Source organism: Schistocerca piceifrons, chromosome 4 (assembly GCF_021461385.2).
Source record: "Schistocerca piceifrons isolate TAMUIC-IGC-003096 chromosome 4, iqSchPice1.1, whole genome shotgun sequence".
Lineage (NCBI taxonomy): Eukaryota > Metazoa > Arthropoda > Insecta > Orthoptera > Acrididae > Schistocerca > Schistocerca piceifrons.
In genome coordinates this window covers 307,170,049-307,314,227 of record NC_060141.1, presented here as the reverse complement: position 1 = coordinate 307,314,227, position 144,179 = coordinate 307,170,049, and the positions used below count along the sequence as shown (strand labels likewise).

The following is a 144,179-nucleotide window of genomic DNA, read 5'->3' as shown; positions in this document are numbered from 1 at the left end:
CTGTCGTTATAGGTCTCTCAGCGATGGGGTCACTGACTGGCGGTGCTGCGACTGTTGCCAGAATGGTCAAGACGCACAGAATCCTGGGAGCAGCCGAAGGAAGCAAGAAAACATAACCGCATGGTGGAAACAGCAGTCACAGGGAAAGGTCTATATCTGAAAGCATACAGGAAAGGACTATGTCTCATAAATAATAATAATAATAAAAATAAATCCTGTTAGGTATCCTGCTTACAAATACAGATTTGTTCAAGTTTGTTAGGAAAAAGTTCATCAATCCAAGAGTCTGTGGCGTGTTTATGCGGCTTAAATTACTGAAGACTGTAGGGAAATCCGGAGAATGTGGAATTACTCGTATGAATTTAGAAGTTGTTGTTGGCACGCAAAGTGCACGTAGCCCTGGTGAGGCTAACTTAGGAGCTACTTGATCGAAAAATAGCAGCACCGATCACGAAAACTGGCAACGGTCGGGAGGGCGGTGTGCTGATCACGTGCCCCTCAGTATCCGCATCCAGCGATGCCTAGGGACTGAATGAGGATGACGCGGTGGCGGTCGGTACCGTTGGACCTTCAAGGCGTGCTCGGACGGTGTTTGGTTGTTCGTTTATTTCGACTCGTTCGGAGACCTCTAGTGAGACCTGTAGCCACCAGAAGAGTTACAACGATACTTTACCATCAGCGTGTTCCACAATTTTTATCGCTAGCAGGCCTTTAATACCTAATTGTGTGAGATACGAGCATCATGTTCTTCCTAACGTGCATTAGACATCCACTCATCAGTTAAGATACAAATGCAATATCGCATAGTCTGACTTTAAAGGAATGATCGTCAGTATTATGAGGGACTTACTCCCCCCCCCCCCCCCCCCCCCCCCGATTGATTCAAGCAACGGGGAGTGGAGTATTGTGCTGACAACACTGGCGATATATAACAACATTCGGAATATCACAGAGGCTAACAATGAAGTTCATCTGGAAATTAAAAGTGGAAGAGAAATTGTGGAAAGAGAACCATGTGCATATGATACAGCTATTGGAACACCGTTTTAAAATGGACTGGAAAAGGGATTGTGCTACATGAAAATATCAATACACTTAAATATGAAATAAAGATACCTAAAGCAACGATTGGCTTTAACCAGAAAGGTTCTATTGGACGGCTACTGGGTTTCACAAAAGGACAGGTTTTTCAAGAAAGATCCTAGTAAAGTTTACAGATATCATCAGTCTGTGGATATACATCCCATCAGTACTATCCGTGTTGAGTGTAACATTGCAACAAATTCTTATCTCTACAATAGATTGATTCGTACAATTTACAGACTCTTCCCACCAGTTGGAAGAGGACGTAAGATCGTTGAGATCCCTACCAACGATATTTACCTCCCAGTAACGGTTTGAACAGTGGGGCTCCGTATTGTGGACCAGGATAATCAACTTTTCAACTTCTGCGGCGAGGAAATCATTGTAGGGCTACATCTAAAGTGGAATTAGCAGTGATGTCAAACACACAGAGATGCAGAAGTGGTCAACCATCTGGGACCTGTTGAAGGCAGTTGCAACGACATTTAACTTGCTAGACAGAAAGCACTGGTGCAACCTTTATCCAGTCAGGCATCGCAGCAACCCACAGCGTCCTCATACTGTCAATGAAGACAGGATGAACCTAAGGTATAAAACCAATGTGCACAATGCACAGCGCGGCGCTTCACAGCAGGCAGCAAGGTGATAACATACGCAAACTACAAGTTTCTTAAATTAGCAGGTCTGAAACATTGCAACGACGTTCGATATAACTACCCTAGTGGAAGTTAATGAGCGTATTATACACCGGGAATACTTCTAGCATAAGCTTTAAGCATCAACCACATTTAACAAGAATGATGACATTAGGTTTGTCATTCAGCACCAAGATGCTTTAACACTCGCATGCAGGAGTTTCATATATCTTGATGGATCATTTACGCAAAAGGGATGGTACTGCTACAATGGCATCGAACCTCACATGTAATGCTTTAGGTATCCTGTATTATGAGATGCAATATGAAACTAATGGGGTCGAGGTAGACCGTCATGGACTGTACACATAACATCAACCCTTAAAATGGTTTGAACAATTTAGAAAATGCTGGATGGTTCATTCGCGAGCCAGTGGATAGAACAGTGGAAGAGTACAATAAATTTACTGCATGTGTACCTCTAAAACTTCTTATTGGATACTCTGAAGACATGGGGCGAGCTATATTGAATATTAAACAGGAACTTATTCTGGTAGAGAGTGCAACGGAGAACAACTGATATGTTCAAGGAGCTCAACAGAAGAACGAGATCACCATCAATAAAATGATGTGGAAAATGCCACGCGTCAAATGAGCAGTGTTTGAAGCTTACAAAAGTTATGAATGCCGGTGTATTTCCACCATTATCTTATCATTCATGGGAGGTTTCGCGTACCCAGTGCTACTGATTGCACGCAGACAAACAGACGTGTGAACATCATTGTAGATGATCAAAGTTTCTACGATGATGAGCATACATACTTCACATTTAAATGTGTTGCATTCATAAAATACGCAAAAGATGCCAGAACAATAGAGAGATTCTCAGTAAAAATTACATCGCTGAGGGGTTTCAAGGATATGACGTATGTTAAAACATTTTCATACCACGGAATTCACTAGATGGTTCTGGTATACCACATAAAGATATGGTGACATCGCTTTGATTATTCAACCTCATGAATACAATTATCTACGTCAAAGGCGAAGAGAAGATCACTTAGATGCGTCGAATCTCCAAGTTTGCTGCTATTAAAGACCTGGAATTTTATGGGTGTCCTGCTCTCCATCGACTCAAAAAGAAGAAGATGTGTGAAAATAGGATTGTGTCACCTTATGAAAATGTAAAGTTTCTTTTAAGTGGGATGAAAAACAATTTTTTTATATTTTTTTATTTTACTTTTTTACCTCACAATCCATCTATGATTTCTCTTCAGCCTGTTCCTACTTCGACAGTATACCCTTTTTTTCATAGGTCTGTTATTTTTTTCAAGTACTGGTGATATAAATTTCGACATGTTTGCCGTATGTCATTAGAAGATGTTAGCCATATGCCATTGGAAGTGGATGTTTTCATGTGCCTCCTGCCTCTATAAGACAATTCGTGCTGCCCAGTATGAGTAATTCCATGTGACAATTTTATTATCTTCCATGTTAAACTTCACCTACATGTTCAAAGCCAATGTCATTTGTGTCTTGCTCATCCTATATACAATCATCATATATACAATTGGGATAGGCGTTCTGTAAATAACGAGAACAAAGATGTATAGTAACAATGTTTTTTTCATTTATTCAATTCTCACAGATACAATTTGATTATTGAGATATAATTTGTTCTTGAGGTACGATTTCGATTTGGTAATATTCAAGAAAGAGATTTTTTTTTTTTGCGTAATAACAAAAAAATTTCTCTGGTTGAAATATTTACAATTGTCAGGTATATAAATCTATGCTAAAAGTAACAGTGATGTGGTTGCTATACAACAATTATGAAGGATGGTTAACTATATATATACATATATATATATATATATATCCTGCATGGCTAGCGGCAAGTGAAACTTAAAAAATCTGTTTTATTTACATAATGTGCAAGGTAACTACATATATTTCCGACATACAGCTTTTCTTGTCGACACACATGCTGTGCAAATATTTTACAAGTACAATTTTTTACCCTCGGGAGAGCCTGTAACTCCTAGAGGGCGCGTCCCCAGGTGGCGGATCGGGGAACGCCTCCCAGATATGGGTGGTAGGAGGGAAATCAAATACCTCCCGCGGACCAACAGGCCGGGCAGAGCAAGTTCGTTAGCTGAAGTGAAAGCAACTGCTCTAGGGGTAGGCATCCCCGAAATCAAGACCCTGGTCCTCCAGGTTGGGGGTTGTGCTTAGGGCCAGCGACCCTATCACAGGATCCTGTAGGAGAAAATGGATTGCTACGAATCAGAATGACAAGAATGCTGGGCCACCAAACTTGATGACGAACTTGCAAAATTTAAAGGTTATGAATATGGGAACATGGAATGTATTAAGTCTCTATAGATCAGGATCACTGATAAATGTCATACAGGAACTTGAAAGGTATAAAATGGATTTAGTTGCAGTACAAGAAACCAGATGGACGGGTAATGGAAGTATAAACAAAAATAAGTATACAATAATGTATGGGGGAAATGATACACAAATACATGCACTAGGGACAGGATTTATAATAAACAACAAATTGTTACCTTTTATTAGGAAATTTGAGGCAGTGAATGAAAGGATATCTCACATTACGATTCAATGCAAATATAAGACTTTAAATGTTATAAATTGCCATGCTCCAACAGAGGATAAAGAGGACAATATTAAAGAAGAATTTTACAACAAATTGGAACAGGTATATGATACATTCTCGAAAAATTCAATTAAAATAATTCTAGGAGATTTCAATGCCAAGTTAGGACATGAAAATCATTATAAACCTACAATTGGACCTCATAGTCTACATCAGCAGAGTAATGAAAACAGAACAAAACTTATTAGCTTTGCCACTTCCAAAAACATGTTGATCAAAAGTACATATTTTGCACATAAAGATATACATAAACAAACATGGGCTTCAAGAGATGGCATCACAAAAAATCAAATTGATCATGTATTAATCGAAAAACAACATCATAAATGCATACATGATATCAGAAGTCAAAGGGGAGCAGACTGTGATTCGGATCACTTTCTTGTAAAAGCCAAGTTCAAGATCTCACTCTCAAGACATAAATGGTCTAAATTAAATGGTGTTCCTAGGTTTAATACAATGAAACTGAAAAACCCAAACATTCTCAACCAGTACATTAGAGAATTAGAAACACACAAACCTGAAGTGGAAAGTAAAATTAACAATGATGATACTAATCAAGCCTGGAACGCTCTGAAAGAAAATATCACACGAGCAACTACCTCAGTTTTGGGACATTTTACTACAACTAAGAACCCCTGGTTTGATGCCGAGTGCTCGAACGCTATCGAAGATAGAAAATTAGCAAGGGAAAAATTCCTACAAAAACCAATAACACAAAACAAACTTATTTTTGAAGAGAAACAGAAACTTGCCAGGAAACTCATTAGGAAAAAGAAAAGGGATTTTATGAATTACAAATTAAAAAGAGCTGAGAATGACCGTACCACAGACTCCAGAGGATTTTTCAAGAGCATAAATATGTTTAAAAGTGGGAATATAAAAAATTATGGACAGTTCATAACAGACCCAGATGGCTCCTTGCTAACAGAAAGAAGTGACATTGCTAACAGATGGAAGGAATATTTTAATGAGTTACTAAATGCTCCAACTATAAGCGTCTCTCAGGAAGATGACAATGAATATCTTACTGCTGATCCATCGGACGAAGAGCCCAGCTTAGCAGAAATTAAAGAAAGCATCAAGAAGCTGAAGAGACATAAAGCTCCTGGAAGTGATGGTATAGACACAGATATATGGAAGCTCAGTAAATTTCCTTTTGTAAACTGCTTACACAAAATCATCACCAACATCTGGAAGCAGGAACAGGTCCCACATGATTGGAAAGAAGTAGTTGTGTGCCCTATATACAAGAAGGGGGACCCAACAAATTGTTCAAACTACAGAGGAATTGCGTTACTAAACACAACATATAAAATTCTGACAAATATACTGTTAGCAAGGATAAGCCCTTACGTTGAAGACTCCCTAGATGATGCCCAATGTGGATTTAGACCTAACAGATCGACTATTGACAATATGTATGTCCTAAGGATGTTGGGTGAAAAGAAATATGAATTCAATCAAAATGTACATATGCTTTTCATTGATTTTAAAAAAGCTTTTGACAGTATCAACAGGGAATATTTATGGAAGTGCATGAGGCAGATTGGCATCCCTAACAAATTGATAAATTTAATAAAATCTTGCACTTTAAACTCAAAATACAAAATAAAAGTAGCTAGCAAACTTTCTGAAGACTTTGAGGTTAAAACTGGAGTCAAACAAGGGGATTCACTCTCACCAGTTCTTTTTAACATAGTAATCAATAGAATAATCCAAAAAGTAAAGCTACTACAAATTGGAGCACAACTGGAAAGCAAAATTAACATTGTAGCATACGCTGATGACATTGCATTATTATCTGACAGTGAGAATGATTTGAAGCTTCTTACAGCACAATTAATTAAAGCCACAAATGGCACAGGCCTCCAGCTGAATACAGACAAAACAATGTACTTTATCTTATCCCGCTATCCATCAAATAATAATGTACTGCAAATTAATAACACAGCTTTCACAAAGACAAATGAATTTAATTACCTTGGTACAATAGTAACCTCTGACAACTCCATAAAAATTGAAATAGAATCACGAATTCAGAAGGCTAACAAATGCTACTATAGTCTCTTGACAGTTTTCAAAAGCAAGTTAATTTCTAGGAACACCAAACTACAAGTATACAAATCATTGATTATACCAGTACTCACCTATGGATCTGAAACCTGGACTCTCACAAAAAAAGAGGAAAACAGATTAAGAGTATTTGAACGAAAAATTTTGAGAAAAATATTTGGACCCATAAGAGATAGGATCAGTGATGAATGGAGATTGCTAAATAACAATGAAATTTACAAATTATATAAAGACTCCGATATAGTGGCCAAAATTAAAGCCAAAAGACTGAAATGGATAGGGCATGTCATCAGAGCACCACCAAACAGGACCATCAAGAAAGTGACTGAAGAGATTCCCACCGGAAGACGACCTCTTGGACGCCCACGCATGAGATACTTGGACAATATTCAAGACGATCTCAGAAAACTAGGACATGACAGACAGTGGCAAATTACTTGTAAAGACAGAGCAAAGTGGTTCAACATTGTCCATTCTGCAGCAAAAAGCCTTCATGGATTGTAATGCTTAATAATAATAATAATAATAATTTTTTACCGATCAGCATGATGTGTAGATTTCCCTTGCAAGATATATGTTTTTACAAGTGCACACAGCACACATTCCTCACACACATGCTTTCCATGAATAAATAAATATTTACATCACACATATACACACAAAATTACTTACACTATGATAAAAGGATCATATTATTCTGCAGTATCACCCAATCTCATTCTCGTCCTCTCATTCCGTCAGAGTCTTTTCACCTACGCTCTCTCAAAATGCGAATAGTTTGAGTATGGGAGAATTTCATTCCTGTAATCACAAATGACCCTTTTATCGTCATGAGGCGACTATCGTCATGAGGCGACAGGTCGACTTTAGATTGCAGCACAGTGTACGTGTTTTCCCGTAAAGATAATATGTAGGGTCACCTTTATAGTGGGTCACAAGAACGAGGAGGCATTCCAAGTTGGCATACACCACAAATGGGTAACGCTCCTGATGGTGAATATTCTTAAGCTTTACGAATATGTTTTCTTCAATAGGCATAACACGTACTGAATTGTTTGAAGTGCAGTCTACTAGATAGTTTCCTAATAACTTTTCTGGCGAAAAGACATTGGGACACCTTAATCCAATATGCTGTATATCCTTACATTTACTTAGTTGGGAGGTAAGGAGTCAGGTCCTAGATACAAACAAAATGATAATTGCCTTTCTCCTTAATTTCCTCAGCTAAGAATAACAAAGCGTTCACATGCACTTACACTTACTGAAAAATTTTGAGAAATGGAGGGTCTGACGACAGTATGTTTATCCTGCTTGTTCTGCTGTTCTGAATTTGAGGCACGGAGTACCAGAACATTGCTTCATGTTTATGGCCTGGAGAAATGCAAGTCAAATGAGCCAGATGCTGGAAGGAGGATGGCTCATGGACTCCAGAAAAAGGTTGGTGTGACGGTGGTGGAGACAGGGGCGGAGGCAGTGGCGACTTTGGCTGTGACTGCTGGGGCAGCAGCAGCTTCCTGTGCACTGATGAGGCTCATTGTACATGGTGCAGCATGCCACTCAGAACCTCTTCTACAGTTCTACCTTCACCGCCCTCGGTACTTGCGCCATTGTATACTACATGAACAATGGTTCTGAGAGAGAATAACGAGAAATAAATACTCCATTCCAGACATCACCTGTTGCTGCAATTATGAAGGATGGTTAACTATATATATATATGGATTTTATTTTCAGCAGAGTGAGTATATATATAAATTACCTATCTCTGTCAGGCTCTGTGCGGTATCCTTCAGGTCTTCTGGCATCTCCCCATTTCGACGTAGCTCCTTCTGCATCTCCTCCACCAACTCAAGCATCTCCTTGCCCAAACCACTGTGGATCCATCGCTCGAGGTCTGCGAAATCACATGAAATATACAATGTAGATTTTCACGGCCGATATTGTCAGGGTTGAGATTTGTACATCGATCACGGCCTATCAGCCCGGAAGTCTTAAGTGAAGTCACGTGAAACAGCAAGATACTGATTTAATAAAAAAGTATACGCTCGAAAATCGAAGAAAAAATTTAATTAACAAATATGTACTTACTTGATAGCAGTGACTCATATGGCGCCACAACCTCTGCCCATTCCTGCTCCTACTCCTTGAAATCATCTACAACAATAACGAAGAATATGCTTCAGACATCATATTATGTATGTGATGAATTTTTTTAAGCAGACACGATAATATGTCTAACAGCTACACAGTACTATGATAAAGAAAATGTATCTGAAGCTGCTGCTGCTGTTCCTTCTCAGCTGCCATCTGATCCACGATTTGGTGGATGTATGCTGAAACAAGTAGGAAAAAAAATTAACACCGAGATCTGAACAAATGCTATGAAACCTGAACAAATACTACGAAACCTATGAAATCCGAACACACAATGATTTGATACTACTAAACCTTTCTACTAAAATATACTGCGAAACCTGAGCACGCAGTACTTTGATACTGTGACACCTTTTTACGAATGTATACTTCTAAATCTGAACACACAGTGACTTGATACTACAAAATATTTTTGCAAAAACATATGCTACAAAATCCGAGCTCACGCTATGAAACCTGAAGGGGACTGATCCATGAATAAAAGGGGAAACCTTGAAAAAATTGACAGTTTTCTAAACAGTATAACTCAAAGAATAATATTTACAAGGCTATACAATGCTTGCCATCTTTTAAAACATCTTTTGAGAACATTTTTATGGATGAACCACAGCTTTAGCTCTCACACGATTTTTTACTGTATTTTTATTGCATGTGAAATAAACCATGCTAATTATTTATGTACATCATAGGCACACATTATTCAAAATACAAACTAAGTAGAAGGTTTATTTTTTTCTGTAAGTTCTTTACACTATTATCTTTAAAGCAGACTTTTGAAAAGATGGTGCTGACATAAACTGTGGTACTAAAAATATTTTAAATATGATTATCAAAAATTTTGGAAATGAATTCAGTTTTTTTTCAAAAAAGCATTTTATTTTCAAAGCTAAGTCACAAGAGTAGTCTACTTTTTAGTGAAACATGTTTTAAGACATTATACAAAATTTCAGCAAACTATCTTTGATAGTTTTTAGGCGAAATGTACCAGAACATGAAATAATTTAACTTTCGCAAAATGCAAATTAAAGTTAAAACTTGCTTTTTCTATTAAACTTGCATGGCACTAATGTATCCCAGGTCCGCATTCATCTTGATTCATGTGCTGTTCTTCCACCCTTCTCTTTTTCACACTTCTTCTTATTCTTGCTTCTTTGGTGGCTTCCAACACTGATTTTTCTGCTTCGACTGTCTCCTTCAGTCAATGGGTATTAGAGCTCTGTTCATATTTAGTCCACCAGGCACTCCCATCAGTTCCATAACGTTAAACCTTGACACTGAACCGTTATTGAAACATAGAACAGAGTGTAGCACATCTATTTTCAAAATATTTAGTCATAGTTGAACAGTTTTTCGTATCTATTCCCATATACAATTGTTGAAACTTTGATTTGGATTTTGAGTCCTACCAAGTAAACATTTTGTTTTCAGGATGCTGCCACTACAACTGCCTGATGTAATTTGTCAGATAGCCTGATCCACTGAGATAGGCTGCTTGAAGTTGGAACACGTTCTGATTTTGTCAGTCAGCATCCAGATAACGCTAGAGCGAGGTTGTGTTTACCGTGTATGTCACGCACAAAGCGTGAACATTAACTTCTGTTTCAAATTTCAAAAAATTGCTAATGAAACTAACGAAATGTTGAATTCTGCAACTCTAAAGATTTTTTACAAGTTTATGAGCCGTTTAATAGCGGAAATCAGTCGTAGAAGACAAAAGATGTTCGAGACCTCCATTAACCTCAAAAACAGAAGAAACCGTCCAAACAATGGTAAAAATTGTTCGTTCAAACATGCGAATAACTATTCGAGAGCGTACCGAAGAACGTAGCATCTCATACGGGTCCGTACAAAGCATTTTAACTGATAATTTATAAATGGGACGAGTGAGTGCCAAATTTGTTCCTAGACTTTTGAATGATGACCAGAAGAAAAACTGTGTGTCAATTTGCACCGACTTCGAGGATCGTCTTCGTTCGGATACAAACCGTGTCCAAAATCGTAAGTGGAGATGAAACTGGGATGAAAATCCAGAGTTCCCATTGGAAAACCAGCGAATCTCCTCGTCCTAAAAAGGCACGTCAGTCAGAATCGAATACATAAGTCATGTTCAGCGACTTTTTCAATGTTAAAGGCGTAATGAGATTAGAATTCGGTCCAAGGGGAAAAACTGTAGACACCGAATTTTATAAGTGCGTGCTACAACGTCTGAGAAATGGTGTGCTTAGAAAGAGACGAGAAAAACGGGCTATTGGTTTCCTTCTTCATCACGAAAACGCACCGTGCCACACCTCGCTTTTGATTTGCGAATGTTAGGCCGAAAAAGTGTTCCTGTCTGTCCACAACCGCTTTATTCAGCAGATGTGGAACCATGCGACTTCTGGATCTTTCCAAAAATTAAAACAGTACTGAGCTGAACGCCTTTTCAAAAGAAACAGCTTTCAAAACATATCTCAGACATGGATTCAACGATGGTATAAGCGCATTTCGAGTCAAGGACAGCAATTTGAAGGAGAGTAAGTCAAATTTCATCAAGTTTATTACTGTTTCTGACAAAATTATTCACCGTATTTTTTTGGTCACTCCTCGTATGTTACCTGTAGATGCGGCAGGGTCGTATTACATAAAGCCAGGGACACTAGTGGGGTACCTGAGGAGAACAACACTGATCAACGAGGCACAGTGGCTGACTGAGCGCTCATTCGAAGAGCATGCACTCTGGCTCGAATCACCTGTGCCATAACTCGTCGTAACGTGAGGCTATATGACCAATAGCTCAGGCACACAAGCACGTCGCAAACTGTTGGTGCTACATGTGTGCTTACGAGAGGATTGTTTATAACACCTGATGTTTCAGTGACAAGTCCTTGAGGCGCGCAGCTATTCATCAGCGCACTTCCGTTCTTCAGTTCGTGACAGGTTTCAGCAGCTTCTGAACTCATAAATAGCGTGCTTCATTGGCAGCGGCAAAAGCGACGATGAGAGAATCTCCATGTGGCGCACGCAAGCCCTTGGGTTGGGTTGGTTTCTGTCTTTCCCGTCTCGTTGCTTCCACCTTTAACTTACAAACCGTTGTTAGACACATTTCCCCTCAAGGTTTTGGGACAGATATTGCGAACGCGCCGTTTATTAGTGTAAGCATCTAGACACCAATTCAATCGACTTGACTTCCCGTGACGTGCAAGTGACGGCGCATTAGCTAATTTCACATCAATGCTAGTATGTTGTGACAAGACCCGATCCTTACACCTATAAAATAACATTTTTTTCGCCCCAGTTTGCGAAAACGTTTGAAAAACTTCCAGAAACATTTTGATACACTACTGGCCATTAAAATTGCTACACCACGAAGACGACGTGCTACAGACAGGAAGAAGATACTGTGTATTGCAAATGATTAGCTTTTCAGAGCATTCACACAAGTTTGGCGCCGGTGCTGGCACCTACAACGTGCTCACATGGGGAAAGTTTCCAAACGATTTCTCATACACAAACAGCAGTAGATCGGCGTTGCCTGGTGAAACGTTGTTGTGATGCCTCGTGTAAGGAGGAGAAATGCGTACCATCACGTTTCCGACTTCGATAAAGGTCGGATTGTAGCCTATCGCGACTGCGGTTTATCGTATCGCGACATCGCTGATCGCGTTGGTCGAGATCCAATGACTGTTAGCAGAATATGGAATCGGTGGGTTCAGGAGGCTAATACGGAACGCCGTGCTGGAGCCCAACGGCCTCGTATCACTAGTAGTGGAGATGACAGGCATCTTATCCGCATGGCTGTAATGGATCGTGCAGCCACGTCTCGATCCCTGAGTCAACAGATGGCGACGTTTGCAAGACAACAACCATCAGCACGAACAGTTCGACGACGTTTTCAGCAGCATGGACTATCAGATCAGAGATCATGGTTGCGGTTACCCTCAACGCTGAATCACAGACAGGAGCACCTGCGACTCAACGACGAACCTGGGTGCACGAATGGCAAAACGTCATTTTTTCGAAAGAATCCAGGTTCTGTTTACAGCATCATGATGGTCGCATCCGTGTTTGGCGACATCGCGGTGAACGCACATTGCAAGCGTGTATTCGTTATCGCCATACTGGCGTATCATCCGGAGTGATGGTATGGGGTGCCATTGGTTACACATCTCGGTCACCTCTTGTTCGCGTTGATGGCACTTTGAACAGTAGATGTTACTTTTCAGATGTGTTACGACCCATGTCTCTCCCCTTCATTCGATCCTTGCGAAACCCTACATTTCAGCAGGATAATGCACGACCCCAGGTTGCAGGTTCTGTACGGGCGTTTCTGCATACAGAAAACGTTCGACTGCTGCCCTGGCCAGCACATTCACCAGATCTCTCACCAATTGAAAACGTCTGGTCTATGGTGGACGAGCTACTGGCTCGTCACAATACGCCAGTCACATACTCTTGATGAACTATGGTATCGTGTTGAAGCTGCATGGGCAGCTGTACCTGTAGACGCCATCCAAGCTCTGTTTGACTCAGTGCCTAGGCGTATCAAGGCCGTTATTACCGGCAGAGGTGGTTATTCTGGGTGCTGACTTCTCAGGATCTATGCACCCAAACTGCGTGAAAATGTAATCATATGTCAGTTCTGGTATAATATATTTGTCGAATGAATACCCGTTTATCATCTGTATTTCTTCTTGGTGTAGCAATTTTAATGGCCAGTAGTGTATGTTTAATAAAGGAGTAACGTGTTTTGTTCTCGCTTTTGCAGCTGTCCCTCCAAAAGTCGCTTGAGGATTCGTGTAGTGCCTGAATGGATACATAGTAGTAGTAGTAGTAATAAGATCATGCTTGAAAAGAGAACATATGTATGTTTAATTTTTCACACTGAATAGCTTACAGAAAAAAAACTTATTTCTTTACAAAGTACATAATTCTAAAAGTTTCCTTTGATAGTATTGTAAATGTTCTTCGTACTGTGTGTAGCTTGTAAGAATAAGAGGTGACTTTTCTGTTGAACATCATTAGTAGCAGCTGTTGATGCATCGAAATGTTAGAAATTATGTAAAATTATCATAAGCCTGGGCAAAATAGAAATACATCGTTTAGGGGCTAATGAAATAATTTGGTACAAAATACAATCTAAATTCATTGCTGTAAGTTTTGTAAAGTACACTACGGCCTTCTGTATCGATGTGACGTAACAGCTGCTGTACAGCGGCGCCATAATGTTCAAGAGTACAAGATAAACTTCATTAAAGAATATTAAATGAGTATATTTATGGAGCCTTTGGCTAACGGTTTATAAGTATAGAGCCATACCGTCTTGGTACCGTTTGTAGTGACGTTAGACGCCTGGGTTCTTATATATTAAAAATGAAACAGCCCATCAGTATTTACCCCGAACCTAGACATATTGTTCTCTGTACCCCACTTTGTGCCAAAACAAGACGACTGTGGTCACCTTAGTGCCAAAGCCATATAGCGCGTTAAAGAAACCAAAAAATGTCTGTATTATTAATAAAAATACGTAAAGATTTGTTGTACAATAATACATCATGCACACAGCTCATTTACTGGCACTACTGATCTAACTTACAGGTTAATGTACACTTGGCGACTACTGTAATCTGATGTTTGTACCTGGGTCGGCCGGGGTGGCCGAGCGGTTCTAGGCGCTACAGTCTGGAACCGCGCGACCGCTACGATTGCAGTTTCGAATCCTGCCTCGGGCATGGATGTATCTGATGTCCTTAAGTTAGGTTTAAGTAGTTCTAAGTTCTAGGGGACTGATGACCTCAGAAGTTAAGTCCCATAGTGCTCAGAGCCATTTGAACCATTTTTTGAACCTAAGTAAAATAGGGCTTTAAATAAGCCAAAACAAGTATTAATTTCTATTACACTCCTGGCCTATTTAGTTGACTGTTTTGTTTACATCAAGACCGTGGATCTACTGTAACTTCAAAAGGCAGGACCTCCTTATCAGTGATATCAAAGCCATGCATCCCTCCTCCCCCCTCCCTTCTTTCCACACTCCCAATCCTATCCTACTCCCGTCACCCTTGCCTTCCAGCCAATCTCAGCGCAGTATTAACATGCAGCTACCAATCAGAATGTAGTTTCACTAATAATTAAGTAAGTAAAACGAATTTAAAATATCGAAGATGGTGGAATTAACCCAGTTGTACTTTGTACCAGCTCCCCCTCCCCAAGCTACCGAATCAATCAGAACAATGCGCAAAAATGGCGTCGAGTTGCATTCTTTCCATGAAAGTCAATGATATTTACGTACGATATTAACCTTTTACCTCTTGGGATGGGTAGGCACTAAAAAAAATATAATAATAATTATAAAATAAAAGAAGAGAGAGAACAGAATGAGTCACTGTTTACAGAAATGAAATTTCAGATATCGGGTTAGGACACCACATAAGATAACAGAATGGCTCTCAAAATGGCTCTGAGTACTATGCGACTTAACTTCTGAGGTCATCAGTCGCCTAGAACTTAAAACTAATTAAACCTAACTAACCTAAGGACATCACACACATCATTGCCCGAGGCAGGATTCGAACCTGCGACCGGAGCGGTCGCCCGGTTCCAGACTGTAGCGCCTAGAACCGCACGGCCACTCCGGCCGGCAAAACAGAATGTGTCAACTTTTAAATAAAGAGAAAAATGTACCTTTCAAAATAATTGGAGCAGGTCGCTATTCAAAACATGAAACCGGTAATCCTTTAACGAAACAGAACAAGTCGCCATTTAAAGAAATGGAATGCGTTAAACGAATACTTCAACATGAGCTACAAACATCAAATGGAGAAACATCAAAATAAATTGACAAAATAAATGATGACATGCAAAAAGAGGCACGAAGAAATACATTGGTAACTAAAGCAAACTGTTATGGTATCACAGATGATTAATGGAAACCATGTGACACTATATTGTCTCTAAAATCCGCAACAAATAGACCAAAATTGTAACAGTTGCCCCCTATTTTTTATTTGGATACAGATCAGCACGTAATAAAATTGTTACAGATTGCTTCGTACATCATTATCTTGCATGAAATCATAACAAACCGAACGAGAGTGATCAGTTAATAATGATGAACAGTGGACAATTACGGTCAGTTTACATAATGAGTGCCATTAACCCAAATGCACATACACATATCAAAGAAAGTTTTGCATCACCTCGGTTCCGAGAGTTCCGGAACCTGTACAGAAAATTGGAATAAAGATCGACATAAACGTCATTTCCGCCCTTTTTAGTGCTCATGGAAACCAAACATTACATGTTGTACCACCATACAGCGAGACCTTCAGAGATGGCGGTCCAGATTGCTGTACACACCGATACCTCTATTACCCAGTAGCACGTCCCCTTGCATTGATGCATGCCTGTATGCATGCAGCCTACTGCGCACATCTTGTGACTGCACGAAAAGCATTATTCAACATGGTGGCGTTGCTGTCAGGGTTCCTCAGAGCCATAATCCGTATGTAGCTTGCGGCGTACTATCCACAAGTTAATCAAGGCACTGTTGGTCCAGATTGTCCCATTACCAACGGCGATCCGGCGTAGATACCTCAGAGTGTTTGGTGGATCACTTTGTTCAGAAACAGCCCTTTTCAGTCCATCCCCGACATGTTCGATACGGTTCATGTCTGGAGAACATGCTGGCCACTCTAGTCGAGCGATGTTATGGTGAAGGAAGTCATTCACAAGATGTGCATGATGGGGGCGCGAATTGTCGTCCATGAAGACGAATGCCTTGCCAGTATGCTGCCGATACGGTTGCACTATTGATCGGAGGATAGCATTCACGTATCGTACAGCCGTTACAGCGCCTTCCATGATCACGATCGGCGTACGTCTGCCCCCATAATGCCACCCCAAAACAGCAGGGAACCTCACCTTGCTGCACTCGCTCGACAGTGTGTCTAAAGCGTTCAGCCTGCCGGGTTGCCTCCAGACGATTGTCTGGTTGAAGGCATATGCGACACTAATCGGTGAAGAGAGAGTTATGCCAATCCTGTGCGGTCCATCGGCATGTTGTTGGGCCCATCTGTACCGCACTGCAGGGTGTCGTGGTTGCAAAGATGGACCTCGTCATGGGTGTTGGGAGTGAAGGTGCGCATCATGCAGCCTACTGCGCACATCTTGTGGCTGCACGAAAAGCATTATTCAACGTGGTGGCGTTGCTGTCAGGGTTCCTCCGAGCCATAATCCGTATGTAGCTGTCATCCACTGCAATAGTAGCTCTTGGGCAGCCTGAGCGGGGCATGTCATCGACAGTTCCTGTCTCTCTGTATCTCCTCCAAGTCCGAACAACATCGCTTTGATTCACTCCGGGACGCCTGGACACTTCCGTCGTCGTGAGCTCTTCCTGGCACAAAGTAACAAAGCGGACGTGATCGAACCGCGGTATTGACCATCTAGGCATGGTTGAACTACAGACAACACGAGTCGTGTACCTCCTTCCTGGTAGAATGACTGGAAGTGATCGATTGTCGGACCCTCTCCGTCTAGTAGTAGCTGCTCATGCATAGTTGTTTATATCTTTATGCGGGTTTAGTAACATCTCTGAAGCCTGAAAGGGACTGTGTCTGTGATACAATGTCCACAGTCGACGTCTATCTTCAGGAGCTCTGGGAACCGGGGTGATGAAAAACTTTTTTTGACTTGTTAATATTTATGCATTTATGTGATTTATAGACTACAGTAATTTTCAGATTACTATCTCCGACTCGTCTTAAACGTCATCTCACATATGTGTGATACCACAACATTAATAAAAAAAAATATCCAGTAGCTGTCACTGACAGCACTGTGGACTCAACTTTTTGTTCCATGCGAGGTCGGCAGGAAGGAAAGAGAGGAGGGTCGAGGCTGACGGTTCTTGCCATTGGTGTCCGCGGAGCGTACATGGTTATTGGGGAGCAATTGGCCAGTATTTACTGACCCACGGATTTCCTGGTGCGAGCATTGTGAGCCGGTGTTTACGGTGCAGGAGGGTGCAGCCGGCCGTAGACGCCAAGTACTGGCGAGGCTACACCTGTCCTACCTGGGCTAGTTCGCGTGGTCTCGAGATTCCTCGTGCAGAAGTCCGCGCGATTCGACGAAGCCTACGAATCATAACCCGGGGTGCCCTAGTCGATTGGAACGCACTCATCGCCGGCCGCGGTGGCCGAGCGGTTGTAGGTGCTTCATTCCGGAACCACGTGACTGCTATGGTCGCAGGTTCGAATCCTGCCCCGGGCATGGATGTGTGATGTCCTTAGGTTAGTTAGGTTTTAGTAGTTCTAAGTTCTCGGCGACTGATGACCTCAGATGTTAAGTCCCATAGTGCTCAGAGCCATTTGAACCATTTTTGAACCAACGTTCTCATCCTATTTTGCCGGACTCAGGGTCAATGCCTCCTTGGATTTTTCAGTCGAGGACAGATCCACGTCCTGCCTCCTTCAGTTTATGGGTGAGTGTAATTTGTAATGTGCACCAGAAACTCATCGAGGTTGCCTGAAATTTGTTTGAAGCAGCTTGACGCTTGCCTTCCGGTTGGTTTTCAACTCCAATTGCACTGCGTTCCCGCATTTTGCATTAAGGTAATTATTTGAAGGGGCCACTGGCATCTGCTCAACTTGCTTATGTGTCGAAATTGGCTTATCTGTTTAGTGCACGTTTTTGAAAAATTTCGGGTGCTCCAACAACATGCCGATTGTAAGTAAAGGTTCAAACTGTTGTTTTCCTGTAATTTTGATTATAATGGCTTGCGGCCTGTGCTCAATTTTAAGTTTAGATTTCATCATGACACTGTGTTTAATTTAAAGCGGTGGCTGTGACTTGGTTACTGGAGGCTGTAGTGTATGGGCGTTCTTATTCTATAGTGGAATAACGAGAATATTTTATTTGATACCCAACCACTTGTTTTACAAGCTAAATAACATTTCATTCTTGGTTACTTCTCTCTCTATACCCGCTTTAAGTCTGATTTCTTAAAGATCTGGGCCAAGAGCTGTAGTTTGTTTCACCGTTTCACTGTTTAAGACAGTTACACTAAATGTAATCACAACTGCGAGTATGGACAACTATCAACTGTAGAATCGAATGACGACAATGAAAATTTTTACCGGACTGGGACTCGAACCCGGATTTCCCGCTTATCGCTAGCGGTCACCGTGCCGTTTGGCTATCCGTGGACGACTCAAGGCTAGACCCAAATTTCCATTCGTCGTCAGCTATGCATCTACAAGCTGTACACGTACATCCAGTTTTTGTATTCCAGGTGAGACATTTTACTTGAAAGTCGCTTTCCCGGTGTGGCGGATAAAAGTGATTTTCAGTGCCCGTGTTAGTCTGAATTACGATGCAAAGTTCATTTGGACATGCACGCAATCTTAATGTTATTGCCCTTGCTTTTAATTTCATCAAAAGTTGTTTCGACTTTTGTATATGCTGAGTCCTTCCCTCAGTCATTTCTTTTTCGACTTCTTCACATTTTTCATGTAACCATTTCGTCTTAGCTTCCCTTCAGTTACTGCCCGTACTTCTGTATATCCGAATTTCCTTTCACATTTTTGTACTTCCTCTATCAACGATCAACTCCAGTATTTCTTCTGTTACCCACGGTGTTTCCGCAGTTACCTTCCTTGTATCTATGTTTTCTTTCCAACTTCTGTGAGTTCCCTGTTTAGGGAAGTCCACTTCTCTTCAGCTCAAATTCCTACTGAGCTATTCATTATCGCAGTGTCTATAGCCATAGAGAACTTTAAACATATCTCTTCATTTCTTAGTACTTCCGTATTCCACTTCTTTGCGCATTGATTCTTCCAGACCAGTCTCATGAAATTCAGCCTACTCTTCATCATTACTAAACTGCAATCTGAGTATATCTGCCCTGAGTACGGCTTACAATTCCCCCAACTACTTTGGGAATCTATGCCTGCCCATGATGTAATCTGACTCGAATCCTCCTGGATTTCCCGGCCTCCTCTTCGGATTATTGAGCAGAGTATTCGTAATCACCAGCTTAAATTTGTTGCGGAACTCAGTTAGTCTTCCCCCTCTAGCAATCCTACTACCACTCTCATATTTTCCCGTGATCATTTTTTTTACTCGTTCTCCTACAATTTTAGATTTTCATCTCTCTTTACATACTGAATTACCCGCCCTTATATACTTTCTCTAGATCTTCCTCTCCTGCTTGGGATGTCGTCGGGTTGTCAGATTTGGTTTGCTGTTGATTCTGATGAGAACCACCCTATCACTGAACTGTTGACAGTAGCTCACTTTTTGCCCTGCCTTCCTATTCATAAAGAATCATTTTCCCATTGTACCATTTTCTGCTGCTGTTGATACTATTCGTCTGACCAAAAACAGTTGGTTTCTTTCCATTTCACTTCACCGACGGTCATCTTAACTAGATTGAGCCTTAGCACTTCCATTTTCAGATTTTCTAGCTTCTCTACCACGATCAAACTTCTGACATTCTACGCCCCAATTCTTGGAAGTTACCCCTTCGTTTATAATTCAGTATTTTTCTCGTGGTCAGCAACACTTTGGCAGTGCCCTCAAGGAGATCCGAAAGGGGGACTAGTCTGAATCTTTTATCAACTATTTTTCCGTTACAGGCCACATGTCCTGTGGATAACAGTCTGTGTCTTTAAGGCAGTAAGGTTGGCGTCTGCGTACTTTTAGGAGCAGTTTCCCACCCCAAGGGCATGAGAGTTCCCTAAACCTCTGTTCGTTCCTCCGCTCTCGAATCTTGAACCCAGCACTTTTTTTGATTATTAGTGAAAAATTCTACCCCTAGATCGCGGGTCTTAGCCGTCACACATATCACAGACTTCAGTGCCGCCGCTTGCTAGGAGATAGGGGAGAGAGAGAGAGAGAGAGAGAGAGAGAGAGAGAGAGAGAGAGAGAGAGAGAAGGGGTAGGGGGGGAGGAGAGAGGGGGGAGGGGTGGAGGAGAGGGAGAGAGAGAGAGAGAGAGAGAGAGAGAGAGAGTGAGAGAAAGCCACGGGCGGCAGTTACGTCCTCACGTCGCAAAAAAACGGTTCAAATGGCTCTGAGCACTATGGGACTTAACATCTGTGGTCATCGGTCCCTAGAACTTAGAACTACTTAAACCTAACTAACCTAAGGACATCACACACACCCATGCCCGAGGCAGGATTCGAACCTGCGACCGCAGCGGTCGCGCGGTTCCGGACTAAAGCGCCTAGAACCGCATGGCCACACAGGCCGGCCTCACGTCGCAGGCGTCCTGATAACACAGAGCCCAGGTGGCTCTGCTAAGAGAGTGAGATGACGCAAGTCAAATTGCTAATATTATGTTGCATGAAGCACAAGCAGAGGCAATGGGAAGGAGAAAAAACAAAAAGCACACTGAAGATAAAATTTATTATAATTTTTTTCCATACAGTATTTTTACAGAAGATGTTTTTCATATAGGTGCGAAATGTGGGTGCTGCAATTTTGGCTGTGTGGTTTTGGCTACTTCTGAAGGTACTGAAGTACCCACATATGGCTACTTTGCAGATCACCATCCGAAAGACAGACATAGTTCATCGCAGATAGGAGACTATTTTAGTATTTTTGGCAGGGTAACGAATAAAGAAAATTATACTACTGTACAACATATTTATTAATTTTTAAATGTGTATTTACAGACGGAAAACAACTCTTCCTTTATGTTTGTTTGTCGTGGGTTTGTTATCATCCACTTTAATTTTTAACTTGCAATCTAGTTCTACAGAAGAATCATATAATTCGTTTTACAACTAGTAATTGGAGAAGAGCAAAGGAGTCATATTCTTGAATTCTATATCTATCTAATTTTTTCTTTGCAGACTAACTCTTTTATGGATTTAATGACTAGAACCATTCCAGTAACCTGAATAGTTCTGAATACTTCTGAGACTTCCAACTGATTCAGTAACTGTTGGGGAGAGAATTATTCTCAGTTTCTTATCTTGTGTGAAACTTGTAACCTGATACACAGTTCAGTCAACAAAAATCTGCCCAATGAAAAAAAAATCTGCTTGATCTGCAGGAATGCTGCTTCATCAGCAAAAATTCCGGCTGTGTAACGATCCTTGATAACTGCAACTGACCAGTGATCCGTGTTAGTGAAAAGTAAAAATACGAGTATATCTGCCTCCAAAATGCTAAAATGTCTTAGTTTGTGGTTATTGTTGGAGAGGGTGGACAATATTGTTATTGGTACTGCTAACGTAAATTACACCGAAAGTCGTATGCTCCTTAGCAGTAAGAGTTTCAATGCACGTGTGCCCATTACGGGACATTTTTTGTGACAACATTATGGTGGTCAAATTTTGTGATATGATCGACTGCCAGGAACGGTTAGAGAAGTGACAGTCTGTAATGTTAAAGAAGAAAATGTGTGATTTATTTAACAGTTACCTGCTTGAGAAATTCACCAAGTTCATCTCTGCGAAATGTGCCGTCACGCCAGACTTACCATTTCTCCTACATGAGAGCAGCAATGTGACATCAGGAGGAATATTGGAAAACATAGGCAAGAAAGCACTTGAAACCGTTTGGAGGAAATATAAAAATTCTGTAGATATACCATATGAAGTAGAATAATGATATGGCGTCAAGGCAAAGTTACCAGTTCTCCTTCTTGGGAACAATACTGTGACAACAAGACGTATACTGGAAAGAATTGGAAACTATTACAAGGAAATATAAAAATCTTGTGGGTGTACCATATAAAATAGAACTGACTGGCGCTAAAATGGTTGTAATAATGGGTTTGGTGCCCGGGATATTGCAGCACCGTTATGTAAAGGACTGTTACCTTATGTTCCTGGATATAACACTAGATTTTGCAGGGCAAAATGAAGATGTGCAACAGCGAGCCTTCAGACCATGGTTTCTGTGTGCGAGGAGACTACCAAGGAAACAGCAATGTGATTTTGAACAACGATAAAATAGTTGGAAAGGGCTATTTAGCGTGGATGAACTCCAATTGTAAAGACATATGGTACATTTAGTGTACAAAATGTTTATTAATTTTTGTATTTTCTGCTATTATGATGACTTACGTGTGTCTTTTGGATGGTGATCTTGCAAAGTAGCCACAAGTGGATAGTTTGGCGACCACATGAAGTAGCCAAAATTAGATCGCAGAAAGCACAGCAACCCACACTTCGTGCCTATATGAATGTATGAATGTGTGAGTAACGAATCGATTTCATTGGAAGATGGCGTGCCGCCAGTCGAAGGGTTTAAATGTTTATTAACAGGTTAAACAGTCACAGAGGAAAATTACCAAAGAGCTTGCAGTCCATGGAGTGGTTTCAGGTGTGAAACACTTGAAGAATATTCCGATTCATTTTCGAAAACTGACGTGCTACTCGTTGCTGATGCGTCCGAAAGTGGCGAAATCCTAAGATTTGTGAACAGGATCCTGCACATTACATTATTCCATATGGCTTGGTGTGAGATACTCCAATGAAAAGTAATAAAGATTATAACCAACATCAAACAGCTCCAGTTTGTTGAAAGAGGCATTAGAGGTGGAATTGGTCATTGTTCTTACACACATATAGTTGCTACAACAGATTCATGACCGATTGTGATGAAAAACGTGACCTACACTGCAGCATATATCTTCATGCGGATAGCCTATAGAGCTGTATGATGGTGCAAATTTTCCTCCAGAGAGTATTTTCCCCCCAGAGAGTATGTGATTGAAAATGTACCAGACAGTTACAACATAAGTGTGTTTTAGAAATAGATCTTTAATACTACAGGAGTACCCACAATTAACTATCATGTTTGCCTTACATTCAGGAAAAATGTCAGCTTCATCCAATAGTAAGAAACCAAAAAAATTACCTCCGATTTTATACGACAAGAAAAAGTATGTTATTTACTACCAGCAAACTGAAACTATGTTTGCAACATGAACTGGATGAAAAAATCATCGCATTTCATCATTTATGGAAGGTCCCTGCATGAAGTGATGTATTCCTCCAAAATTCCTGAGTGGAAGCAATAATTTAGGGAATAACCTTTTCATAGTGATGAAAAATTGTATTTTGGAAAAACCACGCAAAATTTGTGAAAGATTAGCGATATCCATTACCAAATGCAAAATTATGATTGATTTGATTTTAAATAATATAAACATGTGGGGCAGCTGCATTAATGGTTGCACCATATTTTTAAACCTTAGTACTTTGTAACTTTGCTATTGAACATCAGCTCTCTTGTAGCTTTTGATAAAAGGAATGGCTGTTTCGAATGTTTCGAAAACCGTACTAATCGAGTTACACTATTGATCCAAATTAATTATCTGCCAAATCATGTGAAACCATGCTACACCTACACTGACAGCTTAAGGTACCACATTAAAACTCCGAATATCTATGAGCATAGCAGTGATGGGCATCCAAACTCCGATACCTCAGAATTCCCTGCAAAAAACACATGCAGCATTCCACTGGTTTAATGGAAGACGAACTTAATGGTGAACATATTACAAAATTTGTTCAGCTATGACAAAACAGTGTGCTCTCGAGGTTGATTCAGGGCGCATACAGCGCAAGATGCGTAAAACAGTCTTCTGTAAACAGGGTTAACCTTAAGCGGTAATGTGTATTGGATTTGGATGTAAAACCTACAGTGAAATTTGTAACTAAGTCAAAGAAACATGTTGCTTCTACAATTAAACAACACAAACTGGGGTTATCTGAACAGGACGGTAAACTTCCTGGCAGATTAAAACTGTGTACCGGACCGAGACTCGAACTCGGGACCTTTGCCTTTCGCGGACAAGTATTCTACCAACTTTTTTTTTTTTTAAATTGATCGGCTCTCTCTCTCTCTCTCTTTTTTTTTTAAATCTCATTTTGTTCGTTTTCGTTCGTTGTATCTGCTCTCGGCGGACGTCGAAAGACACCCGTTTCTGTTCGTTGTTGATCCATTAACTCAGTTTTTTTTATTACAGAGGGCAGCTAACCCTGTGACCGAACACGCTGAGCTACGTGCCGGCAATTCAACTGAGCTACCCAAGCACGGCTCACGCCCGTCCTCACAGCTTTAATTCCGCCAGTACCTCGACTCCTACCATTCATTCTAGGACGATAAACTTTTAGTAAGTCTTGGTAAGATAGATACAGTGACTTGTGGCCATTACCACACGAAAAGTGATTATCAATTTCATTGTAAATAAAGTAAATGCCTGAAAATAATGTAATTACCTGAAGAACGAGACGTGTAAGTGACGTAAATCTACATACTTATGTCCTCATTACCTTGTTGGAAATTTTGTGGTCCATCGTAATTGCTCAGACGGTAAAAACACTGCATGAAATCTTTTACAATAAATTTTATGATTTTGTTCATATCTGTAATTCAACCGCTTCAGACCATTTCAAAAGATATCAAGAGGCAGTCGTCAGCTGCACAAGCAAACTTTGTATAGCTTAAATGTACAGCATTTGATTCTATAGCTTCTCTGTAAAATCATTTACGGTGACCTACTTCACGTCCAACTCTCTTTGTATCTGATTACACATTCGGAGCTGGTTTGCTCACAGCTTTTAAAGCTATTTTATTTTATTGTTTCTATCCAGCGTGTGCTAACGGGTTTTGGGTAACATAGATTTTTTACTTTCTGACAATGTCCTCTTGTTATAGCCACGCCCTGCTACTTAATGTTAATGTGTAATCCCACGTTGACTTGTTAAAACGCCTACAGGGTTTATTAGCTCCCACACACTAGGTTTTAGTTAGCACCTAGGTAAGCTATAGGCACAGTTGCACAAATAAAGTCAACATGGAAACACGCGCTGGGGCCCCTCACACGCCTTCCGGTGAGCGGCGTCCACTCGCTGCTACCGAAGCCCGGTTGCAGCGCACAAACTCGTGTTCCCCGCTGACGCGCGTCCAGCGGCCGGCCTCGTCTCCAGGATACTGAACAGTTCCAAAGGTTGCCACTGTTCCAGTGGCCTAAGGCGCCATCATAAACTAATAACAAATTCTGAACAGTTTACCTTCCTTCGTTCATCTTCCTGTACGTAGTAATGATGTTATTTTTGTATGTCTGTTTGCTTAACACTTGGTCTTTTGTTAATCATTTTATATGATTTTATAAGGTTCATTGCATAATTGCACTTCAACTGTTGCAGAATGTATTACAGCGTATATGTACACTAGCGCTGCCACATTGTATATAGGTGTGGTCAATGCCATTCTTGTCTTCAGTATGTTGCTTGATTTTCGTCTCACTGTAGTGGAATACCACCGCAAGGACGGAGGTGTGCTAGTGTAGTCCGTGCGGTTGTGCAGAGCCTCTGTGCCGGGCTGTCGTAGTGGTTAGTGCATCTGCCTGGTGAGCAGAGGACCCAGGTTTGAATCCTGGCCTCGATTCAAATTTTCATTCTTCGCTCCAGTCTGCATATAAACATCATAGGTGCTTGAGGCTCCAGAAAATCCATTTTAGTAATCATACCTTAATTATTCAGTATGGGCCCCTGACTGCAGCTGCATGTGGCAATACACAGGGTGGTCCATTGATCGTGACCGGGCCTAATATCTCACGAAATAAGCATCAAACGAAAAAACTACAAAGAACGACACTCATCTAGCTTGAAGGGGGAAACCAGACGGCGCTATGGTCAGCCCGCTAGATGGCGCTGCCATAGGTCAAACGGATATCAACTGCGTTTTTTTAAAATAGGAACCCCCATTTTTTATTACATATTCGTGTAGTACGTAAATAAATATGAATGTTTTAGTTGGACCACTTTTTTCGCTTTGTGATAGATGGCGCTGTAATAGTCACAAACATATGGCTCACAATTTTAGACGAACAGTTGGTAACAGGTAGGTTTTTTAATCTAAAATACAGAACGTAGGTACGTTTGAACATTTTATTTCGGTTGTTCTAATGTGATGCACGTACATTTGCGAATTTATCATTTCTGAGAACGCACGCTGTTACAGCGTGGTTACCTGTAAATACCACATTAATGCAATAAATGCTCAAAATGATGTCCGTCAACCTCAATGCATTTGGCAATAGGTGTAACGACATTCCTCTCAACAGCGAGTAGTTCGCCTTCCGTAATGTTCGCACATTCATTGACAATGCGCTGACATATGTTGTCAGACGTTGTCGGTGGATCACGACAGCAAATATCCATCTTTCCCCACAGAAAGAAATCCGGGGCGTCAGATCCGGTGAACGTGCGGACCATGGTATGGTGCTTCGACGACCAATCTACCTGTCATGAAATATGCTATTCAATACCGCTTCAACCGCACGCGAGCTATGTGCCGGACATCCATTATGTTGGAAGTACATCGCCATTCTGTCATGCAGTGAAACATTTTGTAGTGACATCGGTAGAACAATACGTAGGAAATCAGCATACATTGCACCATTTAGACTGACATCGATAAAATGGGGGCCAGTTATTCTTCCTCCCATAATGATGTTCCACTTGTCTCAGCCATCGTGGATTTTCCGCTGCCCAATAGTGCATATTATGCCGGTTTACGTTACCGCTGTTGATGAATGACACTTCGTCGCTAAACAGAACGAGTGCAAAAAATCGATGTTGATGTAGCATTCTCAACATCGACGTTTTCGAGATTCCCGATTCTCGCGCAATTTGTCTGCTACTGATGTGAGGATTAGCCGCGACAGCAGCTACAGCATCTACTTTGGCATCATCTTTTGTTGCAGGTCGTGGTTGACGTTTCACATGTGGCTGAACACTTCCTGTTTCCTTAAATATCGTAACTATCCCGCGAACGGTAAGGACACTTGGATGATATCGTACAGCAGCATACATAGCACACGCCCGTTGGCCATTTTGATCACAATAGCCATACGTCAACACGATATCGACCTTTTCCGCAATTGGTAAACGGTCCATTTTAACACGGGTAATGTATCACGAAGCAGATACCGTCCGTAGTGGCGGAATGTTACTTGATGCCACGTATTTATAAGTTTGTGACTATTACAGCGCCATCTGTCACAAATCGAAAAAAGTAGTCCAACTAAAACATTCATATTTACTTACGGACTGCACAAATATGTAATACAAATAGAGGGTTCCCATTAAAAAAACGCAGTTGATAGCCATTTGACCTATGGTAAACCATCTAACGGGCCAACCATAGCGTCATCTGGTTTCCCCCTTCAAACTAGACGAGTTTCGTTCTTTGTAGTTATTTCGTTTGATGCTTATTTCGTGAGATATTGGGCCTGGTCACTATCAATGGATCACGCTGAATACATTATATTAAAAATGTTGATCGATATTTGGACGTGAGTGAAGTCATTGGCTGCCGTTTTAAGCGAGTGTGTCCCCTTGTATGGGAGCTACAGCGTTGGATGCGAAGGCGTACTGAGTAGCAAACATGCCAGTGGGCGCCCCCCCAACAAGCTTCTCGCCCCCGTGGATGCCCACAGCAGATGCCAGCATATCTGCTGCTGTATAGCTGCAGTGATACCTGGAAGATCATTAATGCGTTGAAGAGGCTTACAGCCATCTCAGGTGACTGTGTGACGGAAGAATAAGCAGATCAGTGACGAGTAGAATTTTGAGCCCTCTTCACGTACGTGCACTTCTTTGTAACTGTTCGGTATCCCTTTTTCTGTGCACCTTTTCTGTGTATCCGAAACGCCATTATTAATATATTCTGTCCCACTGTTCGGGGGGTGGTCCATTGGCTGATGAAGTTACTTCCTTCCAATTAGTCGGTGACTCTCATCAATCTGCGAAGTGCGTTCGATTTCGCCTGTAAGTCTAAGGAATAGCCAGTATTGTTTCCCTTGGTTCCCAGGTGTACATATTCTTGTAAAAACTTTGTGCTAGTCCAGCATTGCCGTAGGCAACGAAACACTGCTCAGAACCTATAGCAGACTAAGCAGCGGGCTGGGGCGTTAATTTTTCATCATGCGTTTCGCAGTACCGCACAGTAACCAGTGTCACAACTATAATGAGAATGGAAAGACGTCGATGCCCTTGTGGAAGTCTATTTTATTGCCACCTGGTGGAAATATTTACAGCTATTTTGCTGAAGGTATTACAGAATTAAAAGATTTATTAGCTTGCGATAATCTAACATGCTCGAGACAAATAGATAAGTAGTAGACTTTCGGTTATAATGTAAGAACCTAAGTGCGAGTGACAAGTTTTCCAATATTTTCTACTTCAACTAAAAAATTATTGAAATATGAGAAAGCTCTTATGACTCATCAAAAATCGTTCTTATGAAAATATTTTGAAACGTCAACTGTCAATATACACTATTTATGTATGAAAGTGTCATTTGAACCAAATGGAACACCGTTTGACAAATTAAATACATTTACTCACTATATCAGAAAACTAAGGTGGGACATTTAAGAAAAAAATATTATATACTTACTGTCAAGAAAATTATGCTGCTCTCAAATAACAGGCCATTTTTAACAATTTTCTGAATGGCCAACAACAGCGAGGGTGAAATTAAAAAAAAAAGAAAAGTTGTCAATATGTGAACAGGACTCTTGCGCTGAAGGTTGCGCACAAATTTAAGTATGTATACAGACAGTTCATCTATTCTGGAAATCGAGGCTCTCCACAATTTTTGCCGGTCATCGACGTTAATAGTGTCAAGTCGTCGCTCCCAGGGATTCAAAGTCTTTCGTGAATGTTTCCATTTTAAGCTTAAAGTCGGATAACAAACGACAATTTTTCTTTCGTGTAATATAATCACAGATTAGCAATTTCGGATTTTTTCTCTTTACTTGTACTGCCAAATTTCGTGATTCTAGTCCAACGGGAAGTACCCTACAGATTTTGATGAGTGGGGTTTGCGAGTATCGACATATGTGACATAAATGGCCATATCTTTTGATTACATTGCCTTAGAAGCTAACATTTATTATACCGCCATGGAGCCATAGACGATGTTACATTTTATTTCAACATCGTACGTCTACCCATTCCTGAGAAAAATGGTTTTTAACAGTGGGACAGACAGACAAACGAACAAAAAAGTGATCATATCAGGGTTCGCTTTTTACAGAGTGGGATACGGGACAGTAAAAAAGTGAGAATTCTTTCCAAACGCTAATTAAATAAGTCAGAATTTGATGTTCGGAGTGTAATGATCATGCTCATACGTTTTGAAGTAAATATTTGCAATAATTTGATAACACACACAGGTTAAGTCGTTAGAAAGGGCAGCATTTTGCTTTATTAAGCAGGAGACACGTAAGTTCGGTTCTAACGACATAGGGCAAAACAGTGTTATTGCGAAGTGTATCGTGCGTCTTTGTTTTGAGTTACTCATATGCTTCATTGTTTAAATATTTACTCCATGACTCTTAGCGTGCTCATTATTATTCAAAGATACTCGTTTATAATTGGTAAGTGTTGGTTGCCCGTAATTAATTTTAGTACCCTTTTGTGTTTGATCAACCTGGATACCGCTAAAGTTATATATGTTTTTCCGAGGTATTATTTGGACCGTTGATTGTTCGCACTTGAAGTGGTGATTGCTCAGGTGAAGTTAGCAGCTAACTTATTAATAGTACGTAATTTCTTCCCTCGCCCGAACACACACACACATACAAAAGTAATATATATATATATATATATATATATATATATATATATATATACCTCGGCTATAAACAGTGATAAGAGACAGTCGATGAGAAACAGAGGAATTGCTTTTATTTATTCGTATTAGTCAGTGGTTACACAATGAACCGAGAAATACCAGCCATATCTGTAATTTCAGATTCTCACTAACGGAAACTGCGTACATGTAAACAGTGATGAGTGCCGAAAACATGGTTGCCAGTATTAGTTACGCATGCGGTGTTCATGCCAAGAACATACTTTTCAGTGGTGATGTATAGGAATTCGTGGATTACTCTGAATATGGCCCTGACGCAAATGCGCTACAGAAGTTGGTGCTAATCAGGTAAACTGCAAATAATTATTCAAGTAAATAACAATGCTGTGTTTCTTATTATAGTTTAAGTGAATTTAGGTGGCAGTGTGATGGCAAAAATGTTAAGGACCACCCTTTAAACTGGCGGCAGTAAAATTAGTTTTATATTGTGCTGAATCATATATTTTTTGAGGTTTGTACCCGCAATTACTGAAAAAACTGGTAATACAGATCTTAGTATCATAAACTGAAACAATATGCACATTTTAAATTTGTATTTTTGCGAAGTTTCAGATTAATATTTTGTAAACGCGCCCACCGAGTAAACAGTGGTAAGTTAGTGCTAACCCAGGCACTCAGTGCGCAGGTAAACAGTATAAAGTACCCACTGATGTATTTTTAAGAAGAAATTTTGGACAGAATTTATGATTTTAAAAATTTCGTTACTCTATAAAAACTTGAAAATAGTGACTTACCTGAATAAAAAAATTACAATGAATGTACTTGAAATATCTTATTGACGAGATTTTATTGTAACTTCTCTGCGCAGTTTCTCAAAACAACCGACTTGTTCCACTGTATGCAGCCAAGGTCTTTGTAAAGGATGGGAATCAATGGGTTTAAGAGACCATAGCGACCAAGACAAGGAGGCATTGTTGTTCAAACAACTCGAAGCCACGACAATGTGCGCATGGAAGCTCGAGTTAGAAAAAAAATGTTGCTATAGTTAGTACTTATTTAATGTTAGAAAACAATGAATAACTGTACGGTCGAACGTTTTGAAACAAAATTCGGATTAAAGGAGGAGAAAATGTTGGTTGAAATCTTTGGGTTAATTTGAGTAGTAGTTGCATTCTTGAGATATGGAATACATGTTTAACAACTGGTTTGAATGATTTGTAGAAGGGATGGTAAACACTTACCGGTGAAGCTTCGGAATTAGTTATGCTTTTGTAATCTGTGTGGTAAAAAATATTACTATTATGGTAAAATACAACTTGGAAAGTAGAAAAATTTTGTTAGTATTTTGAAACCACATTATTTACATACTATGTACAAATGCTGATAGCGTATTAGTTTCGTCTCTGTCTTAAGACTACGAGTTATAGGTGCATTACATTGCACGATGTATTTATTTAAGAACTATTCGAGAGTAAAACATTGAACTTTGGCAGGTGAAATTGATCTGTGAAATTCTTCCGTCAGCCTATCACGTGCCCGAAGAATGTTGGCCAAGCGCTGAATACCCTAAGGCCATTGGACAAGACCCTGCCACCAGTCGTCGCGGCACTCTCTATTGAATCGGCGATGGGGTCAACATTACCCTTGACGAGATTTTCGACGGCCGACGAAAAGCGATCCCTCTCAGCGTTGATGGTGTTCGGGATGACGGAGATCAGGGCAGCGAGTGGGTTGTTGGCAAGTTGGTTGTTTGCAAGTGGGTTGTTGGCACTGTTACTACTGCCGGTGAGTCCGCTGATGATGGCGGAAGCTAACAAGTTGTTGGCGTATTCACGAGGAATTATTATAGCTATAGGGTCTGTCGCTCCCGAGGAGTCGGTGTTTGATGCTGAGTTGGGCACGTTTCCAGGGGACGAAGAGGCAGAGCCGCTATTCGCCTTCTGGTTCTCAGTGGTTCCGCTCTGCGGCCGAGGAGCAGCCTGAGGAAGCAAAGAAAATTTCTCAGCACTATATTATATTGGCCACATTTCAATTGTTAGCATTTTAATTTCTTAATTTTTTATTTTATAAAACTGTATTTTCGTTTACTCGAGTAACCGTCTTTGTAGTAGAGGTCGTTCATATTTGATAGTGCAACACACTCTACCGGAAGATAGCCAATTCGAATTCCTGGTAGACTGTCGGAACGACAGAGTCAGCAACAAAAAAGTCAAAACAACCTTCAGTGAAATTAAAAGCAAGGGTGGTAACATTATGAGTGCAATGCAGAGGACAGAGCTAGGTAGAAAGGCTACATTAAGGAATTCCACGAGGGAGAAAATTTGCCCGATGTGACTGAAGAAGAGGCAGATGTCGATAGGGAAGAGATAGGGGAACCAGTATTAGAACAGAATTTATAAGATCTCTGCAAGACCTAACGTCAAATATGGCAGAAGGGATAGATAACATTCCATCAAAATTTCTAAAATCATTTGGGGAAGTGTCAACAAAACGACTGCTCATGTTGCTGTGTAAAATTATATGAGTCTGTCGATATACGATCCTACTTTCGCAAAAGTATCATCCACACAATTCCGAAGACTGCAAAGCCCTGACAAGTGCAAGAATTACCGCACAATCAGCTCAACAACTCATGCATCGAAGTTTCTGACGAAGATAATATACAAGAGAATGGAAAAGAAAATTGAGGATCTATTAGATGACGATCACTTTGACTTTATGAAATGTAAAGGCACCAGAGAGGCAGTTCTGACGGTGCAGTTGATAACAGAAGCAAGACTGAAGAAAAATAAAGACACGCTCATGAGAGCTGTCGAACTGGAAAAAGCGTTCGACAATGTAACATCGTGCAAGATGTTCGTAATTCTTAGGAGACTAGGGAGTAAGCTGTAGGGTGAGACGAGTAATGTACGACATATACAAGAGCCAAAAAGGAAGACCAGAATCGAGGTGTTCGGATTAAAAAGGTTGTAATTGACAGGGATAGTCTTTCGCCCCTACTGTTAGATCTAGTGATCGGAGAAGCAATGATGGAAATAAAAGAAAGGTCCAAGAGTGGAAATAAAACTGTAGGTGAAAGGGTTTCAATGATACGATTCGCTAATGACATTGCCATCCTCGGTGAAAGGGAAGAAGCATTACAGGATCTTCTGAATGGAATGAACACTCTAGTGGGTACAGAATATGGATTGGGAGTAAATCGAAGAAAGACGAAAGTAATGAGAAGTGGCGTATATGAGAACAGCGAGAAACTCAACATCAGCATTGATGGTCACGAAGCAGGTGAAGTCAAGGAATTCTGTCACCTAGGCAGCAAAATAACCAATGACAGACGGAGCAAGGAGGACATCAGAAGCAGACTAGCACTGCCAAAAAGGGCATTCCTGGCCGTTCTGAGAATGTACGTTTGGAGCACAGCAGGTTGAATGGTACAGAAATGTGGACTGTTACAAAACTGGAACAGAAGGGAATCGAAGAATTTCAGATGTGGTGCTACAGAAGAATGTTAAAAATTTGTTGGACTGGTAAGGTAAGGAGTGAGGAGGGGAAGGTCTGCGCAGAATCATGGAGGAAAGCAATATATGGCGAACACTGAGAAGAAGAAGGGAGAAGATGATAGGATATCTGTTAGGACATTAGGGATAATTTCAGTGATAACAGAGGATTGCAGACGGCAAAAATTGTAGAGAAAACCAGAGGTTGGAAAACATCCAGCCAATAATTGAGGACGTTGGTGGCAAGTGCTACTCTGAGAAGACGAGGTTGGTACAGGAAAGGAATTCCTGGGGGGGGGGGGGGGGGGGGGGGCATCAAACCAGAAAAAAGTACTATCCATGCACTGCATAATCCTAATTTAAAAGCTTCTTTCTCCATTTATTAGTTACGTTGCATCACTTTTCACTATTTTCACGATTTTCACAGGAGAGATGTCACATGTGTGTCTCAACATGTTCACGCACACACATAAAATTGGCTAGGTGCGAGTAGGACTGCACACTGAAGCTCAATTATGTATGCAGACATTTCATCCACTCCAGAAATAGAGGCTCTGAACGATTTTTGCGTGCTATCGACATCAATACTACACTACTGGCCATGAAAATTGCTACACCAAGAAGAAATGCAGATGATCAACAGGTATTCATTAGACAAATATATTATACTAGAACTGACATGTGATTACATTTTCACACAATTTGGATGCATAGATCCTGAGATATCAGTACCCAGAACAACCACCTCTGGCCGTAATGACGGCCTTGATACACCTGGGCATTTAGTCAAACAGAGCTTGGATGGCGTGAACAGGTAAAGCTGCCCATGCAGCTTCAAAGCGATACCACAGTTCACCAAGAGTAGCGACCGGCGTTTTGTGACGAGTCAGTTGCTCGGCCACCATTGACCAGACGTTATCAATTGGTGAGACATCTGGAGAATGTGCTGGCCAGGGCAGCAGTCGAACATTTTCTGTATCCAGAAAGGCCTGTACAGGACCTGCAACATGCGGGCGTGTATTATGCTGCTGAAATGTAGGGTTTTGCAGGGATCGAATGAAGGGTAGAGCCACGGGTCGTAACACATCTGAAATGTAACGTCCACTGTTCAAAGTGCCGTCAATGCGAACAAGAGGTGACAGAGAGAGGTAACCAACGGCACCCCATACCATCACGCCAGTTGATACGGCTGTATGGCGATGACGAATACACGCTTCCAATGTGCGTTCACCGCGATGTCGCCAAATTCGGATGTGACCATTATGATGCTGTAAACAGAACCTGGATTCATCCGAAAAAATGACGTTTTGCCATTCGCGCACCCAGGTTCGTCGTGGAGTACACCATCGCAGGCTCCTGTCTGTGATGCAGCGTCAAGGGTAACTGCAGCCATGGTCTCCGAGCTGATAGGGCCTACTGCTGCAAACGTCATCGAACTGTTCGTACAGATGGTTGTTGTCTTGCAAACGTCCCTATCTGTTGACTCAGGGATCGAGACGTGGTTGCACTATCCTTTACAGCCATGCGGATAAGATGCCTGTCATCTCGACTGCTAGTGATACGAGGCCGTTGGGATCCAGCACGGCGTTCCGTATTACCCCCCTGAACCCACCTATTCCATATTCTGCTAACAGTCATTGGATCTCGACCAACGTGAGCAGAAATGTCGCGATACGATAAACCGCAATCGCAATAGGCCACAATCCGACCTTTATCAAAGTCGGAAACGTGATGGTACACATTTCTCCTCCTGTCACGAGGCATAACAACAAAGTTTCACCAGGCAACGCCGATAAACTGCTGTTTGTGTTTGAGAAATCGGTTGGAAACTTTCCTCATGTCAGCACGTTGTAGGTGTCGCCACCGGCGCCAACCTTGTGTGAATGGTCTGAAAAGCTAATCATTTGCATATCACAGCATCTTCTTCCTGTCGGTTAAGTTTCGCGTTTTTATCAAGTCATCTTCGTGGTGTAGCAGTTTTAATGACCAGTAGTGTAAAAAGTTATCGGTCCCAGGGATTCCAAGACTTCCGGGAATGTTTTAATTTCAAGTCTGAAGTCGAATAACAAATGTCAAAGGACATATTTTCTCGTGTGACATAATTACGGATTAAAAACTTCCTTTTCTTCTTTTTCTTTAATAGCTACATATTTTAATGGGTGAGTTTTCGAGTGTAGAAATTTGACATAAATTGCCACAACTTTTGGCTGCATTGTTTATTGTACCGAAAAGAAAGCATAGACCTAAGATAGTGTCATAACTTTCAACTTTATACGTCTACCCGTTGCCGGTAAAAAGAGGTCTTAACAGCCGGATGGGCAGACGGACGGACGGCGTGATATGAAAAACATATTTAGTGAGATATAATTACAAATTCAGAACTTTCGGATTTTTTCCTCTGGGTGTAGTAGGAAATACTGCTTCTTGGTAAATTTCATGACTGTCAACCCTTTAGGTTCTGATGACTGAGTTTGGGAATACAAAATGTGACGTAAACTGCCGTATCTTTTGATTGCATTGACTTAAAAAATGAGAACGATCTTTTCTAAAGAAACGATCAGAAACATATTATCATAGAGCACTAAAACGCTGAGTCGATGACATCAGCGTTTTATTTACTGAGTAATTTGTGTACTGTTACGAGCTTCATACTGTGTTAGTGGACATCGTGAACATGCGAGGGCGGTGACAATTAGCACAATTTGTGTAATTAACTTGTAACTGATTGAATTTCAGCAACGTCATACCATTTATTCAGGCTGTGGGAGGTAGGATAGATCCTCCGAAAAAAATATAGAAGCTCAGGTTCCTCGCCTCACAAACCAAATTATTTGTTAGCTACATTTGTTGATGTGATACAATGCCCTATGTTTCCACACTGAAAAAAAACACACACTTGCCATGAATGCTGCTTTATAAAACCATTCAATTTTCGAGCAATGGTTAAGTTAGCAAAATCTATCAGCTCTGTTGAATGATAAACCTTGTCATGTCCCTTCGACTGGCTCGTTCATCGTACTTTTATCATCAAGATTTATTTACAAACGTGAACTGTCCTGACGGTGTTAGACGGCTCTCCAGGAATGTCATAGTCTGACGCAAAGATTTGTTTCCCTGTCCTAAGGTCCGCCACATAGACTCTCTACATCGCCTAGACAACCGCTTCAGAAGAGCATCCACTGCACGGCGACCAGCGACAAATTGGGACTAATGCTGTATGTAGAACGTCAGCGAGAACCACCAAGGTTTGCTGGAAGCTGGGAAACAAGTAAGTGCGCCATTCACTAGACTTCCTCATACACCTTGTCACTTACCCCTCGATGGTGCAGCGAAAAATGGAACGGGAGAATAAATGGGATTAGTTAACCATGGCGGAAGTTTTTACCTTGGAGTCTGTAACAGTCGTTTGTGAATTTAGCAGTAACTACTGGAATGTGTGAATCAGTGACACACAGCACTGACTTCATGCATCATGAGGAACAATAGCTTGCAGTTCCCGTGTACATCTAGAATACTAGCCACTGCAGAATAATTTCAGAAGGATATCCGGACTGTTCTGTTACCTTTTTTACAACGCCATAGGTATACGTTTTTCCAGAAACATTTTCCATGAACATACTCCTTGCAGTGCCCAAAGTCATTTTCAAGAAATCTGACCAGTACTATCACCAGGTATGTCCACCACCATGTCTGCGATAATAGAGTCCTCGTCTGGTTTGGTCTATGGAACACTATTTTTGAAACATTCTCTCTCAAGATTACATTCGTCATGAAACACGACTGAAAGTCTGCACTCCAGCTACAGTGTGCTGTACTATCTAATGGAGTTGTTGTCCAAAATAACTTATACGTATGTTTTTTATCTGATTACTATCATATGCTGTATACAAGCCGTATGAATTTAAAAGTAAAATTCGTTCCTTTCCCACTATACTGTCTCACAACTACTGAAATAAGTCTAGCTCAAATATAATCAATTTTGCTACTGTTCATCATCTTCTTCAATGTCGACTGTGTTCAGCTTCCTGCACTGAAGATGGAATTCAGCAAGGAGAAGAAAATGATTTGGAAGTGGCTAAGTTTTGGGCAAAAGTAATATAGTCGCAACTGTGTGCAATATGTTCACATATCAGCCAAAACATTACGACCACTGCCCACCGCGACTTTAAATGATGCCTGGTGACGTTTTGGGTACGTGACGCGGTAACAGATGTATGCAAGCGGAGCAAACACGGTTGGGGGGTCTCCCTAGTGAAGCTATAATAATAATAATAATAATAATAATAATAATTATTATTATTATTATGAAGAGCCTGTGAACGAGTATCTCGAAAACAGCGAAGCCAGTCGAATGTCCACGTGCTACTATCGTGAAAATCTACGGAAAGAGGTAGAAGCATAGTGAAACTACCACTAGACGCTAAATTGTTGGACGTCCACGGCTATTAACAGAATGTGGGGTTCAGAGACTTGTCTGCTCTGTAAAGTGGGATAGATGGTGATCTGTCATGTATGCCAAAAAGAGTACAATGCTGGTGCACGCACAAGTATTGCCGAGCACGTCGTTCGTCGTGCATTGTTGAACGTGGAACTCTGCAGCCAACCAGATCTGCGTGCTCACGTGTTGACCCAACGACATCTTCAATTACGATTTCAGTTGGCACGAGACCATCAGGTTCCCAACGTTGATCAGTGGAAAAGTCCAGCTCTTAGGTTGAATCACATTTTTGCTACACTACTTTGATGGTCGTCTCCGCAAATGCCATCATCGAGGTGAACGGCGCCTCGAAACGTTCAGCGCGTCACACACACAAGCTAGTGGGAGCAAAATTATACTGTGGGGGACATTCTCTTGTGCGCTTGTATGTGATCTGTGGTAACAATCGAAGACACCCTGACAGCTGTGAACTACTTGCATCCGTTCATACTTGATACTTTGCCGATGGCGATGTTCAAATGGCTCTGAGCACTATGGGTATTAACTTCTGATGTCATTAGTCCCCTAGAACTTAGAACCACTTGAACCTAACTAACCTAAGGACATCACACACATACATGCCCGAGGCAGGATTCGAACCTGCGACCGTAACGGTCGCACGGTTCCAGACTGTAGCGCCTAGAACCGGATGGCGATGTCATCTTTCAGCAGTAGACCTATAACTGTCCATGTCTCGGAGCCAGAACCGTGCTACAACGGTTTGAGAAGTGTTATAGTGAACTCATGTTGATGTCTCGACGACCAAATTCGCCTGATGTAAGTCCTACGAAACCGATTTGTGTCGCTATCTGGCGATATCAGCACGTACGCAAATCAGCGGTTCGTTATTTACGCAAATTTGGCTGGATTGAAGAGTTTTTAGCAAACGGAACGCAGCATGTTATTCTCAATGGAGAGACCTCTACAGACGTTAAAGTAACCTCTGGCATGCCACAGGGTAGTGTTATAGGTCCATTGCTTTCCACAATATATATAAATGACCTAGCATATAGTGTCGGAAGTTCCATGCGGCTTTTCGCGGATGATGCTGTAGGATACAGAGAAGTTGCAGCATTAGAAAATAGCAGCAAAATGCAGGAAGATGTGCAGCGTATAGACACTTGGTTCAGGGAGTGGCAACTGACCCTTAACATAGACAAATGTGATGTATTGCGAATACATTGAAAGAAGGATCCTTTATTGTATGATTATATGATAGCGGAACAAACATTGGTAGCAGTTACTTCTGTAAAATATCTGGGAGTATGCGTACGGAACGATTTGAAGTGGAATGATCAAATAAAAGTTGTTGGTAAGGCGGGTGCCTGGTTGAGATTCATTGGGAGAGTCCCTAGAAAATGAAGTCCGTAAACAAAGGAGGTGGCTTACAAAACACTCGTTCGACCTATACGTGAGTACTGCTCATCACTGTGGGATCTGTACCAGGTCGGGTTGACAGAGGAGATAGAGAAGATCCAAAGAAGAGCGGCGCGTTTCGTCACAGGGTTATTTGATAAGCGTGATAGCGTTACGGAGATGTTTAGCAAACTCAAGTGGCAGACTCTGCGAGAGAGGCGCTCTGTATCGCGGTGTAGTTTGCTGTCCAGGTTTCGAGAGGGTGCGTCTGTGGATGAGGTATCGAATATATTGCTTACCCCTACTTATAACTCCCGAGCAGATCACGAATGTAAAATAAGAGAGATTCGAGTGCGCACGGAGGCTTTCCGGCAGTCGTTCTTCCCGCGAACCATACGCGACTGGAACAGGAAAGGGATCTGGCACGTGAAGTGCCCTCCGCCACACACCGTTGGGTGGCTTGCGGAGTATAAATGTAGATGTAGATGAAATTTCATGACCTATGTGTAGGCATCTAATGCCACACACCACCACAAATCTACCAACAATAGTCGGATACCTGATAAGCAGAATCAGTGACGTATTTCGTTCCAAAGTCGAACAAACAAGCTATTAAGCCGGTAGTCAAAATGTTTTCGTTCATCAGTGTACGTTTCTGATAGAATTACAAATCAATGTTAGTTAACACAACTACTGTCATGTGTTTGTCCTGCGATATTTATTGATCTGCATCTTTTACTTTCTATTTTTTTTTGCTTTTTTTTTAGATTCACCTGAACGGTATGTTGTTATTCAACTTGGCCAAGTCTCGATGTCATCCTAAGATACCATGAAGCTCCGTGCACTGCTACAGTTCTAGTAGGGGTTATATTTCAAGGCTGTGTACAAAAGGAATCATAAAAAGATTAAGACGCGGAAAAGCTATCCCAGCCTGAAGATTTTAACACCAGTGTGCTGCACCAGGCATGGACGTATTTGGTACAGTGGGCCAGTGCCTTCCTACGATCTTCAATTTGACAGTTTAAGATGGACTCTAAACCGCGGAGGAAACGGGCGTTTTTGACACAGGCGAAATCGGAACAAGAAGTTGTGACAGAAAAATCCTAACAAGCGTTACAAACTCTTCTTCGAAGATTATATCTTTGCTACCAGAAGCCTGATGGGATAAGAATTGAAAGCAACCTCACACATATCCCGTAAAACATAGGAACACAGTTATTTGGTCTACATCAGATCGTCCAGCGTCCTTACCTGTGAAATAGCAATGAGAGTGGCGATGAACAACGTTACAAAGCGTGCCATGGTTTTCATATGGCTCGCACTTGTCTACAGAGGGACTGTGTCTTCCTTAGCTGCTGGCTGTCTTCTTTATATCCAGTTCACGGACACGATCGTGTGGCTCCAGGTGCATGTTTTGTTACCGTGATAAAGGGAACAGACGCGCAATGTTGACGTACTTGGCGCTCTGTTGTTTGATCAGCAGCCTGCAGCGTCCTTTTCGCTTGATTGCACAGTGCGTGGGGCGCTGTTTTAGGAGCAGTAACTCTCCATTATCCAAGTCGGTTGAAAGCAACGCTTCGGCTCAATGCACACAACAAAATATCGAGTACAGGAGGGTGTACTCGAGTGTGGGCGTGTAGTGCAACCAACAGCAAGACAGTTACACTTTCTCTCCTGCCGCTCAGTTTACAGGTAATCATGTGTTATATGTATTCTATGAACATTAAATTCGATATTTAGGAACATTATTGTCAATGTCATTTGTGTGTTTCTCAAACTGAAACTGTGTGTTTGAATGGATTGTTTTGTATCTGTTTCATGTCGTGGGAGAATGCAGTAACACGACGACGGCAACATTTTTGGCGCTAAGCAGAGGACTGTCTGCTATTGTTCATCTGGCTAAAGCCATCGTGCGGTGGAAGATCTTGTCGGCTTGTGTTACCGGCCTTTCATTTACATAAAATAAATTATTTCAGGATACGTAGCAAAACTTTGACTATCAGTGTTGTTCAAATAGAGCGCATCGATGGAAGTGAAAAATTGTTTAATTATCCACAAAGATTTCTTAACTGAATTTTAAGTGCATCTGATCTCCTCAGGAGAAGACTGCTCTTTTTCATGATTGAGTTTTGTTGAGAATGCTAGAATTACTGAAGTTTGAAGTGCATCATACATCGATTTTAATGGACAATAGCAGAGATAATCGGGATCATAGTCTAATATTTTTATTACCCAAACAGATAGCAGCGCTCTAAGCGGCCGACAGGCAACACTTCTGAATACGATATCGGATGAGTGTGAATACTAACGTTGATATTGATTTGTAACGTAGATTATACAATGGGGAGTGTATGTAGTGCCATAAAATCGACAATAACTAAAAAGGACACCATATTTGTCATGCTTTAATTTCCGAAGGAGGTACGAAACGGTGTGTTATAGGTCATTTTATTTACGAGTCTGCCGTAACGTACAGATATTTCTGAACAATATTGTTTCCTTTAATAACAAGAAAATGCTAGTAAACACCAGAAGACCTGAATTTTTACAGAAAGACGTCGTATAACTACCCAATACAGCAGAATTTTGCTCGCTGCGCTTTCATTCAAAATGGTTCAAATGGCTCTGAGCACTATGGGACTTAACATCTGAGGTCATCAGTCCCCTGGACTTAGAACTACTTAAACCTAGCCGGCTGATGTGGCCGTGCGGTTCTAGGCGCTGTGGTCCGGAACCACGAGCCCGCTACGGTCGCAGGTTCGAATCCTGCCTCGGGCATGGATGTGTGTGATGTGCTTAGGTTAGTTAGGTTTAACTAGTTCTAAGTTCTAGGGGACTAATGACCTCAGAAGTTGAGTCCCATAGTGCTCAGAGTTATTTTTTTGAACTTAAACCTAACTAACCTGAGGACAACACACACATCCATGCCCGAGGCAGGATGCGAACCTGCGACCGTAGTAACAGCGCGGCTCCGGACTGAAGCGCCTAGAACCGCTCGGCCAGAACGGCCGGCGCACTTTCATTCAAATCAGTTGTTGTGGGACGTACGAAACCTATATGGAATCTAATACCTACATTATTTTACCAAGTAAGGCTCCACACCTGTAACTTGAGGGAAAACCACTCAGACATAATGATATAAATCGTCAAAAGCAATAAAACTGTCTCCCAACGCAGAAGAAACCAATTCCACAATTGTTCTTACACCTGAGCTACAAACGGAAAGAATCTTCAAGCAAAAATGTGTAATTTGTAGCTTGTAATTACATTCACAAATATATTCGTGTATTAGGAAGTCGAGTGAAGCATACTAACGGGCGAATCCTTAGACCCCATAAAACATTAAGTGTGAAGGAAAGTGCCTACGATAATGACAACAGATAATAAAATATATGCTTCTGATGCAGGAAATACATGTTTATATACTCTTCCTTTCAGCGGAGTAACCTGTAAATACCCAAATATTCGGAAGTATTTCCTTATTAATAAAACTAGTTTATGTCGCTGAATCAGTTTGATTTGGCTGTTTTTATGTGTATTTCACAATAATTCATGTTTCTTGGTATTTTACTATCGCTCGGAACGCAAAAATATATCAACTATTTCGTTAAGTGAGTATAAAATAATTATAAACAAAAATTTCCCTTGCGAAGCATGTGGCCGTCTGCTTTTTTCATCGCTTGAAGCGCTAGTGTCGCTGCAGCTGTCGACCGGCAACAATTTTCGTGACTGTATGTATTAGACTGTGCCCCAGATGTCACTTTATGAAAAGCCACGGAACTGATATTATGCGAATGACAGTATTTTTGTCTCTCTCTCTCTCTCTCTCTCTCTCTCTCTCTCTGCTTCCGAGCTTGCACAAAGTTAATTTAACCAATTCATAGAAGTGATTCAAATTAGTTGTGGTGTCCACTCAGTAAAAGATGTCTGAAACGGTCAAGCTGAATTATTATACGTAACTGAGTGAAAGTTTTCGTCACCTCGGTGTTAGGTACGACGTCTGTTAATGTCTAAAGAGGGGTACAGCGCCACAAGGGTTAAGGAGCTATTAAACAGCGGAACCGTATTCAAATGAACATGATTTTCCCATCTTATTTTCAAAATGTGGTTTGTATGTTAAAAAGTGACCTTAGCAGAAATAAAGTACTTGAGAACAGCAGACTTTAAAAGAATTCCGAGGCTAGGTGAGTATTACGAGGGCGCCTGTGAAAATGACCGTCTGTAGTGAACTCGTGGTCTTTCCTTCCGTCCTTTTTTTGCCTGTGAATATTGTTGGAACACATATCTGTGGCTGATATTTCGCGATTTCAGTTGAAAGTTCTTTTTATCTATAAAAGTCGGTAAATAAGAGGAGCTAAGATTCTAAAAGACTGTGAGAAGATCTCGACATCCTCTAGCGGTTTGCAGTACAGTGTCAAAATTATTAGGCTGAATATATAGTCATACTTCTGTCGGCGAAGTCTCCTTAGACATTACACTTCAAGTACACCTTATACACATATCAAAAAAAGTTTTGCACCACATCGGTTCCGAGAGTTCCTGAACCTGTACAGAAAATGTGAATAGAGACCAACATTAACATCATTTCTGCCCTTTTTATTGCTCATGAAAACCACACATTGCATGTTGTACCGCCATACAGCAAGACCACCGGTACCTCTAATACCCAGTACCACGTCTTCTTGCATTGATGCATACCTGTATTCATCGTGGCATACTATCCAAAAGTTCATCAAGGCACTGTTGGTCCAGATTGTCCCACTCCTCAAGGGCCATTCAGCGTAGATCCCTCAGAGTGGTTGGAGGGTCACGTCGCCCATAAAAAGCCCTTTTCAATCTATCCCAGGCATGTTCAATAGGGTTAATGTCTGGAGAACATGCTGGCCATTCAAATCGAGCGATGTCGTTATCCTGAAGGAAGTCATTCACAAGATGGCCGTCGAATGGCGCTAGCTGCGCAGCATTTGTGCGCTGCCGCCGTCAGTGTCAGCCAGTTTGCCGTGGCATACGGAGCTCCATCGCAATCTTTAACACTGGTAGCATGCCGCGACAGCGTGGACGTGAACCGTATGTGCAGTTGACGGACTTTGAGCGAGGGCGTATAGTGGGCATGCGGGAGGCCGGGTGGACGTACCGCCGAATTACTCAACACGTGGGGCGTGAGGTCTCCACAGTACATCGATGTTGTCGCCAGTGGTCGGCGGAAGGTGCACGTGCCCGTCGACCTGGGACCGGACCGCAGCGACGCACGGATGCACGCCAAGACCGTAGGATCCTACGCAGTGCCGTAGGGGACCGCACCGCCACTTCCCAGCAAATTAGGGACACTGTTGCTCCTGGGGTATCGGCGAGGACGATTTGCAACCGTCTCCATGAAGCTGGGCTACGGTCCCGCACACCGTTAGGCCGTCTTCCGCTCACGCCCCAACATCGTGCAGCCTGCCTCCAGTGGTGTCGCGACAGGCGTGAATGGAGGGACGAATGGAGACGTGTCGTCTTCAGCGACGAGAGTCGCTTCTGCCTTGGTGCCAATGATGGTCGTATGCGTGTTTGGCGCCGTGCAGGTGAGCGCCACAATCAGGACTGCATACGACCGAGGCACACAGTGCCAACACCCGGCATCATGGTGTGGGGAGCGATCTCCTACACTGGCCGTACACCACTGGTGATCGTCGAGGGGACACTGAATAGTGCACGGTACATCCAAACCGTCATCGAACCCATCGTTCTACCATTCCTAGACCGGCAAGGGAACTTGCTGTTCCAACAGGACAATGCACGTCCGCATGTATCCCGTGCCACCCAACGTGCTCTAGAAGGTGTAAGTCAACTACCCTGGCCAGCAAGATCTCCGGATCTGTCCCCCATTGAGCATGTTTGGGACTGGATGAAGCGTCGTCTCACGCAGTCTGCATGTCCAGCACGAACGCTGGTCCAACTGAGGCGCCAGGTGGAAATGGCATGGCAAGCCGTTCCATAGGACTACATCCAGCATCTCTACGATCGTCTCCATGGGAGAATAGCAGCCTGCATTGCTGCGAAAAGTGGATATACACTGTACTAGTGCCGACATTGTGCATGCTCTGTTGCCTGTGTCTATGTGCCTGTGGTTCTGTCAGTGTGATCATGTGATGTATCTGACCCCAGGAATGTGTCAATAAAGTTTCCCCTTCCTGGGACAATGAATTCACGGTGTTCTTATTTCAATTTCCAGGAGTGTATATCCAATAACAAATGTTACCGGATTCACCAGTGTTCGATAGGATATTCTAAGGTACCTCTTGCCAGTAACCTCGCATTTAGGAGTGTCAAGAAGGGAATAGACATGATGAACTGTTTTTAGAAACTGTCAGTGTGCAACAAAATTGTTCTGAATTATCCACTGTTACGTAAATCAAAAATGGGTTCGAGCCCTCTGTCTGCACCTAACCGAGTGCTTCAGAAAGAAGACCCCTAGTTCATTGTAGCCCAGATTTTCGCTTAATAAAAGTTGGTTGTGGTGTAGTAGACAGTTTAGGTCAGTACAAATAATTGCTTGACTCTGTCTCTTTAGGTGTCGATTATTTTACGTACATTTACTTTATCAAAGGTTTCTTGTGTAACTCAAGTTTTCGTGTTTGGTTTCTGTTTTAGAAATTATCTGCAGCGTGACGGTGAGCAAAGATGGCTGCCTGCGGAGGTCTCGGGTTCGATTCCCGGTACTGCCAGGCTTTAGCAGTTACTAGCATATTTACGGGAATAATAGCTTCAGTTGTTCGATCCTAATAAGTAATGGGGTAGCAACACTGGACTGGTACGGGGTGCACTCAACCTCGTGATGCCGACTGAGGAGTTGCTTGACCGAGCAGTAGGGGCTCCACGGTCTGGGAAGTGTGACCGAGCGGGTCTATGCGCTTCAGTCTGGAACCGCGCGACCGCTACGGTCGCAGGTTTGAATCCTGCCTTGGGCATGGATGTGTGTGATGTCCTAAGGTTAGTTAGGTTTAAGTAGTTCTAAGTTCTAGGGGACTGATGACCTCAGATGTTAAGTCCCATAGTGCTCATAGTCATTTGAACCAATCTGGGAAGTCTGCAAAATTGCCAGGACGGGATGGGGGTGTTCTGACCAAATCCGCCTGATTACACCAGGCAAGAGATGACACGGTGGCCGTCAGACAACTCTTGGGCCTTCACAGCCTGGTAAGGAGCACGTTTTATCACTTTTATTGGAAGCCAGAAACGTCTTTTTTTCGTAAAGACGTAACACTTTTTGTGCCGGATATTTTCCATTAACTGACCACGCAACCCCTAATACGAGAGCGGTCTTCAACCTGCTGTTCGACTATATCTTTGAAAAGCGTTTTGGAATATCTGAGATATGATGGTAGATGTACGAGTTTGGATCACATTGATACCAGTAATTTGTTTCATCCAGGAAACAATGTTTTAATTGATATTAGTTGAACGGTCGATATATACACTACTGGCCATTAAAATTCCTACACCACGAAGGTGACGTGCTACAGACATAAATTTAACCGACAGGAAGAAGATGCTGTGATGTGCAATGATTAGCTTTTCAGAGCATTCACACAATGCTGGTGTCGGTGGCGACACCTACAAAGTGCTGACATGAGGAAAGTTTCCCAACCGATTTCTCATACACAAACAGCAGTTGACCGGCGTTGCCTGGTGAAACGTTGTTGCGATGCCTCGTGTAAGGAGGAGAAATGCGTACCATCACGTTTCCGACTTTGATAAAGGTCGGATTGTAGCCTATCGCGATTGTGGTTTATCGTATCGCAACATTGCTGCTCGCGTTGGTTGAGATCCAATGACTGTTAGCAGAATATGGAATCGGTGGGTTCAGGAGGGTAATACGGAACGCCGTGCTGGATCCCAACGGCCTCGTATCACTTGCAGTCGAGATGACAGGCATCTAATCCGCATGGCTGTAACGGATCGTGCAGCCACGTCTCGATCCCTGAGTCAACAGATGGGGACGTTTGCAAGGCAACAACCATCTGCACGAACAGTTCGACGACGTTTGCAGCAGCATGGACTACCAGCTCGGAGACCATGACTGCGGTTACCCTTGACGCTGCATCACAGACAGGAGCGCCTGCGATGGTGAACTCAACGACGAGCCTGGGTGCACGAATGGCAAAACGTCATTTTTTCGAATGAATCTAGGTTCTGTTTACAGCATCATGATGGTCGCATCCGTGTTCGGAAACATCTCGGTGAACGCACATTGGAAGCCTGTATTCGTCATCGCCATACTGGCATATAACCCGGCGTGATGGTATGGAGTGCCATCGGTTACTCGTCTCGGTCACCTCTTGTTCGCGTTGACGGCACTTTGAACAGTGGCCGTTACATTTCAGATGTGTTACGACCCGTGGCTCTACCCCTCATTCGATCCCTGCAAAACCCTACATTTCAGCAGGATATTGCACGACCGCATGTTGGAGGTCCTGTACGGGCCTTTCTGGATACATTCGCCAGATCTCTCACCAACTGAAAACGTCTGGTGAATGGTGACCGAGCAACTGGAGCGTCACAATACGCTAGTCACTACTCCTGATGAACTGTGGTATCGTGTGAAGCTGCATTGGCAGCTGTACCTGTACACGCCATCCAAGTTCTGTTTGACTCAATGCCCAGGTGTATCAAGGCCGTTATTACGGCCAGAGGTGGTTGTTCTAGGTACTGATTTCTCAGGATCTATGAACCCGAATTGCGTAAAAATGTAATTACATGTCAGTTCTAGTATAATATATCTGTCCAATGAATACCCGTTTATCATCTGCATTTCTTCTTGGTGTAGCAATTTTAATGGCCAGTAGTGTATATGCATCGGTAGCTTACCAGATACTTCAACCTGGGAAAATGCAAGATCAGGTTTTTAATCTCTGACCAAATGCAGTCGTTCAAAATATACATGTGCTCAACTTTCAATTCTGACTTTGAAATTTTTGTAATGGGTTACATTTTGGTACGTCTTAAGCGTAAACTCATTTCAATCAATATAATTATGATTTAAATGCAAACACAACTGGGGTCCTCAGATTCTATTTTGATCTGACAAACCATGATAAAATCAAAGCAGTCGTAAAGACTTTTTTATCCGAAAGCTAGAAGTTTAGCAGTGTATTCATACTGTACCTCTGTGACTCAACTCCTCCTTTATATTGTGAGTAACGCACCATGGTGAAAATTAGCTTTCAGTGCAATTGGAAAAATTATAATTGGACTGATAAGACGCTTAGAATGACATCGTAAGGCACCATAAATAAACCACATTAGCTAAAGGTGTCAAGTTGTGGGCTGTTGTGTAGAGCTTTTAGTAAGTTAGGCGAGTTATTAGCAGATTAACGGGAATAATAGTTTCAGATGTTAGATCCTAATAAGTAATGTGGTAGCAACACTGGTTGAGAGATGATGAAATGGAGAATTGCGTCATGTTTTTGCTAAAAGGTAACAAAAAATCGTCATGGAAAGTTTTTGTTTGCTTTTCAACCATTTAAAATCACTTTGAGCTTTACATGAAGCCGTGGACAAAGCAACGACCACTAGACAACTATTAATGTTATAGATTTGATAATCCACCACAAAACACAAGTAGGTCTCAAATGTTTCTGCGAATTACAAAGGTATCTCCACCTACCTTATTCACAGCGGTAAGTGACGTTACGCTTCCTTGTCAACAGCGCCCTCCCTGCCACGGAATAAGGTGTCGCAGTGTTGAAAACAATACTCTCATATTTAGCCAATTGGACCGATGCGTGCTACTGAAAGGAGATAGTAACTACAGGGTGTCCCAAAATAATGTATACACTCTTTGAAACTGAACACCTCTTTAATGAAAGGGGTTAGAAATACAATTTTAGTGGTGTTAGGTGCCTCATGGTGCGACTGGTAAATGTTCAAACTGTTGTCCGTCCACCGCAATACACCGTTGACAACGTCTTAAGACTGAGCGACATGCCAGCTTTACTGTTTCCAACGGAATAGCATTACAGGCTTGCTCAGTTTGCTCTCTAAGATCATTCAATATGTGCGGTCTCGCAGCTTAAACTGTGTTCTTGAGAGTACGGCATAGAAAGAAGTCTAGAGGAGTTAAATCTGGAGATCGAGCGGGATACTCCACACTCCCTCTTCGTCCTGTCCATCTGGCAGGAAATGTAGGATTGAGAAATGCCCTCACATCCAGGTGAAAGTGAGGTGGCGCCCCATCCTAATGAAAATAATAATCTTCATTTCCAAACACAACACTAAGACCAGGAGTTATTTCCAACATTTCCAAGTACGAGTCGCCCGTGACAGTGTTGTCAAAGAAGTACGGCCCGATTAACCCTCTAGAAGACACACCACACCAGACTGTTGCTGCTGGTAGATTAACATGCCTTTGCTCGGTTACGTATGGATTCTCGCTGGCCCAGTACATGCAGTTATGGCGGTTAATTGTTACACCAAGTTTAAACGTCTCTTCATCTGGTCAAAGAATTCGATCTTGGAAACAAATGGCTCTGAGCACTATGCGACTTAACTTCTGAGGTCATCAGTCGCCTAGAACTTAGAACTAATTAAACCTAACTAACCTAAGGACATCACACATATCCATGCCCGAGGCAGGATTCGAACCTGCGACCGTAGCGGTCGCTCGGCTCCAGACTGTAGCGCCTAGAACCGCACGGCCACTACGGCTGACAATCTTGGAAACGTTGTTCTTCATATCTGTTAATGAACTACTCACAAAATTCGCTTCGTCTATCAGGATCATTCTCATTAAGAGCATGGAGAAGTCTTGGAAAGTAAGGCTTAAAGACCGCAAAATTCTATGAACACTGCTGCTGCAGATCCCAGTCTCACGAGAACATTGCCTCAGAGTTCTCCGGGGATCATGTGTATGCCTATATTACTGCATCAACACTCTCATTGTCTGTTGAACTTCTCTGTCGTCCGCTATGTCCCTTCTTCATATCATGTGCCGTTCCTTCGACTTCAAACTTACCTCTGATTCTTGTAATTGTTACTATTGTCGGTGGTGGCGTTCCAAATTCAACTTTCCAACATCATCGTACCGCACTCACATTCTCTGTTTTCCAGTAATACTTTAGCACCCATTTCCGTTGTTCAAAAGATAACGCGATGTCTGCTGACAATCCTGAAACAAAAGAAAGCATTGTGATGTTTTTCCCCGCGTTCTAAATTATTACTCGTAAAAATTGTATTTCTGTCTCCTTAAATTAAGGAGTGTATACATCATTTTGGGACACCTTGTGTATGACAGACAAGCTACTGTGATAGCAAGTGTTTCTGATTCCTCGCCATTTGATCTACATGTAGCAGAACAAAGCTGAATCCGTCAACACAGCTTATTTGTCATGGAACACGTTAATAACTGTTTTAATCTCGAAATAAAAACTGCATACCCTTCTAAACTTAAAAGTGCCTAGGGAATTGTGAGACAAGATAGTACCTCTACGCAAAGTTAAACAGTGCAGCTTGTAATGCAGACGTTTTACTCAAAAAGTTTAATAGTGGTTGTACTGTAAGTGTCAGTAGCGATTTTTTTCAGACTAAAATCAAAATGGTGGAAGTAGTAATGTTGAAACCAGCAGTACTTAGGAAAAGTAGCAGTGTCGATGTTAGACGATGCTAATAGTAATCGTAATAAATGCAGTAACAGAACATGTTAATTGGTGATGTAACACAACCATAGCAATAGAACGAGGTGGTGTAGAGGTTGGCTGTGACCAATATAGAAATTTATAACTTGTTCTTCGGAATGAAGAGACGACCGACAACAAACAGAACCCGATCACAGAGGAAAGTTACACACAAGGTCATGTACAATGCTTGACAATTGCTAAGGAACAGTAACATGGTTGGACAGGAACAATCGCAGGTAATGATGGAAGACATAAACACAGTACATACATAGAAGATGTGTAGTGGTATACTTATAATGAAAAGTGATATGGACTCCACCACATGGTAAAGCAGGATAAAAGACATAAAAAACATAAAAACATTCAAATTTGACACTAATGCTAATTTTACACCTGCTATTCATGCTGGCTACCAAGCTCTTGAATGCTTGGGTGATATTGTCCCGATCAATGCCGTTTTCAGCTCTCAAGCTTCGGGAAAGGGGTGTTCTTTGAGAAACAAGCCTTCCAAGAGCATTCCAGGCATGCTCTGTAGGGTTTAGGCCCTGGGAGTACATAGGTCATTTCATACGTCCAATACCTTCACTTTCCATTGTTCCCGACATCTCAGTGGTCCTGTGTAGGCGGGCACTGTCATTCATAAACAGGAAGTCTGGACCTGACGCACCTCTTAACAGACAGACATATTCGTCAATATTCTCCCTCCAATAGAGCTCTGCTGTGGCGGTACCTCGTTCGAAGACACGCAGCGATATTCGGACATAGTGCATAATGCTTATCCACAGCATAATGCCTATTCTATATGGATGGCGTTAACGAACATGTTCCCCTCCCCCTATACGCTAGTTAGTGGCCAGCATCACTTGTCACAGTAAAATGGAATTCGTCGGAGAAGATCACTCGACCGCTGTTGCTGACCCCATCCAACATGCTCCCTACACCAACGATGTTGGCGTGGTTGAAGTGGGATGTATGCACCAGGCTTCGGAGCATACAAACCAGCCTAATTTAATTTCCACGATATTGTTCTTGTAGAGACACGTGTACCAGTAGCGGCTGCAAGGTCTGCAGCGGTCTGCCTAGGAATGAGATGTCTGTTTCTTTTCGCCACTACGGGTACGTATCGATACTAGCGCTTTGTGTGCCGTGTGGTGGACCGTCTACGGCCACTGACGCCTTATTTAATCGCGAGATGACACTTTTGGACAAGCGGTTTTCTGTGGTCACAGTAATAACCTGCTTCACGCCGTCCAACTGCTCTTCGAAGGTCAGCAGTTATTCCTTCACAAGTTTCAGGTGTTCCTTACTAATTATCAAGCAGTGTAACATTAGTACGTGCTGTAAAAGTTAACGTAGCAGCATTGTAGAAAATTAGGAAATGACTTATGAACAAATTTATTTGACGAATAACTAATAGGTATGTATTGTGTGCCTCCAAGTTATTCGCTATGGTAACGTACTAATGAAAAAGTAGAGATATTGGTAAAATGATTGAAGTGAAAGACTGCATCATTTCCTCGCCTTTCCAAAGTAAATTAGATACTCAAATAAGGAGAGGCAGTTAATGTTATAGCAATATTTTGGATAGCAGCTTCAATGCAGCCTTAAAATAGTGTCACAACAGTAAATTGTTCTTTGACTGGAGGTTCGTGACTAGTGTTGACAGAGAAACCATAAAAACACGGAGCGGTTGAGGAGATTAAAATTCAAAGAGCTGGCAACGCCACACCGTAAGAAAGTAGCCTCGCACTGAGATAATTCATGAGCTTCAGAAGATTTCAACTACATTTAGAATCGTAAACCAGAACTACAAGAATTTAGTATTTAATTTGGACATTAGATGAATTTTCAGACATCAGGTTTCCACTGCGAATCACTGACAGTGAAAGTAAGTTTTACAGCTGTGTAACATTGTTGTGAGGTTGAAGTATAGATTGGCCAGCAGAAAATGCTGCTATCGGAGCACAGTAAAGGCCAATATGTTCTTGTTTAAAAGACTGAAAATGGCTTCCAGTTGCCTCATCCTACCTTCCTCAGCAACTTTAAAAATTTGTCCAAAAGTTTTGGCATGCGAATATACTCGCGCTTTTTTTAACATGAAACTCAACTCTCGCTCCCAAAAGCTCCTGTCATCTGTAACTGTCTCTCACCCAATAGTCATACCCATCCCCTCCCACTTGCCCGTTCTCACTTACCCATTCAGCCCAACACATTTTTGTTATCTCTTTGTGTCCCTCTGTCACTGTCTTTTGTCTCACGGTGACAGTCTCCTTCGTTCTGTCCCACTACTACTCTCCTTTCATTGTCTCTATCTCTCTCTTGCACTACCTTCCTGCTATATTTCATACCTTCCTTCCCACTGCTGTTGTCTCTTCTCACTATCTCTCCCTTCCTCTTTGTCATTGTCATAAACTGTCTCATTACCACTAGCTCTCACCCAAACCTACTTTCTCTTTCTCTTTCCTCCTGTGCCACAGGTAATGACTCTTCCACTCTTTTCCTAGCACTGTTCTGTCACTGTCAGATATGTTACACTGCCAGTGTGTCCTCCTGTTCCTCTCTCACTGCTGTTGTGCCCTTCCCTCTTTCTAAACCACAATCACTGTCTATTATCGTCCAGTATTTCTTTTCCGTCCTTTTCCCACTGCTTCTGTCTCGTTCACCCCAGTATAAAAAACACGAATTTGTTCGCATACCATAATTTTTGAGAAAATTTTTAAGGGGAATGAGGAAGATAGAATGAGGCAGGTGGTACCCCACTTTTCAGTTAGTATTTTAAGCAGGCATATATATGCCTATTTTGCGCTCGGATAGAAGCATTTTTCGTCTGGTCTCCATATTTTCTCTGTCTCAGCAGATGATGTCACTCGTATGGAAAGAACTTTGTGAGCCAGTAAAACTTTAATAGTTTACGAATGTACAATTGAAATAACGGAAAAGTACACTGGTGTTTGAAATTAAAGCAACAAACCGAAATTTTACAAGGTAGCCTTTATTTTGCCACGAAACAGCATAATAAGGTGACAGTGAAGTACAAACAATATAAAGAAAAGAGAATGTAAACAACTGCAACATGCATAACGGTAGACAAAGAGTTCTTCGTTTTTTTTTTTCAACTTAACGGATTTACACACACATTCCGACAACTGGTTAATGCGCTCAGTATGGGGTGTGACCACCTCTGGCAGCAATACAGGTCTGACAAACGACGGGCAATGCTGTGAATGATGTCATCAGTCTCATGTTGAGGCAATAACGCCCATACTTTCTGTTGCGCTTGGAGAGTCGTTGGTGAATGCTGACGTGATGCAATCCGTGTCCCTATTGGATCCCAGACGTGCCCTATGGGATTGAAATCGGGAGAGTGAGCAGGACATGCCACACGTGCAATATCTTACGTTTCCAGGAAAACATCAGCCACCCTTGCTCTATGAAGTCGAGCAATGCGATGTCTGGGCCAACAGCATCTCGCAACAACCACACATGAGGTCCCAAGATCTCGTCACCATACCTGACAGCAGTTAAACCTTGCCGATTCAACCATACAATTTCATGAAGACGTGATTAAGGGATCAACATGAATCCTGCCCACACCATTAGGGATCCTCCTCGATATCGGTCTCTTTCCGCAATGGTTGGGTCCCGAAATCGTATTCCACGTTTAATCCACATGCCAATCCGTCGAGAAACACTGTTCGGAGCAAATCGGGACTCATTTATGAAAAGAACAATGGCACACTGTTCGAGCGTTCAGCTGGCATGTTGACGGTCCCACTCCAGACGTTCCCTTCTATGAAGACGCGTCAAAGGAACACATACAGCCGGTCTCTGACTATAAAGGCCTCTCTACAACACGTCCAGTGGGTGCTGCGAGGGCAGATGCCAGTTGCAGTGCAGTACAAAGGCGATAGTGTCGTGCCCTTACAGCCAAATAACGGTTCCCTGTTTCTGACGCTACACGATCTTCGGGGTGCAAACTGTCGCCATATTCGAAAAACAACAGAACAATTCACATTACCCCATCGTGCCATATCAGTTTGCGACTGTCCCGCTTCCATTGTTCCCATGGCCCTCCACCATAGAGGCGTCTTCACTGTGCCGCACTGCACCGTCTGTGACTGTGTACATGGCGACTGTGTGTGTGGGACTAAGCAGCAAACACTCACCTGTTTGATAGGTGCCTTGACATCATTGTTGGCGTCTTGTCCGTTGACCAGAATGTCATCTTCCGTGCAGGACACGATTGTACGGACATCTGTTGACAGTCTGTATGATTATATCGTGAATTAGGACGGGGAAATAGTGGTTTGTTGCTTTAATTTTGGACAGTAGTGTAAGTTTACACCTCAAACTGTTTTACGGGCCCAAAAATTTTGCATGTTCTTGAGTACTACAATATGGGGTTCCCGGAATCGTTCTGACGATAACGAAGACGCTTTATAGCATATTTCTCCGTGTTACATCAATATATAAAAAACGTTTTCGGATTATACAGGAATTTACGTGTAGAGTGAATCTCTGCACCTCGGAAACGGATAAAGATACCATGAAAATTTTCAAGGTTGTTCGAAATCGGGACTTTTGCAATGCATCATAAAAATTATAGGTAGTACCATTTGCTGTGCATAACCGTCTCAGGGTCGGCGGATCGGTTTTGGTACGAAAACAGTGGTAAACAAAAGCTTTTGTTGAGGGGGGGGGTAGGGGATGTTTGAACTAACGTTACCTACAGGAGCCCCTTAAGGACACCTTAGACCACATCAAATACGAAAGGAATCAACTGCTTTGCTGCTTTGCCTAAGCAGGGGGATGGATGTTATAGTCATACTTTGACACTGTACTGTAGGATAGTGACACTAAGACAATCCTTCGGTTGAGTATATGAGTAAAAATGGTCCCTAGCACAAGGGTTATACTAAACACATGACCCTCCCTTTCTGTCACTAACAGAAACCGAGGAATGAGACGCGGGAAATCCCACGTTTATACGCGACGTTTTGGAACATATTAGGTAGCGTAAGCTGTTGCGTCTGTAATGATTGTCATATTGTTCAGCATATACGAACTTGAGAGTTCAGTTGTTACTCCTGTACGTCAAGTACACTGAATTTTTTATGCAGTAACCTTACTCTCGCTGCGCGGAGAAAGGAAATGTCTTACAGCGTACTCAGTTGTCCGTGTACAAAGACTGTGACGCAACTAGAAACGTCAGTTTAGATGAAAACAACTGCTGGTGCAGGCAGATGAAAGCAATGTTTCCTGGGTCGACATGCAAAAACTGCGAGTTAGTTCACCAGGCCAATTCCCACCTGCTTGTCTGATGCAAAACTTAACATGTCGTGATACAAGAGGCACTGAAAATACTCTCCCAGCTTAGTTAATTCCATACTAGCGAATCCAGAATTTGATTAAATTTTAGAAAACTAACAACATATACGCAAACATGGTTTAACAGGAATACTGAAGAGAAAGAGACACGTAGCAGGCTTCAACTTTGCTTTCGTTCTTGTTTCCCCTGTGATCGCTAGTTATCTCTTCGTATGCAGCTTACTGTTCACCTTAATTACAACAATGCTCTTTTTCGATTTGTTTCTGTGAGAACTGATATTCCCTTCTAAGCATCATTAACCTTTGTATTTTTTATTTTATTTTTTGGAGTCTATGTTCTCTGTAACCGACAGTTCTTCGAACACACTGAAATAGAAATGCCTCCATTAAGATATTAGTCCGTAACTTTCAGATCGGCAGCAGCTGCCATGGAATTAGGTTCACTTCATACGTTAGATTCCAAAATCAGATTTCACCATGCTTTGATTCTATTTAAAGTCCAATCACGAGATTCTTCCATAGTAAATTTAATCGCTTGTGTTACGTCTGTGTTGGTAGTTGCAACAGCTCTACACTCATGTGCTACTGGATTAGCCTAGTCTAGAGCAACACCTTCTGTTTTCCTGACGACGGTGGTGGTGCGCCATACCATTGATTTCATGGCATACCGCAAATGTCAGGGACCTATTGAGATTCACTGACATTTCAGCCGCTGCCCACAACTTCTAGATAATGACCGGAGACGGATCCTAGGCACCCTCCGCCTCGCCACCTGATGGAATAGCATTTGTGTACACAACAGAATAGAGGTCAGCTGACCAGGTTGCACACACAACGAAAGATGGAAGATTGGTGGTTTACGTCCCCTTTGACTTTGAGATTATTAGAGATAATAATCTCCGCATTGTAAGTGTCAAAATTACACTGATGGCATAAAATTCTGAACTGGATACTTTGTGATGTGAACCTAATGCCTGAAAGCGGTTATTTAGTCTTTTATTGGCATAAATAACTAACAATTCGTAACAAAAGCTGTAGAATCTTACATACATTTTCGTGTTTGAGTAAAGAGGTCTGAAAATAGTCTGAAACTGGCTGCATTGACTGTAAATTTTTCGACGATTTACAACGCATTTTCCATTAAAATATTCACGATCAAAAACCTACCACTGAGAAATTCTCCTTTCAGAACATTAAGAATTACAAAAAAGGTTGAAATAATTTTTAAAGCTTGTAACATTGGCACAAATTATTAAAAAATGTCGAAATATATTTTTTAAGTTAGTAACATTGCTACGTTATACGACGTTTCTGGTAAACGCATTAGCTAAAATAACGATTATTATTCAAAAGTACACTCCTGGAAATGGAAAAAAGAACACATTGAAACCGGTGTGTCAGACCCACCATACTTGCTCCGGACACTGCGAGAGGGCTGTACAAGCAATGATCACACGCACGGCACAGCGGACACACCAGGGACCGCGGTGTTGGCCGTCGAATGGCGCTAGCTGCGCAGCATTTGTGCACCGCCGCCGTCAGTGTCAGCCAGTTTGCCGTGGCATACGGAGCTCCATCGCAGTCTTTAACACTGGTAGCATGCCGCAACAGCGTGGACGTGAACCGTATGTGCAGTTGACGGACTTTGAGCGAGGGCGTATAGTGGGCATGCGGGAGGCCGGGTGGACGTACCGCCGAACTGCTCAACACGTTGGGCGTGAGGTCTCCACAGTACATCGATGTTGTCGCCAGTGGTCGGCGGAAGGTGCACGTGCCCGTCGACCTGGGACCGGACCGCAGCGACGCACGGATGCACGCCAAGACCGTAGGATCCTACGCAGTGCCGTAGGGGACCGCACCGCCACTTCCCAGCAAATTAGGGACACTGTTGCTCCTGGGGTATCGGCGAGGACCATTCGCAACCGTCTCCATGAAGCTGGGCTACGGTCCCGCACACCGTTAGGCCGTCTTCCGCTCATGCCCCAACATCGTGCAGCCCGCCTCCAGTGGTGTCGCGACAGGCGTGAATGGAGGGACGAATGGAGACGTGTCGTCTTCAGCGATGAGAGTCGCTTCTGCCTTGGTGCCAATGATGGTCGTATGCGTGTTTGGCGCCGTGCAGGTGAGCGCCACAATCAGGACTGCATACGACCGAGGCACACAGGGCCAACACCCGGCATCATGGTGTGGGGAGCGATCTCCTACACTGGCCGTACACCACTGGTGATCGTCGAGGGGACACTGAATAGTGCACGGTACATCCAAACCGTCATCGAACCCATCGTTCTACCATTCCTAGACCGGCAAGGGAACTTGCTGTTCCAACAGGACAATGCACGTCCGCATGTATCCCGTGCCACCCAACGTGCTCTAGAAGGTGTAAGTCAACTACCCTGGCCAGCAAGATCTCCGGATCTGTCCCCCATTGAGCATGTTTGGGACTGGATGAAGCGTCGTCTCACGCGGTCTGCACGTCCAGCACGAACGCTGGTCCAACTGAGGCGCCAGGTGGAAATGGCATGGCAACCGTTCCACAGGACTACATCCAGCATCTCTACGATCGTCTCCATGGGAGAATAGCAGCCTGCATTGCTGCGAAAGGTGGATATACACTGTACTAGTGCCGACACTGTGCATGCTCTGTTGCCTGTGTCTATGTGCCTGTGGTTCTGTCAGTGTGATCATGTGATGTATCTGACCCCAGGAATGTGTCAATAAAGTTTCCCCTTCCTGGGACAATGAATTCACGGTGTTCTTATTTCAATTTCCAGGAGTGTATTTACCATGATAATTACTGATTTGATCTGTGTTTCTTAAGAAACTCCACTGAAATTTAATTTTAATTAACCAAAGGATAAGGCGGATGCTTTGGCGCAGGGCTTTTATCGCAGGTTTAGTATGAAACCGTCCGCTGCCTCGAGGTGTTGTCCACATACATAGCGTTCTATCATGGGTCCTAATGCAGTGCTTTAATTATGGCCTGTACAAAATCTACCAGACGACTTCTTCTTTCATTCCCTTAGCTAGCCATCGAATTTAAACCAGTATTGAAACTACATTTAGTCTTTTTTTACGTTCTGCGCAATTTCTTTTATCTCAGCTTACATTTTTAAAACTCTTCGTTACCTGCAGAGCTCTGAGGCAAATATTCTACTGTGGTGAGATGATGATACATCGGCTATTCTTATCGTAGTTGTTCAACCACATTCCTTTTTCGTTATTAGCCGTTTGACTGCATTCGTTAACCGTATTTGTTTTTGTAATGATAAATCCAATACTCAAATAACAAGATATCGAGTTCTTCCTGCCACCACACTTGAGTAATTCCTGTTAAATCCGGCTTCAGACAATTCATATCTCTTCTCAAGTTCTCTAAACAACATATCCTGTTATGGCAGCTAACATTCAGCTCTCATACCAGTAGAATAGAAGATTTTTCATGTGATAACAACTCCCTCTTTAGTAATCTCCACCTGGCTGTCAGAGTGGCGAACTATCTTAACTATTGAATATTTTATTTTTGAAAATGTTATCATTATTGAACCCTGTAAGAGAGCTATATGTCATTCGGAAATATAACGGCTTGCCATAGTACATATACAAGGGGGCGAAAAACTGTGTCACGAAATTTTAACCCCGTATAGCTGATGCCAGTAGGAACCAAAATTACTCATGTTGTGTATGTCGACAACGTACAATTTTTAAACTACGGAAACCTGGCGCCACACGCTCCAGTTGGCTGCGGGATTGCCCCGTTGCCAGAAGCTCTGGACAACGCATGACCGCGAATGCTTTGCCTGCCGGAGATAGCGATGTTTCCAAGGCGGCCCGCACGCTCGGTGGTAGCGAGCCAGACTTCAACTCTGGTTGCCTGGAGGCGAATCCATTGTAGTTTCATTATAAAAACCCTTCAACAGCTGTTAGTTAGAAAACAGAAAGTCTTTTATAAATTGTGTCGGTCCTGAAAAGGACCTTTTTTGCAGCTACAACATTGTTTACTTAAAGCAGGTGCTCGAACTGGCGACCCTCTGACGCGACACAGGCTTGGTAACGTCGAACGGTGTTTTGCCGAACTCTTTCAAAGATTCCTTGATGTGATTGGCGACATGTTGAATGCGATCCATTAATTCCTCTTCGTTTATAGGTGGTTCGCGTCCGGGTGGGTGAACTACAACCTTGAAGAACCTTCACAGGAAAAACACCGATGGCGTGAGGTCTGGTGATCGCGGGGGCCATGTCCTATGAGCACCTCTGCCAATTACCCGGCTGTCGAAGAGTTCATTTAAATAGCCGCGCACAGCGCGACTGTTACGTGCGGACGCCCCATCATGCTGCAACCACATGCGTAACCGTATGTCCAGGAGAACATCTTCCAGCAGGCCCGGTAGAGTTCCTTGCAAAAAGTGAAGGTAATTTGCCCCGATAAGTCGAGGAGGTAGACAGATCGCCCCAATTAGGTGGTCACCCATAATGCCTGGCCAAAGATTGAACGAAAATCGTTCCTGGTGTCCGTGGACGTACGTGACGTGAGGATTTCCCCTTGCCCAGTCATGAACATTTCGAGTGTTGTAAAGGCCATCCCGATGGAAGGTGCACTCATCGGTAAACAACAAATTGGTGGGGAAGTCGGGATCTCGTGCAACACGTCGCAGAAACCACCGGCAAAACTCTAGCTTGTGTTCATAGTACGCCACAGGATTTAGGTCTTGGACAGGGTGGAAACTAAATGGGTGCCGGTCGTCATCCCTCAAATCCTTCCAGACTAACCGATGAGAGACTATCATGTCGTGTACAACTGCTCGAGTACTTGTCGTAGGTGCTTCCTCGAAGCGCTCTAGCCGGCCGGTGTGGCCGTGCGGTTCTAGGCGCTTCAGTCTGGAACCGCGTGACCGCTACGGTCGCAGGTTCGAATCCTGCCTCGGGCATGAATGTGTGTGATGTCCTTAGGTTAGTTAGGTTTAAGTAGTTCTAAGTTCTAGGGCACTGATGACCAAAGATGTTAAGTCCCATAGTGCTCAGAGCCATCTGAACCATCTGAAGCGCTCGATAACAGTCTCTTCAAATGCAGCATCCAGTCGTGTTCGAGGTCTTCCAGCATCACCATGATATCCCGCTAACGAGCCTGTTTCGCCACGTTGCCGATGAACTGCTGTAAACGTTTGCGGGTGTGGGTGGCGTCTTGCTGGGTACCGTTCCTCATACAAACGTCGAGCTTCATACGCATTACCGTCGGCTAGTTCATAAACAAAAACCATATCTCGTTGTTCTTCAAACGAATACTGTGCCGCCATGCTTACTGTATGACTAAATCGCAGGTGACATGTGTGTGCTCCGAAGCTAAGCTTACGTGTGAATGCCTCTGACTAGAGGTGGAGACAAACGGCTAGACGTATTCGACACGTGCGCGTATCACGTTGGGGCAGTGAGGGGCTACGGACATTTGTATGTGTGAACCGACAACCACAGCGCTGCCATTCAAATTTTTCTCCACCTTGTATAACACGGTAACGTTAGATAATGTTACAAGGCACATCAGTTAATCATTCGTCCGTGCAACTGCTGAAGATGTTACCGATTCCCTTTAGGAAATATATGTTAATATGAACTCTCCACAGATGCCTCTCTGATATCTTCACGCCTATGGTACGGGTATCCGTAAGCCACCAAATGTAGTAATATCCATGGTTTGTGGCGGTAGGTAAATAAAAGAGAAGTATTAGCACGCGTACCTAAGTCCATCCATTTCTTATACGATACCTTAAATTCTGTGTGTACTAGTAACCGATGACTCCTTCAAACGCGTATCAGTTTCGGCTTTTATTCCTTTTGGAAGAGCTGCATTAATGAGCTTCGCCAAGGACCTAGAATCGCTACATTGAACATTAAAGTGACTTACTAATCATCTGAATGATAGAATATGAATATCATCCGTAAGTTGTCATTCTCTAAAATTTCTGATTAATAAAGAAATGGATGTTTCAGCTGAAACATCTGGGAAAAGGGAAACTTATGAACATACAAGTTCCGAAAGAGATATAGAAGTGTATGTGAGCCGTGCACTGCTCGTGTTCAGGCCATTTATTGTTTGTCATCTTCAGTTACGGTACTGCCGCCTCGTTGCGTTATTCCATTTACCGGCATCACTAACTTCCTGCCTTATTTTCCCGTGAGCGGCAGCAGCAGCGCGTATCGATAAGTGCACTGTCGTACAATCTCTGGAGCGACTGATAGTAATTCCGGGTCGTCGTGTGTCTGCAAGTTGGTTTGAGACGGACCAGCGGTGAACTCGGGACGCAGCAGCAGTGAAGTTGGGGATGGAGCGCCACGGAGGAGCGGACAGCCAGTGCTCGCCGACCGCTCGTGACACACATGAACTGTCCGACGGAGAGAGGTTGGAGCGGGACGACCGTTGGTTGGTCGTCTCATCGGCCGACGTATGTTTGGTCCTTTCACAGTTTTCGGGCCTGGGCCTTTGGTCGGGTGGCGAGGAGCAGCGAGGAAGTCTCCGTGTCGCGTAGTCAGGCCAGAGCCGCTGGCGGCGTCCACGCTCGGACGGAGTGTGAGGGGCTGTTCCCGTTGCTACGAGTTCCGTGGCTCACCGATCCCGGACACGAAAGTTGAGTCTTTACTTAATCTACCCGCCAGCCCCAACTGTTCACAATGTGTCGTTTGGATTTCATTGTGGGCTGTTGGGACATTCCCGCGAGCAACAACGTGTGTTTTCAAGTTGGCGAAATTCTAGCCACCCTCCTGTGGAGTTTGACTTAACTTGATTATTTTTGAATTGAAGTGCACCAGCGGAATCTTCTGCCTTGTGGCCGTTAACAATCCAGTTACCTACCCTGGCCGTTGACGTAAATTCAGGCAGTGTATTTTCCTTGTCGTGTTGTGACTGTCCAGCATGGCGTGTAGTTTGATAGCTGAATGTGTAATTCGTTGTGGGCGCCGATACCTTCTGCGTTGTTCCATTGAACTCCCTGTTGTGTGCTGGTCAGGTGGAGTGGAATGTCTCTCGGTTGGGTTGCCGTCGAATTTAGAATTGTTGGGCTGACTGCCTGTCTCACCGAAGTGAGCGTTAGTGTTTGAATTCCAGGCCGACCCTTGGAAACTTCTGAGCGCCGTTTGATGTGCTGTCTTTTTTATTTGTCCGTGTTTTTTGTTTGTGTATGGCTTCTAGCCGATATTAAGTTAAATTTGTTTTGCAGTTAAGGCGTGAGGTTGTTTGGGCATCGGTTCCTGTATACACAGAATTTAAGAGGTCGTATAACAAATGGATGGACTTAGGTACGTGTGGCAATACTACTCTATTATTTACCTACCACCACGAACCGTGGACATTACCGCCTTTGGTGGCTTACAGTTACCACAGTACATTACCATTGGCGTAAAGATATCAGACAGGCGTCTGTAGAGAGTTCATACTAACATACACAGGGGTGGTACATTGATCGTGACCGGGCCAAATATCTCACGAAATAAGCGTCAAAGAAATTTTAGAATAAGGGCTTCTGCCTTTTAAAATTCAAATTCTTGTTTTTCAATCTTAAGTGATTGGCCTTCAGCTGGTTTTAAATTAAAGTTGTTTTGCTCTTGAGGCGCGAGACTGGCGCATTTAGCCGGGAATTAAGTTATAAAATTAATGTGTTGCTTGCTCTGTTTTTAATGTTTTCTTTACTCTTGTAATGTTTGTCAAATGAATAAAGTAGTATGTTCGAGTGCAACTGACAGCCACTCATTTTGGCCCGTTTCCACAAATTAAACTATCTGTCCTGTCCTGCGGGTATAGCAGGGAATCTCAGTGTTCACTGCAACTAACTATTGTAAAACAACTTGTAGTGAAGCTTGTCGACATCTGTCGGCGTTGCACAGTTAGTGCTGGCGGAAGTTGGGTGTGTCATTAAGTTCGCAAAAAAATGCGTGCAAGCTAATCTTGATAGTAAGCCTTTTACGCGACCCAGATGAATGCTTCTCACTTGTTCTACGAAAGTAGTATTGTATTGTCATCGCGCTTCTCTATTAACTAATAACGAGCATTTAGTTATTCTCACACACAATCGGATCACTTATAACGCTTCTCAAGTCAAAAACACGTTTGTGTCAGTGCGAAATTGTGAAGAATTCAGCAAGCGATGCTACAAAAAGTGTAAATGACCCATTTGAAAAGCGAGTTGAGATCACATGGACGTTTAACAGAATTACATCGAAATTATAGTATTACTATACTTCTTTTTGGGAAACCCATGGAATGTGTCTGAAAAAAAATTTCTTGTTAAATACCTGTAATTGCAGCAACATATTGATCTAAAGAGATCACATACGTCAAGAAACTCGTCCCATTACCCGCGACGTGGCTTTCTTTCTTTACGAAACACGAACGATAAGCTGTTACATGTCAGTGTTTAGACCCATCAACCTTAGATATTTCTGACCTGAAGCTGGTACGTGTCAACTCTGGCGCCGGCGTTCTTATCCCTTCATACCAGTGAACGTAGACACATCATTGAAATAGTTCTTACAGGCTTGAGCAGAAATTAGTTTCTTTTTAATATAAAACACCTACCTGGTACGGATATTTTAATATGAGGTACTTGATGAGTTAAATGATACACGCTGCTTATGAAAATACAGACTGCTCGAGAAAAAATTGAAATCGATTTTATTAAAAAAGACTATTACCACTGTAAATTTTTCAGGCTGTACAGGATAGCATTTCTCATATAGAATGTGTTAAATGTCTTGTAATATCTGAAAAATTATTGCATGTTCCAAATATCTTGTTAACTGCTTCCTTTCTTTAATATACAGGGTCTTTCAAAATTCATGTTACGTTCTTCTAGGTGTTGTAGATGGGACTTAGACGAAGTTTTACGTAGGGATCTGTGGCGTCGATAGTTACGATGCCACAACGTAGGTGCACGTTCTCGTAAGTTGGCAGTACGAGAGAAGACTAACTACGCCGACCACAGCGCCCTCTGGCCGACGCTGTGGAGCTCAGGGAGTGCCGTCTTGATTACGGCCCATTTCATCAAGAGCAGATGCCCTGGAAATATCGCTTCTACTACCGAGTGGGCTAGCTTGCTATTGAGACTTTGTATTAGTTACGTTCAGTTAAAGTTTGGACAGCAACGAGTATTTGTTAGTTTTGAGATTATACAGAACAGTCATCCTAACTTCACAGGATTAGACATGGACTACGGCTTCACACCTACGTGCTCATCCCAGCCAAAGCTATGTATGCATTTGATATTTACTTATGTTTTTGACTCTATTAAAAGTGTTAAAGTTACAAGCAGTACCGAAGTGCTTCACCTCTCCTGCTCCTACTCGCTTCCTTCATTCTCGGTATACAGGGTGTTACAAAAAGGTACGGCCAAATTTCAGGAAACATTCCTCACACACAAATAAAGAAAAGCTGTTATGTGGACATGTGTCCGGAAACGCTTACTTTCCATATTAGAGCTCATTTTATTACTTCTCTTCAAATCACATTAATCATGGAATGGAGAGCGTGGAGGCCATGGAATTGGTCCGCCTCTACCAATCCATCGGTCACCGAATCTGTTGTTGAGAAGCGTACGATCACTTCGACTGAAATGTGCAGGAGCTCCATCGTGCATGAACCACATGTTGTGTCGTACTTGTAAAGGCACATGTTCTAGCAGCACAGGTAGAGTATCCCGTATGAAATCATGATAACGTGCTCCATTGAGCGTACATACTGACGAAACTAAAATGCAAATTAAACGTTTCCGGACACATGTCCACATAACATCTTTTCTTTATTTGTGTGTGAGGAATGTTTCCTAAAAGTTTGGCCGTACCTTTTTGTAACACCCTGTATATTACAGAAGCAGTTCACAGGAGCAGACCCACGCTCCGCCTTTCCAGGCGGCATGCAAAAGAATCCATATCCGGAAACATCATCTAACGACGCTACGGAGCTGTGAGTACTTGTTCAGTAGAGGAGAAGTGTTTCACGGTAGCGAAGATGAACAAGTGCTCATAGCTTCTCAGGTATGCAATGTAGAACCCATATTTGGTTTATATTTTTTCTATGTTTTGGTCCACACTACCACCTCTGAAAGCTGCCTATCCTACAGTCTTAGCAATAATAGTACCAGTACATGTATTCTACTGTCAGAGGTATCAGAACCGTTTTCGCTTATAACTTTCGAACGTGCGTTTCCGGTAGAGGATACTTACCTTTAATTGATACGTTTATCCTTCTCCATAGGCGTAGAAAATATGTAACATCACCACGGAAACACCCTGTATATACATACATTTACAGGTATCGATGTTTAGGACTCTGACGCTCTGTAGAGCCGTTGGATGATTTTTCCAGATATGGGTTTCTATGTAAAACTTAATTTAATAAGTACTCTCTACAACCTCTAGAAGTGTGTAATATGAATTGTGAAACACCCTGTATCTCATGTAAGTTAATACATGTTGTTGGACTCAAGACCAATTCTTGGTCTTTATGTCGATTACTTGCGATACCCAAATATTAATACAAACCATTATTTATGCATGGCTCTTGACGCCTGAACTCCTACTTTGGTTAGAAAACTCATCAATGTGCGGTGCTTAGGCGTACGAACATCTATGTACTACAGTTAGGAAACCCAGGATGGAGTTGTGAGGGTAGCTCATGATTTGGGTGATGGCATGATCTGTGTTTCTAGTAACGAACCAAAAAGTGTCATATGCCTTCTTGTAACATCTAACATCCTAACTAAAGTTTTGGGCAAGGTTTTGAACTTTTTCTTTCTCTCAGGCAACAAAATTCTTGCATCTCAAATTTTTGTATATCCCTAGCGATTTTGCTTACTTTCGTATAAACTTTTTAATTTTTTAATATTGTTGTTATTTTATTATGATTTTCCTAAGAATTGATATATTTTACTATGCAATTTTATCTGTAGCGATTTCGATTTATCGGCATTTGAGCTCCAACGACCGTAAGGTAGTCCGTTGAGAACCAAATATTAACAAAATTAATTATAACTTCACTGAACCATTCAATGAACACCTGTAGGAACTTCCTGAAATGATTGTTTGTCATGCAGAAACATTTTTTGACTGAGGTATGAATTTAGTGCAACTACTTTTCAGGGGAACGCCCGGGATGTCACTACTTTATCTTCTGATATTACAGCTACAACCCATACAGCCATTGACAGAGTGTCGTAAACTAATTTGCATGTGCTATGATGTGTTTAAGATGTTAACATAATTAAACAACTAAGTTTCAGACAGTGTGCACCAAAATTCTTTTAAAACAACTACGATAGGCGGAATATGAAAATTATATAATAATTATGCATCAAATGGCTGATCATTCAATTCCCAGATTGAGCACTGTATTTCAGATGGCCACTATGTGAATTATAGCGACGTTCAGATACTAGCCACTGCAGCATCTTACGAGACTTTGTGGTTGTAGAAGCAGTAGAAGTATGAATAATAGACAACCTAATCAACAGAGATGCCGTTTCAGAGATTGTATTTGATTTTCATTCTGAGTTGCCACCGACGTTTTGAATGAACAGCCATCTGACAAATAATTGTTCTAAATTTGCGTCTTGTGTTGTATTTTAAATTATGGATGGTGTATCTTATGATTCTTCCCTGTTTAACTGCGTTGGCGACTCAGAAAATAAATACCGCTGCTCTGAGAAGGCAGTTAGCGATGTACCTAGACAATGGCTGCACGCTTTGTAGCTGCAATATCGAAATGATATGGCAACGGCGCAGTTCCAATACTTGCTGGAGTAATGTATACTGGAAAAATTTTATGTTAAAAATTTATTTCAACACATGAAGTAGTTGAGAAAACTTCCATATTACGCCATTTCTATTCATTTCTATTTATAGCTATCTACATCTTCATCTACAACTACATTTATACAACCCATTGTACCAGTTATGAAGGCTTTTCTCGTTCCAGTCACATATGGAACGCGGAAAGTGTGACTATTCAAATACCTCTGGAGGTGCTGTAATTAATCTAACCTTGTCCCCACGATCCCTATGGGATCAATATGTTAAGGTTGTATTATGTTCCTAGAAAACCATCAAAACCGGTTCTTGAAACTTTGTAAGCAGTCTTTCTTGGGTTAGTTTGCGTCTGTCTTCAATTGTCAGCCACGTACGTTCTTTCAACATCTCTGTGACTCTTTCCTGCGGGTCAAACAAACCTGCGACCATTCGAGCTGCCCTTCTCTGTGTACAGTTAATATCTTCTTTTTCTCTTATTTCGTAGCGGCCCACACACTTGAGCAGTAATATAGAATGGGTCGCTAGAGCGCTTTGTAAGCGATGTCATTTGTAGATTGTTTGCATTTCCGTAGTATTCTACCAATAAACCGAAGTATGCCACGTGCTTTACCCGCGGTTGAGGCTGCGTGATCATTCCACATCATCTCCCTACTGTTACATCCAGGTATTTGTATGAGTGTACCGATTCCAACAGTGGCCCATTGATACGTTTTCTCCTTTTGTGAAATGCACAATTTTACATTTTTTAACGTTCAAAGCATGTTGACAATATGAGCGCAATTTTGAAATCTGATCAAAATCTGTGTGAAAATTTGTGAAACTTCTTTCAGACTACTGAAAATTTGTGAAACTTCTTTCAGACTACTTCACTGCAGGTAACTGCTTCATCTGCGAAAAGTATGAGGTTATTATTAATATTTTCCGTAAGTTGATTAACCGGGATTGTAAGAGAAGGCCGTGCGCAGGATCGCGGTTTGGATGGGTTTTGGTGCTAGGTTCCTCTTTCAGCTAGGAATGCGAGATGAAAAGTTGGTTTACTGCAGACCAGTGGCCATTTGCACAGCCATTTGACCACGTGTTTTACTGTAGCTACGTTACAGTACACTAATCAAGGCTTGAACGACGAACCGCAGCTAGCACCCAGGGAAATTGTGCGAATCGATTAATCCTTTTGAAAAATGAATATAACTGGGCTGAAATTCATGCTGAAATAATGGCACCGTGGTCAGGCCGGCACGGTAGCTCAGCGTAATCGGTGAGAGGGTTTCGCTACCCTCTGTAATAAAAAACTGAGTGAGCGGATGAACGAACTACCTGAACGAGTGTCATCGGACGTCTAAGACGAAAAAACTCAACGAAAAAAAAAGGTGTAGTGTCTTTGAATCAAAACGTCTTCGGTCCTGGTTTCGAATCCCGCCGCTGCTTAAATTTGGATTAATAACCAGCATTGGCGGCCGAAGACTTCCAGCATAAGAAGTCATCCTCATTCTGCCAACGGCCTTGTCAAAGAGGGCGGAGGAGCAGACTGAGGTTCAGGGCACTCTCTTGTCCTAGGGGTGCGAAACTGCCCCTAAAGGCGGAAGAGTGAGCAATGATCAACGGCATGAAGAAGCAGAAGGCAATGGAAACCACTGCATTAAAGACACGTAACGTATATCCTCAGGACATGTGGCCTGTAATTGAAGAAGTGTCATGATGATCTCTCCATTGGCAAAAGATTCAGGAATAGTCCCCCATTTGGATCTCCGGGAGGGGACTGCCAAAGAGGAGGTTACCACGAGAAAAATATTGAGTAATCAACGGAAGGATAACATTTTACAAGTCGGCGCGTGGAATGTCAGAAGCTTTAAGGTGGTAAGGAAACTAGGACATCTGAAAAAGGGAAATGCAAAGGCTCAATCTAGGCGTAGTAAGGGTTAGTGAAGTGAAGTGGAAAAAAGACAAGGATTTCCGGTCTCATGAGTATAGGGTAATATCAACAGAAAATGTTATAACGGGAGTCGGATTCGCTATGAATAGGAAGGTAGGGCAGAGACTGTGTTCCTGTGAACGGTTCAATGACAGGATCGTTCTTATCAGAATCGACAGCAAACCAACACCGACAACATTCCATCAGAATTTCTAAAATGGTTGGAGGAAGCGGCAACAAAACGACTATTCACGTTGGTGTGTAGAATGTATGAGTCTGCTTACATACCATCTGACTTTCGGCAAAGCATCATCCACAAAGTTCCGAAGACGGAAAGAGCTGATATGTGCGATAATTATCGCACGATAAGATTAACAGCTCATGAATCCAAGTTGCTGACAGAAATAATATACAGAAGAATGAAAAACAAAATTGAGGATGCGCTAGATGACGATCAGTTTGGCTTTAGGAAAGGTAAAGGCACGAGAGAGACAATTCTGACGTTGCGGTTAATAATGGAAGCAAGACGAAGGAAAAATCAAGACACGTTCATAGGATTTGTCGACATGGAAAAAGCATTCGACAATGTAAAATGGTAGGAGATGTTCGAAATTCTGAAAAAAGTAGGTTTAAGCTACAGGGACGTCTAGAGATTGTGATGCATCTACAATAGGAAGTATCCGAATGTAGGTATATATCTATAATTGGAATGCATCCTAAATTTTAGCGGCATGTTGTGTCATATCGAACGACATGTTAAATGCCACGTTGGATGACACGATGGCATGTGTCATGTTATACGACATGACATCGTGTATCCTGTTACTTCACTTGACGCGATTCATGGATACCAATAATTACAACTAAAAAACCGCGAATATGCCAAGATGTTTCGATTTAAATGGTTTTGAAACTGCTAGATTAGTCTAAAAGAAAGTTGGCTTCTTTTACATCCTTAGTTCTGCCCAGGACGGATTGGCCTTTTTTGCGCTATGATAGCAGCATTTTTCATTCTGGTACACAAGGTGACCAGCAAAGGATCAACACACTTTCTTGGGGTACGTCCGAAGTTACGTCAACATCTGTCGATGACTCCATCCAAGTGATCTTGCTGCGTCATCCATACCAGAAAACTACTTAAACCAGTCACAAATTTCCGTTGGGACCCCTTACCATCCTACTGTTGATATTAAGTGTAGATGTGGTACTGATTTAAACTGCTCTTCGGAAGCCGAGAAATACTGCATCTACCTGACTGCCTTGATCCATGGCATTTAGTATGTCATGTGAGAAAAGTGGGAGTGGGGATTCACATGATCGTTGTTTCTTTTTTTCGAAATCGAAGCTGTCTGGCATGGAGGATCTCATTCTGTTGGAGATACCTCATTGCGTTTGAGCTCAGAATATCTTCTAAGATTCTATAACAGTTTTGTGGATCACTTCTGCTACCCTTCTTGCAGAAGGCGTCACCTGTGCTTACTACCAACTACCGGGAATGGTTTTTCGTTCTAGGGATCTATGACAGATTGTGATTAACAGAGGGGCAACTCCACTGCAAATTGAGTGTATAATATGGCAGGGATTCCAAGAGATCCTGGTAATTTGTCCAGTTTCAACGATTGCCGCTATTTTTTTAACGCCAGTGATAGTAATAACTATTTCACTTACCTTTTTAATGGTACGAGAATTTAATTAAGACACTACTGCTGGTTTTTAAGGCTCTTTTGAAAACAGAGTTTAACATTTCTGCTTTTGCTTTGTTACTCTCAGATTCAATTCCCACTTCATCCGTGAATGACTTTGGTACCTTCACATACGGCCATAATTTCGTTGTGTTTTGTGAAAGACCTTTTGACAATTTCTGTTACGTAGTCGCTGAAGGCTTCACGCATTGCCCTCTTGACAGCCCAACGCATTTCATCCAGCATCTCCCTATCTGTAGTTCTATGCATTGTTTTTTTGCTATCTTGGGATATGAAAGTACTGCTTCTTTGGTTACTTTCCTGAACATACGAATTCTTCTACTTGGTTAAGTTGTCCTTGCACCTTGGTATTCGTTGGTGTTGTAACTGCCTAATAGTCACTGATACCAGGCTCCATTGAGACGTCCTCAAAGATGGCAGCACTATTTGTTGTGAACAGATACAGTTATAATTTTTTGTCCACCCTTGATGCTGTATTGCCCAAAAAATCTCGCATATAACTTCGATTGCTATCTCAGTGGATTTAAATTTCTTATCTACTGCAATAAATACACCACATCGGTACCCTATTAACCTATCTTTCGATAAACGTTTAAATCTTCGCCCAAGATCTCGCTGCTGTCAGCTTCAATTAGTAACCAGCTTTCTGTTGTGAGCTTCATTGCTTTTTAGGAGCACTTCAAAAACTACTACTTCATTGCAAATGCTTCAGCAGGTAACAACTACGATTTTAATACTCTTGCAAGTGAAGGAGGGGGGGCTTTTCATTGGATGTCACACTGATACTTCTGGCCTCTCTACATCTGGACTGGATGAAGAGTAGACTACTCTAAAAGACCCTTGTGAGCATACATTTGAACTGCTTCCCCTTTACACAGGAGGTAGCACCTTTCCCAGCAGAAGTAATGTATCTCACTCGCTCAGTTCCAGTTTCAGTGGAAGACAGCACCTGGAACTCTTTTACATGGTGAATGGGTGCAACATCCTGAGATCTCTCTGGTTCCCGTCTCCCCTCTGCAAGATGCCACTCACAGTCAAGTGGACGAGTCATTATGGATTCTGTATTTCCTGCAGAGAGACGGTATACGCAGGTGAGGATACTACTTGAGGTGTCTTTGGTACGTCTTGTGCGTGGTTCTTGGTAGGCCTCACAACACACCCATTCTGAATCGCTTCCAATCGCCTGACAGTAGTCTGGGCGATTTCTAGTTGATTATCAATAGCAATCAACTCATTCGCTGCAAACAGCAAACACAGTTTGGCTGCAGTACGTCTGGTTTAGTATTTTACAGAACAGTAAACGATTACGGTGTACCTCGTTCAATATTTTACAGAACAGTAAACATGTTACTTTAAACTGAGCCAGCTGATTTAATTTATGAGTCTGATAAGCTAGAAGTTCTGACACTCCATTCCTTTTCACGTTCGTCAGACATCAGCAAAAACACCCTGTGAGTGCGTTAGTGTCTATAGAATAAATAACTGATGTTTGGAATGGACCCTTATTCTATGACAGAGCACATCAGTGTTCAACTCTACACAATTTGTTCAATTTCAGAATTATTGTCAAAGAAGTACACGAATTTACATAGATTGTGACATGAAACTTACAGGACAGTTGTTAATATAACGCATCACTTACTGTTAGTAGAAATAACACTGACCACAACAATATCAAATTTAAATAGAACGTTCTCTAAAAGATTATTCTTACTGCTACACCGTGAAGTTGGCCAACATAACGACAAATCATCCGATTCCGGTTCTAAGTTCGATACTATTTAGGATGACAATCAAGTCTACGAAGGATGGCTAGTTTTCGTGACAAGATGAGCAAAAGATTACTCAAGGTTGATAGAGTTCATAGTGGACGTAAGCTGGTGAACCAACAAGTTGTAATGCCCTTTTCTTAACTAATTTGTGCCTAATTTTATTCTGAGAAGCTCAGTAATGTATGAAAATACCAAGTGAAGCGAAGTTGGACAGTAAGAAACTCTTTAGCGCGCAAACCCCGCAACGATAGTCGTTGTGAATCTTTGAGTATCGTCTCAAAAAAGAAAAAAAAATTGATTTATTAAGAAAAAAGAGGACTGTTAATCTGTATTGCTACGCCGTCGCTCAGAACGTATTGTTACATTTAATGAAAATTGATATTGTAGTGATAAAGCAGAGTAAAGTATGTGTAAGAGTTGCCAAACATTTATGTATGCAAATTTTCTGGAAGTGAAAAATAGAAATATCTTGTTTTTGGAAAAGGAGGTGAACTTCATTGTGGTCGCCGTCTATCAATCGGCAGAATTGTAAGTGTAAAAAGTTCACTAAAATACAGGAAAAGAAATGCATTCTCTATAGTTTTCATTCAATACGTATCAACCTCTCATAATTTCTTAATTACAGTAATTGGATTATGTTCTTGTACAATAGTACGATGCTGAACTCCACTGACCAATTTTGATGCAGCGGGACGTGTAGCTAGAAGGAACTTTGTGTGCCAAGCAAGCTCCTTTCCTCACGAAAAGCAGATTGCTGTTTGATCTTATTTACTTACAACAGTGGTCCCTTAGGTATGATAAGCTACGAAAAGTTGGGCTCAAAGCTATCTGCAATACTGCCAAGTAACCAACAGAATCGTACTTCAAATCTTAAAGAACAATAACTTCCTCCAAATTATAATACATCACCAACTGGTGCAGAAGCTGATCGTTTAAAAAGGCTGCAACCAAAATTCAGGTACAAGTTACGACTTAAAGTCTCAATCAAAACCAATCTCTCTCTCTCCAAACACATATATAAATATTCATATTATTAAGACAAAAATCATTTTATAAAGTTTACGCCTCTGTCAGCGGCAATTAAATTTTAGCTGAGATGTGCTGTCAGCTGCATGGCTGCTCTCGCCCTCTGAAAATCCTATAAAAAGCTAATCAAAATTTATACCGATTTTATCAGCTAAAACTGTCCTACGTTTCTCTTTAGGCGAGAAAACATGCACTCATCCCCAGTTTGGAAAATATGGCGATATACACGTGCATAGATGGTGCAGTGTGTATACTTCATGTCCTCTCAGCTCTCGCAATGCCCTCTCAGTTCTCGCAATAACAATTAACTACGTGGCTATTTCGTTTGTCTTCTATCAAAGCTCAACGACTCTTCAGCTAATTCCAAGCTGACTGTCAGCCAAAGTGAACGCAGTGTTCACACAAAATTCCTCTTTTGGCATCGTACAGAGCGTGATGCGCTCTCGTCTTCACTTGACGCTCGTTCAGAGGAGAGTTCTCGCAGTTTTCGGTATTGTCTCTTTCGTAGCAGTCTGTCTCCCCACCTGTGTCGTTTCATGCTTCACCTCATGGCTTTTTCAAACCAATGGGAGAATTCCTTTCATCTTGTGGAAATTACCCCAGACAATCGCAAAGGCCTACCTTTAAACTGCGTCGAAATATCGCAGCTTTTACTCCTTCGGAGTTTATTTCAGCCAATCGAACATTTTGTGCTCGCTACTGACGCCTAAATGTTACATGCATCCATCACGTGCATACCACGGGTCTTTCACGTGATCAGCTGCATTGTTGATCTGTCTGTATCCGCTCCGCTCAATGTATAGCCTGGCGCGTTCGTTGTCCGTCTCGCTACAGGTCACCAACCCCTTTTTTAGAAGCGTTCCATTGTACGCGTGCCGTGGTGGTGTAACTAGCATCTGCCCCCAAACTAACACGTTTCCTCCAGTAGCTTTTTTCACCTTTTGCTCAGTGACATGCAGGATTTGGGTTCGGTGTGTTAATACCATAAAATTGAGTGTCATCCCTTTGAGTTACATAATGTACATTTTGACAGGAAAATCTGCTAATTATCGCTGAAGTATGTCAGGTAACATTCATGTACTTGTTACGACACATAATCTCTCATGTAAGGTGCGAAATTGACGTTCATTCAATCTGTCACCTTACAAAGTATTACCAGAACAAAAGTGACGTAGAACTACAGCGATTTAGAACCAAAATCTCAGCTTGTGACATCGGCATGTATACCTGAACTATCATTGTCAGTGTTGGTTTGCTATCGGTTCTGATAATAACAACCCTGTCACCGAACTGTTCACAGTAACCTAGTCTCTGCCCTACCTTCCTATTCATAACGAATCCTACGCCTGTTATACCATTTTCTGCTGCTATTGATATTACCCTATACTCATGTGACCAGAAATCCGTGCCTTCTTTCCAGTTCACTTCACTGACCACTGCTGTATCTAGATTGAGCCTTTGCATATCCATTTTCAGATTTTCGAGCTTCCCTATCCCATTTAAGCTTCTGACATTCCACGCCCCGACTCATAGAACGTTGTCCATTCGTTGATTATTCAATCTTTTTCTCATGGTAACCTCCCCCTTCGCAGTCCCCTCCTGGCGATCCAAATGGGGAACTATTCCAGAATCATTTGCCAATGGAGATATCATCATGACATTTCTTCAATTTTGGGCCACATGTCCGGTGGATAAACGTTATGTGTCTTTAATGCAGTGTTTTCAATTGCCTTCTGCATCCTCATGCCGTTGATCATTGCTGATTCTTCCGCCTTTAGAGTCAGTTTCCCACCTCTAGGAGAGGTGAGTGCCCTGAGCCTCTGTTCGCGGGCAAGTGCTCTACCGACTGAGCTACCCAAGCACGACTCACGCCCCGTCCTCACAGCTTAAATTCCGCCAGTACCTCGTCTCCAACCTTGCAAACTTTACAGAAGCTCTCTTGCGAACCTTGCAGAAGTTTGGAAGGTTGGAGTCGAGGTACTTGCGGAATTAAAGCTGTGAGGACGCGGCGTGAGTCGTGCTTGGGTAGCTCAGTCGGTAGAGCACTTGCCCGCGAAAGGCAAAGGTCCCGAGTTCGAGTCTCGGTCCGGCACACAGTTTTAATCTGCCAGGAAGTTTGATATCAGCGCACACTCCGCTGTAGAGTGAAAATTTCATTCTAGAAACAACCCCCAGGCTGTGGCTACGCCATGTCTCCGCAATATCATTTCTTTCAGGAGTGCTAGTTCTGCAAGGTTCGCAGGAGAGCTTCTGTAAAGTTTGGAAGGTAGGAGACGAGGTACTGGCGGAATTAAAGCTGTGAGGACGGGGTTTGAGTCGTGCTTGGGTAGCTCAGTCGGTAGAGCACTTGCCCGCGAAAGGCAACAAGAAAAAGTGTAACATAATTTGACGGTACTTCTATGCTCGCGGAGATGTACACTCAGAGACAAAAGTCATGGGATAGTAATACACACATACAGTATGTGAACAAAAGTATCCTGACAACCCACCAAGGAAATGTTTTTCGTATTAGGCGCATTGCACTGCAGGTGCTCAATGTCAGCGACTCAGTAGTCATTAGACTTCTTAAGAGAGCAGAATGGGGCGCTCTGCAGAACTCACGGACTTTGAACGTGGTTAGATAATTGGGCGTCACTTGTGTTATACGTCTGTGCGCGAGATTTCCACACTCCTAAACATCCCTAGGTCCACTGTTTCCGATGTGATACTAAAGTGGAAACGTGAAGCGACACATACAGCACAAAAGCGTATAGGCCTTCCTAGTCTGTTGACTGACAGTCCGCCGACCGTCGAAGAGGGTCGTAATGTGTAATATAGGCAGACATCTATCCGCACCATCACACAGGAAGTCCAAACTGCATGAGGATCCACTGCAAGTACTATGACAGTTAGGCGGGAGGTAAGAGAACTTGGATTTCATCGTCGAGCGGCTGCTCATAAGCTACACATCACGCCGGTAAATGCCAAACGACGCCTCGCTTAGTGTAAGGAGCGTAAACATTGGACCATTGAACAGTGGACAAACGCTGTGTGGAGTAGCGAATCACGGTACACGATGTGGCGATCCGAGGCAGAGTGTGGGTATGGGAAATGCCCGGAATGTTTTGGAACGCCGACTTCGTGCCACTCCTCACCGACCGACGTCGATACCTCTCCTCAGTGCAGCACTCCGTGAAGAATCGGTTGCCATTTCCCAAGAAACCTTCCTGCACCTGATTGAACGTATGCGTGCGAGAGTGGAAGCTGTCACAAAGGCTAATTGTGGCCCAACACCATATTGAATTCCAGCATTACCGATGGAGGACACCACGAACATGAGTCATTTTCAGCCAGGTGTCCGGATACTTTGGATCAAATGGCTCTAAGCACTGTGGGACTTAACATCTGCGGCCATCAGTCCCCTAGACTTAGAACTACTTAAACCTAACTAACCAAGGACATCACACACATCGATACCTGAGGCAGGATTCGTACCTGCCACCGTAGCAGCCGCGTGGTTCCGGACTGAAGCACCTAGAAACGCTCGACCACAGCGGCCGGCTGCTTTTGATCACATAGTGTATATAGCTGATGGTGTTACATAATGGTATGTGCTGTGTTTATATGGATATCACTGGGTCATCTGGTCTAGCTGAACCGATCATTCACTGGAAATGTTTACGTTGGAGACTGTTTGTACCAAACAATGATTCAATTTTTATGAAAATGCGCCTTGTCACCGGGCTACATTTGTTCGCACTTGGTTTGTAGAACATTCTGGACCATTCGAATGAATGATTTGGTCACCCAGATCGCCTGAAGTGAATCTTATCGATATGTCCTGTACTTGCAATACTTTCGAATAATGGGGGCCTATATTTCTGCAGGGGACTTCCAACGACTTGTTCGGTTTAAATTATTCCATTCCATTATGACAAGGGGCTGCAGCAGCCACTTTCGAATTATTTCAGTATAAAAACAATCTTGGCTGCGAAATTATTTAATATCAAATAATTTTGCAACAAAGACTGTTTTTATTCTGAAATAAGTTGTTGATTCCTTACCACTTTGAGCTGCTGCACTATGCCGGGTGAAAGGATGTCCGACACTATATTAGGAGGCATCCCATGATATTTTTTCACTCCAGTGTAAATGTTTGCTAATCGTTTAACTGAGGCTGAGCGCGGGCACCAGCCCAGTATTCATTTAGTCGGATGTTGGAAGCCACCCTAAGAACCACATCTACTCTGATCGGCACACCGACCGTCGTCGTTAATACGATCTGGGGCTAGTTCGCCTCCCCAAATCCTGCAAGCTGTGTGCTAACGAATGCGGTTATCCAGGCGGGTCTTAGCAAAGCCTAAACTGATTTAGGTAAATCGTGCATCACCTAAATCGAAGCAATGTTGGTGCAAAATGTCATCCTGCAGTTATTTTCCTCCGTCCTTAACATTAGACTTTATTTAATACAAGCACCTGTCGTTTCCATGGATGTGAAGTTACAAGCGAATATTAAGACAGAAGTTTTGTTGTCGTATTTATTCGAAGCTGCCTGCTAAATATCTCTACAGTTACATTTCTTGCATTCCTCATTCACGTTATTTGCATTGTGGATGAGCATTTGCAAGCCTTTGCTTATTATATTTTGTTTTTTACTCCATAAACTGAATCTTCTCTGTTATTTCGTTTTCGTAATGCGAAAACCACTCCCTTCAAGTTACCGCATCACTAATTTCACACCTTTTGACGTGTTAGCCACGCCAAACGGGCGTGCGTTCCTTGTACACATTTCACGTCGATTTTATAAGATATACAGACTCTACTGTATTCGTCTTTGCCGCGCTAATGTAAGGGGACACCAAATCAGCAAAGTTACGAAATATGTGCGATTCGTGCGTTTGTTTAGTTATATTTATGTATACGAGCCACTTCCGATATTTCTTTTGTCCCCGAGTAAATTCGCGTACGTCACATAAAATTATTCGGGAAATTGGGACCAAGAAGTGGACGTAACATTTAAACGTGCTTTTCGTGATGATTTTATCAAAACTCGTTCGGGTATTTTTATGTATTGAATAGTACTATACCGTCAATGGAAAACATTATCTTTGCTTTTCAGAAACGTGGGATATTGTGCTAGATTATATCGTCAATTGTAAATTTAACCTGGGTTTTCAAAAACTTCTTACTGCAGTATCCTCGTTAATAATCAACAGTCCTCTAATTTAGTTACACATTTATGTTAAAAAAGTATATTTGGACACTTGTAGAGTTTCATAAATTACAAGTGTTTTACATAATCGGTTTCGTAATAAATCGGAGTTTGTGTTTTGCAGCTCCTATAATAAGAAACATACAGTGTCACATTAGTTTTGGTTAGTTTCGGTAGCAGGTTTAGGCTATAGCGAGAGACGGGTCACGTACAATATGTATAACAGCCAAGAGGAAAATGTAAGAGTGGACGACCAAGAACGAAGTGCTCGGATAAAAAGGATGTAGGACAAGGCTGTAGCCTTTCGCCCCTACCGTTCAATCTGTACATCGAGGAAGCAATGATGTAAATAAAAAGAAAGGTTCAGGAGTGGAACTTAAGTTCAAGAAGAAAGGATATCAATGATACGAGTCGCTGATGACATTGCTATCCTGAGTGAAAGTGAAGAAGAATGACATGGTCTGCTAAACGGAATGAACACTCTAATGAGTACAGATTATGGACTGAGAGTAAATCGAGGAAAGACGGAGGTAATGAGAAGTAGTAGAAATGAGAACAGCGATAAACTTAACATCAGGATTGATGGTCACGAAGTAGATGAAGTTAAGGAATTCTGCTACCTAGGCAGCAAAATAATCAATGACGGACGGACCAAGGAGGACATCAAAAGCAGACTGGCAATGGCAAAAAGGGCATTCCTGGCCAATAGAAGTCTACTAATATCAAATATCGGCCTTAATTTGAGGAAGAAATTTCTGAGAATGTACGTTTGGAGTACAGCATTGTATGATACTGAAACATGGACTGGGGGAAAACCGGAACGGAAGAGAATCGAAGCATTTGAGACGTGGTGCTACAGATGAATGTTGAAAGTTAGGTGGGCTGGTAAAGTAAGGAATGAGGAGGCTCTGCGTAGAATTGGAGAGGAAAGGAAGATGTGGAAAACACTGATAAGGAGAAGGGACAGGATTATAGGATAATCTGTTAAGACATCAGGGAATGACTTCCATGGTAGTAGAGGGAGGTGTGGAAGTCAGAGATTGGAATACATCCAGCAAATAATTGAGGACGTGGGTTGCAAGTGCTACTCTGAGATGAAGAGGATGTCACAGGAGAGAAATTCGCGGCGGGCGCATCAAACCAGTCAGAAGACCGATGAAAAAAAAAAAAAAACTCTAGGACCTATCTCTAGCGTTAGTTCATGTCTCTTCAGCACGCATCCTATCTTGCAGGTTGTTGCTCCACAGTATGGAATGAATACAGCTAGCTTGGCTTCCTCCGCGGATTCACGAGGCATCTTTCGTCGGTGGTGCTTAAAGCTTTAGCAATTTTTCTCTTGCTGTAATAATTTTCTCCGAACGCGGGCTTTTGAAATGCTGAAATTCAGATCCTAGATGGTCGTCGTCAAAAATAATCTTTGCTCTGTGTACTAACGTGTTCAGTGCCGCTTTCTTGTGTACCGGGTGGAGAAAACTTTTGACGTTTAATTATCGGTCAGTGTGCGCAGATTTCCTGTACACTGAATGACAGTGGCTGAATATTGCCTAGAAAAGGGTCATAAAAAGAAAATAAATAAGAGTTTTGCTTCAAACAACATCACACTGGGACTCTGTTACCAAAGAAGCGACCGAAATTAGAATAAACAGAAACAGTTTTAACAGAGACTAAGGGTATACACGTAGCAGGGCATGAGGCGGACATTGTACATCCAGCGAAAACAATGATATAGGGCCGACGCATTTAGGGACGCGGGAGCGGCAGTTTCAAAGGTGGCGCCGACCACTCGTGCCATATGACGTCACTCGCTCCCGCAGATGGACGGAGCCGCCAGTAGTTGTCCAAGGTTCCAGACGCTGCCATTACGTTTATATAAGCAGAACACCGTGCCAGCCTTGGCAGCCAATGAGTTCAACTCCTGGTGACTAATGGCGGACGCATCTACCGAAAGTTCGAGTGTTTTATTCGAAATGACGCGGCTTGTAAACTGAGAAGATTTTATTGATTTATGAAAGACTCTGAGGATACATATGTACACTTCTGTGGCTGTAGATATCAGTAGGTTTTCCAGTCTGGGAGACCCCAAGGATTTAATAGCTGGATCGCAGTTTAAAGCTGAGCCTTTGGTGGAAGCCTTCAGAAAAAATATTGATTACTTATCCCACTATCAATCAGTCTAACCCAGCATGGAGATTAGTGGGGGAAAAAGTTTGTGCTGAGTGTATGTCAGTGGGCATTACATTCCTTTGGCTGAACATCAAGAAGACTTCAAACAGATAACAAATAGTCTTCTTCGTGACACCTCAGAGGTGTTGCTGGGTTTTCGACCAAAAGATTGTATAAGAGATTTTTCCCCACAATTCCGACCACCAGGAATCACTAATTTGAGAAGAATGGCGCATGATAGCCTAAAAAGGGTTGCATAAGCCAGAGAGGTGGAGAATGACTGTCACTTGGGATTCACAACCCATAGGCTGGGTTACCTCGTTTCAAAACACCAGCAGCTGTACTAGGGTTTGATTAAGAAATCATTCTGATAGTCTCTTCGAGGTGGCCAGGCTTGTGAATGCTAATGCTATGGACTGGGCAGTGTCTTAAACCAACACAATGACTGGCATATCTCACGTAATCTCATTTAAAACATTTTTGAAGAGATGACCTTGCCATGTAAATGTGGGAACATTTACGTTGTTGGACATAAAGCAAATACAGGGTGTACATAAAGTCCGGGATCACTTTCAATAATTTATTGCACAATAACTAAACATTGTACAGATGTCATGCATATCGCATTTTGAAGAGAAATTTTGAAAGTATTTTTTTATTTTATTTTTTTACGAACATACAATATGCAGACCATGAGTGACCCGGCAGACGTCAATATAGTAATCGAATTCTTGCCGTACCCGTCCAGCACGGCATCGTTAACTGTGGGAGTCGCTTCCCGTGTTCTCTCCCGCATCTCTGCTACATCACGTCGTAGGGACGGTACATACATCAGATCTTTAATGTGTCCCCACAGAAAAAAGCCACACGGAGTGAGATCTGGTGATCGGAGAGGCCATCTAATGAAACATCTGTCCCCTTCGGTAGCACGGCCGATCCATCGATGCGGCAGTTCCGTGTTCAGGTACCCACGAACTTCACGACTTCAGGACTTTCCATAGTGTCATTGCATTGGAGCCATCTCAAGTTCACGGGATTCACGACGCACCGATTTCCTTGGACTCCTTATGAATGTCTGTTGTGCGCGCTCCACATGCACTTCACTCACAAAGGGGCGTCCGCTTCTCGTTGCCGGGCACAAGCAACCCGTCGTAATGAATTTGTTGTGCCAGTGGTAAATGGCATTCCTTGTTGGTGGCTTCTCACCTTACTTGATTCTGAAAAGTCCTTGAAAGCTGTAGCATGCTTGTTTTTGTTGAACTCCAAGACACAGAAAGCTCGCTCCGCACCTGAACTCGCCATGTTTGCGACTAGCGTTGACTATCGGCAAATTACCAAACTACGCTGTGGCGGTATTCATAGAAAAAAAATTCAGGGTTTATCTTCAAAATTACATATGTATGATGTCTGTAGATTGTTTGGTTCTTGTGCAGTAAATAATTGAAAGTGTTTACAGACTTTACGTACACCCTGTAATCACTTTTCCTGTAAAACTAAGATACCGACCCAAAGTTGCTCTTATTAATAGCACTACTATTGTAACTATGTAGACTAAACCACATATTCTCAACTAAAAACCACCGGAAGAGGTATTCCATAATTTATGTGAACCGCCTAAGAAGAATGCTGAAATGCAGTCGTGTAAAGCCTGTGTCTGGATTCCTTCCCCATGCTTTCCCTTCCCATCAACTCGCCTGTCTCCCGTGATGTTAACATTGACCGGACAACAAACGTTAGTCATCTTTCTTCGTTGAAATAACCATCAGAAAAATCATTAGTTGCTAACATAATAAGCAACATGTTTTTGAGTTCCCTTAAAAATACGTAGGACATCTGGAATGTCATATAATGATATGATTATCAACATATGTTCGTTGGAAACCCATCTACATGTTAAGGATCTACTGTGTAAAACTGTCTAGTCCAGTTTCCCGCTGGGTGAAAAACAATTCACTACGACTACGGCAGTTTATATGTAACAAGCTACCTAATATAACAGTAAAGCTAGTACTATTATTCCACTGTCAGTCAGCAACCTGTTTCATTACTGCAGCACTTTTTAGAATTGAGCATTGTTATCATATCACATAATTTGTTACTAACTTACTGTCATCCCTTCACCCTTCAGACCTGGGACAGTGCTACATACTGTTTCACAAGTTCATTCTCATTGCACAGATAGTTTCCTATTTAAACTATTATTCATTTAGTGCCCTCCATACATTGTACCTTGTACATCGAAAAGGAAAGCAAGTACTTAGCAACTTTATTTCCAGTCCCACAAATCCTAAAATTAATTGCAGTTGTTTGAAAGAAATTAATTTATGCGCTGACGGATTTTTTAAAATATCAGAGAAAAACTAAATTTCATTCACTAAGTGTTTGTTACCGGTTTTCATGTGAAATTTTCGATATGTATTTATATTGAAATTATGCCCAACATTTGGACACACAAGTAATAATGTGATTTTAAACTGTCAGTTATTTACATAATTTCTTTTTATTATTATTTTGGACAGTGCATAAGTATATTATATTCCACAAAAAATGCATCATCTCATTTTTATTTATTTCATTTTGAAACAAGGGCACACGAAACAGAAAATGGTCTTGGAGGCAACTGTTTGTTTTTCTCTCATTTGACGTACTGAAGTCATAATGAATGACATGTCTGCTTCATAAATTATGAAACTATTACGTAAGTAAAATTGGAGGAGGATTTATTATTCAGAAGTTTGGGATGTGTAACCAGGTTAACAGAACGAAATTATTTCTGTGAAATATACGTTACAGAAAGAAAAATTCATAAAAGTTGTAATGCATACAAAACTACCATATCTCCAGTTTTAGACTGTAATTAGAAATTAATTTTAAAAATAGAAACTATAATTTATTGTTTTTAAACTGTAATTATCAAACATGCACACTTTTATAGAAATTCGCTTTTGATTGGGTAACTATTGTAATCTGGTAAATTTACTTTTCTTGAGCATCTTGGCACGTATGAAGAAGTTATATACACGCAAAACCGTGCCAATTGCACTTTTTCCTGATTTTACATTGCAATTGGATGTTAGGTTATGTATGTGTGTCACTCAGGATTTAGACACATCATCTGTATTTCATTTGTCTGCGTGATATAAGCATGATATCCGTTTATCAATTCTATATTCTGTGATGTTTTTCAGAAACCATACTTGGAGAAAATTAAATGTCGTCAGGTGAATTGCTGATAAATGGTGTTTTATTTATTACATACAAAATACATGGCCCTCCCTTACATAAAGCAGCCTAAACAGGTTCTGCAAACGATCTTCCAGTCACCATGAGAAAGACATGCACAAATCATTTTTGATATATGTAGATGTCATTTTCTACAGCGAATCATAACTCGCACAGTATTTATGCTAAAAGGCAATTGAAAATCATCCATATTTTAAATTTTATGCAATATAGCTACATAACGATATTTGGAGGTTGTGCAGAACAAGACATCGTGAAATATGTGGCTCATTTGGTAAATGATTCTGCAGATTTTATGTTATCCAGATTTAGAAACTGATTTATGTTTCTTACATACGTTAATTAACAAATTCTCCCTTAAAGGCAGAATTTACTAGTAATATCAAATAAAGGGGTCAGTTGGATCAGGGCTGTAGCTATGTAATAACAGGAAATACCAATCAATTTCATTTACAGAAAATTTGTCTAGCCCAGACCACAGCTAAACTGTTTGCAATTAGAAAGCTGTTCTAAAACAGTCAGCATCTCTCTGTCGCAAGATTAAAAAGGAAACATTAATATTCCCTTAGTATTAATCATTAGCTAAGGATCACTTTCCTGGGTTTCAGATATTACTTCGAGACAAACACAGTATGGTCTACCAGACTTTTACTTGGGTGCTGTAATGACTTTCATTGCCATAAAATGCATGACTAACATGTTGATGCATCGAGTCACTGCATTTGGGGGTCAGCAGTTAGCATGAATAATGTGCAGACAGCCCAGTCTCCCAGGAAATATTGAAGTATCTCACATGAGGCCTAGAAGTTAAGTACCTGCAGTAGGTATACAACTCTCCATTGGCATTCTGTAAAATTTTCTCTATGCATCTGATTCTACACCTAGATTGTTTGTCTCATCGATAAAATTATTTGTTAAGTTACTTTCAGTGCTGTTGTACGACACCTTCATTTTCCACGCTAAAAAAAGTAAAAAAAAAGTACAGTTGCCAAACATCTTCGTCTAGAAGGATTCCTGTGTTTAGTTATCAATATCTGCAAAATTTATTTTACCCTTGAGTCATTAGTTCTGCATCTTTGTACGTACTATTATATTGGTCTACAAGTGAAAACACACACTGGTTGCCTGTCCAGTTTCTCGAGAGCACAATTGCTGGGCTAAGTGGTTGCCTGGGACAGAATTTTCAAACAAAAAGCTTTTTATCATTGTTTGGATTTGGGCTGAGTCCCACGCAGAGAAAATTACCAAGCTGAATGTCGTACATTTTTGATGAGGTGAGTACTATTTTAGAGTGTGATGCAATATGAGTTAAGAAAACAGACATATATGCAGAATAGTGATGCGATAGTTCTGTGGACATCATCAAGCAAAGCTCAGATGTTTATAGTGAGTACAGTACTTCATTCTCAGAACATATATCAGAAGTGTTTCACTCCCAAGCACATATTCATCTCTAGTATCACAGGAGGAGACTGCGAGTTCAAATTTCCAGGTGGAATTGGGAAAATACAGAGGATTATCGATATTCCTCGAAAGTGATATCGGTGTACACCATCGACTTGCAGGTAGTCGGAATATCAGTTAATCAATATTTAACATTTAATATATAAAGCGATATTGTTTTCTCTGTCTTTCTTTGATTCTTAGCCTCCATAGTTCTCATCAGCAGATTTCTTGACTATTCCAACTACTACCAATGTTTGCAATCTGACAGTAAATGCCTTACAACGAACTTAATTTAATTTTATATTCTATAATATAAACGAGCACCGGTTTTTAAGATGAATGTTTCTATACTGAAGATTCATGAAAGCCTGTTACTTCCTTGTGTCTCTTCTGCCATGGCAAATGATAGGCACAAGATGCAAAATGCACACATTTAGTGACAGAACTGTACGAGAATAGTGGAAATTATCACTCCCTGCTACCAACTATGAGGCAGAATTTGCGCTTCCCTTACCCCTTGATCTGCCGGATCTAGAAAAGATAGACAGACTATAAAAGTAAAGTACACTCAGAACAAAAATCAGATACTGTACTGCACTGGCGTTTAATGGAAACTGGACTCTGTTGTCTCAGATGTTTATAGTGAGTACAGTACTTCATTCTCAGAACATATATCATAAGTGTTTCACTCCCAAGAAGCCGAGACTTCCCTATCATCCGCCATTTCCTTTCTGCTGACTCGCCATTTGTCAGGCACGTCTGGCACGAACGATATTCCCAAGAATTAAGAACTGAACAACTCAGTGTAGCATATCACACAACGTATGCCATCTATTGACGATATGACGAAGCCATTCAAGTAGTACCTAGAACATACACCGACGAATGATACAACCTGGCGCCCTTCTACCAGCTGTCTTTAGTTGTTGACGTGTTCTGCAATTGTGAGCCAGTTATCGGGACGGGACGTACTGTATGCAGTTGAAGAGTGTCAGTGTAGAGTGGGATGCGGTCCCCACACTTTTACATGAATGCCTGCGATTGTGAGCGAAAAGTGTTAACGCTTTTATAACAGTGTTTGGTTTGGCTTCAAGTTGATTTGCGTTTCCAGAACACTTATGTCAGCAGTCTTGAAATTTTTTTCTAAACAAGGCAACAACGAACCTGTTTCTTGCAACATGTGTGGTAAAACTTATAAAACTGGTGATAATACAACCAACTTGGCTACTCATCTCACACTTAAACATCATTTTACCCACTTGCAATTGTTAAAAAGCAAAATCAGTGTTGTCAGTGCCAACTCCATCAACATCTGCAAACAGGCAAATGACTTCTGGTGAAGATGATGTCACTCATGCAACTTTAGATGTTTCAGTGATAGTTCACATAGACGATTCTGCTGTTGAAAATGTAAGCTTTATGTAATGCTGATACAAAATTGACATTAATGGGTTATATTCTTTACAACCCAAATTTTCATAATGAAAATATTATTTTACATTCTTGTGCATATCGAAATACATTGTTATCTTCAGACACGCAGTACTAATATATTTGTGAATTTCACACTATGTAAAAAAATCGTTTCAAATTTCGTTCCCTCCCACTTCACACGTGAAGATCGTAATAATAATAATGAGGCTTTCGAAGTGACAATGGCTATTTGCTATTATTATTGTATTTATGAACTGTTAGGCTATGAATCAACTTCTACCTGTATCTGATTGTTTATAGGCTATAATGTGCAGTAATCATGATTCACACGTCACAGCCAAATCTGAGGCAGAGATTACCCCTAAGAGATTGTTTTGAGAGCCATAAAAGCTTTGAAGGTCAATTGAGAGTGCCGTACATTGATTTTAAACCTTCATTTGTCGAAGATAATTATCTTTTATTCATAATTAAAATTGATTTGTAACAAAAAATTATCTGAACAAATTAGGGTAGTAAGGTTTCTATTTTATTTTATTATCATTGGACTAAAATTAACAAATCATAGTGGCAAATAGTAAATTTTAGTGAGACTTATGCCAAGCTTTAAAATTATCGATGCTTTTAATATCAGTAATTTGTGTTTATAATATTTTTATTCAGTACTGATTTTAATTTTTCAGAATGTCGAAAAGTCATTGCGACATTGCAAAAGCCTTGATCTACATGATTTATAAAGGTGATTTGCCATTTTCATGTGTGGAAAAAGTTGGAAAGAAAAAAATTGTGGACACAGCTTGTCCCCTCTATAAAATGCCTTACGGAAGAAAGGTTTGTGAATTACGTTTTCCTTATTTCACTTTACTATCATGCCTATTGTAACGTATAATAACTTATGTGACTATTTTGTAATTAATATTTATATTTATTTGTGAATTGTAGATGACTCAGTTAGTAGAACAGAGATATAATACAACATAGGACATTCTTTTTTTTTTAAAAAAAAAAAAAAAACTTATTGAAGCAAAGTTTCTTTTACAAGTGACATACTGACAGTCACCAACTCCGGAAGTAATTTCTTGGTATTCACAGTTCACTTGCTTGACATCGGTAGCTCTTCTGTACATCAAAATATAAATCTGTGTGCAGACATACTGTCTCAGGAAAGTTTTGTTTAAGAAATAGGTACTTTCTAAATTGTTATATCAAGTATATCAAGAGAACTAGGTATGAACAAAAAGAATATTTATATCGTAATTGTACCGAATACTCTTTCATGATGGCCAATATGTTTCAGACACACCAGGACAGTACATCAAAGATCGCTGGGAGGAAATTATAGAACACTTTGGCATTTTTTTAGAGTCATCAGTCTTCTGCCTGGTTTGATGCGGCCCCCCATGATTTCCTCTCCTGTACTAACCTCTTCATCTCAGAGTAGAACTTGCAACCCACGTCCTCAATTATTTGCTAGATGTATTCCGATCTCCGTCTTAATCTACAGTTTTACAGTTTACAGATCACTCTAGTACCATGGAGGTCATTCCCTGATGTCTTAACAGATGTCCTACAATCCTGTCCCTTCTCTTTGGCAGTGTTTTCTACATATTACTTTTCTCTCCGATTCTCCACAGAACGTCCACATCCCTTACCTTAACAGTCCACCTAATTTTCAACATTCGTCTGTAACACCACATCACAAATGCTTCGATTCTCTTCTGTTCCAGTTTTACCACAGTCCATGTTTCACTACCACACATGCTGTATTTCAGACGTAGATTTTCAGAAATTTCTTCCCCAAGTTTAGGGCTATGTTTGATACTAGTGGACTTCTCTTGACCTGAAATGCCCTTTTTGTCAGTGCTAGTCTGCTTTCAATGTCCTTCTTGTTCCACTGTCGGTGTTTATTTTGCTGCCTAGGTAGCAGAATTCCATAACTTCACCTACTTCGTGACCATCAATCCCAATGTGAAGTTTCTCGCTGTTCTCGTTTCTGCTTCCTCTTATTGCTTTTGCCCTACTTCGATTTACTCTCAATCCATCTTCTGTAATTATACTGTTTATTCGATTCAGCATATGATGTAATTTTTCTTCACTTTCTCTCAGAATAGCAATGCCATCAGCGAATCGCATCCTTGATATACTTTCATCTTAAATTCTAATTCTACTCTTGAACCTTTCTTTTATTTCCATCAATGCTTCTTTGATGTTCAGATTGAACAGTAGGAGCGAAAGACTACAGCCCTATCTTACACCATTACTATCGGAGCACTTCGTTCTTGGTCATCCACTCTTATTATTTTGTATAGTCTCTTGTACATATTGTATATGGCCCGTCTCTCTCTATAGTTTAAAAAACTAAACTCTGCCCGAAAAGACCATGAAGGCCAAACGGTACCGACCGCTTGTCGTGTCATCCTCAACCCACATGTTTCACTGGATGCGGATATGGAGGGGCATGTGGGCAGCACACAGCTCTCCCGGCCGTATGTCGGTTTACGGGACCGGAGCCGCTACTTCTCCATTAAAAAAAAAATCAAATGTGTATGAAATCTTTTGGGACTTAACTGCTACGGTCATCAGTCCCGAAGCTTACACACTACTTAACCGAAATCATTCTAAGGACAAACACACACTCCCATGCCCGAGGGAGGACTCTAACCTTCGCCGGGCCAGCCGCACAGTCCATGACTGCAGCGCCTAAGACCGCTCGGCTAATCCCGCGCAGCTTCTCAATCAAGTAGCTCCTCACAAGGGCTGAGTGCACCCCGCTTGCCAACAGCGCTCGGCAGACCTGATGGTCACCCAGCCAAGTGCTATCCCAGCCAGACAGCGCTAAACTTCGGTGAACTGACGGGAACTAGTGTTACCAATGCGACAAGGCAGTTGGTTCTCCCTATAGATTACCCCTATTTTTCTCAGAATTTCGAATTTCTAGTACCATTTGGCATTGTGGAAAGCTTTTTCCAGATCGGCAAATCCTATGAACGTGTCTTGCTTTTTCTTTAATTTTGCTTCGATTATCAACTGCAACGTCAGAATTGCCTCTCTGGTGTCTTTACCTTTTCTAAAGCCAAACTGATGGTCATCTAACACATCCTCCATTTTATTTACCACTCTCCTGTCTATTATTGTTGTAAGCAACTTGGATGCATGAGCTGTTAAGCTGATTGTACGATAAAACTCGCACTAGTCAGTTTTTGCAGTCTTCGGAGTTGTGTATATGATATTTTTGCGAAAGTCAGATGGTATATCACCAGACTCATACTCTATAGATACCAAGGTGAACAGTCGTTTTGTTGGCGCTTCCTGCAATGATTTTAGAAATTCTGATGGAATGTTATCAATCCCTTCTGTCGTATTTGATCTTAAGTCCTTCAAAGTTCTCTTAAATTCTGATTCTAATACTGAATCCACAATCTCTTCTAAATAGACTCAGTTCCTTCTTCTATCACATCAGACAAGTCTCCCCCCTCATAAAGGCCTTCAATGTATGCTTTCCATCTATCCGCTCTATCCTGTGCATTTAACAGTGGAATTCCCGTTGCACGCTTTATGTTTGCATCTTTACTTTTATTTTCACCAAAGGCTGATTTGACTTTCATATATGCTGAGCGTCATTCCGACGATTGTTTCTTTTTCGATTTCTTCGCATTTTTCATGGAGCCATTTCGTCTTAGCTTCCCTGCACTTACTACGTATTTCATACCTCAGCAACTTGTATTTCTGTACTCTTGAATTTCCCTGAATGCTATTGTATTTCCTTGTTCCGTTGATCAACTGAAGTATTTCCTCTGCTCTCCATGGTTTCTTCGTAGTTACCTTCTTTGTACCTATGTTTTCCTTTCCAACTTCTGTGATTGCCCTTTCTAGGGCAGTCCATTGTTCTGCAACTGTTCTGCCCGCTGAGCTAATCCTTACTGCTGTATCTATTGCCTTAGTGTACTTCAAGCATTTCTCGTCTTTCCTTAGTACTTCCTTATCTGACTTCTTTGCATATTGATTCTTCCTGACTAATCTCTTAAACTTCAACCCACTCTTTGGCATAGACAAAAATAAAATTGTGTGTATTAAAAATGAGTGCAGTACAAATGTAATGCCAGGGTCACGATTGTTCTTAGAAGGTGTGATGCCGATACCCTGTATGGCACACCTACTGAATTTAGTAGTGGATGGTGCACTGAACTAGAATAATAGGTTTTATATGCTTCGAGATCAGGTCAATACCACTGTGACATATTTTAAGCAATCAGCTAATGATATGTACTTGCTAAGATCTGACCAAAGGCATCTGGAAAGAAAAAGAAGGCCAGGTGTTGACTTTAATACAAGTTGTCAGTACAAGATGGAACTCGTGCTTTGACATGCTAGAAAGATTCATGAGAATATCAGCAACTGTGACCAAAATCTTGGCTACAAAAAAAATCAATCAAATAAGGAATACACCTGATATGGTTGCATCGTAGCTCTTAATGTGATAAGAGATCTGTTTGACTTTCTTGACTCTTTGAACCATGCCACTGAGGAGATTAGTGGTGCTGAAGACATGACTGCAAGCTTCTGCATTCCTATAACAGAACTACTTCGGCAAAAAATGGAGCATGCAAGTCCTTCTACTGATTTAGGAGTATCTTTAAAAAAAACTATCTACTTGCGTGAGTATTAGACAGACTACTTCCTTTAGAGAAATACTTTTCTTGCCATAGCAGCAGTTCTGGGTCCTCAGTTCAAGGGCATTCGCTTTGATTTTTCCCTTGCTGTATCAGCTGCAATAGTCGAAATAACTAAGAAAATTTGTTTTGGACTGGCTAGTTGTCACCTGAACAACGAGCTTCCGATGTAACACAAGAAGATTCCGACAAGCCTTCAATTTGGTCACGGCATGAAAAACTGTTGACTGAGAGCTCAGTCACACAAGAAATTCCAAGCCCTGATTCTCTTCCAAACGAGCTAAAACAATACCTCGATCTACCGCATTAAGGACAGAACTGTAACCCTGCAAATTTCCGGGTTGATAGCCATCATTTTACACCTGCTTTGTCAGAAATTAATAAGAAATATTTAATACGCTAAGTCTCTTCTATTTCATCCGAAAGAGTGGCTTTCTTGGTAAACTTGCTTGTTCCAGATAACAGAAGCAGACTTACAGGAGAACACATTATTGGTGATGATTATTAGTTTCATTAACTAAAAATGTTTTGTAAATAAGTGATTTTATAGTACATTTTATGTCTTTTATTGGTTAATCTTGGCTATAATAAAGTTTTCGTAAATTTTTAAACGTTTGTTAATCATTTCTGTGACTTCGAACATTTTTAAAACTTCCTGTAGACATTAAAAATGTAGTCCGATATATCGAAATATCAATTTTTTGAGTCTGTAATATCGCTATCCCTTAAGCTTATCGATTCGAAGTACATAGATATTTTTAAAAATTTGCCAATTTTTATTTCTAGCTGATGGGTAGAAGAAGTACAGGTGACAAAGATTTGTGTTTGTCCTTTAAAAAGACCTATTTCAAAAGTATTAGTGAATTTTTAGAGCATTTCCTTGGAACTTATCAGTGAATTAACTTATTACCACTACCATAAATATTTTCTCTCGTGCAAAACTCCAGATAATTTTTGATGCTGACTTCATTATTTAAGAAACTATTCCTCACAGTTGTTATTTCACGCCGGCCGGGGTGGCCGAGCGGTTCTAGGCGCTACAGTCTGGAACCGCGTGACCGGTACGATCGCAGGTTCGAATCCCGCTTCCGGCATGGATGTGTGTGATGTCCTTAGTTTAGTTAGGTTTAAGTAGTTCTAACTTCTAGGGGACTGATGACCTCGAAAGTTAAGTCGCATAGTGCTCACAACCATTTGAACCATTTTGTTATTTCACATTCAGGAATATTATGTGTTTACACTTGCCACTACACTGCTCTCAGGTAGGAAAATCTGATGTGGACTGCTAAGGCAGCCAGTCCACAGTGACGGGTAGCCGAAAGAAAGGCACGCGTACACACACGCCGACTGGCGTGAAGTCTGGAACAGGCTAACTATTGAATGCTAATAAGAAAAGTATGCAGCTCCTCGAATACTTAACTTTATTCTTTGTTGGTTTACAACGTTCTTCTTGAGACATTTATACGATAACTAACAAAACTATGTAAGGCTAATGGCGCCTTGCTAGGTCGTAGCCATGGACTTAGCAGAAGGCTATTCTAACTGTCTCTCGGCAAATGAGAGCAAAGGCTTCGTCCGTATAGTCGCTAGCAATGTCGTCCGTACAACTGGGGGGAGTGCTCGTCCGTATCTCGAGACCTACCTTGTGGTGGCGCTCGGTCTGCGATCACACAGTGGCGACACGCGGGTCCGACATGTACTAAATGGACCGCGGCCGATTTAAGCTACCACCTAGCAAGTGTGGTGTCTGGCTGTGACACCACATAATCCACCGACCTAAGCGATTTTGACAAAGGCCGGATTGTTTCGGCAGGATGTCTGGAAACTAGCATCTCAGAAACATCGAAGGCGATCGGCTGTTGGCTTATTACTGTAGTGAGTTTCTACAGAAAGTGGTTGGAGGACGGAGAAAAAAACCAACAGGCAATAATGTGTTGGAAGTAGACGCCACATTGCAGGAGGTATGGTCGGAGGCTTACGCACTGTGTAAAACAGGATAGGAAGCGATTTTTGACAGATCTGACGGAAGAGTTTGTTGCTGGTGTAGGCACAAGTGTTTCGAAGCACACAGTTCAATGCATATTGTTGATTATGGGGCTCCGCAGCATACGACCCCTACGTGTTTCCATATTGACGCAGCGACATCGTCAGTTACGACTGCAGTGAGGACGGGTCATTGAGATTGGACCTTGAATCAAGGGGAAAATGACGCCTCCTCGGATGAACCATGTTTGTTGTTACACCAGGTCAATTGTCGTGTCCGGATACGCCGTCATCTGGCGTTCGAAACATGGACCATGCCTCGGACGCAGGGCTATGTGGGCTCTATTGCGCTGTGAGGGGAAATTAATCTGAGTGACCAAGGGACCTTCGTTAGTAATCGAAGGTACCATGCCAGCTGTGGACTACGTATGCATTGCCGCAGACCACCTGCATCCCTTCATACTCGATGTCTTCCCCGAAGGCGATGGTGTCTTCCAGCAGAATGAATATCCATGTCGTATGTTCGGAACTGTGTTACAGTCGTTTGAGGGACGCGATATGAACTCACATGGGACATGTTGGCCTCCAAATTCGTCTGATCTGCTCCTGATGGAACACATCTGAGAGGCTATAGGAAGCCATCTCTGCCCCAACAAACCACCGGCCATTAATTTTAAAAACTGTGTAGAAATCTGGCGCCACATACTTCCAGAAACCTACCAAGGGCTTGTTGAATCCATGCCACGCAGAATCGCTAAGTTCTTAAGGTGGACCAACAATCAATTAAGCTGATGGCCATAACGTGTTTGAACACCAGTGTGTATTCTTTCTCGCAGAAGAAGACGCAGAAGAGAGAGAGAGAGAGAGAGAGAGAGAGAGAGAGAGAGAGAGAGAGAGAGAGAGGTGGAGGGAAAGAGAGGCCAGGGAGTGTATTTCTCCTATCTTAGATTGAATGTAAGTAAAGAACGTCCGACTGCTCCCATTACGTAGGTTTGTAAGGTATTATGACAAAGCAGCTAATAAATATTGGTATCCCTCTCTCAAAACTATTGCATTAGACGGTTCATAATTCAGTCGGGTTAGAGGAAAAATAATAATTGGCAATCTTAGGAAAAAAAAAACCTAGCACATATTGCAACATGACTGAAACTTACCGAAAGGAACAGCTTGAATTTCTGTATTGTCTCTCAAACTTTCAATACACACTGACAGGTAACAACAATGGCGCCAGTTCACACTTAGTGTTCTAACAACGCACTTCTGCGTTGCATATCTGACGTAACAAATTCTCATTGTTCCTGAACACACTCGTTAATCTTGTACATTCTTCTTTTCAACCATATATTCCTTTTTTCCTAGATTATTAGCTGGTGCAATCTCCTTAAATTTCCTTACCCCAGGACTTACTATGTCACAAAAAACGACTGTTTTGTACATCTGTAAATACTTTTTATATCTGCCAGTACCATTACTGTTTTTGTTGTTACTATTGTTATTAATAATCACTAATAGTAGTGCAAGAACTGCTAGTGTTAACTTTGTTAGTTCATAGTGAGTATTATTTACTCACATCGTTACTTCAGACACTGAAGTCATTTTAATACTGTCTTACGAAAATTGTTGTTTCGCAGGAGATATGATGCAAGAAAGGAACTGTATGTTTGAGACCGTGCTCCTATGTAAGACAGGACCTGATTGTTCTAATCATATCATGTTAAATACATAAATAAAATAAAAATGAAACAAGTAAAGGAATGAGTTTGACGATGACGTACCTTAAGACATTTTCAAGGAAACTGGATTCTTACTGTTTTCTCTTACACTGACAACTTAGAAATAGCACGGAGTATTAATTTTCATGTTTTTAAAATTTGATTGTAGCGTTGGTGAGTTGCAATTTGAGAATTATTTTAAGGACGATCTGCTTCAGACTGACCAACCTGCTGACACGTAAAACAAATAGAAGAAAATAATGTTGTATCGATTTGTCTTCTTAGTGATGCAAAAAGCATTTTGACGCTCCACTGCTGTTAAGGTCTTTGGAGACAGGATACCAACTATGACTGGAAAAGAATGAGAAAGGAAGTTGACAGCGGCCGAGTTTATCCAACTATCCTGCCATTCCTCTGAAGTGATGTGGGTAAACGCCACGGAACATAAACCGTAACGGCTGGATGGGGATTGCAACCGGTATTTGGCTACCGAGGGAGAAGAACTGATGATGTAGTATTCTTGATCACCAAAGCACGGACCTGTACACCAGCTTGCATCCCAAATCTTTCCAGAGAATCTCACGTAGCAGCAACGTTATAGAAGTGGCGTCATTGATACCGTCGATGACATCCGTCAGGAACACAGTCATAACGCCAAAACACTTTCATCACAGATGCATAAATTATAGTAACACTTTAAAATTTCATGGGCGCATTTCAGAGAGCGGACAAGGGCCCTCGTCGAGATGAAAGCCGTCTACGCCCTGGATGATGATACTGATGACCTGAGGAACTGCCGCAACGCATTCAGTGGAGAATTCTGGTAATTCTGTCTTCTATGAAACCTGCTATAAATTTAACCGACTTATAGACACCTAAGTGTATCTGTAACATCTTAACTCTCTCTTTCACAGTACTCATATAAGGCACTCTTCTTTAAGCAGACAACTACCATCAGATGAACTAAAAGTAGAGTGTTTGTGTAACTGTAAAAAGCTTATGAAATTAGACGTACATTGCATTTCATGGACACAATGTGGAACACTGTCGTAATTTTGGTGGTGGTGGTCCTGTAGGTTTCCTAACTTTCTTCAGTAATTTTACACCTATTTTTACTTTATAGCTTTGGTTCTGACGCAAATTTCTGTTTCAGCCACATTTACGTTGAAATTAGAAACTAAACAGCATCACTGTTGTTATATATTCTGTACGGCAGGTATTCACAACCTGTTGCAGTAACTCAGAGGGCAGACATAATATAAAAAAAGAAAAAAATTACTCATGGAGAGAAGGCATGTTGGTGGCGTTCCGTCCGTCGAATGGGAATGTTAAAGGGTACAGCCTTCCGCTAACACATTTCTCCCCCTTAATTTATTTTTTTTATTTCTGCATCTTGCATGAAAATGTTGTGAGACGGTGCGTCCATTTGGATGCACTTTTGATAACTTTTCATACGTCTTCACCACGCTTTTTGTTTTCCGACAAAGTTACGCGTTTCGACGTTACGTCATCTTCAAAGTCAGTGATATAAAATTGTTAATTGGGTAGATTGTATCACGTCAACATTTTCGTCTCGTGATCGAGAATGTTGACGTGATACAGTGTATCTAATGAACATATTTATATGACTGACATAACTCTGCCTTTGACAACGCGTAAGGTTGCTGGAAAGATAAAAGTGTAGTAAGAAAAGTTATGAAAAGTGCATTTTATTTCCGTAAGCATACTAGCACAAACATCTCACTGTGAAAGCACTCGACCATATGAATCGGGTGCGTACTTTACGCGTCATCACAGGCCGGAAGAAGGCAATGACATCCAAATTTATAAGAAGAGTGCATGGAGAACACTTTGGGATGTTTCACGGAGGCACCTTGGTCCGTAAAGAGAGGAAGAATTCTAAAATCAGTGCAACACACTCTGATCGAAAATATTCAGTGCTGTACCAGACAACATGGCATTCTCCAAGGTGAAGGTATAGTTTAAAGCAGAAAAATAGTAATATTTTGTATATTTTTATTAAAAGAATTTACATTAACACGATATGAAACGGAAACACAATGTTGAAGTACGTTGGTTTTAGTTGTATATGCTCTATACCCGAATTGAAACAGCAAAGTATTGTACAAACCGTTGTAACAAATGAGTTGCTTACAATATTAACATGTTAACGCCGCTTTTGAATGAAGTAACATTATTTACAGATGTTAATAGTTTAAGGGGACAGGGAGGCGAGTTTTACTGTAAGATCTACTCTACAGATAACGTTACGCAGTTACCCGAATGATACAAAACTTAAAAACAAGACTCTTACGAAGCATTTTACTGACGCTGAGAAGTCACTTCAACCCAGTAGGTTCGCCCAGAAGGTGGGCCAGGAGGCGATGACCTTGATGCCGTTGGACATGAGCTGTCCGCCGGTCTGCGCCGCCGCACTGATGGAGTCGGTGGCAGCGCCCACCTGCTCAGACACCAGCTGGTTCACGGCGCTGCTGACTCGCTCGCGCTCCGTGTTGATGGCGTTCGGGATGAAGGAGATGATGGCGGCTATTGGATTCTGGGCACTGGCGGTAGAGGGAGAGCCACTAAAGTTGAACTGCGGCAACAAGTTGCTGAGATGAGGGAAGACGACGCTCGGGGTCTGTGAGCTGGACGACCCACCGCCGGACTGAGCGCCGCTGCTGTCGCTGCCGCTGCCGCCACTTCCAGAGGATGAGGTGTCGGAGTTGGAGCCAGTAGCGGAGGTCGAGGAGTTACTCTGCTGGGGGGCGGCGTCCTGCACCTGTCCCTGAGGAGCGGCCTGCAAAAAGAAATGATTTCTTTTTGCATCTTTCAAATGTCTTTCAAATGGAGTAATTGAACTCTTATGAATTGATTTAGAACGACAGAAGGAAAACCAGAGACTTATTAGCTTACTGACGTGAATATGTGCTCCATTTTTACTAGTAGGATGATACAGTCAGTATTAACTGGTGTCCAAAATCAAAGCAACAAATGGAAATTTTGCAAGGTTGCGTTTATTTTGCAACAAACATGTGGCAATAAAGTGGAAAAGATGTAGAGAACACAGAACGTAAACAACTGCAGCATGTATAACGCTAGAAAAAATCGTTCTTCGTTTTTTTACAACTTAATGGGTCTGCATACGCATTACGACAACTGGTTAATGTGTTGCACATGGGATGTTACCACCTCTGGTTGCAATACAGGCCTGACAAAGACGGGGCATGCTGTGAGTGATGTCATCAGTCTCACGTTGAGATAATAACGCCCATTCTTCCTGCAGAGCTGCTCGCAAGTCTTGGAGAGTGGTTGGTGGGTGCTGACGTGATGCAACCTGTCTCCCTAGCGCAACACAGATACGTGCTATGGGATTTAAATAGGGCGAGCGAGCAGGCCAAGCCATGCATACAGTATCTTTCGTTTCCAAGAAAACATCAACCACCTGTGCTCTATGAGTTCGAGCATTATCGTCTATAAATATGAAGTCTGGGCCCACAGCACCTCGCAACAACGGCACGTGAGGTCCAAAGATCTCGACGCGGTACCTGAAAACACTTAAACCTTGCTGATTCACCCGTACAATTTCGTGAAGAGGTATTCGTGTGGTCAACATAATCCCTGCTCACACCATTAAGGATCTTCTTCGATATCGGTCTCTTTCCACTTTGTTTCGATAACGAAATCGTATCGCATGGGAATGCGTCGAGAATCACGCTCCAGACCAAATCGAGATTCATCTGCGGAAATAACCCTGGCCCACTCTTCGACAGTCCAGGTGGCATGTTGACGATTCCACTCTAAACGTTCCCTTCTGTGAAGACGCATCAGAGATACACATACAGAAGATCTCCGAATATAAAGGCTACTCTGCCGAAACCTTCTGTACATCGTTTGTCTCGATACAACATGTCCAATGGATGCTGCGAGGCCAGATGCCAGTTGCCGTGCAGTACTAAAGCGGTACTGTCGTGCCTTACAAATAACGGTCCTCTTTGGTATCACACGTGGTCGGCCCTGCCCTGGTCTTCGGGATACAATTTTGGTCTCTATAAATTGTCGCCACATGCGGGAAACAAAAGAACGATTTACATTAAGCTTTCGGGTCACATCAGTTTGCGACTGTCCTGCTTCCATTCTACTTATTGCCCTCCACCACAGAGAGTGTGGTAGGCGTCTTCTTTCAGCCATACTGCACCGTCTGTGACTGTATACACAGCCATTGTGGATGTGGGACTACTTAGCAAACATTACCCCTGACGTTGTCGTTGACGGGTTGTCCATTGTCCGGAATGCCATCTTCCGTGCAGAACACGACTGTACGGATATCTATTGACATTTTGTATGATTATACTGTGAATCAGTGGGGTAATAGTGGTTTGTTGCCAGTGTACGAAATAAAAGAATTCCTGCTAGAACATATGGACAGCGCGTTGTTGCCAGTGTACGAAGTAAACGAATTCCTGCCAGAACATATGGACAGGTACAAGAACGAATTGACGGATATTAGGGTTTAAGCTACTCTCAGTGACGATGTCATTAGAGACTGTGTACACGCATCTATTGGTGAAGCAGTTCTTTTTAAATGAAATGTCTAAGCTTTCTTTTTTATTTCAGATACAATCACATTATATTAATCTAAACGATTTCGGCTAACATTGTCTATCTTCCGTTGTTATTGGTCATTGGCAGCATTCAGTGAACAAAACATTCATTACGTAGGATGCCTAATCATTGAATTCTGTCGATGGCCAGCAGCACCTGAAGACAGGCAATATTGGCCGAAACCGATTATGATTATCACATACAATGCGACTGTGTTTGAAATGAAATGAAGTTCTTAATAGGCCCGTCAGTGAACTCTTTCAACGGAATTTCGTCTTGCACTACAATCGTCTAAGCATTTACCCGAAACGAAATTCCCAAATCGTCATGTCCGGTTACGAAACTGAGCTCCAATCAGAATGCGAGTCCAGTGTCTTAACGTTTGCTTTACGTTGCACGGTGTCAATTCACAAAAATGAAAGCGTTTTAGAGCTAGCCGGGAGCTGAAACTGATGTGAATAAAATCTGTAGTAATGGTGATACGATGACGTAAGGCAAGTGGCGGTCTGAACTGAGGAATCATTCTTTGTGCGGGTATATGAACAACTATGCTGTTGGTCTTTCTTTCGAATGGATAAACTTGGATGTCGTCCCACTACATAATTCTTTATTTGAGGTATTTTATCGTCGAGGGATATTCATCCAAAGTTAATGAGAGATTGAAAAGAATCTTCTCCACCATTATCAACAGTTAAGAAATGAACAGCTCAATGCAAAATGCCTTTTGTTGAAGAACAGATGAAAACATAGAGAAAGTGGCAGTTGACGATCGCTCATTGAAGGTCCATGAAACAGCTGCTGTTTTAGGCGTATCACCAATAACTATATGCAGAATGAGGAAACTTTGTACAAGTTCAGGTTTAATGGACGATCAGTTAAATGATGAAGAAAAGTAAATACGAAAATGTATTTTTTTGAGCAATGTTTGGACCATTAAGGAAATAAAAAGTAAAACCTTTTTCTGTCCGCTGATTTATTACTGTGGGAGAACCATGTGTCTACTGTTTCGTGTTAGAAATGAAACTAGAGTAATCAGTATGTGGGAGCAGATATCCCTGCGCTTAATGAAGGTTAAGATGACTATCATCTGCCAGACAGATTATGGCTAGTGTTTTCTTGGTTACAGACGTGTTCCACAACTTTGCAAACTACTAAACGATAACGTGCAAAAGCTGCAAGTATAACTGACCAGATAGATAAAGTGTCAGAAGAACCCCGAATTGCAAAACATAATTCTATTTGTCAGTACAGTGGCAGGTGAATTGAGGTTGCGAAAATCAAAAGTAAATCGATAGAAACATATACATACGAAGGCAAACTGAAAAGACTGCGCGTCCTCTCGGCCAGGCAACGTCTCGAATATAGGAAAAAAGAATCTCTCTAATCTAAACATAACCCAACTGACACCCTGTACATAGTAAATTATAATCAAATATTGCAACCCGTATTACACACTTTCCAACTGTCTTAGCTAATTTCAGTCATCAATCCGGCGACTAATTTACAAAGTAAGGGAGATTGTTGTACCTTGGGACCCATAAATTTTTAAATGATGGCATTCACCTTCTACGTGCTGCAGTCTTTTTCTGAAATTAATAAAGTTACTCCGGAAAATTGTGGTTTTTCCTCTCGCAAAAACATGTTACAAGGTACAACACGGTCATGTATCTACGAACAAATATTCTACTAAAATTTTAAAGCGTTGCAGTCAATAAGGTCTTATCAGTCATTGTAGGTTACATTATTAGGGGAAAGTGGGGAAATTTGGCACACCAAAGACACTTTGACTGTAACCTGTATTCTATAATATCCATAGGCTCCAATTTTCGTATGGCATTAGCTGCATGTGTTTATTGTAACATATTTTAAAACCATAAATGCGCAGCTACTCGTTTTAGAAAAAGAAACTTGATGATCATGACATCATTGCATTCCGTCATTGTACTCGTCTTATAGGGTGAACTGCCACAGGGAATGATTTTAATTTATTGGTAAGGTATCGGTGATATTTCCCGTACAATAACTTGTAGGCCCATTGGCTGATGACAAAGTTTGAAATCTGATGTTGTGTTTGGCAAGTTTGCAACATGGTCAGAATTCTCATTCAACATATGCTATGGACAACAGACTTGGCAACGCCGGAGTAATTTTATCGTTTTCTATTTCTTCAGAACAAAATCTTTTGTAGTTTAATGGAAAACTTCCTGCACTTCTAAATACAGATTCGGCCTTCTCCATTGGCACAACTTTCATGTAAACTATACTGAATAGTTTCGCCAGTTTGTAGGTAGTAACTTTTATGTTTCCTCGAGATTTAGCATATTCATCTTTTTCTCTGCTTAAGGCGTTTTTCAGGGTACCGAAGAAAGTTAGGTCCAATGGCTGGAACCTTTGAAATGTATGTGGTGCCATTGTTGGTATTGTTATTTCATTTTTCTTGCAAAACCCGAAATTCTGAAGAGTTGAGTGATTATCTAACACTATTACAGTAAGATCGTTCTTTGAAGCTCTTACAAAACATTTGAAATGTAATTAATCAAAGGAAATGTCTTCATTACTCTAGTCATCGTGAGAACACCTGTAAATTGCACCAACAGGTCCGCTTTGACTCAAGGTTGATGTCATTCTTTTCCCAGAGAAAACAGCCAAAGAAGGAAAATAAGTTCCGAAAGCGCTGGACGCTCAAACTATTGTCACTTTTTTTACCTCTTTCCCAAGAAATTCGCGATCCAAAATGTTCGGTTCCTTTGGGTCAAGCTGTTTTGGTGGTTTCTGAACTTTAGTTATTCCACATTCTACATTAAAAACTCTGTTTTCTTTGAATTTATATTTTGAAAAAATGTTCTTCAGACTATCAAAATAGATACATAAGGGTTCTATAGTGAAAGATGTTATTCTGTCTGAACTAGTTCAATATGGTTAAAATGGCTCTGAGCACTATGGGACTTAACTGCTGTGGTCATCAGTCCCCTAGAACTTAGAACTACTTAAACCTAACTAACCTAAGGACATCACACACATCCATGCCCGAAGCAGGATTCGAACCTGCCACCGTAGCGGTCGCGTGGTTCCAGATTTAGCGCCTAGAACCGCTCGGCCACTCCGGCCGGCCTGAACTAGTTCTTTCTGGCTATCTTCAGGTAATTCGTGGATGACGCTTAAGAAATAAATAATACCAGTCTTTTCCAGACTTTGCTTTTATAAAAATTGTATGCTACGTTATTAGCTTTTGTATTATTGTAAGCCATTTTTACTGAATCGTGAGCTGTCAGCCAATAAAATGGCTTAGGTAGTCTTAAACATGATTAGCTAAATCGATTTTGAACCTTCCATGTTTAGTTTTATTTTTCTACGTAGTGTTACGTTTGCTGCACTCTGTTTCTGTGCGTCAACAAGTATGGCTTGTATAAAGGTACAGTCCCACACGCTATTTTTGCTTAAGAGAAATAATATATAAACCTGCGTGTTAATGGGCAGAGACAGCCATAATAAGTCGTGTTTTAGTATAACAGGAAATGTCTTACCTCTTAGAAACTCCAAATCAAGTATAAGATGAAACGAAGACAAAACACACTCCTCCTTCTTGCGCCGCCAATTGGCCAGTAACTGTTCCTGAGTTTTGCATGTTTACTTGTGTAACTAAGCATCATATGACAGCACCGATCAGATGAGACTGGCTGTCACAGTTAAAGACATATTGACTGCTTTATTTTATCCGCTGCACCAAATTCCCCCATGCTCCTGCACTCTACTGCAGAGTGCAGCTAGTGCAATTAAACTAAGGGGAAGCATTATCAGAAACCAATTACAAGTTTAATACATTTTGAAATTGAAGATATATGAAACTAACAGAAATTTACGTTTTCAAGACACGACATCAACGAAACCAACTTGACTGACAACTATGCCATGTTACGTGGTAAAAGATTTCGTCTTCCAGGTAGAAGATGGTGCGCAGCCGACGAAGTATGGCTGTAACCGCCCACATGTTACGTAACTAGTTTTAAAAAGATGTAGAATTTTACTTGTCACAAAATTCTGTTACTGAAGAATTAAAAATCATATTTGAAATAGCTTTCAAATATTACACTGCACTTAAACGTGAAGAACTTCAAGTTTTTACAAACGCTGCACAAACACAACCTTATCTCTAACGACAACAAAAACTCTAGACAATGGCAGGAACTGCTTATGGCGATCTCTTAGTGGGAGTTCCTTCATGTGATTCTAAAATCACTAGACTGAAGAACCGAACCAAAAAACATTATTTGCTCCTAGGTACACTCTCCTCTGGGTACAACACTGTCCCACAGCTGTACAATAGAATATTATTAAGATCAATTTGTCACTTTTTATTTTGGAAGTGCGAGACGTTTCATAATGCGATCGATGTAAGCGAAATGATAAATTGCTTTATTACGAAAGTCGTTGGCAGAAGTGAACACGTAGTTGATTACACTTGAAACTGAAAAATATGACTCGTTTCATGAGTATTCGAGCGCGACATCCTACGGGACACCTTAAGCTGGAGAACAAACACTAAACATTTAAATAATTCAAGGAGCTTTGGATTTGTAACCTGATACTTCGGCACCTACCGAGAAAGCCATACGTGATGTACTTGTTCACGTGAAATTTTCGAATCAGGGAAATATGTTTCACCCCTTACAGTCGTGAAGAACAAAGTAAGAGAAAAGCTTAAAACGGCATTGGAAATAACTGTGTAACTAACAAAGTTGAAAATAAATGATAAACTACTACTTATGCGATAGGTGTGACGAGATATACATTGAGGAGACAAAAGTCATGGGTTAGCGATATGCACATATGCAGATAGCCGTATATCGCGTATACAAGGCAAATGAAGGCAATGCATTGGCGGAGCTGTCATTTGTACTCAGGTTATTCACTCAGGAAGGTTTATGGCATGATTACGGCTGCACGACGGGAGTTAAACTTTGAATGCGGACTGGTAGTTGGACATTACGTTTCGGAAATCGTTAGGGAATTCAATATCCTGAGATCTTAGTGTCAAGAGTGTGCCAAGAATACCAAATTTCAGGCATTACCTCTCACCCCGGTCGACGCAGTGGCCGACGCTCTTTACTTAACTACCGAGAGCAACAGTGTTTGCGCAGTGTTGTCAGTGCTAACAGACAAGCAACACTGCCGTGAAGTAACCTCAGAAATCAATGTGGGACGTACGACAAACACATCCGTTAGGACAATGCGGCAGAATTTGGCCTTAATGGGCTGTGGCAGCAGACATCCGACGGCAGTGCCTTTCCTAACAGCACGACGTCGCCTGCAGCGCCTCTCCTGGGCTCGTGACCATATCGGTTGGACCCCAGACGACTGGAAAATCGTAACCCGGTCAGTTGGGTTCCGATTCCAGTTAAGAGTTGATAACAGGGTTTGAGTGTGGCGCAGATCCCATGAAGCCATGGACTAGGTACATGAAATGTATTAGCAGTTGCGAATATGGACAACCATCAGCTGTATAATGGAATAACGAAAATGAAAATTTGTATCAGACCCGGACTCGAATCCGGATTTTCCGCTTATCGCGAGCGGCCGCCTTACCATTCAGCTATCCGAGCACGACTCACGGTCTGATCCAAACTTCCGAATGTCGTCAACCATGTGTCGAAAACCTGTACTCGTACACCCATTATGTATATTCCCGCACAGGGGAGAAATTTTACTTGAAAGTCGCTAGCCCGGTGTCGGGGGATAAATAAGATATTACTGTGCCTGTGTTATTCCAAATTACGATGCCAAGTTCATTAGGATGTGCATACATTTCCGAAGGAACTGAATAGTAGTTCGGAGTAAGACAGGGAATGCAATATCGTACGAACTCAGGTTGTCAACGCTGGTGATGCCTCCCTAATCGTATGGGCTGCTTTCACATGCAATGGACTGGGTTCTCTGGTCCTACTGAATCGATTCTTGACTATTAATAGTTACGTCCGGCTACTTGGAGACCATTTACAGCCATTCACGAATTTCATGTTCCCAAACAACGATTGAATTTTTATGGGCGACCACGCATTATGTCACCGGGTCACAGTCGTTAGCGACTGGTTTGAAGAGCATTCTGGACAAATCAAGAGAGTGATTTGGCCACCCTGATTCCCCGATATGAATCCCACCGAACACTTATTGGACATAATGGAGAGGTCATTCCGTGCACAGAATCTTGCACGGGCGACGCTTCCGTGTTTATGGCTGTTACGAAGGCAACATGGCCCAATATTTCCACCGGGGACTTTCAAAGACTTGTTGAGTTCATGTCACGTCGGGCTGCTGCACTACGCCGGGGGAAAGGAGGTCCGACACGTTATTAAAAGGTAACCCATGACTTTTGTCATCTCAGTGTATATGGACAAACTCACAGAGAATCACGTTTTCCGTAAGACACCTAACAGCCAAAATACTCTTACATGGAAATTGGAACAAACAAAATAAATGTCGTATGAGTAGGGCCTCCCGTCTGCTAGACCGTTTGCCGGGTACAAGTCTTTTAGATTTGACGCCTCTTCGGTGACTTGCTTGTCGATGGGGATGAAATGATGATGATTAGGATAACACAACACCCAGACCCTGAGTGAAGAAAATCTCCGACCCAACTGGGAATCGATCCTGGGCCCTTAGGATTGACATTCTGCCGCGCTGACCACTCAGCTACCGGGGGCGGACATTGGAACAAAAAAACTATGAATAACATAGCAGTAGTTGTAGGTGATTATACTCGTGACAGTTGAAATGTGTAGTGTAGCTCGTTACCAAGTTCGTTAGTTTGTACACTACTAAGTAGACGATATTTGAAACCTGCAATAAATTCCTCAGGTCGTTACCTGTGAAACGGCGATGAGGAGTGTGAGAAGCAACGCTGATTTGCTCGCCATGGCTGCTGGGTGATGGTTACTTCGAGATAGCTTGTCGAGAGAACGAATGATGCCTGATCTGCAGGAATGGGCTTTATACCCAGTGGGGCGTGCAGCTGTCTGTAGGGCACACGTGTGGGCTTTTGTTTCCGCCTGAAAGCCCCGCTCGTGCACCATGTTTGCGTGATCCACTTTGTTGTGTGTGAACAGCGGTGCGGCTCTACTGTTGTTTCCGCCTGAGACTCGCCGTAAAACGTGGGACACTGACGGAAGGCGCCTTCACCGAGTCACGGAAGGGCGTTACTTGTGCATTGAAAGCGTGTTCAGCACAGGCGCCTTCATGAAGATGGAAAGCGTCTTTGGTTTTACGAAAACACACTGATGGAAACGGAAAGTTTTGCACCATGTGAGGCAAACTGAGGAGCTACTTGATTGAGAAGCAGAGGCTCCGGTCTCGTAAACTGACATACGGCCGGGAGAGCGGTGTGCTGACCACATACCCCTCCATATCCGCATCCAATGACGCCTGAGGTCTGAGGATGACACGGCGGCCGGTTGGTACCGTTGGGACTTCATGGCCTGTTTGGACGGAGTTTAGCTTTCAGTTTGAATACTTTGACTCAATGCTACCAGGCTCATACTCCAGAACTTGCGTGCCTAAGGGATATGTTTCTTTAAAATTTCAACCCTGTGGAGGATTATTTTCAATACAGACAAAAGCATTTATTCACATGAAGAATGGCGTGCGCCATTGTGACTACTGTGTGTATCTAATGTTACTGGAACTTTTGAGAGCAGATCGTAACAGAGCATGCCCAGAGGATTTGCATGGGCAGACTCTGAGAATGGTCGAAAGTGGTCGAATCATTAGCGTGAGGAGCATGGGAGCATCATAACGACAGATTGCACAGACAGTTGACTGTAGTGCAATGACCAGAGAAAGGGTGCTGATGAGATGGACTGAGGAAGACAGTGTGTCCAGCTTTCCATTTTTTTTTTTTTTTTTTGCTTATCGTTCCTCTGCACCAACCTTTCCATCTCAGAGAAGCACTTGCAACCTACGTCCTCTATTGTTTGTTGCATGAATACAGTCTCTGTATCTCTCTACAACTTTTATCTCCTAGAGCCCCCTCTTGTACCATGGAAATTACGTTATGTATTAAAATGTCCTGTCTACTTATGGGTGTTATCCTTAAGTTCCTTCCTTCGCCGATTTTGCGGAGAATCTCCTCATTACTTACCTTATCAACCCACATAACTTCCAATATTCTTCTGTAGCACTATATCGAAAGTGCTTCCATCCTCTCCTATTCTGATTTTCTCACAGTCCATGTTTCACTGCCATATAGAAATTTATTTCTCAAATTAAGATCTATGTTTGGTGTCAGGAGACTTCTCTTGGCCAGAAGTGCCCTCTTTTCTATTGTTAATCTGAATTTTATGGCCGCGCGGAGTGGCCGTGCGGTTTGAGGCGACATGTCACGGATTGCGCGGCATCTCCCGCCGGAGGTTCGAGTCCTCCCTCGATCATGGGTGTTTGTGTTGTTCTTAGCATAAGTTAGTTTAAGTAGTGTGTAAGGGACCGATGACCTTAGCAGTTTGATCCCTTAGGAATTCACACACATTTGCATTTTATGTCCTCCTTGATCCGTCTGTCATGGGTTATTTTGCTTCCAAGGTTGCAGAATTCCTTAAGTTGGTATACTTTGTGACTACCAATTTTGATATTACATTTCCCACTGTTCTCATTTGTGGTACCTCTCATTCTTTTTTGTATTTTTCTAGTTTATCCTCAGTCCATATGCCGTTCTAATGACTGTTCATTCCATTTAACACCCTATATTTCTTCTTCACTTTCACTGACGATAGCAATGTCATCAGCGAATGTTGTCATTGATATTCTTTTACCCTGAATTTTAGTCCCAGTCTTGAAGCTTTCTTTTATTTCCGTCATTGCTTCTACGGTATATAGACTGGACAGTAGGGGCGAAAGACCGCATATCTGCCTGACATCCCTTTCATCCGAATACTTCGTTCTTCGGTCTTCCATTCTTATAGTTCCCTCTTGGTTCTTGCACGTATTGTGTGTTACAAGTCTTACCCTGTAGCTTATTCCTACTTTTCTAAGATTTCTAACTGCCTGCACCATTTTGCACTGTCGAATGCTCCATCCAGGTTGACAAATCCTATGAACGTGTCTTAAATTTTCTTCCGTTTCGCTTTTATTATGAAGCGCAAAGCCAGAACAGCCTCTCTTACGCCTTTCCCTTTTCTGAAGCAAAGCTGATCATCTAGAGATTCTCAATTTCCTTTTCCATTTTCCTGTATATTATTTTTGTCAGCAACTTGGCTGCATCAGCTCTTAAGCTGATTGTGCTATAGGTCCCGCACTTATTAGCTCCAAAGGACTACACCACGAGATTATTTAACTAGCTCTGATGGATATACGGATGGCAACATCTGAAATACGGCAGTAGTTTACGGGCACGGCGTCAGCATGAATCATCGGGAGCAGATTACTGGAACCTGGGGTGGAGTCTCGAATTGTTGTATGTCGTTTACCGCTGTCACAGTATCACACACAGCGGCGACTTGCATAGTCTAGAGCCACAGTAAGCCGAGACAGCATTCTGTGGTGTTCGGAGAAGTCTCGCCTCTGTTTGTGGAGGTCAGATCGACACCAGCGTGTCCACAGGTGACCTGGTGAAAGGTCACAGGAAGTAATGATTTTCGACTCATACAACTCCCGGAGTCACAGCATGAGGTGTTGTGGGATTCGACAACAAGACTATTTAGGTAACTGTATATGTCAAAAACGGTAAACCGGGTTTTCATACCCTTCATGACGGTAGCAAATGAAATTCGAGTATTCCAGTCTCCACACTACAATTCACACCACCAACGCCTTGAGGGAAGTACATATTCGGGACTGGTCTGCTCGGGCCGCTGATTTGTCACCCAAGAACAGGTATGGAATGCGATGAGAAGAAGTTTTGTCTGTTAAACGGCCTCTTTCAATCTACCAATAATTTTCATTCAGTAACTCGCGAACTTAACCTTTGGTGATAACTTATATAGGAGTCTCTGTAGTCAGTATCCATGGATACTGCATAGATTCTTTGAATTTGTCTTTTTGAGATGTGTGGAGGAAGCATGGTCACCTCTGACGGCTTCCAGGAGCTTTGAGCCAATAAGCGCTCTGATGCTTCAGAGTACTTGATTGCGGTAGGCTTTTAAGCAGTTTGTCTTGTTCGAGGAGCCAGGTATGGCAGGAGGTTAGAAGCAACAAGACGTGTTTGCAGTTGTTGGTGAGTTTTCGTTTATTTGCGCTTATTCGAAGTGTTTACCCGTTGGCAAGACTTTGCTATCAGTCCATTCGAGGGGTGCTAGTATCCCATGGCATAATTTTCACGAGTTTCTCGTGATAAACTAGCTGTGAATCATGAAGGCCAGTACGTATCCTGGCTGTAGTGTCAGATAATTTCATTGTCTTTGTGAATTAGTTGAGTTTGTTACAAAATCATATTATTCAATTCGTAAGATTAAGCAGTCAACTAAATCTCTCCAAATCTATTGAGCTCGTTTTATGCCTTTCATGAAGTAGTGTTTACATACTGAAGTATTTGTGATTCTTGCCCGCCTGGTTAGCCGTGCGGTCTAACGCACTGCTTTCCGGGCGGGAAGGCGTGCCGGTCCCCGGCACGAATACGCCTGGCGGGTTAGTGTCGAGGTAAGGTGAGCCGGCCAGTCTGTGGATGGTTTTTAAGGCGGTTTTCCTCCTGCCTCGGCTAATGCGGGCTGGTTCCCCTTATTCCGCCTCAGTTACATTATGTAGGCGATTGCTGGACTTCACTTTCTCCACGTACGCGTACACCGTAATTGCTCTACCACGCAAACATTGGGGTTACACCTGGCTGGTGAGAGACGTTCTCGGAGAGAGGGTGGGGGGAGGGGCGGCGAACGGCACAATAACCCTGGGTTCGGTGTGGGGCGACGGTGGGGTGAGTGGACTGCTGTAGCCTGTTATGGGGTTGTGAACCACTGAGGGCTACAACGGGGCGAAGCGTTTCTAGGTCCCCGGTTCTATACAGTACAAAAAAAAAAAAAACAATACAATTTGTGATTCTCGATTCATTTCACTTTCATGTAATTGTTGGAAGCCAAATGTCTAGCTTATGATGGTTAGTGTCGGATGCTAATTTGATTATAGAAACAATTATACGACTTCCAGAATGAGATTTTCACTCTGCAGCGGAGTGTGCGCTGATATGAAACTTCCTGGCAGATTAAAACTGTGTGTCCGACCGAGACTCGAACTCGGGACCTTTGCCTTTCGCGGGCAAGTGCTCTACCAACTGAGCTACCGAAGCACGACTCACGGCCGGTACTCACAGCTTTACTTCTGCCAGTATCTCGTCTCCTACCTTCCTAACTTTACAGAAGCTCTCCTGCGAAACTTGCAGAACTAGCACTCCTGAAAGAAAGGATATTGCGGAGACATGGCTTAGCCACAGCCTGGGGGACGTTTCCAGAATGAGATTTTCACTCTGCAGCGGAGTGTGCGCTGATATGAAAATTCCTGGCAGATTAAAACTGTGTGTCCGACCGAGACTCGAACTCGGGACCTTTGCCTTTCGCGGGCAAGTGCTCTACCAACTGAGCTACCGAAGCACGACTCACGGCCGGTACTCACAGCTTTACTTCTGCCAGTATCTCGTCTCCTACCTTCCTAACTTTACAGAAGCTCTCCTGCGAAACTTGCAGAACTAGCACTCCTGAAAGAAAGGATATTGCGGAGACATGGCTTAGCCACAGCCTGGGGGACGTTTCCAGAATGAGATTTTCACTCTGCAGCGGAGTGTGCGCTGATATGAAAATTCCTGGCAGATTAAAACTGTGTGTCCGACCGAGACTCGAACTCGGGACCTTTGCCTTTCGCGCGCAAGTGCTCTACCAACTGAGCTACCGAAGCACGACTCACGCCCGGTACTCACAGCTTTACTTCTGCCAGTATCTCGTCTCCTACCTTCCTAACTTTACAGAAGCTCTCCTGCGAAACTTGCAGAACTAGCACTCCTGAAAGAAAGGATATTGCGGAGACATGGCTTAGCCACAGCCTGGGGGACGTTTCCAGAATGAGATTTTCACTCTGCAGCGGAGTGTGCGCTGATATGAAAATTCCTGGCAGATTAAAACTGTGTGCCCGACCGAGACTCGAACTCGGGACCTTTGCCTTTCGCGGGCAAGTGCTCTACCATCTGAGCTACCGAAGCACGACTCACGCCCGCTACTCACAGCTTTACTTCTGGCAGTATCTCGTCTCCTACCTTCCTAACTTTACAGAAGCTCTCCTGCGAAACTTGCAGAACTAGCACTCCTGAAAGAAAGGATATTGCGGAGACATGGCTTAGCCACAGCCTGGGGGATGTTTCCAGAATGAGATTTTCACTCTGCAGCGGAGTGTGCGCTGATATGAAACTTCCTGGCAGATTAAAACTGTGTGTCCGACCGAGACTCGAACTCGGGACCTTTGCCTTTCGCGGGCAAGTGCTCTACCAACTGAGCTACCGAAGCACGACTCACGGCCGGTACTCACAGCTTTACTTCTGCCAGTATCTCGTCTCCTACCTTCCTAACTTTACAGAAGCTCTCCTGCGAAACTTGCAGAACTAGCACTCCTGAAAGAAAGGATATTGCGGAGACATGGCTTAGCCACAGCCTGGGGGACGTTTCCAGAATGAGATTTTCACTCTGCAGCGGAGTGTGCGCTGATATGAAAATTCCTGGCAGATTAAAACTGTGTGTCCGACCGAGACTCGAACTCGGGACCTTTGCCTTTCGCGGGCAAGTGCTCTACCAACTGAGCTACCGAAGCACGACTCACGGCCGGTACTCACAGCTTTACTTCTGCCAGTATCTCGTCTCCTACCTTCCTAACTTTACAGAAGCTCTCCTGCGAAACTTGCAGAACTAGCACTCCTGAAAGAAAGGATATTGCGGAGACATGGCTTAGCCACAGCCTGGGGGACGTTTCCAGAATGAGATTTTCACTCTGCAGCGGAGTGTGCGCTGATATGAAAATTCCTGGCAGATTAAAACTGTGTGTCCGACCGAGACTCGAACTCGGGACCTTTGCCTTTCGCGGGCAAGTGCTCTACCAACTGAGCTACCGAAGCACGACTCACGGCCGGTACTCACAGCTTTACTTCTGCCAGTATCTCGTCTCCTACCTTCCTAACTTTACAGAAGCTCTCCTGCGAAACTTGCAGAACTAGCACTCCTGAAAGAAAGGATATTGCGGAGACATGGCTTAGCCACAGCCTGGGGGACGTTTCCAGAATGAGATTTTCACTCTGCAGCGGAGTGTGCGCTGATATGAAAATTCCTGGCAGATTAAAACTGTGTGCCCGACCGAGACTCGAACTCGGGACCTTTGCCTTTCGCGGGCAAGTGCTCTACCATCTGAGCTACCGAAGCACGACTCACGCCCGCTACTCACAGCTTTACTTCTGGCAGTATCTCGTCTCCTACCTTCCTAACTTTACAGAAGCTCTCCTGCGAAACTTGCAGAACTAGCACTCCTGAAAGAAAGGATATTGCGGAGACATGGCTTAGCCACAGCCTGGGGGATGTTTCCAGAATGAGATTTTCACTCTGCAGCGGAGTGTGCGCTGATATGAAACTTCCTGGCAGATTAAAACTGTGTGCCCGACCGAGACTCGAACTCGGGACCTTTGCCTTTCGCGGGCAAGCGCTCTACCAACTGAGCTACCGAAGCACGACTCACGCCCGGTACTCACAGCTTTACTTCTGCCAGCACCTCGTCTCCTACCTTCCTAACTTTACAGAAGCTCTCCTGCGAAACTTGCAGAACTAGCACTCCTGAAAGAAAGGATATTGCGGAGACATGGCTTAGCCACAGCCTGGGGGATGTTTCCAGAATGAGATTTTCACTCTGCAGCGGAGTGTGCGCTGATATGAAACTTCCTGGCAGATTAAAACTGTGTGCCCGACCGAGACTCGAACTCGGGACCATTGCCTTTCGCGGGCAAGCGCTCTACCAACTGAGCTACCGAAGCACGACTCACGCCCGGTACTCACAGCTTTACTTCTGCCAGTATCTCGTCTCCTACCTTCCTAACTTTACAGAAGCTCTCCTGCGAAACTTGCAGAACTAGCACTCCTGAAAGAAAGGATATTGCGGAGACATGGCTTAGCCACAGCCTGGGGGACGTTTCCAGAATGAGATTTTCACTCTGCAGCGGAGTGTGCGCTGATATGAAAATTCCTGGCAGATTAAAACTGTGTGTCCGACCGAGACTCGAACTCGGGACCTTTGCCTTTCGCGGGCAAGTGCTCTACCAACTGAGCTACCGAAGCACGACTCACGGCCGGTACTCACAGCTTTACTTCTGCCAGTATCTCGTCTCCTACCTTCCTAACTTTACAGAAGCTCTCCTGCGAAACTTGCAGAACTAGCACTCCTGAAAGAAAGGATATTGCGGAGACATGGCTTAGCCACAGCCTGGGGGACGTTTCCAGAATGAGATTTTCACTCTGCAGCGGAGTGTGCGCTGATATGAAAATTCCTGGCAGATTAAAACTGTGTGTCCGACCGAGACTCGAACTCGGGACCTTTGCCTTTCGCGCGCAAGTGCTCTACCAACTGAGCTACCGAAGCACGACTCACGCCCGGTACTCACAGCTTTACTTCTGCCAGTATCTCGTCTCCTACCTTCCTAACTTTACAGAAGCTCTCCTGCGAAACTTGCAGAACTAGCACTCCTGAAAGAAAGGATATTGCGGAGACATGGCTTAGCCACAGCCTGGGGGACGTTTCCAGAATGAGATTTTCACTCTGCAGCGGAGTGTGCGCTGATATGAAAATTCCTGGCAGATTAAAACTGTGTGCCCGACCGAGACTCGAACTCGGGACCTTTGCCTTTCGCGGGCAAGTGCTCTACCATCTGAGCTACCGAAGCACGACTCACGCCCGCTACTCACAGCTTTACTTCTGGCAGTATCTCGTCTCCTACCTTCCTAACTTTACAGAAGCTCTCCTGCGAAACTTGCAGAACTAGCACTCCTGAAAGAAAGGATATTGCGGAGACATGGCTTAGCCACAGCCTGGGGGATGTTTCCAGAATGAGATTTTCACTCTGCAGCGGAGTGTGCGCTGATATGAAACTTCCTGGCAGATTAAAACTGTGTGTCCGACCGAGACTCGAACTCGGGACCTTTGCCTTTCGCGGGCAAGTGCTCTACCAACTGAGCTACCGAAGCACGACTCACGGCCGGTACTCACAGCTTTACTTCTGCCAGTATCTCGTCTCCTACCTTCCTAACTTTACAGAAGCTCTCCTGCGAAACTTGCAGAACTAGCACTCCTGAAAGAAAGGATATTGCGGAGACATGGCTTAGCCACAGCCTGGGGGACGTTTCCAGAATGAGATTTTCACTCTGCAGCGGAGTGTGCGCTGATATGAAAATTCCTGGCAGATTAAAACTGTGTGTCCGACCGAGACTCGAACTCGGGACCTTTGCCTTTCGCGGGCAAGTGCTCTACCAACTGAGCTACCGAAGCACGACTCACGGCCGGTACTCACAGCTTTACTTCTGCCAGTATCTCGTCTCCTACCTTCCTAACTTTACAGAAGCTCTCCTGCGAAACTTGCAGAACTAGCACTCCTGAAAGAAAGGATATTGCGGAGACATGGCTTAGCCACAGCCTGGGGGACGTTTCCAGAATGAGATTTTCACTCTGCAGCGGAGTGTGCGCTGATATGAAAATTCCTGGCAGATTAAAACTGTGTGTCCGACCGAGACTCGAACTCGGGACCTTTGCCTTTCGCGGGCAAGTGCTCTACCAACTGAGCTACCGAAGCACGACTCACGGCCGGTACTCACAGCTTTACTTCTGCCAGTATCTCGTCTCCTACCTTCCTAACTTTACAGAAGCTCTCCTGCGAAACTTGCAGAACTAGCACTCCTGAAAGAAAGGATATTGCGGAGACATGGCTTAGCCACAGCCTGGGGGACGTTTCCAGAATGAGATTTTCACTCTGCAGCGGAGTGTGCGCTGATATGAAAATTCCTGGCAGATTAAAACTGTGTGCCCGACCGAGACTCGAACTCGGGACCTTTGCCTTTCGCGGGCAAGTGCTCTACCATCTGAGCTACCGAAGCACGACTCACGCCCGCTACTCACAGCTTTACTTCTGGCAGTATCTCGTCTCCTACCTTCCTAACTTTACAGAAGCTCTCCTGCGAAACTTGCAGAACTAGCACTCCTGAAAGAAAGGATATTGCGGAGACATGGCTTAGCCACAGCCTGGGGGATGTTTCCAGAATGAGATTTTCACTCTGCAGCGGAGTGTGCGCTGATATGAAACTTCCTGGCAGATTAAAACTGTGTGCCCGACCGAGACTCGAACTCGGGACCTTTGCCTTTCGCGGGCAAGCGCTCTACCAACTGAGCTACCGAAGCACGACTCACGCCCGGTACTCACAGCTTTACTTCTGCCAGCACCTCGTCTCCTACCTTCCTAACTTTACAGAAGCTCTCCTGCGAAACTTGCAGAACTAGCACTCCTGAAAGAAAGGATATTGCGGAGACATGGCTTAGCCACAGCCTGGGGGATGTTTCCAGAATGAGATTTTCACTCTGCAGCGGAGTGTGCGCTGATATGAAACTTCCTGGCAGATTAAAACTGTGTGCCCGACCGAGACTCGAACTCGGGACCATTGCCTTTCGCGGGCAAGCGCTCTACCAACTGAGCTACCGAAGCACGACTCACGCCCGGTACTCACAGCTTTACTTCTGCCAGTATCTCGTCTCCTACCTTCCTAACTTTACAGAAGCTCTCCTGCGAAACTTGCAGAACTAGCACTCCTGAAAGAAAGGATATTGCGGAGACATGGCTTAGCCACAGCCTGGGGGACGTTTCCAGAATGAGATTTTCACTCTGCAGCGGAGTGTGCGCTGATATGAAAATTCCTGGCAGATTAAAACTGTGTGTCCGACCGAGACTCGAACTCGGGACCTTTGCCTTTCGCGGGCAAGTGCTCTAACAACTGAGCTACCGAAGCACGACTCACGGCCGGTACTCACAGCTTTACTTCTGCCAGTATCTCGTCTCCTACCTTCCTAACTTTACAGAAGCTCTCCTGCGAAACTTGCAGAACTAGCACTCCTGAAAGAAAGGATATTGCGGAGACATGGCTTAGCCACAGCCTGGGGGACGTTTCCAGAATGAGATTTTCACTCTGCAGCGGAGTGTGCGCTGATATGAAAATTCCTGGCAGATTAAAACTGTGTGTCCGACCGAGACTCGAACTCGGGACCTTTGCCTTTCGCGGGCAAGTGCTCTACCAACTGAGCTACCGAAGCACGACTCACGGCCGGTACTCACAGCTTTACTTCTGCCAGTATCTCGTCTCCTACCTTCCTAACTTTACAGAAGCTCTCCTGCGAAACTTGCAGAACTAGCACTCCTGAAAGAAAGGATATTGCGGAGACATGGCTTAGCCACAGCCTGGGGGACGTTTCCAGAATGAGATTTTCACTCTGCAGCGGAGTGTGCGCTGATATGAAAATTCCTGGCAGATTAAAACTGTGTGCCCGACCGAGACTCGAACTCGGGACCTTTGCCTTTCGCGGGCAAGTGCTCTACCATCTGAGCTACCGAAGCACGACTCACGCCCGCTACTCACAGCTTTACTTCTGGCAGTATCTCGTCTCCTACCTTCCTAACTTTACAGAAGCTCTCCTGCGAAACTTGCAGAACTAGCACTCCTGAAAGAAAGGATATTGCGGAGACATGGCTTAGCCACAGCCTGGGGGATGTTTCCAGAATGAGATTTTCACTCTGCAGCGGAGTGTGCGCTGATATGAAACTTCCTGGCAGATTAAAACTGTGTGCCCGACCGAGACTCGAACTCGGGACCTTTGCCTTTCGCGGGCAAGCGCTCTACCAACTGAGCTACCGAAGCACGACTCACGCCCGGTACTCACAGCTTTACTTCTGGCAGCACCTCGTCTCCTACCTTCCTAACTTTACAGAAGCTCTCCTGCGAAACTTGCAGAACTAGCACTCCTGAAAGAAAGGATATTGCGGAGACATGGCTTAGCCACAGCCTGGGGGATGTTTCCAGAATGAGATTTTCACTCTGCAGTGGAGTGTGCGCTGATATGAAACTTCCTGGCAGATTAAAACTGTGTGCCCGACCGAGACTCGAACTCGGGAGCTTTGCCTTTCGCGGGCAAGCGCTCTACCAACTGAGCTACCGAAGCACGACTCACGCCCGGTACTCACAGCTTTACTTCTGCCAGCACCTCGTCTCCTACCTTCCTAACTTTACAGAAGCTCTCCTGCGAAACTTGCAGAACTAGCACTCCTGAAAGAAAGGATATTGCGGAGACATGGCTTAGCCACAGCCTGGGGGATGTTTCCAGAATGAGATTTTCACTCTGCAGCGGAGTGTGCGCTGATATGAAAATTCCTGGCAGATTAAAACTGTGTGCCCGACCGAGACTCGAACTCGGGACCTTTGCCTTTCGCGGACAAGTGCTCTACCAACTGAGCTACCGAAGCACGACTCACGGCCGGTACTCACAGCTTTACTTCTGCCAGTATCTCGTCTCCTACCTTCCTAACTTTACAGAAGCTCTCCTGCGAAACTTGCAGAACTAGCACTCCTGAAAGAAAGGATATTGCGGAGACATGGCTTAGCCACAGCCTGGGGGACGTTTCCAGAATGAGATTTTCACTCTGCAGCGGAGTGTGCGCTGATATGAAAATTCCTGGCAGATTAAAACTGTGTGCCCGACCGAGACTCGAACTCGGGACCTTTGCCTTTCGCGGGCAAGTGCTCTACCATCTGAGCTACCGAAGCACGACTCACGCCCGCTACTCACAGCTTTACTTCTGGCAGTATCTCGTCTCCTACCTTCCTAACTTTACAGAAGCTCTCCTGCGAAACTTGCAGAACTAGCACTCCTGAAAGAAAGGATATTGCGGAGACATGGCTTAGCCACAGCCTGGGGGATGTTTCCAGAATGAGATTTTCACTCTGCAGCGGAGTGTGCGCTGATATGAAACTTCCTGGCAGATTAAAACTGTGTGCCCGACCGAGACTCGAACTCGGGACCTTTGCCTTTCGCGGGCAAGCGCTCTACCAACTGAGCTACCGAAGCACGACTCACGCCCGGTACTCACAGCTTTACTTCTGCCAGCACCTCGTCTCCTACCTTCCTAACTTTACAGAAGCTCTCCTGCGAAACTTGCAGAACTAGCACTCCTGAAAGAAAGGATATTGCGGAGACATGGCTTAGCCACAGCCTGGGGGATGTTTCCAGAATGAGATTTTCACTCTGCAGCGGAGTGTGCGCTGATATGAAAATTCCTGGCAGATTAAAACTGTGTGTCCGACCGAGACTCGAACTCGGGACCTTTGCCTTTCGCGGGCAAGTGCTCTACCAACTGAGCTACCGAAGCACGACTCACGGCCGGTACTCACAGCTTTACTTCTGCCAGTATCTCGTCTCCTACCTTCCTAACTTTACAGAAGCTCTCCTGCGAAACTTGCAGAACTAGCACTCCTGAAAGAAAGGATATTGCGGAGACATGGCTTAGCCACAGCCTGGGGGACGTTTCCAGAATGAGATTTTCACTCTGCAGCGGAGTGTGCGCTGATATGAAAATTCCTGGCAGATTAAAACTGTGTGTCCGACCGAGACTCGAACTCGGGACCTTTGCCTTTCGCGGGCAAGTGCTCTACCAACTGAGCTACCGAAGCACGACTCACGGCCGGTACTCACAGCTTTACTTCTGCCAGTATCTCGTCTCCTACCTTCCTAACTTTACAGAAGCTCTCCTGCGAAACTTGCAGAACTAGCACTCCTGAAAGAAAGGATATTGCGGAGACATGGCTTAGCCACAGCCTGGGGGACGTTTCCAGAATGAGATTTTCACTCTGCAGCGGAGTGTGCGCTGATATGAAAATTCCTGGCAGATTAAAACTGTGTGTCCGACCGAGACTCGAACTCGGGACCTTTGCCTTTCGCGGGCAAGTGCTCTACCAACTGAGCTACCGAAGCACGACTCACGGCCGGTACTCACAGCTTTACTTCTGCCAGTATCTCGTCTCCTACCTTCCTAACTTTACAGAAGCTCTCCTGCGAAACTTGCAGAACTAGCACTCCTGAAAGAAAGGATATTGCGGAGACATGGCTTAGCCACAGCCTGGGGGACGTTTCCAGAATGAGATTTTCACTCTGCAGCGGAGTGTGCGCTGATATGAAAATTCCTGGCAGATTAAAACTGTGTGTCCGACCGAGACTCGAACTCGGGACCTTTGCCTTTCGCGGGCAAGTGCTCTACCAACTGAGCTACCGAAGCACGACTCACGGCCGGTACTCACAGCTTTACTTCTGCCAGTATCTCGTCTCCTACCTTCCTAACTTTACAGAAGCTCTCCTGCGAAACTTGCAGAACTAGCACTCCTGAAAGAAAGGATATTGCGGAGACATGGCTTAGCCACAGCCTGGGGGACGTTTCCAGAATGAGATTTTCACTCTGCAGCGGAGTGTGCGCTGATATGAAAATTCCTGGCAGATTAAAACTGTGTGTCCGACCGAGACTCGAACTCGGGACCTTTGCCTTTCGCGGGCAATTGCTCTACCATCTGAGCTACTGAAGCACGACTCACGCCCGGTACTCACAGCTTTAGTTCTGCCAGCACCTCGTCTCCTACCTTCCAAACTTTACAGAAGCTCTCCTGCGAACCTTGCAGACCTAGCACTCCTGAAAGAATGGATATTGTGGAGACATGGCTTAGCCACAGCCTGGGGGACGTTTCCAGAATGAGATTTTCACTCTGCAGCGGAGTGTGCGCTGATATGAAAATTCCTGGCAGATTAAAACTGTGTGCCCGACCGAGACTCGAACTCGGGACCTTTGCCTTTCGCGGGCAATTGCTCTACCATCTGAGCTACCGAAGCACGACTCACGCCCGCTACTCACAGCTTTACTTCTGGCAGTATCTCGTCTCCTACCTTCCTAACTTTACAGAAGCTCTCCTGCGAACCTTGCAGACCTAGCACTCCTGAAAGAAAGGATATTGCGGAGACATGGCTTAGCCACAGCCTGGGGGACGTTTCCAGAATGAGATTTTCACTCTGCAGCGGAGTGTGCGCTGATATGAAAATTCCTGGCAGATTAAAACTGTGTGCCCGACCGAGACTCGAACTCGGGACCTTTGCCTTTCGCGGGCAAGTGCTCTACCATCTGAGCTACCGAAGCACGACTCACGCCCGCTACTCACAGCTTTACTTCTGGCAGTATCTCGTCTCCTACCTTCCTAACTTTACAGAAGCTCTCCTGCGAACCTTGCAGACCTAGCACTCCTGAAAGAATGGATATTGTGGAGACATGGCTTAGCCACAGCCTGGGGGACGTTTCCAGAATGAGATTTTCACTCTGCAGCGGAGTGTGCGCTGATATGAAAATTCCTGGCAGATTAAAACTGTGTGCCCGACCGAGACTCGAACTCGGGACCTTTGCCTTTCGCGGGCAAGTGCTCTACCATCTGAGCTACCGAAGCACGACTCACGCCCGCTACTCACAGCTTTACTTCTGGCAGTATCTCGTCTCCTACCTTCCTAACTTTACAGAAGCTCTCCTGCGAACCTTGCAGACCTAGCACTCCTGAAAGAATGGATATTGTGGAGACATGGCTTAGCCACAGCCTGGGGGACGTTTCCAGAATGAGATTTTCACTCTGCAGCGGAGTGTGCGCTGATATGAAAATTCCTGGCAGATTAAAACTGTGTGCCCGACCGAGACTCGAACTCGGGACCTTTGCCTTTCGCGGGCAAGTGCTCTACCATCTGAGCTACCGAAGCACGACTCACGCCCGCTACTCACAGCTTTACTTCTGGCAGTATCTCGTCTCCTACCTTCCTAACTTTACAGAAGCTCTCCTGCGAACCTTGCAGACCTAGCACTCCTGAAAGAATGGATATTGTGGAGACATGGCTTAGCCACAGCCTGGGGGACGTTTCCAGAATGAGATTTTCACTCTGCAGCGGAGTGTGCGCTGATATGAAAATTCCTGGCAGATTAAAACTGTGTGCCCGACCGAGACTCGAACTCGGGACCTTTGCCTTTCGCGGGCAAGTGCTCTACCATCTGAGCTACCGAAGCACGACTCACGCCCGCTACTCACAGCTTTACTTCTGGCAGTATCTCGTCTCCTACCTTCCTAACTTTACAGAAGCTCTCCTGCGAACCTTGCAGACCTAGCACTCCTGAAAGAATGGATATTGTGGAGACATGGCTTAGCCACAGCCTGGGGGACGTTTCCAGAATGAGATTTTCACTCTGCAGCGGAGTGTGCGCTGATATGAAAATTCCTGGCAGATTAAAACTGTGTGCCCGACCGAGACTCGAACTCGGGACCTTTGCCTTTCGCGGGCAATTGCTCTACCAACTGAGCTACCGAAGCACGACTCACGCCCGGTACTCACAGCTTTAGTTCTGCCAGCACCTCGTCTCCTACCTTCCAAACTTTACAGAAGCTCTCCTGCGAACCTTGCAGACCTAGCACTCCTGAAAGAATGGATATTGTGGAGACATGGCTTAGCCACAGCCTGGGGGACGTTTCCAGAATGAGATTTTCACTCTGCAGCGGAGTGTGCGCTGATATGAAAATTCCTGGCAGATTAAAACTGTGTGCCCGACCGAGACTCGAACTCGGGACCTTTGCCTTTCGCGGGCAATTGCTCTACCATCTGAGCTACCGAAGCACGACTCACGCCCGCTACTCACAGCTTTACTTCTGGCAGTATCTCGTCTCCTACCTTCCTAACTTTACAGAAGCTCTCCTGCGAACCTTGCAGACCTAGCACTCCTGAAAGAATGGATATTGTGGAGACATGGCTTAGCCACAGCCTGGGGGACGTTTCCAGAATGAGATTTTCACTCTGCAGCGGAGTGTGCGCTGATATGAAAATTCCTGGCAGATTAAAACTGTGTGCCCGACCGAGACTCGAACTCGGGACCTTTGCCTTTCGCGGGCAATTGCTCTACCATCTGAGCTACCGAAGCACGACTCACGCCCGCTACTCACAGCTTTACTTCTGGCAGTATCTCGTCTCCTACCTTCCTAACTTTACAGAAGCTCTCCTGCGAACCTTGCAGACCTAGCACTCCTGAAAGAAAGGATATTGCGGAGACATGGCTTAGCCACAGCCTGGGGGACGTTTCCAGAATGAGATTTTCACTCTGCAGCGGAGTGTGCGCTGATATGAAAATTCCTGGCAGATTAAAACTGTGTGCCCGACCGAGACTCGAACTCGGGACCTTTGCCTTTCGCGGGCAAGTGCTCTACCATCTGAGCTACCGAAGCACGACTCACGCCCGCTACTCACAGCTTTACTTCTGGCAGTATCTCGTCTCCTACCTTCCTAACTTTACAGAAGCTCTCCTGCGAACCTTGCAGACCTAGCACTCCTGAAAGAATGGATATTGTGGAGACATGGCTTAGCCACAGCCTGGGGGACGTTTCCAGAATGAGATTTTCACTCTGCAGCGGAGTGTGCGCTGATATGAAAATTCCTGGCAGATTAAAACTGTGTGCCCGACCGAGACTCGAACTCGGGACCTTTGCCTTTCGCGGGCAAGTGCTCTACCAACTGAGCTACCGAAGCACGACTCACGGCCGGTACTCACAGCTTTACTTCTGGCAGTATCTCGTCTCCTACCTTCCTAACTTTACAGAAGCTCTCCTGCGAACCTTGCAGACCTAGCACTCCTGAAAGAATGGATATTGTGGAGACATGGCTTAGCCACAGCCTGGGGGACGTTTCCAGAATGAGATTTTCACTCTGCAGCGGAGTGTGCGCTGATATGAAAATTCCTGGCAGATTAAAACTGTGTGCCCGACCGAGACTCGAACTCGGGACCTTTGCCTTTCGCGGGCAATTGCTCTACCAACTGAGCTACCGAAGCACGACTCACGCCCGGTACTCACAGCTTTAGTTCTGCCAGCACCTCGTCTCCTACCTTCCAAACTTTACAGAAGCTCTCCTGCGAACCTTGCAGACCTAGCACTCCTGAAAGAATGGATATTGTGGAGACATGGCTTAGCCACAGCCTGGGGGACGTTTCCAGAATGAGATTTTCACTCTGCAGCGGAGTGTGCGCTGATATGAAAATTCCTGGCAGATTAAAACTGTGTGCCCGACCGAGACTCGAACTTGGGACCTTTGCCTTTCGCGGGCAATTGCTCTACCAACTGAGCTACCGAAGCACGACTCACGCCCGGTACTCACAGCTTTAGTTCTGCCAGCACCTCGTCTCCTACCTTCCAAACTTTACAGAAGCTCTCCTGCGAACCTTGCAGACCTAGCACTCCTGAAAGAATGGATATTGTGGAGACATGGCTTAGCCACAGCCTGGGGGACGTTTCCAGAATGAGATTTTCACTCTGCAGCGGAGTGTGCGCTGATATGAAAATTCCTGGCAGATTAAAACTGTGTGCCCGACCGAGACTCGAACTCGGGACCTTTGCCTTTCGCGGGCAATTGCTCTACCAACTGAGCTACCGAAGCACGACTCACGGCCGGTACTCACAGCTTTACTTCTGCCAGTATCTCGTCTCCTACCTTCCTAACTTTACAGAAGCTCTCCTGCGAAACTTGCAGAACTAGCACTCCTGAAAGAAAGGATATTGCGGAGACATGGCTTAGCCACAGCCTGGGGGACGTTTCCAGAATGAGATTTTCACTCTGCAGCGGAGTGTGCGCTGATATGAAAATTCCTGGCAGATTAAAACTGTGTGCCCGACCGAGACTCGAACTCGGGACCTTTGCCTTTCGCGGGCAAGTGCTCTACCATCTGAGCTACCGAAGCACGACTCACGCCCGCTACTCACAGCTTTACTTCTGGCAGTATCTCGTCTCCTACCTTCCTAACTTTACAGAAGCTCTCCTGCGAAACTTGCAGAACTAGCACTCCTGAAAGAAAGGATATTGCGGAGACATGGCTTAGCCACAGCCTGGGGGATGTTTCCAGAATGAGATTTTCACTCTGCAGCGGAGTGTGCGCTGATATGAAACTTCCTGGCAGATTAAAACTGTGTGCCCGACCGAGACTCGAACTCGGGACCTTTGCCTTTCGCGGGCAAGCGCTCTACCAACTGAGCTACCGAAGCACGACTCACGCCCGGTACTCACAGCTTTACTTCTGCCAGCACCTCGTCTCCTACCTTCCTAACTTTACAGAAGCTCTCCTGCGAAACTTGCAGAACTAGCACTCCTGAAAGAAAGGATATTGCGGAGACATGGGTTAGCCACAGCCTGGGGGATGTTTCCAGAATGAGATTTTCACTCTGCAGCGGAGTGTGCGCTGATATGAAACTTCCTGGCAGATTAAAACTGTGTGCCCGACCGAGACTCGAACTCGGGATCTTTGCCTTTCGCAGGCAAGCGCTCTACCAACTGAGCTACCGAAGCACGACTCACGCCCGGTACTCACAGCTTTACTTCTGCCAGCACCTCGTCTCCTACCTTGCTAACTTTACAGAAGCTCTCCTGCGAAACTTGCAGAACTAGCACTCCTGAAAGAAAGGATATTGCGGAGACATGGCTTAGCCACAGCCTGGGGGATGTTTCCAGAATGAGATTTTCACTCTGCAGCGGAGTGTGCGCTGATATGAAACTTCCTGGCAGATTAAAACTGTGTGCCCGACCGAGACTCGAACTCGGGACCTTTGCCTTTCGCGGGCAAGCGCTCTACCAACTGAGCTACCGAAGCACGACTCACGCCCGGTACTCACAGCTTTACTTCTGCCAGCACCTCGTCTCCTACCTTCCTAACTTTACAGAAGCTCTCCTGCGAAACTTGCAGAACTAGCACTCCTGAAAGAAAGGATATTGCGGAGACATGGCTTAGCCACAGCCTGGGGGATGTTTCCAGAATGAGATTTTCACTCTGCAGCGGAGTGTGCGCTGATATGAAACTTCCTGGCAGATTAAAACTGTGTGCCCGACCGAGACTCGAACTCGGGACCTTTGCCTTTCGCGGGCAAGCGCTCTACCAACTGAGCTACCGAAGCACGACTCACGCCCGGTACTCACAGCTTTACTTCTGCCAGCACCTCGTCTCCTACCTTCCTAACTTTACAGAAGCTCTCCTGCGAAACTTGCAGAACTAGCACTCCTGAAAGAAAGGATATTGCGGAGACATGGGTTAGCCACAGCCTGGGGGATGTTTCCAGAATGAGATTTTCACTCTGCAGCGGAGTGTGCGCTGATATGAAACTTCCTGGCAGATTAAAACTGTGTGCCCGACCGAGACTCGAACTCGGGACCTTTGCCTTTCGCGGGCAAGCGCTCTACCAACTGAGCTACCGAAGCACGACTCACGCCCGGTACTCACAGCTTTACTTCTGCCAGCACCTCGTCTCCTACCTTCCTAACTTTACAGAAGCTCTCCTGCGAAACTTGCAGAACTAGCACTCCTGAAAGAAAGGATATTGCGGAGACATGGCTTAGCCACAGCCTGGGGGATGTTTCCAGAATGAGATTTTCACTCTGCAGCGGAGTGTGCGCTGATATGAAACTTCCTGGCAGATTAAAACTGTGTGCCCGACCGAGACTCGAACTCGGGACCTTTGCCTTTCGCGGGCAAGCGCTCTACCAACTGAGCTACCGAAGCACGACTCACGCCCGGTACTCACAGCTTTACTTCTGCCAGCACCTCGTCTCCTACCTTCCTAACTTTACAGAAGCTCTCCTGCGAAACTTGCAGAACTAGCACTCCTGAAAGAAAGGATATTGCGGAGACATGGCTTAGCCACAGCCTGGGGGATGTTTCCAGAATGAGATTTTCACTCTGCAGCGGAGTGTGCGCTGATATGAAAATTCCTGGCAGATTAAAACTGTGTGCCCGACCGAGACTCGAACTCGGGACCTTTGGCTTTCGCGGGCAAGTGCTCTACCATCTGAGCTACTGAAGCACGACTCACGCCCGGTACTCACAGCTTTACTTCTGCCAGCACCTCGTCTCCTACCTTCCTAACTTTACAGAAGCTCTCCTGCGAACCTTGCAGACCTAGCACTCCTGAAAGAAAGGATATTGCGGAGACATGGCTTAGCCACAGCCTGGGGGACGTTTCCAGAATGAGATTTTCACTCTGCAGCGGAGTGTGCGCTGATATGAAAATTCCTGGCAGATTAAAACTGTGTGCCCGACCGAGACTCGAACTCGGGACCTTCGCCTTTCGCGGGCAAGTGCTCTACCATCTGAGCTACCGAAGCACGACTCGCGCCCGGTACTCACAGCTTTAGTTCTGCCAGTATCTCGTCTCCTACCTTCCTAACTTTACAGAAGCTCTCCTGCGAAACTTGCGTTGTCATGGAGAAGAGGAAGTTAATCTGCCAGGAAGTTTCATATCAGTGCACACTCCGCTGCAGAGTGAAAATCTCATTCTGGAAACGTCCCCCAGGCTGTGGCTAAGCCATGTCTCCGCAATATCCTTTCTTTCAGGAGTGCTAGTTCTGCAAGTTTCGCAGGAGAGCTTCTGTAAAGTTAGGAAGGTAGGAGACGAGGTGCTGGCAGAAGTAAAGCTGTGAGTACCGGGCGTGAGTCGTGCTTCGGTAGCTCAGTTGGTAGAGCGCTTGCCCGCGAAAGGCAAAGGTCCCGAGTTCGAGTCTCGGTCGGGCACACAGTTTTAATCTGCCAGGAAGTTTCATATCAGCGCACACTCCGCTGCAGAGTGAAAATCTCATTCTGGAAACATCCCCCAGGCTGTGGCTAAGCCATGTCTCCGCAATATCCTTTCTTTCAGGAGTGCTAGTTCTGCAAGTTTCGCAGGAGAGCTTCTGTAAAGTTAGGAAGGTAGGAGACGAGGTGCTGGCAGAAGTAAAGCTGTGAGTACCGGGCGTGAGTCGTGCTTCGGTAGCTCAGTTGGTAGAGCGCTTGCCCGCGAAAGGCAAAGGTCCCGAGTTCGAGTCTCGGTCGGGCACACAGTTTTAATCTGCCAGGAAGTTTCATATCAGCGCACACTCCGCTGCAGAGTGAAAATCTCATTCTGGAAACATCCCCCAGGCTGTGGCTAACCCATGTCTCCGCAATATCCTTTCTTTCAGGAGTGCTAGTTCTGCAAGTTTCGCAGGAGAGCTTCTGTAAAGTTAGGAAGGTAGGAGACGAGGTGCTGGCAGAAGTAAAGCTGTGAGTACCGGGCGTGAGTCGTGCTTCGGTAGCTCAGTTGGTAGAGCGCTTGCCCGCGAAAGGCAAAGGTCCCGAGTTCGAGTCTCGGTCGGGCACACAGTTTTAATCTGCCAGGAAGTTTCAATTATACGACTTAATTTCGTGTGCCCTTTCTGACTCCCACTTTCATGAATTTGTTAAATATTTACGTACATTTTTGAGGTATGCTTTGTCTTCTGTGTTCATGTGTGACAAGTTGCCACTTCTGTCTACGTAACTGCTGCACGTGAAACAGCACACGAAACATTTGAGTTATCAAATGATTTACCGCTATTTATAGTAACAATTACCCCAATTACTTGCATAGAACTCCAGTTGAAACAGCACACGAAACATTTGAGTTATCAAATGATTTACCGCTATTTATAGTAACAATTACCCCAATTACTTGCATAGAACTCCAGTTGTAACGGTAGATCTTAACGATGATCGCTGATTGAAGAAAAGCTTTTGTTGATGCTGTGAGGCGTATATGTTCATGTTCCACAAGCTTAATTACAGAAAGTGTTGCGTCGATACGTCCACTATTGCTTAATATGCCGTGCGTTTTCATATGTTTCGAACTGCGCCTTATTCAAATGATTTGGTACGTACTGTCAGCAGATGCTCACTTTTCATATTTGAGAACTCGATCCCTGCTACAAGTTGGTCACAGTTACGCTTAGTAATTCTGGTAGAAGCTCACAAGCGATGTTCCTATTCCAACTACGTCTGTCCTACACTAAGTTTCGAGATTTACGTAAGTGTGGGCTACTTTTTTATCCGTTAGCGAACACATGTAGCCTTCCAAAATTGATTAGTTCTGACATGAATTTAATAATAACGAGGCATAATCTCTAAATCAGGACTTAATTGTTCTATTTGCACCAGTAGTTCATCTGCTAAAACAGATCAGCCACCTTACAACGAGTACTTTCATATGACCTTTGGAGGCTGCTTGTTTCCATGCCTCAGCGAACACGAGAGTGTATTATTCATGCCTGTGGTGTCACACCTCGTACTGATGTTGGTGGTGGACAGCAGTTACGAATGGAATGAAAGTCCAATCATTTAATACTCGATATGTGGTGAACGTCTCCACAAAGTCACAAAGTTTGATACCGGACTGGTGCTTAATTACATTTTACATAAACAAATCTGACGCACTGCGAAGGAATTGTGCGAATGGGACGGAAACCGTAAGATATCATATAAATGTGCAGATAAACGAATGATTACAATTTTAGAAAAATTGGGTGATTTGTTAAAAAATAGTTTACCAACTGAGCAAGTCAATAAATCGTTGGTCCACCTCTAGTCTTTATGCAAGCACTTATTCGGCTTGGCTTTGATTTCACAAGCTGCGACACTGTCGCGAATAAAACAGTGACCCGTATATAGAATAAATTTCCTTTAATTTACGTCTATGGTCACAAAGGTTTTGTTCAGATTACCGGTTTCGGTCTATAATGACCATCTTCACATCTGTGTTTTATAAAAACAGTGTGCTAATGTACTGCAGCCATAGCGCATCGTCAAAAGTTAAATGCAAACTCAGCACCAGCATCGTCAAATATATTTAAATAACAGCATATGCATGAGTCATGTTGTCAGTAGCAGTGCTGATTTTGCATTTAACATTTGACGATGCCACTATGGCTGCAGTACATTTTTATAAAACACAGACCTAACGATGGTCATTATAGACCGAAAATGGTAATCTGTAAACAAAACGTTTGTGACAGTAGGCGTAAATTAAAGGAAATGTATTGGCTTTGATTGATAGAGCTGTTGGATGTCGTCCTGACGGTGACAAATTAGCGCGTTAGAGCGTCAAAGCTCGAGCTGGTTCGAGGTCCCTGTCCTTAACGTTCTGTTTCTCGATTAAGGAGAGGTCCAGCAATCTTGCTGGGCAAGAACGAAGGCAAGCAGTGGAAGCTCTCATCAAGTGCAGGAGGGAATTACCTTTCTGAAACGTGAGCCCCAGATGGCTGGCCACGAAGGCCACAAAACGGGACCTAGAATGTCGTCGACGTACCGCTGGTCTATAAGTGTGCCGCGGATGTCTACCAAAGGGCTCGTGCTATCAGAAATTGCACATGGGACAATCGCTCCTTGTTGTAGGGCCGTATGACTGGCAACTGTCAGTCCGTTTGGTATCCCATCACTGCCCTCGACATCTGCTAACGCGCCTTCGCTGGTCATCGGGGCTCAGTTCTAAGGAAAACACATCATCACATTGGTACGTTGGCGATATTCCACTTCCCGTTTTGTTACCCTTCATGGTAAGTCATCCTGAGCTTACATTTGAAAAAGATAATGCCCGGCCACACATGGTGAAAGTTTCTACAGTTTGTCTTCGTGTTTGCCAAACCCCACCTTGGCCAGCAAGGTGTCCGGATCTCTCTCCAGTTGAGAATGCTTGAAGCATATAGGGATTTTCATGATATAACAGGTCAGTTGAACAGAATTTGGCACAATATCCCTCAGGAGAACATTCAACAACTCTGTCAATCAGTGCCAATCCGAATAACTGCTTGCATAAGTGTTATTTACTTGCTCCATTTGTGAAGCTCTTTGTCTCGAATAAACCATCAATTTTTTCTGAAACTGTAATCATTAATTTGTCTGTACATGTACATTGCAACTATCGATCTCCATCCCATTCAGATAATTCCTCTGTGGTGCGTCGTTTTTTGTCTTAGAATGTATATTAGACATTATGAGGAATAACGAAACTAAGCTAAACTACCCCCCCCCCCCCTCTCCCGCCACTTCACTTTACTTTTAGTGTTGCCACCAGGAAACTGATAGTATTTCTTGAATTTGATCTGTAGTAGTAGCTGCGAATGGCAGGACACGTAATCATTGATGCTATAGAATAACTTCACTCCTGCCTCAGTTGAGTCAGCTTTGGCCAATTTCCCGAAATATTCTTACACGAGAGAGTGGGAAGTTGTGGCGTCAGCGTCTCCTTAGGGTTGACAAGACTCGGATGTGATGTTTGTCCTAGTCGGTATGACGTGGAACAGCGTCCGTCGCTCACGACAACGTCGCACCCTGTAACACACACTCCTCGTGTGGTTTTCTTTTGTTGTGAGTCCACGACAGACTTTTCAGTTGGCGCGAACTGGCTAACTGAAGTTCTTTTTATTATGCCCGGTTAGATAATGAACCTTGAATATTAAAAATATAAAGTCTTGAATCATCAATTCATCACCCAAGTCGTGGCCAGATTTTGGAGTTGCGAGGATATTAAGTTAATAAATTGTTATTCCGTAGTCAAGACGTCCCTAAGTGGTGTGTTCAATAACTACACGACTTAATTCCAGAGATAACATATACTTAAGCAATGTTCACAATGCGTCGTAATCTTGGCACAAATCGATGATTGTTCACTGTTAAATAATCATGAATTCACTTTTCACTTCATAATATTCTAATAGTCACTTAATTGTCACTAATACACAAGACATTGTCTATTCAATTATGTAGGCGACAGGAAGAATTAAAGTTTGAATCCAATTTTATTGTTCCTTGTAATTAATTGTCCCTACGCTGAGCACTCACCCCGATTTCTCACTCAGGAAATTGCTTCCGTTTGCATCAGTAATCCTGTCGTTGACGACAACTTCTGACAACTTGGCGCAGTTGTACGTTCTTCGTGTTGGCGTTTGTCTGTTACCTACTCGAGACTAATAATTGTTTTTCTGTCGGCGATCTTTCTTTTTCAATGTCCTTGAATGTTCGTGCTTATTCAGTATCACAAATCTCTCACGATTTAATTTCGTCGCGAATGTCCGTATCCCGTTACATTGATAACAGTAAACATGACTTTGCTTTAGTGTGACTTCTGAATCATACTTCAGTCTATATCGCAAAACTTTCAAACTTCCGATTAGCTCTCAACAATCTAGTTGCTCTTACATGCATGCTACTATCGGAATAGTACTAGAGAGCGACTAGATAGCAACTGAAGCTAACATTTCCATTTCCGAGCTACATTGTAGTCACATAGAATTTCCTTTTCGATGCGGCTACAACTCTTCTATGGTAAATGTTATCTTTGACCAATTTACCATCTTGTCTTTAACCTTCGTTATTAATTATTTTGCAATTCTTTCTTTGATGTTTTTGTTGCGTATCCTATCGTATTCTTTCATTCAGTCTCTATTTCGTGATAATTATTATTATTCACATGACATTCCTGTTGATCAAACTATCACAAGTGTAAATTTTGTCGTCAGTAGCTTCCGTCACTGTCAGGATGATTAATTTTCCTACTTGTTTTACAACAAAGGGTTGTATATTAGGGTTTCTGTAATTGGGGTGTTACAAGGTTCACGTAAATACTAAGGACTGTTGCACCCGATCATATGACACAAAGAAGAGATTGTGCTCCGACTGTGATTACCTGGACATAAACGGCTCATTGCCGTCACGGTTTGGCACACTACGAAACGTGAATGTTTATTATCTCGTTTCTTGCTCCCACGGAAGCGCATGGTCACCCATTTCTTATTTGTTATCCTAGAATGTAACCAGTATGGCCTCTACGTCTACTCTGTAACAGGTGCGGAAGCATAATAGTTTCAATTGCATGAAACAGTCAATGGCAAAAAGGGACATCAATGCAATTCGTTGACTGTATATAATATGTCAAGTAAAAGAAAGCAAAAATTTATATACCTAAAAAAGCAACCTTCCACAACTGGAGAAGGCGTGCTGTCCTACCTACAATGATTTTCCATTTCTACGTAAATAACTGCTTAGTGATAATGATCACGAAACACTACGCACCATAATGATTCGTGCACGACAGCGACGGACTCAAACCTGTTTCCTGATATTCTCGTTGTACAAGGGGCGTTCAATAAGTAATGTAACACGTTTCTTCCTCGGCCAGTTCCGGTTGAAAATACGCGCAATTTGTTGCGCGATTCCGTTGAATATTCCCGCTTCTATCTCTATAGTTTTATGAATGATGTCTGTAACGGAGGGGCGTTCCAAGCAGATAGCTGTCATTGTCTTTCGGTGGAAAACCAGAGCATCGCAGATATTCATAGGCGTCTACGGAGACCTGTCGGTGAAGAAAAACGCAATGAGTCTCTAAACATTCTGCGTGGTGTCTGTTTGTTCTATATCGTGTCTCCCTACCACTTTCGCGCAACGACGCTCTGAGCGTGTTTTTTAGGGAATTGACTAGTTTGAACCTGGGGCCTGTTGCTGGTAAGGAGACGCCAGACCACGCATGACATGTAGAATTCAGAAGAGTTCAGTGAGACTAGCGCTGATATAACCAAATACTTAATGATTTCAGCGTCAGCTCCACTGCACTCCCTGTAAAAAAATCTTAATACTAACTAAATTTAGTGGAAAGGGTTCAAGGCTTTCCTATTTTTAGTTAGCTAGTAAATTAACGTCGAAAAAGCAGTTAAGTTTACCATTGGAAATTTTATTCTACTCACAAAACATTGTTTATAAATTGCACTATCGATAAAAGGAAATATTTTAATACAGGATGGTAAAAGCCAACTGCGTTCAACAAAAATGTGAACGAATATTCCCTGAATGGGTTTCCAAGTTCTACAATGGATCGAAGGATGACCTATGCCATATCACATCTATAATCTAGGTTTAAATTAAGTTTCACAAAAGAGAAAACTATCAAAATGGTCTACAGTGACCCTCAATTATCTTTAATTGCTTATCTAACTTGTCGTAAATTACAGTGGCTGATGTGGCTTCTCAATAACTATATAACAGAAAAATCATCCCATTTCAAATTTTTACTTCAAGTGGCAAATGTGAACACCATGAGCTTTAATTGACGATCGACACTAGTATTACGCAAAAAGGGGATGTAACAGATGAGACTTCTGCAGTTCTGAGTGAAGCCTTATGCGCTCAAAAATGTGGCATCGTGTGCGTTCATTACCTTGTTGGTGTTCGTCAGGGGGTGGCGGGCAGCACAGCTCCGTTCACCTTGCCGTCTCCGAAGCAACTCTCCTCTAACTTCTCCTTACTACAATTTAGCGAAGTTGGTTAAAAAAAACTATCTGGCTGTGTTTTTATCTGACCAATCAGGGTCTCAATGTTAACGTTAAGCTCCGCCTACAAAAATTTTGTCTATCCAATGAGAAACGTTATACTTTTCGTGGTGGGGCAATGTTTTTAAAGTTTGCAACGTAACAGAGAAGCGAAAAAGTCTCATGCTAAAACTTGCAGCTGGTGTGGTCCTTTTAGCGTTATCGTAAGATCTATACTGCTCTTCTGGAGAGCTCTATCTTTTAACATGGGCTGGGGGGTGGTCCTAGCGTAACAGAGACGCGGAAAAGGTCTCACGCTAAAAACTTGCGGGTGGTGTAGCCCTTTTTGTGTTATCGTAAGATCTATACTGTTCTTCTGGAGGGCTTTAGCTTTTAACATTGGCTGGGGGGCGTGGTCCTAACGTAACAGAGACGCGAAAAAGTCTCACACTAAAAAAATTGCGGGTGGTGTGGTCCTAGCAGTTAGCTGGCGACGTGGGTGTCCGTCCGTCCCTTATCGTAGGGCCTTCCAGCTCAACACGGTTCTGCTCTCGGCTTCTGTTCTCGTTTCTCCCCTCGGAACTGCGTCTGTCTCACGGTGGCAAGGTATGACATGCATTTAGGTATTCTTGTGTTAGTCTGTGGTATTCCATTTGCTCACTCATTACTCGTATTGCTTTGGTTAATTTAATGTCACGATTTTTCGGAGCTATGTGACATACTACTGGATTTGCTTATCATGTCAGGGTTTTCATGGAAGGTGTTGGATTTGCCTGGCTCCTTACAAGTCGTTGGGCGAGGCATCTGTAATCATTGCATCAATGTATCGCAAAGCTGTCCGATCTCCCGCGTGCCGGGGGGACCACATACAGCTGTGACTCCTGCAGTGCTGAAAAACAGAAAAAAAAATGCAGACGAACTGCTCCTTCCAGAATGAGGTTTTCACTCTGCATCAAAGTATGTACTGTTATGAAACTTCCTGGCAGATTAAAACTGTGTGCCGGACCGAGACTCGAACTCAGGACCTTTGTCTTTAGTGGGGAAGTGCTCTATCGTCTGAGCTACCAAAACACGATTCCTGCCCCCTCGTCGCTTTACTCCTGCTAGGACATCGTCTTCTACCTTCCACACTGCGCAGAAGCTGTCCTGCGAACCTTGCAGAACTAGCACTCCTGGAAAAAGGATATTGCGAAGACATGGCTTAGCCACAGCCTGGGGGATATTTCCAGAAAGAGATTTTCACTCTGTAGCGGAGTGTGCGCTGATATGAAATTTCCTGGCGGGTTAACTTCTCCTTCTCCATGACAACGTAAGGCCTCACAAAGTCTGCGCACACGCGAGGAGCTCTCAAAACTTCATGGGATTGTTCTTCCTCATTCACCCTACACCACGGATGTTGCTCTTTCTGACTTACATCTGTTTGAACGAATGAAGGATGCATTCCGCGGAAGCAGTACGTGGATGATGGGGACATTGCTGATATAGCAAGACGTCAGCTGCAACGTCGACCAGTAAAGTGATACCATGCGGGTAAACAGGCCCTCCCAGTAAGGTGGCGTAAGACTGTCACTTTAAACGAACATTATGTTGAAAATAGGGTTCTGCAGCCCAAACGTTGAGGAATAATATGGTCTATTGAAATCCGGAATAAAACGAACCTGCTTTAGGAAAGAAATGTTGCATTACTTTTAGAACGATCTTCGTATGTGGACAGGAAACTTCCTTAAAACCTATCTTCAGTGGAGGCTCCAAATTGCTAACTGTATTTCATTTGGTGTCACCTTATCTGTTGTGAAGTCATCGTATAACCGTCTCATGAATCAGTACTGAGAATATTACGCGCCAGTTGTCAAATGCGTGATGACAAAACGTGTTTCGGGACTGCGTTTTCCCATTTTCATATAACTAAAACTAGAATACCATTAGAGACAGCATGTTTGCTGCTAGCATTTTACTTTTGACGGTGCGTAATGTCACAGAAGTTTGAAGCGTTTGATAATGTGATAATATAGTCGCGAAACACGTTGTGGTCAAAAGACCACACGTTTAACAAATGGTGCGTATTATCCTCAGTAATGGTGTCACTTTTCTGACTATAGACCTTCCTACAGACGACTGAAGGAGAGCCTGAAGGCAAGGACATGTCGGTCACCTTCATTTTGGTTGTGTGGTATTAGCAAAATGGTATTAGCGAAATACTATTAAACGCGAAATCAATTATTTAAATTACACTGATAGACTTCTCGAAATATCGGTAGCATTATATTTCACAGAAAAATAAAACCTTTAAAAAAATGAAGTACTAAATAGCTCTTTTACATGGTGACGTAAATGATATTAGAAGAAGTCTTATCACTAGAAGAATAAATTGTGTTTTTCCAGTAAACGCTATAGTAACGCTAGTAAAGAAAAAGGTATTTCACTTACCATAACAACTCACCCACAAATGTTGTAGAGGAGACATTAGTTATGAAAACACATTAACAATGGCTGTCGAAGACTTCCGGTATGAGTCACCCTCTTTCTGAGCACGCTCAAATCAAAGAGGGCGAAAGAGTATACAAAGGTTTCGGGCACCCGCTTGCCCTTGGAGGTAAGAAACGCTCTTAAGAGGCCGAAGACTCAGCAGCGATCAACGGCACGAGGATATAGAAACCACTGGGTTAAATATACATAAAAAATATAGAAACCACTGGATTAAAGATATGTAATGTTTATCCTCATGACATGCCTGCTGTCACGACGATCTCTTCATAAGCAAAAGATTCCGGATTAGTCCCCTATTAGCATCTCCAATAGGGTACTGCGAAGGGGAATGTGATCATGAGAACAAGATGGAATAAAGAACGAAAAGTTAAAACGAAGGGTAATGTTCTAGAAGTTGGAGAAAGAAATGTCGAATGAAAATGGTAGGGAAGGCAGATGATCTGAAAAGGGAAAAGGAAAGGCGCAGTCTAGTAACAGTGGAGCTTAGTAAAGTGATATGGAAAGAAAGTAAGTATTTCTAGCCATAAGGATATAGGGTAATATTAATAGCAGCAGAAAATGTTACGAATACGAAGGCAGTGCATTAAGTGAGTTACTTACTGCGAAGAGTTCAGTAACAGTGTCGTTCTATCAGAATCGACAGCAAACCAGCACCAACAACAATCGTTAGGATTTACAAAGAGACGTCACAAGCAGAAGATGAAAAGACAGAGAAAGTACCGCTGTATGATGATATGTAAGGGTAATTCCATATGTAAAGGGAGATGAATATCTAATAATCGCGGGGGACTGGAACGCTGTAGGAATAGAAGACGGAGTTACGAAAGAATGTGGGTTTGGAGACAGGAATGAGAGCGAAGAAAGACTACTATAGTTCTGCAATATGTTTCAGCAAGTAATAGCGAATAAGCTGTTCATAAATCACAAGAGGAGAAGGTATGTTTGAAAAAGACTCAGAGACACGGGAAGATTCCGGCTGGACTACGTCATGGTCAGATGGAGATTCTGAAGTCAGATACTGGATTGTAAGGGTATCCAGGAGCAGATACAAATTTACGTCACAGTTTAGTAGTGATGAAGACTAAACAAGTTAAAACAACCGTCCAAAAGAATCAATGTGGAAATAAATGACATACTGAAGTACCAGGGAATTATGATATACGTTTGAAGTTCCCAAAGGCTGCAGATACTGTGATGGTGAATAATACAGGAGGCAGTTCAGATGAAAATGGATGGAAATCTCTAAAAAGGGCTGTTACAGAAGTTGGACAGACAAATAAAGGTACAAGGAAGGTTATTCGGAGAAACGATCGGTAACAGAAGAAATATTTCAGTCTACCATCGGAAGAAGGCAGCACAAAAATATTCCAAAAAAGACATGAGCAGAGCGCACACTAAATAAGCAGTGTAGGAAGCTAAAGTGAAATGGTTGCAGGAAAAATGCGAAGAAGTGGAAAAAGAAATTGTCGGCAGAAATAGATCAAAAATTTTTTCGGGCGACTGTCAATAGCGTCGATATACTTGGAGAAATGCATGGTAGACACTGTGCTGTCTTACAATATATTTATTTACATCCGGTTTTGATCATTGATCATCTTCACAGTGGAAAATATTCTGACAACTTCACATGTCACACATGCTATTTAACCAGAAAAGATGCCATAGTTGAGTTGAAGACATCATAAAAAGATACTTCACGTCATAATACCTGCTAAAGCACACAAATAACACGGAGATTTGAAACCACGAAATAACCTACTGTTGTTGTACCTGAGTAAGGGTGCTGTCAAATGATCTCATTTTTCAATGTTTTCTGTTTCCTTAGGCCGGTATTATGGCGTGAAGTATCTTTTTTTGATGTTTGCAAGTCAACTGTGGCATCTTTTCTGGTTAAATAGCATGAATGACATGTGAAGTTGTCAGAATATTTTCCACTGTGGAGATGATCAATGGTCGAAGCCGGTTGTGAATAAATATATTGTAAGACAACACAGTGTTTACCATGCATTTCTCCAACGTCGCCATAAAGAAGATACAGCACATACAATCGTCAAAATGAACAAGTACAGGGGGAATTCCACCGTTACACGCACAGGATAGATCTAACAGATGAAAAGAGTACACTGAAAACTTCTACGAGGAGGAGAAGTGTAACCGAGTCTTTGAAGACTTGAAATCAAAGAAGGCATAAGGCTGTAATATCAACGCCAATATTTTGTGTATGGGACAGTGCTCGAGACATGAATTAACGAATATTTTTCCAGAAACGACTTTTAACTGAGATGACCTATTATTATATGGTGAGTTATTATATTGTGAAATAACATGTTTTATTATTTTATAGCCAGTTTCCTACAAAGAATAATCGTGTAACAAAAGATAACACCACTAAAAGATTTTATTGGCATTGTATTGTTGTGGAATTTTTCTCTGATGTATGAAGCGGATGAGATCGAAGATAAGCTGAGGTCTGTTCTTTTAAATAATGTAAAAGGTAGTCATAAGTGATCAAAAGGAAAACATAACTTACAATTTATTAAATGGAATTCTAGTGTCGGACTTTTATTTGTAACTAAATAACCAACTACGAATGTTTTAAGTTTTGTGTCCACAGCAATCCAGTCTGTGCTTTTTTTGGCGTATGGAGCGGCAATTTTAAGCTGCAGAAATAATCAGACACTAATTCTTTCGATCGTTATTATAGTATTTGAACTCCGAGGACAAGAATTTTTTCATCTGTGAAAGTGAAAATAACATTCAGTGAACAACGTAACTGAAATAATTTTATGACTGGTGCGTAAGATCAATTTTTCCTAGACTAATTTATCGGTGATTTTAAATAAAAATATTTACGACGCCTGTGTTGTTATGGGTAGAGTTTGTGGTATAATATGTTAATTATTTGGTGCATACATTTTAATGTCAAGTAAAGAATTATAGAAACGTGTTGTTATGGGTAGAGTTTGTGGTATAATATGTTAATTATTTGGTGCATACATTTTCATGTTAAGTAAAGACTTATAGATACTCATTATAGTCGGAGTAAGCTGCACCTAGATAAAAGTTATCAGAGAATATTTATTTCTTACAAATCATACATTTATTCTTGATACTACATTTACATACGGTTTACAGTAATAACTACACAGAATATAAGAAGTAGTAGTATCATATCCTGGCTGCGAGAAGCATTTTCAAATATCATGTTGTCTATAGTGAGTTGTTGTGTACACAAACACATTTAGTTGTAGTGATTATTTCTTGTGTTAGTTATAGAATAATTTTGGGGCTTTGAATTTGTTGTAATAGCTTTATAGTGTGAAATATTTGCTGTTAAAAATGGTTCGGCCTAAGAAGCAGACTAAAACGAATGAGCAGGCTGATACAGATTTAGTGTCAGATCATCAAGTGAGCCAAATTTCGCACACTTCGGTGCAGGAGGTAGATAGCTTGAATGTTGGTGATAACATTATTTTACTGGACATTTCAAGCGATATTGAAAACGAGGATTTGTCAGTGTTGAGTGGCTCTCAAGTAGTGAAAGCTCTAGGAGCAAATGATAGCAATTTCACCGGGAAAGGGGCAGGACTTGCCAGTACTCAAAGTAAGCCATTGCCAGATGGTAATATATTAGCCATATTACTTCAGAAATTAGAATTGATAGAAAAGCAACGTAGGGAAGAAGAAGCTCTTAAAGAGCAGCAGCGTTTAGAAGCGAAGGCTTTAAAAGCAGAGCAAGGTGAATTAAAAGAATAGGAAAGAGAAAGAAAATTCTTAGAACAAATCAATCAGGTCTTTATCAAGCGGGACAAAGAAATTGTTCAAAATATTAACCAAATGATAATCAACAGGGATAAAGTATTGTCAGCACACTTAAATGCGGAGATAAATTCTGTTAAAGATACGATCAAAAGGCTGGCAAACATTCCCACTAAAATAAATGATATGCAGACTGAAATCAGTAACTTAGAAACTAGTTTGAAAACACTGACTACTGCCGTAGACAGAACTGAAGGAAAAATACAAACCGAAGTGAAGAAACAAGTACAGACGGAGGTAGGCAGAGTTTGTAATCTAGACAATCGAAACTTATGGGTAAAGTCAGAATCCAGTAATGAAGAATATGGCCCTGACGGGGAAACTAAAATTAAACATTTCCTGACTGCTAGTGTGGCAGTGCAGAATAGACCACGACATTTGCCCCACTGGTCGTGTTATAAATCAGAGTAATACACAAAGTTCGCCAGCAAGCTCTGTTGCAATTTATGATAAGTCAAGCCATGATAGCCAACCTTTATTACCACAGCCGCTGGTGCATACAAGAAATTCAGAACTAGAAACAGACTGTACCTGTAGCAAAACGAATACACCCCCTGCTAATGAGAGCCGATCCATGCTTTTGAGTACATTGATGCATGAGGAGAGCCTCATTAAACATCATCTTTCAGATTTTCAGTGAAGAGAGCAAAAAGAATATCCACCCAGTCGTATTTATACGTAACTTCAGAAGTGCCCTTTCGAAATATTGGACCAAAGAACAGAAAGTACAATTCGTGGTCTCACATATTGCGGGGGACGCTTCACTTTGGGCATTAAATGCTGCCGAGATTTGCCGAACTTTCTGTGATTTTGAGAGGGCGTTTCTTGACCAGTTTTGGTCTTAGAAAAATGGTTTACAAATGTAGTATATAATCCGAAGGCTGGGTCTCCACGAAAATACTTTCAAAATACAGTTATATGACTCGGTATTGGGATGAGCCGGTCACTACCCGAGATCTATTCAGAGTATTAAAAGCAAGGTTACCGATTAACATAAGGGAAAAGCTGTTCAATGTTACGGACACTGATCTTAAAGAATTTCTTTCCGTAATAGACTCAGTAGACCTGGTCCAGGAGGATGTACGAAGATGTTCAGATACAGGTAATTCTAATACCAACTATTCCGATGGAAAACGCTCTTGGAATGGGAACAGCAGTACTAGGGGCGAAAATAGTCCGAAGAAGAATAAAAATAATTTTAGTGATAATAACAATTACAATGGAAAAGAGAATTATTACCAGAAACAATCATGGAAATAAAACGAAGGTTCAAGAGTAGTGTTAAAATTCAAGGTGAAAGCATATCAGTGATAAGATTCACTGATGTTATTGCTATCCTCAGTGAAAGTGAAAAAGTACAAGATTTGTTGAATGGAATGAACAGTGTAATGAGTGCAGAATATGAACTGAAGGTAAACCGAAGAGAGGCGAAAGTAATGAGGAGTAGCAGAAAAGAAATTAGCGACAAAATTGGTGACAACGAAGTAGGTGAGGTTAAGGAATTCTGCTATCTTGGAAGAAAAATAACACATGATGGAAGAAGTAAGGAGGACATAAAAAGCACGATAGCGCAGGCAAGGGCATTCCTGACCCAAAGGAGTCTGCTTGTATCAAAGGCCTTAATAAAAGGAAGACAGTTAGTATGGATCACAGCACTGGATGGGCGAGAATCATGGAATGTAGGCAAAACAGAAAGGAAGAGATGCGGTGCCTTATAAGGAAGTTGAAAATTCCGTGGACTGATAAGATAACAAATTAGGAGTTTTTCTGCACGTTTCGTCAGGAAGGAACACATGGAGAACACTGACTAGAAGAAGGGACAGTGTGAAATTATATTTGTTAAATAAAGAGCAAGGCACTCGAGAGGAAGTCGTATCTATACTGTGTTAGTGCTCATTTCTATTCGATACGATACCACGCTGCAACGTGACATCTACATATCAATGTTTGGCGGGTAACAAGCTTGATAAAATCTTACGTCCGGACGAGCGCAGAGCTAAGGTACATAACGCTTTCAGTAAGCGTTTTTTCTCTGGCTTAATGTCAATGCACTTTCATTTCAAGAAGTGTAATAAGGGAAGTTGGCGTTGCTAATCAGATAGTTATAGCGATCTATAAAAAGCACAGATGTCGCTCAGCCAATTGTACAATTGTTGTGTGTTATGAAAGATGAATCCTTAGGCAGGCATTGAGGAATTATCAGTGATACATGTAGGTAGAGCGCCTATTATTCGATATCAGCGAGTGAACGTAAGGATATGTGCCCAGCAGATTTGTGTAAGACGTACACTTAGAACAAGGGAGGCAATGCCGATTCTGTGCTTATCATAGACGACATTCTTTCGGCCACCAATAGCTATCAGAGACTTCGTCTCCTGTTAATCTCGTGCAAAGAATGCTGAACTGAAGGACACAAGATGACGACGTCCCTGGTGCTCTTTGACGTCCGTTGCTGCCATTACCTCGAAGCAATACGTCCACTGCGATGGGGAAAGTAAGGTCGTGTTATTGGTGACA

The 144,179-nt window shown here is 42.9% G+C and overlaps 2 protein-coding genes, 1 long non-coding RNA gene and 31 other non-coding genes across 34 annotated transcripts; 3 read left to right on the top strand and 31 right to left on the bottom strand.

Annotated features, from left to right (window-relative positions):
* Positions 1 to 7,017: 7,017 nt before the first annotated feature.
* LOC124795315 lies at positions 7,018 to 9,325 on the bottom strand. The gene is made up of 3 exons (XR_007016676.1): positions 8,566 to 9,325; positions 8,237 to 8,371; positions 7,018 to 8,108 (listed from the first exon to the last, which is right to left on the bottom strand). It is a non-coding gene; the product is annotated as an uncharacterized LOC124795315 (long non-coding RNA).
* A 22,224-nt stretch (positions 9,326 to 31,549) lies between these two features.
* LOC124795156 lies at positions 31,550 to 40,949 on the bottom strand. The gene is made up of 2 exons (XM_047259043.1): positions 40,812 to 40,949; positions 31,550 to 32,212 (listed from the first exon to the last, which is right to left on the bottom strand). The coding sequence occupies exons 1-2, from the start codon at positions 40,869 to 40,871 to the stop codon at positions 31,754 to 31,756; spliced, it is 519 nt and encodes a 172-aa protein (XP_047114999.1). The 5' UTR covers positions 40,872 to 40,949; the 3' UTR covers positions 31,550 to 31,753.
* Positions 40,950 to 98,577: 57,628 nt separating this feature from the next.
* LOC124796358 (putative protein TPRXL) lies at positions 98,578 to 108,169 on the bottom strand. Its single transcript, XM_047260513.1, has 2 exons — positions 108,044 to 108,169; positions 98,578 to 99,378 (listed from the first exon to the last, which is right to left on the bottom strand). The coding sequence occupies exons 1-2, from the start codon at positions 108,092 to 108,094 to the stop codon at positions 98,923 to 98,925; spliced, it is 507 nt and encodes a 168-aa protein (XP_047116469.1). The 5' UTR covers positions 108,095 to 108,169; the 3' UTR covers positions 98,578 to 98,922.
* Positions 108,170 to 112,368: 4,199 nt separating this feature from the next.
* On the bottom strand, positions 112,369 to 112,443 carry Trnas-cga. The gene has a single exon. It is a non-coding gene; the product is annotated as a tRNA-Ser (tRNA).
* Positions 112,444 to 112,669: 226 nt separating this feature from the next.
* On the bottom strand, positions 112,670 to 112,744 carry Trnas-cga. Its single transcript has one exon. It is a non-coding gene; the product is annotated as a tRNA-Ser (tRNA).
* An 828-nt stretch (positions 112,745 to 113,572) lies between these two features.
* Positions 113,573 to 113,647, bottom strand: Trnas-cga. The gene has a single exon. It is a non-coding gene; the product is annotated as a tRNA-Ser (tRNA).
* A 226-nt stretch (positions 113,648 to 113,873) lies between these two features.
* On the bottom strand, positions 113,874 to 113,948 carry Trnas-cga. Its single transcript has one exon. It is a non-coding gene; the product is annotated as a tRNA-Ser (tRNA).
* A 226-nt stretch (positions 113,949 to 114,174) lies between these two features.
* Positions 114,175 to 114,249, bottom strand: Trnas-cga. The gene has a single exon. It is a non-coding gene; the product is annotated as a tRNA-Ser (tRNA).
* Positions 114,250 to 114,777: 528 nt separating this feature from the next.
* Trnas-cga lies at positions 114,778 to 114,852 on the bottom strand. Its single transcript has one exon. It is a non-coding gene; the product is annotated as a tRNA-Ser (tRNA).
* Positions 114,853 to 115,078: 226 nt separating this feature from the next.
* Trnas-cga lies at positions 115,079 to 115,153 on the bottom strand. The gene has a single exon. It is a non-coding gene; the product is annotated as a tRNA-Ser (tRNA).
* Positions 115,154 to 115,378: 225 nt separating this feature from the next.
* Positions 115,379 to 115,453, bottom strand: Trnas-cga. The gene has a single exon. It is a non-coding gene; the product is annotated as a tRNA-Ser (tRNA).
* An 828-nt stretch (positions 115,454 to 116,281) lies between these two features.
* Trnas-cga lies at positions 116,282 to 116,356 on the bottom strand. The gene has a single exon. It is a non-coding gene; the product is annotated as a tRNA-Ser (tRNA).
* Positions 116,357 to 116,582: 226 nt separating this feature from the next.
* On the bottom strand, positions 116,583 to 116,657 carry Trnas-cga. The gene has a single exon. It is a non-coding gene; the product is annotated as a tRNA-Ser (tRNA).
* Positions 116,658 to 116,883: 226 nt separating this feature from the next.
* On the bottom strand, positions 116,884 to 116,958 carry Trnas-cga. Its single transcript has one exon. It is a non-coding gene; the product is annotated as a tRNA-Ser (tRNA).
* A 528-nt stretch (positions 116,959 to 117,486) lies between these two features.
* Positions 117,487 to 117,561, bottom strand: Trnas-cga. Its single transcript has one exon. It is a non-coding gene; the product is annotated as a tRNA-Ser (tRNA).
* Positions 117,562 to 117,787: 226 nt separating this feature from the next.
* Positions 117,788 to 117,862, bottom strand: Trnas-cga. The gene has a single exon. It is a non-coding gene; the product is annotated as a tRNA-Ser (tRNA).
* A 526-nt stretch (positions 117,863 to 118,388) lies between these two features.
* Trnas-cga lies at positions 118,389 to 118,463 on the bottom strand. Its single transcript has one exon. It is a non-coding gene; the product is annotated as a tRNA-Ser (tRNA).
* A 528-nt stretch (positions 118,464 to 118,991) lies between these two features.
* Trnas-cga lies at positions 118,992 to 119,066 on the bottom strand. The gene has a single exon. It is a non-coding gene; the product is annotated as a tRNA-Ser (tRNA).
* A 1,129-nt stretch (positions 119,067 to 120,195) lies between these two features.
* On the bottom strand, positions 120,196 to 120,270 carry Trnas-cga. Its single transcript has one exon. It is a non-coding gene; the product is annotated as a tRNA-Ser (tRNA).
* A 225-nt stretch (positions 120,271 to 120,495) lies between these two features.
* On the bottom strand, positions 120,496 to 120,570 carry Trnas-cga. Its single transcript has one exon. It is a non-coding gene; the product is annotated as a tRNA-Ser (tRNA).
* A 226-nt stretch (positions 120,571 to 120,796) lies between these two features.
* Trnas-cga lies at positions 120,797 to 120,871 on the bottom strand. Its single transcript has one exon. It is a non-coding gene; the product is annotated as a tRNA-Ser (tRNA).
* Positions 120,872 to 121,097: 226 nt separating this feature from the next.
* Positions 121,098 to 121,172, bottom strand: Trnas-cga. The gene has a single exon. It is a non-coding gene; the product is annotated as a tRNA-Ser (tRNA).
* Positions 121,173 to 121,398: 226 nt separating this feature from the next.
* On the bottom strand, positions 121,399 to 121,473 carry Trnas-cga. Its single transcript has one exon. It is a non-coding gene; the product is annotated as a tRNA-Ser (tRNA).
* A 2,033-nt stretch (positions 121,474 to 123,506) lies between these two features.
* Trnas-cga lies at positions 123,507 to 123,581 on the bottom strand. Its single transcript has one exon. It is a non-coding gene; the product is annotated as a tRNA-Ser (tRNA).
* A 1,430-nt stretch (positions 123,582 to 125,011) lies between these two features.
* Trnas-cga lies at positions 125,012 to 125,086 on the bottom strand. Its single transcript has one exon. It is a non-coding gene; the product is annotated as a tRNA-Ser (tRNA).
* A 527-nt stretch (positions 125,087 to 125,613) lies between these two features.
* Trnas-cga lies at positions 125,614 to 125,688 on the bottom strand. Its single transcript has one exon. It is a non-coding gene; the product is annotated as a tRNA-Ser (tRNA).
* Positions 125,689 to 126,215: 527 nt separating this feature from the next.
* Positions 126,216 to 126,290, bottom strand: Trnas-cga. Its single transcript has one exon. It is a non-coding gene; the product is annotated as a tRNA-Ser (tRNA).
* A 527-nt stretch (positions 126,291 to 126,817) lies between these two features.
* Trnas-cga lies at positions 126,818 to 126,892 on the bottom strand. Its single transcript has one exon. It is a non-coding gene; the product is annotated as a tRNA-Ser (tRNA).
* Positions 126,893 to 127,118: 226 nt separating this feature from the next.
* On the bottom strand, positions 127,119 to 127,193 carry Trnas-cga. Its single transcript has one exon. It is a non-coding gene; the product is annotated as a tRNA-Ser (tRNA).
* A 226-nt stretch (positions 127,194 to 127,419) lies between these two features.
* Trnas-cga lies at positions 127,420 to 127,494 on the bottom strand. Its single transcript has one exon. It is a non-coding gene; the product is annotated as a tRNA-Ser (tRNA).
* A 226-nt stretch (positions 127,495 to 127,720) lies between these two features.
* Positions 127,721 to 127,795, bottom strand: Trnas-cga. Its single transcript has one exon. It is a non-coding gene; the product is annotated as a tRNA-Ser (tRNA).
* Positions 127,796 to 128,728: 933 nt separating this feature from the next.
* On the top strand, positions 128,729 to 128,803 carry Trnas-cga. Its single transcript has one exon. It is a non-coding gene; the product is annotated as a tRNA-Ser (tRNA).
* Positions 128,804 to 129,029: 226 nt separating this feature from the next.
* On the top strand, positions 129,030 to 129,104 carry Trnas-cga. Its single transcript has one exon. It is a non-coding gene; the product is annotated as a tRNA-Ser (tRNA).
* Positions 129,105 to 129,330: 226 nt separating this feature from the next.
* On the top strand, positions 129,331 to 129,405 carry Trnas-cga. Its single transcript has one exon. It is a non-coding gene; the product is annotated as a tRNA-Ser (tRNA).
* Positions 129,406 to 144,179: the final 14,774 nt, after the last annotated feature.

Coding starts and splice junctions, on each gene's coding strand:
- LOC124795156 (XM_047259043.1), bottom strand. CDS start 40,871: ATGAAAACCATGGCACGCTTTGTAACGTTGTTCATCGCCACTCTCATT. Junction 32,213..40,811: donor CTCTCATTGCTATTTCACAG/GTAAGGACGCTG, acceptor TTGCTTCCTCAG/GCTGCTCCTCGGCCGCAGAG.
- LOC124796358 (XM_047260513.1), bottom strand. CDS start 108,094: ATGGCGAGCAAATCAGCGTTGCTTCTCACACTCCTCATCGCCGTTTCA. Junction 99,379..108,043: donor TCCTCATCGCCGTTTCACAG/GTAACGACCTGA, acceptor TTCTTTTTGCAG/GCCGCTCCTCAGGGACAGGT.